The sequence below is a fragment of the Malania oleifera genome, chromosome 12 (genome assembly GCF_029873635.1).
Source record: "Malania oleifera isolate guangnan ecotype guangnan chromosome 12, ASM2987363v1, whole genome shotgun sequence".
In the NCBI taxonomy this organism is placed as follows: domain Eukaryota; kingdom Viridiplantae; phylum Streptophyta; class Magnoliopsida; order Santalales; family Ximeniaceae; genus Malania; species Malania oleifera.
In genome coordinates, this window is record NC_080428.1 from 85,739,094 (window position 1) to 85,883,272 (window position 144,179).

The following is a 144,179-nucleotide window of genomic DNA, read 5'->3' on the forward strand; positions in this document are numbered from 1 at the left end:
GGTGAGACACATCTCAGTAAGGGAAGAAACAATATATTAAAACAGTGTGTGACCAACATGAGTTTATATATGACATATTATTTAACATTTGAAAATCGTTAACATAATTCCTAAAATCATTCCCTGAACCTAATCAAACACATGCAAATGTTTAACCCACGAGATTACCTGAGGATAGGGGTGATTACCCGCTCATACAAGTAGCACCCCTTTGCTCTGATATTTAGGCAACTCAAAGGTCGCAGCTAAAGCATACCAGGGCACTCTCCTTACTCAGTAAGCCCTCAAGTGATAAAATTAATCTCGTACTCATACAGTTTAACAATAGTTTATCGGCAAAGGCCCTAAGGATAGGGAAATCTACCCGCCCATACAAGTAGGTTCCCTCTGCCCTAGTACGTTATGCGGCTACTGCCACATCTGTAACTACTAGTGCACTCGCCTTACTCAGTAAGCCCTCAGGCGAAAGGTACGCCTTGCCCAATCGTAACATGTTCTACGTACATACATACTTCTAATATCATAATACATCATTTTTTTTCTGTCATTATACATTCATGCACATTCATTCCTGTTCATATTTTTGGCTTAACATTACATTACATTTCACTTTAAGTGACTCTTTCCCATTTCACATTGTTCACATTTCACATTTCATTTCCATTTCATTCATTTCCCTTTTCATTTTATTTCATTTCATACCCAGCATCTTTCAGTTGTTTTACCCAACATTTTTCAGCTGTTATACATTTACCCAACCACTTTCAGCTGTTTCACATTTACCCAGCCACTTTCAGCTGTGACACGTTTACCCAGCCACTTTCAGCTGTTACACATTTACCCAGCTACTTTCAGCTATTACACATTTACTCAGCTACTTTCAGCTGTTACATATTTACCCAGCCACTTTCAGCCGTTTCACATTTACCCAGCCACTTTTAGTTGTGACACATTTACCCAGCCACTTTCAGCTGTTACACATTTACCTAACCACTTTTAGCTATTACACATTTACCCAGCCATTTTTAACTGTTTTACCCAGCATATTTCAACTGTTTACCCAGCATATTTCAACTGTTTACATGATTGTATTAACACACACAAGCAACATAGTCCATGTCATGTTTTATTCACAATACATTACTTACTTAACCTGCATCTCATACATTTAACATATATTTGCACAGATTCTCATGCCACACAATTTAGCAATAAAATTCATACACTGCTTGTAAAATAAGTCAACCAACATTTAATGTTTATATACTAAAAATACCTTTCATTTCTTACTTAATTATCCTGAAAATATTTCCCACTTTCATCAGTTCATTTTCGCATATACATATCTAATAAACAACCCTAAACTCGAGGGAAATATAATTTAAACAGTTGGCATTTTACCCATACCGAAACATATACACGTACATATAACACAATTTATTTTTCTATTAAATTCATAAAAATTCTGATTTAATATATATTTTTCCCTTTACCTGATTTCTTAAACTACGCTAACAGGGACTCCGAAAAATACCTGCGGTGCTCACTCGGACCCTGAATAAAAAATTCCTAACTCCATTAAATTAATCATAAATAAAATATTATTTTAATACTTCCTAGGCTCTTAAATACCCAATAAATAATTATACCCTTAAATTTAGCCAAATTACCAAATTTTCCAAATCTCACTCTCGCTTTGAAGTAGGGTTTAGAAAACTCCAATTGAAAAATTACCTATGTCAAAATGACGATATCGACGACTAGGACCCAGTGGTGGTGCCTGATCGTCGATTTAACAGCAGATTTAAAGTAAAATTGAGAAAATGAAGAAAAATTACCTTTCCCCAAGAGCAGTGCTTAAGCCGTTCCCACGATAAATCTGCTCCAGTAGAAATGTCGGTGGCAGAGTTAGGAATCCAATGATACTTTCCTTTTTTCTTATCGGCGCTCGTTAAGCTGACGAAATTGAGGAGAGAGACGAGGAGACAGAAGGAGATAACAGAGAGAGAAAAGAAGATTGAAACAGACGCAGAGAGAGTCTGAGAAGATCTAGAGAGGTAAGATTGAATTGGATTTCAAATTGAAATCCAATTCATTTAATTCTATCTTTACATTATGTTATATTATATATATACCCATTACATAATTTATTTAATTAATTTAATTAAATAACGTTTAATTAATTTAATTTTACTATTATTATTTTATTTTATTTTTTTTCATACTATTTCTTTTTACTTGTTTATTTAATACACTAATTTAATAATGTTTAACCATTTAATTAATTAATAATTTTAATTAATTTTTTTTTTCGGGTTATTACACTAATGATGAACGACGAAGAAATCTAAAGAGAGAGAGCATTTTGATATCTTAGCTTCAAAGCAACCCAAAAAGATATTTATAACACCTTTGACCTGGCCAACCTCGTCGATGAGGCGGCGTCTTCGTTGACGAGCCTGAGATTTTAGGATTTCCCAAAATCTCTCGGCTTCTCTTTATTGACGAACCTCTAAATTTCGTCGCCAAACAATAGAAGGGTCTTCGTCGACGAAAACACTGGCTTCGTCGACGAAGCCTGCTCAAATTATTGTTTTACCCCTTCTTATTTATTTATTCCATATCTCACGAGTCGGGTTCTTACACAAAATATCATATATGTATTTTCAATATTTCCATAGATTAGTATATATATCACATTTCGTCATAAATCAGCATTAATTACATTTCTCATGCCACACAAATTTTAAATGATATTTCATTAAAATAATATTTGCCTAGATAAATACATGATAATTTAACTAGTATTTTCAAATTCCTGATATGTCAGAAAACTATATATACAGTATTTTTCATATTCTCATACTTTTAATTAATTGAGTTAATAGGGTCGTTGTTTTAGACCGATTAGTTCATATTTTTGTTTTCGAGATTAAGGTAAGGGGATTTGTTTACATCAGTATTTTTAATAAACTGAATCGCTAGAAAGTTGGCTTATGCCTTTATGCACATTTTAACTGCTTATCTGCAAAATTTTACCGGGTATAAATGTTGTTTCTTACGATTTTATGATTTTACGATTTTTGGCAAAAATAGGGGTTTTGGTATATGAACTCCAAATTTTCCAAAACTACATTAACTGCTTTAAAACTAAAGTAAAGACTGCTTGATACCTATGTTTGCGGTCCAAATGACATTTTTTGAATTATATATTGTTTATAGCGGATTTTGATGAAACGAACGTGACATGTGATATGAACTGGAACATACTGAACTGTTATATATGCGAATGAACAGTGAAAACTGGAATCTTTTCTATTATCTGAAAATGTGGAAAACAGGTGTCGGCTAATCACTGACCTTAAAATGTAAAAAGGGTAGAACCGAGAGTGTTTGTGCCGGTTAACACCACTGTTTGACATAAAGAATGAATGCATGAAAGATTGCATGATTACGGTTGTGAAAATACTAGAATTGCATAGGTTGTTGTGTTTTATTATAAATTATATATATGATTGATCGGGATCACAACTTGTTACTAAAGGAGTTGAAAGACACTCCAAGTTATCTGAGACTTTAAATAGTTAGAGGCACGATTTCATTGCTTACTGAGGTACGGTGCAACCACACATGTGAATCAGTGTGGGTATCAAGATAGTCGGCTTGCAGGAGTTTATGGCACCTCTGGTGAAATAATAGACCAAGTGGGGCAGCCGGACTATATCTATGATGCTTGACAGTGCCTGCACGAACAGGGTTCTGTCAGAGTTATCAGTGCACAACCCGTGCCATGGGGTAATTAGGCATATTCTGAAAGTTTCAAAGCTGGTCATTGTCCTAAATTTTCATATACATGATTTAAAAACTGAAATGAGCAAAGTCACAGGGTTGAGTACCGTGTGGAGGGAATCATACAGTGTATGGGCCTATACCTTACCCTAACCTCAGGGACTCTCGCTTGTAATGATGCTGTGTTATGTTTATATATCTCTGATAAAACTGTACTATGTATACAATACTGTGCAACTGATTTTAACTGGAATAAACTTATGTAGTCACGTGCGACGTAATATCTTCCACCTTATTGAGAAGTGTCTCACCCCAATCTTACGACCTTTGTTTCAGGTCCTACAGGACGTCGATCCTAGTTCTTCTAGAGGGACTTTGGCGCATAGTCTTGTTAGTAGACGTAAGTTTTTGTATCAGTATTGGGTTGTTAGTTTGGTGGAATGTAAGAGGATGTAATATGTTTATGATTTAAACATGGATATTGTGTACTGAAAAATACAGATAGAGCTCTGGTATATGTTTAATAGAACCCCGAATGAAAATGTTTATGTTTTTCGTTGTGCATGAATACATATATGCATGAGATACACCTGTTCGTCCCTATTTAGGGCGGGTTATTTATATATGCTTATCAGATACAGGTATAACGTATGTGCAGTAGCACTCTGGGTTTGTATAAAGAACCGGGGCATTACAGAATTTCAATATGGGGATTCCAGGACACCATCCTATAACTGAGGTATGGGTTTTATTTGAATATTTATGGGTTTATCTGAGTTATGGGATGTATAGGCCTAGAAATGTGAATATAAATATAGTTTTGGAGTTGAATTGAGGAATTGAGAATTATGAAATGCAGGGTTTGGTGAGAATACCGCAGACAGGCTAAGGATTTTAGCAAGTATTTTCTCGGGAACCCAAGTAGAATAATAAATAATTTATAGTTTAGGAAATTGTGAGTAAGCGTATTTGGAAAATGTGAGTATGATAGTAGTTCTGGATATTCAGATGATTGACAGGAATATTCATATGTGTGTAATTTCAGGGTTTGGAATTATAAACGTCGTAGGTGTGAGATAGGGAAACAATAAAATAGAACCCGGATAGCAAGGTAAGGGGAAAACATGTTATGCCAGCTTTATTAGAAACTTTACCAATAAAGTATAGTTTTTGATCACGAGCTTTTAGAGTATGATTATTGAATATATCAGAGTATGAAAATTATACAATTTTACAGAGTATGTTTATAGAGTTTTTATTTAGTTGTATGGCATGAGAAATACTGAATTATTATAGAAAATTCATATAGAGTTTCAGAATCATGTTTATATAGTTTCTACAGAAATATGTTATATAGATTTACAAGTTATATAGTTTTTATAGAATTGTGATATATAGCTTATACAATTTTATTTGCAGAACTACAGCTATACAGAATATTACAGAATTATAGTTTATATGGTTATACAGAATCATGATATACAGTATTTTACAGAATCATGTTTATATAGTATGCTACAGCATCATGATTACACAGTGTATTACAGAACATGATTATACATTGTTTTTATAACCATGATTAAACAAAATTATGTGGAACCATGATTATACATAATTTTATAAGACCATGATATACAAAGCATAGAACCATGACATACAGAATTATAGAATATACAGATATACAGTTATTACAATGTCATGGCTATACAGAAAATTATAGAATCATGGTTAATACAGTTGATATAGAATCATGGTTAAACAAATAGATGTTATATAGAGATATTATTATATAGTATCAGACCCTGATAGAACAGAGCAGTATACAAAACATAATATAGAGCATGGTACCGTTGTTATACAAAGTGCACCCATATGTCTTAGATAGAGTATGGTATTACCGATTGTGCCCATAGGTAAAGTTGAGAGCTCCCTGGCGTCCGGACGAAGTGGTGCGGGCCTTTCATGCTATAAGCATCTAGATATGCATACAGTTAGGCTGGTACTGGAGGGCCAATAGTGTTTAGCCCCGCCTACGTGCTGCACAACCCTGTCATGAGGGGTTAAATCATGACATACAACCATCCATGGAAGTTTTCAGAGTTATGTATATGTATAGTACACATAGTAAACAGAGATTACATATTATAGATAAAAGTATTTTGAATAGAAAACTTAGGCTCATGTACTTTTAAAAATGTCATAAATGTGATTTACTATATAGTCATTTTTAAATAATATTTCACGTACAGTTTAATTAAAGATATTATTATGAGCTTTAACTCATATGTCACACACTGGTAATAACATATTTCTCCTTACTGAGAGGTATCTCACCCCAGCATTATAAACATTTCAGGTAATCCAAAAGGGCATGCAGGGCCGGCTCAGAGGTAGAGGAGGTGGCTGAGTCGGCGTAGATTTGGGGTGAGTCTTGTGCTGAGTTATAAAGTCCTCAACATTTTGAGGTTTTTGGGGTAATGATGTGTATATGTGTGTATGTATATACAATTGGATCCGTAGAACTTTGGTATTGTATATTTTGGGTTATATTTTGGATATTTATGTTTTTCCACCGCATATGTATTATATATATACCCACTACGGGCCGTGATGATGGTAAATGTTTATTTACAGAGTATCAGAGATTATGTTTTATAGCATGACAAATAATAAATAAATAAATGAATGGATAGGAATTTTGTCATTACACACACACTCTCAACAACTGATTAAACTTTAAAACATCTTACTTACCCTGGTATTGGAGTGGTGTCTGAGAAGCCTAACTCACAAAACCGCTCCAATTAAATTGTAGGGAAAAGTTGTCAAGATCCCGATATGACGTTTCTCCTTTGATTCGGGCTTAAATTGAGTGAAAAATCGAGAAGAGAGAGAGAGAGAGAGAGAGAGAGAGAGACTATCGCACTTAGAGAGAGAGAGGGGAAGAAGAATAAGTTTTAACCTAAAAAAATGAATTGAAACCTGTTTATAGGTTTTGGACCCGGGGCAAAACCATCAACGATTTGCTGAAACCATCGACGGTTTGGTTTTTAATCAAACTGATTTATACTGTTTTACCCTTACCAGATTGCGGTAACTCAAAATCGTTGACGATTTTCTGAGCTCACCTAAAACCGTCGACAATAATTCTCACTTTTCTTACTTATTTTTATTATTATTATTTTTCGAATCTTTACACAACTCATATGTACTCTAATTATGTACTATTTCACTTTGTAATCAACTTCAATTGCAAGATTTTTTTTGACATATAATAATAATAATAAAAAAAAAAAAGACACCTGAGCGAAAAGATAGTGATCTCTCGTGAGATTTCAAAATTTTCATTGGTTTCTATTGAGGTTTCAAAAATGACACAAATCTCTTCTGAAATTTATCAAAAAAAAATAAATCTCATCTCAAACGACTTATCTTTTTGTAAAATACAAATAAAGATTTGTGTATTTTTTACAAACCCTAGGGGTCATTTTTGGAATTCTTGAAACCCTAAGCGAGGTCTTTAGTATTTTTGAAATTTTAGTGAAAGTCAATGTCTTTTTATCAAATATGGGGAGGTGAATGTCTTTTCCCATAATAATAATTTTAATAATAGTAAAGATTATTGTAAGATTAGACAAAGTTTATAAAAAAAAAATTAAATATGATTATAGCATAACTACTTTATTGCCACTCACATCTTATCCTTAGCTTTATTCTAATTTAATTAAATTCCATGGGATTATGATCAAACAACAGCACATGTTGGTTTAAGAAAGCCCATAATCAAGCTTAATATTCAATTAATTAATCTAATTAAGACACTGACACCATTTGGGCTCCAAGCTACAGCAGGAAATAGCTAAATAGGATTCAAGCTCACATGGTTGCCCCACACTTTTTGTGCACACTTCCATGATTTATAATAATAATAATAATAATAATAATAATAATAATATTATTATTATTATTATTATTATTATTATATTGCATTTGCATGCAAAAAATGAAAATAATGAAAGGGGAAAGAAAAAAAATGAAGATAAAAAAAATAAATTGAGTTTCTTTTCTTCCGTCATTGCAATTTGGTATTACAATAAAATAGAAATATGCTTTAAAAAATTATAAATAACAAAAAAAATCAATTTTATTTTTCTATCACTTGAACCGGTGCATTTATTTCTTTCAAATTTATGGGCTCGACTAGCTTTGAAAATAATAAGCAAGTCCATTTCCTTCCTTTCTTATTTTATATAAAAAAAAAGAAACAATATTATTTTTTTACTATTTTTTTTAATTTCTTTTTTTCTCGAGATAATACTGGATATCAACTTCATCGCCCTGATTGATGTCATTAATTTAATGAAAATAATACAATAATACATAATATTTCTCAAATTAAAGAGGACAACTAGAAAAAAGGACAAAACAAATTTAATATATTTAAGTGACAAATGTGGATTAACAATTTAGAATTCATCGCTTGATAGCAATGATGCGAGTAAATTTTTTAGTTTTAATATTTGCATAGTTGTCTTTTTTTATAAATTTTATTTATTAATTTTAAAAATATATATTCCTTCTAATTGATCTAGTTCTACGTATTCTTTCTAAAAAAATATGTAATTATTATCCATTCATCGTAAAAACAAATTTATTATGTTATATCATAAGTGCACATACACAAAAATCTTTTGAGGATTTATCTAACATATATTATCTTTGTTAACGTTAAATTTACGCTTACAAAATTTACATTGATATCGACTTTGATTCGTCACGATTTGGAGTATTTTTAGAGTTACGTTTACATTATCTAACTAACGAATCACTAATTTAGATTAATAGCTTTAAGAAAAAGGATGTATTGTCATCATTACAAAAAAATATTGAAATTAAACGTATAATTATAATATATTTTCTTATTTTTACTTTTGAAAAATCAACACGAATTGCGAAAATGTTCTAATTATTGTGGATTAAGGTATTTTGACTTTGAATTTTCTTTAACCAATAGAAAGAAACTTTTTATGTAGGTATGGCTAGTCAAACAAAGTCAAGGATTAATTATTTGTGATCAAATATGAAATGACTATTTTGGATGTCGAGAACCAAAAAAAGAAAAAAAACATCAAATTGTTCACTTTTTTTTTTGGACAATTTCAATGAAAATATTTATTATTTTCAACACAAAAATAATATATTAATATTTTCATAGTCTTTGTATTAACTATGATCCTCAGTTCAAATTTTATTTTCTCCCCCATCAAAAATAAAAATAACTAGTGAATATTGTTTGACTTCGATTTGTGGTATTAAGTTTGTATGACTAATTAGTAATTATGATTTGTAGAAAAAATAGATTGCACAATGCATTATTAAAAGTTCTATTGATTAGACTTTAATCTTTGATATTTAATTTTTTACATTGAATTCAGTAAAATGGTAACCGTGTTTTTTTCAACAATTTCATTAATGTGATTGTATAAATTACTTTTTCTGTCAATAAAAATGTTATGATATTTCTAATTCTGTATACTTCATTTGAAATTTAAGTTATATTTATTTGAACTTAGAAAAATCAAAAAACAATTTAGGAATTATGATTACAAGTCCGCCAAGTGTTCTAACATTAATTAGTTAATTTTAATAGTCAAGATCTTTACTACGAGTACAAATTAAAAGAGTGAAATATCAAAATAAAAAATCCAATACTGAAAAGTTTGAAATGAAAATAAGTAAAAATTTAAGGGCTTATTGTGCAAATTTCTCCCAAAAAAAAAAAAAAAAAATCAGCTGTGACGTGTTCCACCGGCCCCGCCATGTCCCATATGTCACGTTTTTTATATTAACGGCCGGTTTTTATTTTTTCTTATTTTATTTTATTTTTTTCATTTATTTTCGGCGGGGGTTCATATTTCTTGGAATTCGAAACCGAACGTTATATCTAGGAAATTCAATTATTTTATTTTATTTTATTTATTTTAAAAAAATATCTAGAGTGTCTCCGTCCTCACCAGCGCCCATTACTCTCCGAAGAGTCTCAACTCAATATATTTCCCGTTTTTTTCAGATTCAATGAAGAATGCGAAGCTGTTGCTGAGTCTTAAACTTGGATTCGTTATTTTGCTCTGTTTCTGGGCACACCGTTTTGTCTTCTGCTGATCTCTTCGTCAGTTTTCGAGCCGATCGGATGAAGGGATAAAGAGGGATATGATTTGCCCATAATGTTCTTACGCATCTTCGATTGTTTCCTTTTTGTGGGCTGCGAAAGATTCATCTGACTCGTCAATCGCCATCTTCTTCGAGAAGGGGATTTTGGAAGCTTTGATTGAACGGGGAGATGGGTTGTTTCTCGTGTTTCGATTCGAGGGAAGAGGAACAGCTGAATCCCCAGAAAGAGAAAAAGAATGATCCACTGGAAGTCCAGCCTTCGGTTCCTTCCAACATCTCCAAATTGTCTTCTGGTTGGTTCTTTTTCTTGAAGAAAATGTTTCTCTGCTGCTTGATCTGATTTGGGTTTTATTGGATTTATATGCGTTTTTGTTTTGTTGTTTCTTATTTTGGATGGATTTGTGGACTCCAGATTTGGTTCAGTTGTTGATAGCGTTTATTGAATTTTGATGCAAAAGGTATATCGTTTATTTTAATGGAGTGCTATCTTGTCATGATTTCGATTACTGGGATCAGTCTGGTTGGGGTTACTCAAGTAATTTAACGAACAATGTATAGTTTCATGAATTGTTTCGGTTGATGGTACTTCATATTTATGTGAATTTCGTGATTTTGCGTCTGATTGAGATTGTAGTGAAATCTTTGAATTTGACTGCGTTTCATTGCTCAAATTCTTGATCTCCGTTTTGGTTCTGGCTGGAATTTGAAAAAACATGAATGAAAAGAAAGAAAAATATTAAAAATGCCCTCTTTTCTTATTCGTCATCAAGGAAAATGAAAGAGAAAATAAAATATGGACTAAATTAATCAATTTTACATGTTATTAACCTTAAAGCTTGGTTGTTGCTGCTACTGCTGCTGCTGCTGCTGTTGTGTCCTTATCCTGCGAATTTTCTCATTTTTCAATCATATTTGAATAAACTTTAATTCTTATAGTATTTGAAATGGAAAGAAAATCTTTTCTTCTCCTTTTACCTCATGAAATCCTTGATCAAAATGGACTGAAACTCTTTTGTTCAAATTGAAATGTTAGGAGCTGACAGGCTCAAATCAAGAAACAATACGAGTTCAAGAAGAGAAGCATCCAGTCCTAAGGACGGGCATGATGTTAATATTGCTGCGCAAATATTCACATTTCGCGAGCTCGCAGCTGCAACGGGTAATTTCAGGTCAGAGTCTTTCTTGGGAGAAGGAGGATTTGGCCGTGTATACAAAGGTCAGCTTGAAAGCACAGGGCAGGTAAAATAGTTCTGTTCATTTTTTATTCATAGTTATAGAGTTTAAATTGTTTAATGAAGTATTTTGCATTCAAATAACCATGTAAACGGCAAATTTTTCAGACAACAATTGGTCAAGTCATCTTGGCAATTGGTCAATTCTCTTCAATGGATACTATATTTCCTTGTAATTTACCTTTATAATCTTGGAAAAGAAATTGAAAATGCATGCTACTTAACTATAACTTCATTTGAGCATTTGACACTGGCATCAACTTCTTGAATTTGTAATATGATTTATTATAATATAAAAAATTGCAAGTTATGAAAGAAAATTTGGGTTTTCCTTGCAAAAAGGGTATAGATTGAAGATTGTCCATATTTTATGTCTCATAAATAAAATGTACAAGTAGGAAGTCTGTGAAGCAAAAAGTTCACACTGCTTTGTATATAGACATATATGGATAAGTTTCACATTTTGCTTTCACACTAGAGAAGTTTGCAAGAACACATGGTCAATGAATTTATCACCACCTCGTGTAGCCAATGGGTTACAAAGTAGATGAGACTATTAAATATGTATGTGTGGATCCAAACCTTCTTAAAGTAAGCAAGATCAGATGATGTATGGCAAAACCATAAAAGAGAGATATCTAAGGGCAAAAATGGAGGTGGTCAAATTTTTTTTGGCAGGGGGGGACCTTTCTTGTTTCAGGGGATGGGCAGAGGCGGGGATTGGGGGGGGAAGAGAATTCTTTTTTTGGTGGGGTAGGCAGAGTTTTTAAATCAAGATTTGAATTGTCGAAATCATGATTTCTGGAATCGAGAATTTAGAATCAAGTTGAAGTCTAAGATTTGGTACAAATTTTGAAAATTAATTTGTAGAGACATTCATATACTGAAGCATATACAACAAATAAAATTATAAAATATTAAAATACGTTTAAATTTTAACAATTAAAAAGATCATATTTCATGAGTATGCCTTCTCTAATGAAGTAAGGGAAGTAACCGATAAAGTAATGAAAAAAAAATAATGATCAACAAAAGAAAAACATGTTTCATGCATATGATTTCTCTAATTTAAAAGCAAAAAAAAAAAGGAAGGAAAAAGGTTACTTAACAACGCAACAAAACTAATAAATAATTGAACAAACTACTAAAAAAATCAACTTTTGAATCTTAACACAGCGAAATGTGAGCACCACCTTAGCCATCCAGTATTTTGCCCTTCTTCGCAGTGGCAACACTCTTTAATCCTCCAAAAGGAAGGGAAGGCAATCATGTAAAAAAAAGTAGGTTAAAAAAAAAGAAAGGCTGTTTTTGAGGTTTTACATGAGTCAGATATGATTGGATCTGTTAGGTTCAGCCATTTAGATGACTGGATAATTGGCTCAGGATCTTGTGAATGGATTGATTGAGATTGATTCATTTGATTCAGGGACCTTTGAATACATAGATTTGTCGATAATTTGGTTGTTTTTTTTATTCTCTAGTAAAATTTGAATCGTTTTGGTGTGGAATTAATACATAATATTCTAAAAACTATGAATGGAAAACACAAATGAGAGGAGCATATTCTGGTGCCATTGTCTTGTTGTAGAACTTTGTATCAATTAACATAGGGCTGTTGTTGATGCCAGTTCCGTGTTGATACATTTGCATTTGAGCTGATTATTGTTTTGTGGAGGATGGACAACTGTGGGTTTATGTTTCAGTTGAAAGTTTAATTTTAATCGCCTTATTTTAACTGCATTCCTGTTATATCACTTCTGAGTATTTTTCCCTTTCCTTGTACCTTCGTAGGACTAGCCTTTCAATCTTATACAGTCTGGGGATTTGTGAGCATGATTGAGTAGCTTTTGGGTTTTTTTATGTTTAACAACAACTTGATAAATGTTGAATTTTTTTTATTACAGGTTGTTGCTGTTAAACAATTAGACAGAGATGGTCTTCAGGGAAACCGGGAGTTTTTGGTAGAAGTTCTAATGCTCAGTCTTTTACATCACCCTAACCTGGTGAATCTGATTGGATACTGTGCTGATGGGGACCAGCGTCTTCTTGTGTACGAATTTATGCCCTTGGGATCATTGGAAGATCATCTTCATGGTAACATATTATTGCACATTAACCTTTCAGTTTGATTAAGAAATTTATCCGTCTCATTTGGCAGTGGAAGTGCGGTGATAAATCAACACTAGATCTGAATGTGGCAGTGATGAGCCGAGCCAAAATATTTCTTAGTTGATATTGGTTAGAGGAAAGACTGGGGAGGGATATAAAAAATAGATGTAACTTCATGTGAACAAGGCTCCTGCATCACTGGGGTTCTGGGGAGGGGAATGATGTATGCAGTCTTAGTGTCTTACTCTTACCTCCCCAGTAGGGAGGGATAAGATGAGAGATATTCAGGTTCTTGAAAAACCTGTCGGGCTGGCTCGTGAGAACAGGTGACCTAGTGCTTGTCTTGGATGAGATTAACCTCGTATTGTAGTCACTGCATGACTTTGGAAAATGTCAAGATCTAAGCTGTTTTTCCAAAGCCAAATACATGGAATGCCACTCTCTCTCTCTCTCTCTCTCTGCCTTAGATGTAGTTTTTTGTTTCCATTACCAGATAAATTACAAGTGTAGTTGTCAATCTTGTAAAATGACTAGAACATTCGTACCCAGTCATTTTTCCTCTAAGCAGATGTCAATTGTTCCTTTTGTTGTTAAATAGGATCACTTATCTTTTTTCCCCTAAGCAGATGTGAGTGCCTAAATGCATGTCTGTTTAGGTAGTAATTGTATTTCTGAGCACAATGTTGAGTTCCAATTATGTTCTTTCTTTGATTTGAGTGTCTTTAACTAATACTTTTGTTTCTTTTGGATTCTTGGTTCCCATTGAGATAAGATTGCAGTAAAGTTGGCATTTTAGAACATGGATACTGCATACGTGCCATTTTTTGCTTATAACATGATACTTTTAAAGTTAGGAGCTTTTATAATTTTTTTCGTTTCCCCAATTCTCAAACAATGCTTCTGCAGATCTTCCACCTGACAAGGAGCCACTTGACTGGAGCACAAGAATGAGGATAGCTGCTGGTGCAGCCAAAGGTTTGGAATACCTGCACGACAAAGCAAACCCTCCAGTTATTTATAGGGACTTCAAGTCATCCAACATATTACTGTGCGAAGGATATCAACCGAAGCTTTCTGATTTTGGGCTCGCAAAGCTTGGTCCTGTTGGAGATAAGTCGCATGTTTCCACCAGGGTCATGGGCACTTATGGTTATTGTGCTCCGGAGTATGCCATGACAGGACAACTAACGGTCAAATCCGATGTGTACAGTTTTGGAGTAGTCTTCTTAGAGCTCATCACAGGACGTAAAGCCATAGACAGTACCCGACCCCATGGCGAACAAAACCTTGTCTCTTGGGTAATCTACCATCTTCAATTATAGATAGTTGCTTACGTTTTTTGTCCTCAAGGGCCTTTTGCAGAATAAGATTTTTCAATGCCTAAATAATCACATAATGTTGATGGATTACTTTATTTCCAGGCACGTCCAATGTTCAACGACCGCCGAAAATTTGTGAAATTGGCAGATCCACAGTTGCAGGGTCGATTCCCAATGCGTGGTCTCTACCAGGCTTTAGCTGTAGCATCAATGTGTATCCAAGAGCAGGCTGCGACCCGTCCTCTGATTGGAGATGTTGTCACCGCCCTCTCCTACCTGGCAAATCAGGCATTTGAGCCTAATGCACCTCTTGGTCTTGGGCATAACTATAGAAGTTTGGGGGATAAGGATGAGAGGAGAAGCAGAGATGACCGAGGTGGAAGAACAGGGAGGAATGAGGATGTGGGTGGTTCAGGAATCAAATGGGATTTGGAAGGGTCAGAGAAGGAGGACTCCCCGAGAGAAACAGCGAGGATGTTGAATCGAGATAGGGATAGAGAACGAGCCGTTGCTGAGGCCAAGATGTGGGGAGAGAATTGGCGGGAAAAGCAGCGACAGACTGAGCAGAGCGGTTTCAACAGCGTTAATGTATAATATATTAATATGCGATCGATCGCGCCATGAACATTGTAAGCAATCACTTTCTTTTGATTAGGTCCTTTCTCTGAGAGCTTGTTTCGGCCTTTCGAACTGTTAAAAATTCATAGATATTAGTAGAGGTGGCTCTTGGCGAGGGACTTGGTGTTTACACAACCCCCTTCTTTTTTTTTTTTCGTCTTGAAACATTATATTAGAAGATGAACAAAACCCATAAATGGAAGTGTACATTCTCTATAAGAAGAATGAGAGCAGAAGGATTTGAAGTACTTGAATTTTTTTGGGGAAGCCAAAATTTCTGTTGGCACCTTTATGGGCTTCCAATACAAGAAATTTCTATTGTTTGTGGACTCCTTGTTTTGGGCCACTCCAGGCCTTGGCCCAACTCATTGTTTGACAACTCCTTAGTGGGTTGGTGCCTGGTGGGCAACTTCTTTGCTTAGAAACAGGGGGCATCTAGAGTTCTCTAGGAGATAAGTATATAGACCTACTCTCTCTCTCTCTCTCTCTCTCTCTCTCTCTCTCTCTCATAAATACCCAAGTATGTGGCATTATTATATTTGTTGAAAATAGTTGGGTGATTCACAGTTAATCATTTCACCAGGAAAAATCTAGAAAGAAGACATTATTGAGCTGAAGATTGCAACACTAAATATATATATTTTTTGGCTCCTAATGCTTGGCTTGTAATTCAGAATGAGAATGAGTTGAATTGGAAATCCCAGTCTATTCATTTCTGTTGTCAGAAAATGGGAATGGATCTTTCAATTCACTTGTTTAGGTATAATATTCCATTTTTTCACTTGTTTGGTTTTCCAATTTTGAATTTCAGGAATAGGTTGAGTTTAGTCTAGGCTCATAGAAAATGATTTTAAACGTTATGTTAATTTGCAGTGCATCTTTGATAATTTTTATATACCAAACATGGCCTTAGAAACTTTGAGCATGATAGCACATTCGGATTAGATTCGGTTTCATTTCCTATAGTAATAACTTTTAGTATAAGTCCAACATTTATCCTTAAAAATTGACTAACCCTAGTTTTTTTCTTAAGTCTGTTCCCTCTTTATGTTTAAAATTACACCTTGCATCATTAAGGACCCATAATCACCTGATTCGTGTTGCGAATTAAGAAGCCGTACTTGCAATGGTAATTAGCTGTATTCATTAATGAGTACAAATCCACTTTAGCGTTCAAATTAAACATCGACCTCTATACATATATATTGATAACTTAAGGATAAAACATACTTCAGGTAGAGAAGAGGAGGAAGAAGAAGAGGGTGGGAGGTGGGGATTTGAGTTAACATAAGAATTCAAAAGCATGAAAATTTAAATTATTAAACAGGGGGAGCAGGCATGGATGCATGCCCTGCAACAATCTTTTATCTTCTGATTAAAACTTAAACTGCCCCAATGATTTCCTGATCATGGAGGCCTTGCCCAGCTTGTGTGTGTACTTGATCAAGCTTCTTCCCATCTTCATCTTCACCCACATGATGATCACGATCGTGATCGTGATCATCATGACTCTGATCGATCTTTTGATTGGGACTCGTCTGGGCTTGATCATCAATGATGATATTGGTTGTTTGATTAGGTTTTTGTGCATCCACGGGATGAAGCTCAACAGGAGTAAGTGTGCTTAGGGAGACCATGTTGATTACATGCCCTGGTTGCTGCTTCTTATTGTTCTTCTTAAGCTCTCCATCTCTGTCCCTATACAGTCCATACAGCACCATCTGAACTACCCCAAATATTAACCCTAGAATGTTTGGTACCTGCATATATAAGTAAGTGTAAATTTATATACGAAACCAAAAAATAATGCATATATCCTTTTCAACGTTTTTTTACAAATTTTTTGAAAAAATAGAAATAAATTTGGTATTTTTTTTTTTATTTCCTTGAAAAATAGAGTAAAATGCACTTTTGGTCATCAAACTTTTTAATTTTTCTATCTTGGTCATTGCAATTTTATTATTATTATTTTTTTCTAAATAATTGCCATTCCACTCATTGTACATTCTAAATTACGTTCAACTCAAAAAAGCAAAAATAAAAATATTTGTACAACCAAACAGGCCTAAGTAAGGTTTGGCAAAATGGAAAGCATACTCACAGCAACGTAGAGGTCCTTGAGGAGGAGGCCATAGGAGAGCCACATGACTGCGCTCAGTGTGAGGAAGAGTGATAAGTTGAAGGGCATGTACTCAACACTCTTTGTTCTTATCACTTGCGCCTATAAATCAAATAATTATGAAATTAATCAAACGCAATTATTACAAGTAATGATAATTAGTGAATGTAATTAAGGTTGAAATTCTTACCATAATACTTAGAGGGGCAGCGAAGACGCTGACGGAGAGGGAAGCACAAATCCAACCAAGCACATGGATCCGAATAGAGCCCTTCACCGCATAGTGGGTGAACGCCACTATTCCAGAGAATGCCACAACATTTAATGCAACAAATAGCCTTAATGTCACAGTCTGCAGTCTCCCAAAGTCAAAAAACACAATCCATTAGAACATTTATCTGTATACCTAATCACAACCTAGAGGGCAAAATAGTAATTTAAATATCTTAATTTAGAGTTTATAAAATGGGTTAAAATCTATTAGTAGTTTCAAGGATGACATTAGGAATTGAAATACAATTAATTAAAAAAAAATTCAAGAATTTGTAATTAGGTGATTAATTAATTAGGTAATACCTTTGCTGCCCTTGGTGCATAAGCTAGATACATGGCAATGTAAAAGCATTCTATGAGGCACCCAAAGGAGTTAATGGTAATTAGAAGGAAAGCGCTGGTGTTGATTAAGCCATAGTACATCCACAGCATGGCACTAAATAAGGCAACCACATAAGGCACCGAGTGAAACCCTTCTGTAGATTTTTTCTTGTACACTTTGAAAAAGGTTGGCCTGCAATATTATTAACAACATAATTAAAATCACATCCAAATTAATTAATCCAAAATTATGTTTACAATTAACTGAAAAAATTTTAGAAAAATTTATATATATGCATGTATGTACTTACAATGGAGCGAAGTACACGAAGAACGATACGATGTTACCTACACAAAAAAATAATTATAATTCATTAGCAAGATGTAATCATAATTGGAACTTAATTTAATTTTCAGCGCAAGTTAATTAGTAGCTACTTCGATTAATTAATATGGATAATTAAAACAAATACTTCTATTTAAGTTAGGACTCCTCAAATATATTGGTTAATAATTCCTAATTATGACTAGTATAATTATGCAAATAATTATAATAATTGTAATTAATTAACTAATGTATATAACTATATATTGCTTGATTATACATAATTATTATTATTCATTTTTTACAAATATATATAATTATGAAAATAGATGCAGCCTTGAAGTTACAAGTTGGTGATTGAATACTTGTAATGAAAGAGACAATATACACTACATTTATACGCGTGTCTTGAGCCTTCAATAAATGAAAACTACAAGATTAGGTATGCAAGACATTTGCAACCATAAATTCTTTTCTTTTTTTTTTTATATAATTTTTGAAATGCGATTGTAACCAGAAATTCAATTGTAAATTAACTACACACTCCCGAGCCGCCGCCCTGCTCACGAAGGCATGAATAGTGTTGTACCTTCTTGTATTGCTTGGTGGAGATTGTTAAGTTAAGAGTAAGAGGTAAGTTGGCCACGTACCCAATGATTTAGTCAATCTTGAAGGTGCTTGAAAGTTATTAACACCTCAATTAAAACATTAATTGTAGACAATGCACATGGATTAAATCATACACTTTGTCTAAAAATAATAATAAAATCTTTAAAATTCCTAAATGAAAATTAAATAAAAATTTTAAAAAATCAATAAAGGCTTCAATAAAAGCATAAAGAAAATGGGTGTCAAAATTAAGTAGCTTGCTAAAATTCTTGTACAAGCTTGCGCTTGAAATTATAAAAGCTCTTGATTAATAGTTATTTGTTTGCAGAATAAAATATGGTAGGAAAGTAATGGAATCAAATTTGAATATAGAGAATCATGATTCAAATGGGATAGAAAAGTAAAAGGACAGCCCGGTGTACAAAGTTCCCACGTATGCTAGGTCCAGAGAAGGGGCGGATCATTTGAAGTACACAACCTTACCTTGCATATTTGCAAGAGGCTCCTCCACACCAAATGTAGAATATACTTTTTTTAAAAAAAAGAAAAGAAAAGAAAAGAAAAGCCATGGAAACCAAAGTACCCCTTAGTTATTCGAATGAAATATGGTAGGAAAGTAATGGAATCAAATTTGAATACTGAGAATCATGATTCAAATGAGTTAGAAAAGTAAAACGACAGCACGGTACACAAAACTCCCGCATATACTAGGTCCAGAGAAGGGGCTGTTCATTTAAAGTACACAACCTTACCTTGCATATTTGCAAGAGACTCCTCCACACCAAATGTAGAATATTTTTTTTAAAAAAAGAAAAAGAAAAGAAAAGCAATGGAAACCAAAGTACCCCTTAGTTATTATTTGTTTGCAGAATGAAATATGGTAAGAAAGTAATGAAATCAAATTTGAATACAAAGAATCATGATTCAAATGGAATAGAAGAAAAATGACAGCCTGGTGCACAAAGCTCCCACATATGCTAGGTCCAGAGAAGGGGCAAATCATTTAAAGTACACAATCTTACCTTGCATATTTGGAAGAGGTTCCTCCGCACCAAATGTAGAATATATGTTTTTTTAAAAGAAAAGAAAAAAAAAGCAGTGGAAACAAAAGTACGCCTTAGAGAAGAGGGTGCAGTTTAGATCTGCATGAAGAAGAAGAAGAAGAAGAAGAAGAAGGAGATGATGGGATGTGTTTACATGTGTGTGACATACATACATACATAAATGTGTGTATAGAGAGAGAGAGAGAGAGAGAGAGAGAGAGAGAGAGAGAGAGAGAGAGAGAGAGAGAGAGGATATTGAATATGGAACTTACCAAGGAGACCAAAAGTGAAAACCAGTGGATGATGAATGGGGAAGATGGCCATCTCTTCAAGTGATATGTAGTATGTACTTTTTGTCTTTTTTCTTTTTTTCGGACAGAAGGTAGCTTGGGCAGCAGCGGGGGGGTTAACGTTCTTCTTCTGGTACTGATCGATGAAACCCTAGCTACCTTGCTCTGCTCTGCTCTCTGCTCTCTCTCTCTCTCTCTCTGCTCTGCTCTCTCTCTCTCTCTCTCTCTCTCTCAGAGTAAAGTTTCTGCTGCAGAAGCCAAATAATTAGCAGTACACACTATATATGATCCTCCCACAGCCACTGCTTGCTACCCTCAATCGCATGCAAGCTTCGAGAATTAATAAATGGTGATGAAGGCAGGTAGGTAGCTGCTTATATATATATATAGTGGTATGGATGGGGGTTTAATTAAAATACATGAAAAAATGAGGTACCTATGTGCAAACATTTATGCTGGAGGAGGGTACGAAAGAAGAAAGAAGAAAGAAGAAAGAAGGAAGAATTAAGATTAGCATGGGAGAGTAGTGGGTGTAGAGAGAGGCTGGTCATTCTCGTTGCATGACAAATGACTCAGCGAGTAGGTGGCGTACCATAAAATCATTTACCCCGGTCATCTGAGATGCGCCCCCCCCTCCCCCACGCGCCTCCTCCCGCGTTCCCCTCTGCTAATATTCTTCCATTTTGAATTCTTGAGCTCTATTTTTACTATTTTCCCAATGGCTGCTCTGCTTCACTGTCACACCGCCCAGATGCACAATTAAGGCTCTCTTTGACTAGAAAAATATTTTTTAAAAAATTCTAATTTTTATGTTTGATTATCAAGAAAAATAAGAAGAAAAATAAAAAATTACACTTAATCAATGAACAAAAAATTTAATTTTACATATTATTAACATTTGATTTTTCTTAATTTTTAAACATAAAAAATTACACTAAATCAATGAACAAAAAATTTAATTTTATATTTTATTAACATTTGATTTTTATTAGTTTTTAAACATAGTAGAATAAATATTTATTTTTAATAGAACTCAATAAAGAGAAAATATAATAAATAAAATAAGTTTCCTTCATATTTTTCTTTCTTCTCATTTTTTCAAATAAAATCCTTGATCCCTAAAAGGGATTTAAAAAAGAGTAAAATAAATTTTAAAAATTCAGATTTTCTCAATATCATTGCCTAATTTCTTTCGGTTATTACTTTTACTGCACCCTACACTTTTTTGAATAAAAATATTTAATAATTACCAAAAACTCAAAAAATACAATGATATATTCAAAATATTCAGACAATGTATCTAAATATTTAGCTAAGAGCCCAAGAGAATGCGAAATGGAAGACTTGTTACTACAGAGAGAGAACGTGGGAAGGAGAAAGAAAAAGCGCGTGAAAGCACGCGCCCTAGCCCGAGGCGAGGCTTCAAGACGGAATTTTACGTTACAAAACATGCGGCTCAGCTTCTCCCCGCGTAATGCTTAATTCACGCGACTCTTTCTCTCTCTTACTGTGTGGGTTTGTCCGTTAGTGTTAAAAGGCCTTTGCTTCAGCTTGATGCTCTCGCCGTTACTGTGGCGCCGCCTCCGGAAATTAAATCTAGCAAATGAAGTTTATAATTACTTACCCAAAATCGGCCAGTTCCAGCATAATCTCACATTCCTCAAATGCAATCATTCAATTCTTCGTGGCCATAGCTTAAAGTTTAAAATATAATTAATAAGTATATATTTGTGAACACTTCACTATAGTTTATAGGCTAGCTATAAATTAATGTTATGGTAGTATGCGTTTTAATCACATTAATTCAATGCAGAGTGTATTAGAGTTGTTAATTTATTAATTGTTAGTATAGTTGTTAATTTGTTAGTTTTTAGTTTAATTATTAATTCAGTTATATTTTTCATTTTATATACTAGTATAAATATCACTGCAAAGATAACATTTTGTAATCAATTTCGAAATAATACAATTTTATTTATTTTAACATGGTATCAGAGCAAATTTTCCATTGTTACTCGCTGTGGCTCTTTGCTCCGCTTTGACACTCTCTCGATCTCCATAGGCTTCGCGATCTCTTCCCACTGCAAACCCCGCGCTCGCCATGTCCGCGACACCAGATTTCGTCGAAGTCGTCGCCACCGATGGTGACGACTTCAAGTTCGACTTCCAGCGTTCGAAGAGCAAGTAAATTGTTCTTCCAATCAAGATTCATGGGTTCCCGTTCACGATCAGGATCATTCCTCATGTTGAGGCCTTTGAAGCTTCTTGATGATGCCTCTGAAATCGGGCTATCGAAACCACAGTTCACCCAGAGTCGTGGATTCCTTACTGCTTTGTTGCTCTGGAGGTGCGGAAGAGTTGGACGAGGCATTCTGTATTTTTTGAGATTTGAAATTTCCGGTCTCAACGATCTTCCATTATTGTTTTCTTTGTTTGGGCATTCCTCATTTCGTTTTCGCTTCTTTGGTGATTGCGTCACTTCCCCTCCTCGGATTTTCTATTACCCAATCGTTCTTTGCAGATCTATTTTTTGTTTCTTCTTTTTATGGTTTTTCGTCTCTGAATCTTGCTGGATCCCTGAATCTTGGAGCGTGACTCGCTTCTCTCCGAAGCTATCTTAGATCGTCGTGATTCGTATGTGCAAGTCGATGTTCGCCTCTCAGAGCACTGCTCACCAGGCTTCGTTGATTGTTCCGGTCTCGCGATTTGCTTGCAAATCTCGGCCATTTTTCCGGTGAAACGAAGAAAAAAAAATTTCAAACAGGATGGATAAAGATAAACCTCCTTGAGGTTTACTGGAGCTCCATTTACTCACCATGTCAATAGTTCAGAGTCTCCAATACACATTTTTCGCTCTCTCACTTTCAAGAAGTGTTTTCTTTAACTTGTTGAGGAAGCCAACTTGCAGAGCCTTCAAGTATCTTCGCCTTTGCCACTCATCTTGGGTCCTCTCGCGACCTTGGGTTTTTCGGCCACTTCTCCGGCTCTGGTGTCCTTATTTTGACACTCGTGTTAGAATGCGACTCGGTATATCTCTATTTTCTTTGATTTGTTTTTTAGTTTCAGTGATTGCCGGTCAGGAGCTTCGCACTTCAGAGTAACTTCGCAGCTCTCCACTCTCATCTCTGGTTTGATCTGCTAGTTCGAGTCGTCGTCTTTGTGTTGTCTCCGGCTCACTCGTATTGGGTCTGATCTGCTGGTCAGCCATTCCTGCTCCGACTATGTCGTGTTTCGTCGCTCCTTCTCAGAGATAGTTGATCTCTTGGAGTTTCTTGATTTTTAAAGGAAATTTTTATAGGTTTTCCCTTTGTTTTTGGCCATATTTTTTGTCTTCACTTCGCAGCAATTTTCGTCTTCGTCGGCACGTCTCGCCTGCTCTATGCATCAGCATCTTCTCTTACGGATCATCTCCGTCGCCGTTACCTTCTCTGTTGCTGCCATGCTTCACATTAATGGAGTTTTTTTTTCTTTCATCATCTTTTTACCCCAAAATGGTGATGTGAAATCTTCATTCACCATCTCCATCTTGAGGGGGCATATTAGAGTTGTTAATTTATTAATTGTTAGTTTAGTTGTTAATTTGTTAGTTGTTAGTTTAGTTATTAATTCAGTTATATTTTTCATTTAATATACTAGTATAAATACCACTGTAAAGATAACATTTTGTAATCAATTCCGGAATAATTCAATTTTGACAGATTACTCGCCTTCATATTTTGTTGTTCACGTTTTCGTCATGCCCTCTGCCCCCCTAAGCTTCTAGAGTAAAGTATATATGCACTGTGCACATTAATTTTACTATTTAATATTTTTTTTAATTTTAGTTCATTAATTGTTTTTTGTGCATTAAGGTTTGTTTGCAACTCGAAAAACTAATAATCCGGGATTCACATTTCGAAGCTCGAAATTAGATTGAATGTAATATAAAATTCTATTGAATTTATTTTGAATTCACATAGACCTAAATTGAGAGTTGAAATTCATTTTCGTAAAAACATCGTATGAAAAGGATAGTATGAAGTGGAGGAGGCACTAACAGTTTAGCAGTTTACTTTTATTGTTAATATATTGAGTGATAAACTAATTTATCCTTTAATTTTTACGTTGCAAGTGAAAATGGGAAAAATTGAAAGATAAATTTGTCATTTCAATGTGTGAGGAAAAAAATGGAGAACAGGTGGTATTTTTAGAGTGCCATTAATATATTTCTAAAATAAACTTATTCATATTTGGTAACTAAGACAATGAGAAACATTGAAATGCAATAAATTTTAGTTGTTTAATTCTTCTCTACTATCTTTTTTTTTTTTTTTTTATCAATTTTGAATTAGTGCTTTAAGAGCAATTTTTTTTTTTTTTAACAAAAGGAGGACGACGCCTCCAATTATTTATTAATATACCCTCACTTTTGGCGGAAGAATACCGTGGTTATATGATAATCATTGAGAGATTATATATAAAAAAGACATTAAAGACCTCCCAAAAATAACACTAACAACCAATCAAAATCGGACTACAAATCCAACCAAAGTTAAATAAGAAAAAAATCTAAACAGGCCTAGCAAAAATAAAAATAATAAAATAAACTAAAATAAAAAAAAATCTAAATCAATCAAATAAAAATCGAGAGGATGAACTAATGACGAAAGGTAAGTCAAGTTAGGTTAGGTTAAGCATGATTCATCAAAAATATGTGTCAATAAAGACTAGAAGGTAGAAGATCTTTACTCATTTATATAGCATAAGGTTGATCAATCCCTTTTCAAACTAACACTAATTAAGTAACAGAAGAACTATATTACCTTTTTCTTATATCACTCGTTCAAAAGTTAAGGTTTTTGTTCAAAGTAGTTTTAACAAATTCATATAAATCCAACTGTAAAGCTAAAAGTTCATGCTCCCAAATATAACCCTAATCTTTTGAATATTACCTTATCCTTTATAAATGATAAGTCAAATATGAGATAAGATAACTATCGTTGTTAATTTAGTTAGGTCTGGCAGATCTTATTGACTGAAACAAATGAACCCTAACATAATTAATACTAGGCGGCTTACCGGATGGACCAAGTAAGACCGAAGACAACAAGGAGGATTTTGAGGGGACGGGGGAAGCTTGAAGAAGCTGGATTTTGGGAGAGACATAGAAGCAAGGAGAGCTCCGACAAATGGACTCTGCAGTCCCATGCATTGCGGATTTTGACCAGCTACCTAATGAGTCGTTTCCGTGCAAACACATTCCTGCATGAGGGTGGCACCAGGCTCCTCTATTTCAAACTTTCATGGGAAGGAAGGATCAAGGGTACTGGTATAAAATTTAATATAAGATTGTATTCAATTTTACTTCAAATTCTCGAGAGTTTTTTTCATTTGTTAGTAATTTTTCCCTTCAAAATAGCTGGTCACCATGGGCCCATAACGTCATTTGTTGAATTGGCGAGTGACCAAACTACGAGACCCAGTCTTACCTTGGTCGCTCGTTATGTCAACTCAAGGAGAAAAAATTAGGTAGACTAACATGGTTTTTCGGTCAAGCCTTCTCACTCAATGAAACCGCTTCAAACAGTAAGTCATATAATCCTATCCAATTACATGCAACTTATATTTTATGGGATTCATATAGAAATAACTATTTTAATGGTTTCTTTGGGTAAAGAGATTTGACTGGTCAACCACACCTGGTCTTTTGATAAGAGAAATTATACAAGGAACTTGTTCTTTCACAATGTCCATGTGCTTGTTTTTTTATGTAAAGCATATGGCAAATAGTTCCCGTAGCCATTTACACAAAAAGAGAAAAAAATTATATGAAAGTAGAGGTTCCTTAGATAATCTCACCTTCAAGAGGACTTAATTTTTTCTCTAACCCATGATCATTACGAGCTTGTAGTGAGCAACTCGACTGCTTTTTATTTTATTTATTAAAAACAAATTAGACTTGAGTTGGGCAAAGACGCGTAGCGGAATGGAACTCATCTCACGTCTCATACCTCTTTTTTTTTAAAAAATTCATTCTAATATTCAAGCCTTTAATTTAAGGATGTGTTCACATGTCAAAATTAATTTTATTTTTTATTTCTATTTTTTTTAAGAAAAATTATAAATATCACATTATTTCTTGATTTTTAACATTCGTACCAAAGGATTTTCCTTTTTTGTGTTTTGAATTTTTTATACAAATTAAAAAAATACCAAGTAAGGAATGGTTAAATAAAAGTTGTTGTTCCATACAAATTATCTGTTCTAATTATATTTAGTTGTGTAAGTAAAATATATTTTTGCGGACTAATCACACAGGGGCAATACTTAATAAGCCCATAAAAATACTTATACATCAACTCAGAAAGAACCAACAATCTAAATTAAATTGGATCGAAACACTGATTAATTATTATTTTTGTTTGGGATGCCATTAAGGATTGTAATTTTCTAAAAAAATTAATAATTTGATTTTTGGTCGATTAGTTCAATAATCACTATTAATTGATTTAAACTAATATATTATAAATATATGAAAAAAAAATATTCAAATCTTGAAGAATACAATTGTACTCTATTTTCACTTCCAAACTCTCATTTCATGGTATTCCGTATTTTGAAAAAAAAAAAAAAAATTATAAGGACAAACCTTACAAGTAAAATTTGGAACCACGAATCATTGGATAAAAAAAAATTACACCTACCACTTTATCCGCAATCAATTCAATTTTGTACTTTATTTTTTTCCGATTACCTCATTATTTTTCTATGCCACCTCTGTTGTTGCTCCTACTAGTGTTACAAGTTTGCTTTGTTTCATATACGTGCTACTATTATTCATTGTAATTATAAGCAAATTTGTTAAATGATACTCCTTGTGATGCATGCGTTTGATTAGATTGTTCGTTGGTTTTTAGTGATTTTTGAGTGTGAAGATTTGTTTTTTTTTTTTTTTTTATCCTTTCAGTCATTTATTGATCGACTTTCATAATTGCCTCAGATCACCATTTCGAAGTATATATACGTTTGTATTCAACTCATGCGTGAATTTATTTAAATGTGTATTGAATGTCGATATGAACTATATAAATTTTATTGTTAGGAAATTTTAATTTCCTTTTGTAGGCTCACATATTTAATTTCATTTGGCAAACCAAAATTCTTCATTTTCTTTGATTTTCCTTTATTTCTCTATTTTATAATTATTTTCTTTTATTTTTCGGATTCGGGTCACTACAAAGGGTTTACCACCCAAGGTGTTTCATGAGCACACTACACGTATAGGTGTCGTCTTGTTTGATGTTGTTATGGTTTAGTGGGAGTTTGTATTTGTTTTTATGTTCCTTCTTGTGGACACTTGGTTCAGATTATTTTCTACGGAAATAAAGTAATAAAGAAATGCATTTTTTATGTATTTGTGACTCTGAATGTTATCTTCCTTTTGGAATAGTTAAGTTAAGGATTAAGGAACTAAGGTTGATCTCATAAGGAATAAGGAAGGACTAGTCGGGATATGCATGTTAAGGTTAAGGAGCATGCATATTACCATGCTACACATCCATACTCGATCTATGTCGTTTAGTATATTAGTGTGGTGACCATTGATGAGTTTAGTTATGAATATGAGTGTAACGAATGCCGCTTTGATCTCATGCTAGTATATGAGACGAACAAAATTGAATTAAGGAGATGTTATAAGGATAATAGCCATATTGCACACACTTAAGGTTTCGGTAATATAATTGTTTTCTATATTTATGTGTCACCCAAGTGGAAGATTGTTAGGAAATTTTAATTTCCTATTGTGGGCTCATATATTTAAGAACAATTATTTTACTGGGCTATTTTAACATTTATTAGTTATGAGTTTTGCAATGTGTAGAAGTCCAATACTAAGTTAATTTAGAACTGATGAGCTTCTAAAATTAACCTAGTATATAAAGAAAAAATAATAGGATTATGGTCCCCAAGTCAAATCAGATATAGTTTTCACGTTCTTTCTTTTTCCCATCTAAAGAGAAGAACACAAGTGAGACACTTAGGGATTTGACTGTAGAAGATCAAAATTGTAACGAACCGGAGAATTTTAATTATTTAAAATAGTAAGAAAGAAAATAAAAGGGAAAGGGGAAATAGAAGAAAGAAAAAAGAAATTATAAAAGGATATTAAACAGGTGCTCGTTGATGAGCAGGATTTTCTCGTCGATGAGAGATCTTCAGAAACTCGTCGCCGAGTATGTATGCCTTGTCGATGAGGATTAATCGAGAGTGTTTGGCCTATTCTGAAACTCGTCGACGAACTCACAACCTCATCGATGAGTGTTCTTCAGTGGTTCGTTTATGAGTCCACATGGTAAGGACGAGTATATAAAGATCTAGGTTGCTTTCTTGCGAAAGAAATTAATTTTCCTTCATTTCTCTCTCTCTAAAATCATCTCTCTTCTCTCTAAGAATTCGACCCGAATTCATCTTGAATCAATGATCGGAGGTCACTATGGTGTTGTAGGGAAGATTCTCTACACATCTAGCAGATCAATTTCTTAAACTGAGCTTTTCGAGAAACGCTCCTAAGTTGAGGTAAGGGTATGAATTCTCAATTTTTGGTTTTTAAAAGGTTATTAATTGAGAAATTGTTGAAATAGTAGGTTATTTGAGATTTATCTCATCTAACTAGGATTTTTGAACCAAGATCCGGGTGAGCATCACAAACATCAGTTTGGGATACCTATTGGTGTGATTTGAGGATTCAGGTAAGGGGGAAATTTTTATATTAAATTAGGTTTTATGAATTAAATGGAAATGGATTATGTGGGTATAAAATGTCAACCGTTTAAATTATGTTTTCGAAACTTAGGACTGCTTATTTAGTTATGTATATGTGAAAATGAACTGATGAAAGTAGAGAATATATTTTCAGGATAATTATGTAAGAAATGGAAAGTACATTTTCAGTATATAAACCGTGACGCCCCAATTTTCGTACAATTTTTTTTAATAAATAAATAATCACGTCATAAATCCACAATATGCACAAATCGACCACGTCAACAATCCTAGTACCATTCATACTACCCAACCTGCATTGGGTACCGGGTAAAAAGTATTTTATTATATTCAACCTAACAGCGGAAGACAATATACACATATCAGTCAGAATACAATACCCAGAGTATCAATATACATACAAATATTCACACTACCTTCTCATACTAAAAATTACTATTCAACTCTAGGGGAATTACATCTCCCCTAATCCAAATGAGTAAGAAGGAATAAATTATTTATAGTGTGTGGCCAAATGAGTACAATTATAATACACTTTACTTTTCAAATCACCATTTCATTTGAGAAAATACACTGATATTCACATACACATAATCATATAGATATACAACACAAGCTTTTATAAGCTTAAAAATCATTTATCAAATTCAATAATTTCCAACACATATTTACACGCGAAGTTCCTGAGAATAAGGAAGATTATCCGCCCATACAGGTAGCTTCCCTCTGCCCTAACACGTTATGCAGCCGGGTATAGCCACATCTGATACCCATCAGAGCACTCACCTTACTCGGTAAACCCTCAGGCGAAGAGTTTCACTTCGCCTTAATTATTTATCTCACACTGTTCCATTTCTCAATTTTATCATTTTTTATTTCTCAATTTCCATTCTTTCTTTCATTTCTCATTTTAGCCAATTTTATCATTCTTTCACTTTTCATTTCCACTTTACTTTTCGGCTCATGAGTATCCTCGGTATCAAATACCAACATCGCGTTTGTAACTTATGGCCACCTGAGGATCTTTCTATACACGCCATGCTTCCCCCCATGGTCAAGGTTGTGCGGCCCGAAGGCTGGATCTAACCGCGGTTGACCGACCCGGTTAGATCAAATATCATATCACATATCGCATCTGTAGTACGACTGGCTGGCCTAATACCCTGATCCGGACTCAGGGGGCCCAACAACCCTACACAATGGCATAGTCGACTATCACGCCACACGCTCCAAGAGTTCGTGTGGTTGCACTAACACCACTCGCAACGGTACCGTGCTAAATATCATAACCATCCAACAGGGTTTACCATCACATACTCGCAATCATTATGCAGTATTGGCATTGCATCAATTATATTCCAGTATATCACAATTCAGTTCAATATAAATATTCTCATCATTTTCTGTGCACATTTCATCATCCCGTAATATCATATATCATATTTCATGTATTTTTCACATTTTCCCAAAATACTCATTTCTCATGCATATAATTTCCATTCACAAATAAATACCACATTTTATTATTTTCCAATATCAATAATTCACAAAATCTCATTTTCTAGGCAAAAAATTTCTACTCATATAATAATACCATATTACATTATTTTTCACTAATCAGATCAGTAATTCTCATTTCAATATTTTCTCAGAAATTACACATTATTATATTTTACACTCCAAAATATCACAATTTACAATTACTCAAATGCCACACAATTTATCTGATATTTATATCATAATAATTTTCAGACAAAATATCATATGCTCAATTTCACATATTCATTCAAATAATAATTCTAAAAATACTGCTATAATTTATTCCCCTTACCTGACTTACTGAGAGTCTCCCTAGAATCCCAAATTCTATGCCTTTGGCATCCGAAATTCAACTCCTGCAATTTACATTTTTTCCAAATTAATTAATTTATTTCTCCAAAATAATACCCATCTAGCCTTCCCTAGACTCCATATACCTCAAATTAATATTTAAACTATTATTTAACACCCCCACTTAATTTTTCTAAATTTTGCCTGCGGGTCCCAAAATTACACCCGCGGCGCTCACCTGGGCCCTAAATTCCAGAAATCCTACTTTAGTTCCAAATGCTTAATATTTTAGCATTTCTAAATTAATGCTAACTAATTAAAAATAAGCCCCTTAATAATTGTCGCACCCCAAATTTGGAGTTTTGGCCCGATACCCCCACGAGAATTCCATCTCACTAGACTTGTAGAGAATCATCCCTAGATTCTTGTGGTGGTGTCCGTTCGTTAATTGGGCTTATATTTTGTGAGAAATTAAAGAAAAATGGGAAAATGACTTACCCTAAAGAATACGCTTACGCCGCTCCTACCACCGATCCGCTCTGGTAGAAATGACGACAACGGCAAATGGAGTGCAGTGGTATCTTCGGATTTTCCATCCGGTGAAAATCCGTCACGAAATCGAGGAGAGAGGGAGAGAGAACGTGAGGAGAGAGAGAGAGATTGTAGAGAGTTACAGAGAAAAGAAGAAGAAGAAGAAGAATAATAATAATAATAATAATAATAATAATAATAATAATAATAATAATAATAGATATACTTGAATCTCCTGAAACTTGTTGAAGCTTTAGGAGGATAAATATAATAATAATAATAATAATAATAATATTTAATTAATATTAATAATAATATATTTTTTTAATAAAAAAAATTTTAATTAATTAAATTTTTTTCTTTTTCTTTTTAAATTCATTTAATTAATTAATTAATATTTTTTTTATTTTTATTTTTTTTATTTTTTATTTTTTTGAATCATTTTATTAATCTTTTATATCTCTTTTTGGGGTTTTTATATAAACGTTAAATGTTAATTAGCTTATTTTACAGGTAATGTATGAACTTTTCTGCAAAACTATGTGACATGAGTAGATGGCAATGAGTGTAAACGTATGCTATATGCATGAGATGCAGGCTATGTAAGAAATGCATTGATAATAAAATGTTATAAGGATTACGTTGTTTGTGTATGACAATGCAACCATATATACAATGACAACTAAAATGAGTTGTAGACTAATTGATGACAGTTAAAAGGAGTTATGTTAGCAGATTTTAGAGCATATCTATGTGGACTAACTGATGTACAGCAAAAAGGAGTTGTAGTGCGAATGAAAGAAATGAAAAGGAAATGTGAATGAAATGGATATGAAATGTGAAATGTGAATAATGTAAAATGTAAAATGTGAAAGGTTACTTAACGTGAAATTATATGAAATATTAAAGTTATAAACATAAACAATTATGGATGGTTGAATAACAACAGACAGAATAATGTATTATGGTATTATTAAGTATTTATGTTTGTAGAACATGTTACGTTAGGGCGGGACAAACTCTTCACCTGAGGGCTTGCTGAGAAAGGCAAGTGCACTAGTAGTATCAGATGTGGCAGTAGGTTGCATAATGTGTTAGGGCAGAGGGAACCTACTTGTATGGGCGAGTAGATTTCCCTATTCTTGGGGGCTTTTGTTGGTAAAGTTTTGTATGAACTGTGTGAGTACAAGATTAATCTATCACTTGAGGGCTTACTGAGTAAGGTGAGTACTCTGGTATGCTTCAGTTTTGACCTTTGGGTTGCCAAATGTATCAAAGTAGAGGGGTGCTACTTGTATGGGCGGGTAATCACCCCTATCTTTGGGCAGTCTCGTGGGTGAATATTTTGCATGTATTTGATTAGGTTCAGAAAATGATTTCAGAATTATGTTAATGGTTTTGCAAATGATATTAAATATTATTTATGATTCTCATGTTGACCACACGCTGTTTTAATATATACTATTTCTTTCCTTACTGAGATGTGTCTCACCTGATTACAAATTTATCTTTTTAAGACCACCACATAAACGAGCTTAGAGAGGTTCGGGATTGATAGCATTTTTGGGGTTATAAAAGAAAAAAAGGTATAAATATTTTGATGATATTCTAAGATGTATATAAGTTATATTTTACGTTTTATGTTTTAAAGTCTTCTAGGGTATGAATGGTTGTGGAACATACTGGTATTCGTGAATATTGATTATTTTTGGAGATATGTGTGTATTTGAGAACACAGGTGACGAATGGTTAATATGAATTATGGATAGAAATAGTAAATTCTGGTATATTGGTATGATTGAGAATCATAGTTATGTTTTTTGCTGCGTATGTATTTATTTATGGATTTAATCAGGTTTAACGCATTAAATCGGGTTTAAGGGTTTGAGGCATTACAAAAACTCTCTGTTAAAGGCTGTTAGACAATCAAATTAGACACATCTATGGATCTATGTATTTATTCCGCATTCAGTATGGATCCAGGTGTTTGTTCCACGTTTAGTTTTCTTGATTGAATAACATGATGATCTTGGGTTATTAGATTTATGGATTAAAGTTAATTCCAACATTTATAAGTAAGATTCATTTTAGAATTTTAAAAGTTATATATTGATTATTTTTAGGGGAAATATTAATATGTAGTGACTTTAATATTTTAAATTAGATTCAATGGTTCAACTAATCATATGATATTCACCTAAAAATCGAATAATTGAATTTGGATTAATTGTTTGAAACGAATTTGGTGTTGATTAGCATTTTATATTAAATTAGAATTTAGATTATTATTATTTTTGACAAATTAATGGTACTGATTTTGTAGTGACCCGAAGAATAATAGCATTTTAAATATTAAAGAGGGAGAGAAAATAGATACAGAAACAGAAGGAGGCCGTAAACTTTGTCGACAAGAAAATACCGAGAGATGGTTCGGACTGCTCTGAATTTTGTTGACGAACACAGAGCTTCGTCGACGAATTTTGTGAAGGGCTCGTCGACGAAGTGACGTGTCTCGTCGACGAACCTGACCTTATTAATAGTGGAAATCCGGGATAATTATCAATTTTCACCGCGCCTCTCTCTCTCTCTCCTACGACTCTCTCTCCCTTCTCTCTTCATTTACGGCCCCACAGTCACCGGATCGACGATCAGAAGCTACCACGACGCTTCTAGCGGAGTTCTCCACGCATCTACCAGAGTGGATCGTCGGGAAATCGGAGTTGGAAATCATCCCAAATTCAGGGTAAGGCCTTTTAGTCTCCTTTTGGCCTTATAGTAGTTATAGGAAATGATACAGGCAGAAAAATACTGATGTTTAGTTCTGGTAAATATTTGTTTCAGGGTATTTTGTAGGAGGCCCTGCAGGTGTTAGGCTTGTATTCCCTAGGCTTTTCAAAGTTAAGGAAAGGGAAATATGCTATGCTAGGAAATTTCTAAATATTATACAGTTTATTTATTTAGGAAAATTATGTATTTTAGTATAGTGTGGCTTGTGATTATGTATATGGTGCGGGGATATGTTTTACGAATTTAGTTTCCTGATTTTATGAATTTTAGTATTATGGTTATACGAACTTCAATATCATAATCTTAGAGATTTCAGTACCATGATTTTACGTTATTTCAGTACCATGATTATACGAATTCCAGTATTACGAATATGCAATTCTATGTTATGATTATTCAGATTTCAGTACGTTATGCAGCATCATGGTTATTTCAGTACTTCTGAATCATGGTAAATCAGTTAGTTATGTATAGAAACATATTATATGATATCAGACCCTGTTAGACTTGCAGCTACAGAGCACGATACCGTTGCTGTCACGACCTGCTCATTTTCCACATATATATATATATATATATTTATAATAAAATCATTACCACACACATCTCATTTCCAAACACTGCAAGTCACAATCCACCTAGACCCGTGGGTACCAAGGATACATCAGAATATACAGCAAAAGCCTACGCAACAGAAAGTATAAAATTATATACATCTCATCATAATGTGCAATACAATATACTAGAGTACTACAACCACTAACTCTCAGTATATACGACCCAAAAAATCTAGGGACAATTCCCTCAAAATCTAACTGTCCCTATCAAAACTTACCCTTTGCAGAGGGCAGATAAACAACACTAATTCTGCGGAGCTTTTCCCGCTCTCCTATCCGGGGCTCCTGAAAAGTTAATGAAATTTAAGGGTGAGACACCTCTCAGTAAGGGAAATAAACTAATACTAGTGTGTGGCAACATGAGTAATTCGTGTTCAACATATTTCATATATAACACATTTAGTACTGTTTCATCAATCTAGGATAACATATATATATAAATCAACATGGCAGAACATACGACATTTTCATAACATATCTCATCTAGGATAACCCCCACATGACTGGGTTGTGTGACCCGAAGGCGGGACCTGACAATGGTTGGCCGACCATTGCCAAGTCAATAGTCTAGTCTGTAGGTCCGATGGGTCTACCCAGACTGGTCCGTACACCAGAGGCGATAACAACACACTTCTTGAAAATAACCACATCGACCATCCAATCTCACACCACTCCGTACAGCGGCGTTAACACAGATATCATGATCACGAAGACCATGGACACATAGCAACAGTACCGTGCAAGTGCTAGTCTAAACCAAGCCAACTAGGTTCTGATATCATATACATATACTGAAATCGTGATACATAAATATCTCATTTCATTTATTTTCACATCAATCATATCATTTCACATATATATATGTATCATAAAAATCATCAGCCCGTACGCCGGTATTTCACATTTGATCATAGCTCGGCCCGTACGCCAGCTACACATAGCACAGCCTATACGTTGGCAAACAGTAATCACATAACACAGTCCGTACGCTAGCAAATCACATAGCACGGCCCATATGCCGGTAAATCACATAGCACAGTTCGTACGCCGGCTAATCATATCTCATATATATATATATATATACAAAAACATCTCAGCCCGTACGTCGATTTACCATCATAAAAATCCATCTCATCCACATTCCCAGAAAACAACATTTCACAACATTTTTACTCATGCCACATAGTAGATTTTCCACATACTCAATATACGATCCTTTTCACAGTATTTTGCAAATATAAGACATATATATATAATCATATACATTTTCCATAAATCAAATGATAACTATATATATATATATATATATATATATATATTTTCCAAAACAATACTAATTTAGTTTATCTCTTTACCTGATTCCTAGAAAGCCCCTAATAAAACTGCCCCGCACCCATAGGGTTCCTAACTCAACACCCTGAAAATGAAAAATTCCAGAATTAAAATTCAGTATTTCTAAGCATACAATATTTTCCTCAACTGTCAAAAACCCGCATATTGAGTAGAAAGTTTTCACCCAAAAGCATTCAAGTTTAACACCTGAGAGGTTCCCTAACCAATACTTTGAAACTAAAAACCCCTAGTATTAAACTTCAGTATTTTCATGCGTACAACATTTCTTCTAACTAGCGCAAGACCAAATATGGCTTAAAAAGCCTTACCTCAACTTTGGGATGATTTCCAACTAGCTTTCTCCCATGATCCGCTCCAACAGATTTGGAGAGAACTCCGCCAGGAGCGTCGTGGTGACTTCAGATCATCGATCTGACAACTAGTGGGGCCGAAAACGTAGAGAGAAGGGAGATAGAACCGTAGAGAGAGAGAGAGAGGAGAGGGAGAGGCTTCGTACAAAATGATATTTCTCGCGGATTTTTCATTCTTATAAAACAGGATTTCGTCGACGAGTCCTTCACAAATTTCATCGATGAGACCCTATATTCGTAGACGAAATTCAGGCTGCCTCAGAACCTCTCTCGGTATTTTCTCGTCAACGAAGTTCTGTGTTCGTCGACGAATTCTCTTAAGCCTTCGTTGATGAATACAGGGGATTCGTCGATGAAGTCTACGGCCTCCTTCTGTTTCTAGTTTCCATTTCCCCTTCTTTATTATTTAAATTTCATTTTAAATTTAGGTCGTTACATCCTCCCCTCCTTATAAAAATTTCGTCCTCGAAATTTACCGTTCACATATCTTGTCATCCCTTAATAAGGAAAAAGGGTTTACTCATTTTATTAACTACCCTCTCTTATAGCGGAGGAATACCATGGTTACATTCCAAGTCTTGGGAGATTACATATACAAAAGGAAACCATTCTCCCAAAACTATGATACTACACTACTCAAAGCCATTACATGTACCTTCCCAAAAAGAAATACAACTTAACCACTTATATTTTACCCACTCAGATCTCTTGAAATAAATGTGGATACCTCTGCCTCATCTGTTCCTCAGACTCCCAAGAAGCTTCTTCCACTACATGATTTCTCCAGAAAACTTTTACCTAAGGAATCGTTTTGTTACGTAGCTCCTGTACCTTTCTATCCAGAATCTGAACTGGTACCTCCTCATATCCCAGTGAATCACTAAACTCCAACTCGTCATAACTGGTGACATGAGAAGGGTCTGTGACATATTTCCTTAACATAGCAATGTGAAATACGTCATGGATCCTGGACAATACAGGTGGCAAAGCTAACCTGTAGGCTACTGGTCGCACTTTATCTAGAATCTCAAATGGACCGATAAACCTAGGGCTAAGTTTACCCTTCTTCCCAAATCGCATAACCTCTTTTATCGGAGCTATCTTCAAAAACACATGATCACCCACGTCAAACTCTAAATTCCTGCGGCGATGGTTGGCATAACTTTTCTATCGGCTCTCAGCTGTACTGATCCTGTCCCTGATAAGCCGAACTTTATCACGCTCTTGCTGCACAAGTTTTGGCCCCACTACTCGCCGCTCACCCACTTCATCCCAAAACAAAGGAGAATGGCATCTCCTACCGTATAAAGTCTCAAACGATGCCATGCCAATGCTAGACTGGTAACTATTATTTTACGCAAACTCTACCAATGGCATGAACTAAGTCCAACTACCCCCAAAGTCAAGTACGCACGCGTGGAGCATGTCCTCAAGTATCTGTATCGTCCTCTCAGTCTATCCATCTGACTGCGGATGGAATGCTGTGCTAAATGATAACTGAGACCCCATAGCTTCCTGGAAACTCCTCCAAAATCAGGATGTAAATCTCGGGTCTCGATCTGACACAATCGATATTGGCACTCCATGAGAACGAACTATCTCCTGAATGTAAATCTCCGCTAAACGGTTGAGGGAGTAGCTGATCTTGATAGGTATAAAGTGGGCGGTCTTCGTCAACCGATTGACAATCACCCAGATGGCATTTTGGCCATGTAATACAGTCGGCAGTCCTGACACGAAGTCCATCGATATGTGATCCCACTTCCACTCCAGGATAAATAATGCCTGCAACTGCCCTGCTGGCCTCTGGTGCTCAGCCTTCACCTGCTGGCACGTCAAACACTGGGCTACATACTCGGTAATCTCTCTCTTCATACCACTCCACCAGTACGACTCTCGCAAATCTCTGTACATCTTCATACTGCCAGGATGAACTGTATACAAAGATCTGTGAGCTTTCTCTAGAATGGTCTTCCTAATCTCAGTATCTGCAGGAACACATAATTTAGAACGGAGCTGCAAAGCTCCATCATCTGCAATACTAAACTCCTCCTTCTGCCCACTCTGTACCCTGTCTATCATCTCTGCTAACTCTGGATCTTCCTTCTGAGCAGTTTTAATTCTTTGCTGCGGAGTAAGCTATACCACAAGGCTTGCAATATATACTGGGAGATCACTCTCTACTAACTCTATGCCGTGTCTCTCCAGATCCATCATGATCGGATGCTGGATCCCCATAGCCACCAACACTAGCTCCCTGGATTTCCTGCTTAACGCATTAGCTACCACGTTTGCTTTCCCTGGGTGATAACTGATGGTACAATCAAAATCCTTTATAAGCTTTAACCACCTTCTTTGCCTTATATTTAGCTCCTTCTGCGTGAAGAAATACTTTAAACTCTTGTGGTGGGAGAAGATCTCACACTGCTCGCCATACAGGTAATACCTCCAGATTTTCAAAGCGTGTACTATTGCAGCCAACTCTAGATCATGGGTAGGGTAGTTCTTCTCATATTCTTTCAGCTGTCTAGACGCATATGCCACTACCCTACCATGCTGTATCAACACACAGTCAAGTCCCTTCAATGACGCATCACTGTAAATAGTATAACCCTCACCCCCAGATGGGATGATCAATACAGGCGCTGTGACTAATCTCTGCTTCAGCTCCTGAAAACTCTGCTCACAGTTGTCATCTCACTCAAATCTGACATTCTTCCTCGTCAATCGTGTCAAGGGTCCTGACAAAGTTGAGAATCCCTCAACAAAACGGCGATAATATCCTACTAGCCCCAAGAAACTCCGAATCTCATGGACATTCCTCGGTCTAGCCTAGTTCACCACCGCCTTAATCTTACTAGGATCTATAGAAATACCATTTCCAGAAATAACATGACTTAAGAACACGACCTTCTCAAGCCAAAATTCACATTTACTGAATTTGGCGTGCAACTTCTTCTCCCGAAGTGTCTGTAAAACCTGCCTCAAATGCATTTCATGCTCCTCATAGTTCCTCGAATAGACTAGTACATCATCAATAAAAACAACAACAAACTGGTCTAAATATCAGCGGAAGACTCTGTTCATCAAGTCCATGAATACCGCAGGAGCATTCATTAAACCAAACGGCATAACAAGAAACTCGTAATGCACGTAGCTGGTCCTGAAGGCCGTCTTCGAGACGTCTTCTGCTTTCACCTTCACCTGATGGTAGCCGAATCTGAGGTCAATCTTCGAATACACTCGTGTATCCTGGAGCTGGTCAAACAAATCATCAATACGGGGTAGAGGATATTTGTTCTTGATGGTCACTTTATTAATCTCCCTGTAGTTTATACACATCTTCATAGTCCCGTCCTTCTTCTTCACAAATAGAACAGGAGCTCCCACGGAGATATACTAGGCCGTATGAAGCCCTTATCAAGCAGATCTTGCAACTGATTCTTCAACTCTGCTAACTCCATTGGCGCTATCCGGTACGGTACTTTAGAAATCGGCAGCGTACCAGAAGGTAGATCAATAGAGAAATCTACCTCATGATCGGGTGGCAAGCCTGGTAACTCATCAGGGAAAACATCTGTAAATTCCCTTACTACAGCCGTGCTGGCAAGTTTCGATTCATTCTCTGGCATCTCTTTCACAGTAGCCACAAACCCCTAACACCCACTCAGTAGTAGTCTCCTGGCCTGAATAGCTGAAACAAGCTGAGGCGAGGATTGTACTCGCGACCCTATGAACTTGAATTTTGCTTCCTCCGGAGATCTGAATATCACTTCTCGTGCACGGCAACTATGCTGGCAAAATTAGCTGATAGCCAATCTATGCCAAATATAACGTTAAACCCGTGCATGTCTAACACTATCAAATCAGCAGACAATATTTTCCCCTGAATCTCTACTGGGCAGTCGTAGAGTACCCTACTACACCTCACTGCTAATCCAGTCGGCGTAGATACAAACAATGCAACATCTAATGACCATGTTTCAGCCCCACATAGTTAACACACCCCAAAGACACAAACGAGTGTGTAGCTCTTGAATCAAATAATACAATAACTTTAAAAGAAAGCGTAATCACCATACCTGTCACCACGTCACCTGTCGTCTCAGCCTCGCCCGGCGTCAAAGTGAACACCCTAGCTGGAGCCGTATTCCTCTGCTGGCCCCATGTGGTGCCTGATAACCTCCCCGGTATGGTCTAGGAGCTGGAACTGCATCTGGTGGTGTAAGGCAGTCTCGTACCGTATGCCCTGGTTTACCACAGCGATAACACATTGGAATTGCATCTGATGGGGTAGGACAGTATCGCACCATGTGCCCCGATCTACCACAGCGGTAGCACACTATACCACCAACTCGACACTCCCCCCAGTGCCTCCTACCACAAGTTTGACAGACTAGAGGACCCTGCACTGTCTGCACCTTATGTCCTCCCATCTCCTGTCTCCATCCTTTGCCATGATTATCTCTCCTCCATTGGCCCGGTCTATGACCTTGCTGGTAGCCGGTAGATGCAGATCTCTTCTTCTGTCCCTGCTCCTCTACATCAAGATGCTCTCCAATCTCTGCCAAAGCCAACCTGTCGACTAACTCAGCAAAGTCTTGGATCCGCAGCACCACCACCTGCTTGAATATACTCCGCCTTAAACCTCTCTCAAACTGTCTCGCCTTCCTTACCTTATTAGGAACAATATACGAGGCGAAATGAGAGAGCTCGACAAAACGTACTGCATACTGCTGGACGGATAAATGTTCCTACTTCAGACTCAGGAACTCCTCTACCTTAACCTCTCTGACCGTAGCTGGAAAATATCTATCAAAGAATAGATCTTTAAACCGGTCCCATGTCATAGCTATTGGAGTCACCCTCTGCTGCTCCAATAGTCTCACCGCAGTCCACCACCTTTCGGCCTCTTCTGTCAGTCTATAGGTGGCAAAAAGGATCCTCTGTTCCTCAGTACACTGTAGTACAGGCAAGATCTTCTCAATCTCCTACATCCAGTTCTCAGCAGCTACAGGATCAACTCCGCCTGAGAACGCTGGAGGGTTCATCTTTGTGAACTTCTTTATGGTGCACCCATGGCCTGCAGACGGACCACCCTGCTTCCTCGAACCCCTAGTGATCTCAGCCATAACCTGCTGAGCCACGCTACATAATACAGCGTCAGAGTTGGTCCCAGTTGCACCTGATGGTCCTGCACCATCACTGCCACTCGCACGGGCACTATTTCCTCCTTCTAGATTTATCCTAAAACAACAAACATGACTTAGAAATTCTATCCTCATAATCTACCCACCTATCCTCATCACTTATCTCAACATTCCTAACTCATTTCAAATCCTCAGTCCTACATTCTAGGAACACAACCCAATAATAGCTTATTATGGTTTTCTTGAAATCGTCACCCCAGGAAAAACACAGAAACTACCATGAAAGTCCTGCTTCCAGACTGTATAACAAAACCTCAAATCCTTTCCCAAACTCTTGTATTGTTTCTACTATACTCTAAAGTCTACAGAACCTAGCAACCTAGGCTCTGATACCAAGCTGTCACGACCTGCTCATTTTCCACACACACACACACACACACACACACACACACACACACACACACACACACACACACACACACACACACACACATATATATATATATATATATATATATATATAATAAAATCATTACCACACACATCTTATTTCCAAACACTGCACGTCATAATCCACCTAGACCTGTGGGTACTAGGGATACATCAGAATATACAGCAAAAGCCTACGCAGTAGAAAGTATAAAATCATATACATCTCATTATAATGTGCAATACAATATACCAGAGTACTACAACCACTAACTCTCAGTATATACGACCCAAAAATAAATCTAGGGACAATTCCCTCAAAATCTAATTTTCCTTACCAAAGCTTACCCTTCGCAGATGGCAGATAAACAACACTAATTTTGCGGGGCTTTTCCCGCTCTCCTATTCGGGGCTTCTAGAAAGTTAATGAAATTTAGGGATGAGACACCTCTCAGTAAGGGAAATAAACTAATACTAGTGTATGACAACATGAGTAATTCGTGTTCAACATATTTCATATATAACACATTTAGTACTGTTTCATCAATCTGGGAAAACATATATATATATATATATATATATATATAAATCAACATGGCATAACATACGACATTTTCATAACCTATCTCATCTCATATCATAATAATAATAACATAAAACCATTCCTGGTAGGTTAGCTGGCTGTTGTCTTGTATTACCCCCACATGACTGGGTTGTGTGGCCCGAAGGCGGGACTTGACAATGGTTGACCAACCACTGCCAAGTCAATAGTCTAGTCTGTAGGTCTGATGGGTCTACCCAGACTGGTCCGTACACTAGTGGCAATAATAGCACACTTCTTGAAAATAACCACATCGATCATCCAATCTCACACCACTCCGTACATCGGCATTAACACATATATCATGATTACGAAGACCATGGACACATAGCAACAGTACCGTGCAAGTGCTAGCCTAAACCAAGCCAACTAAGTTCTGATATCATATACATATACTAAAACCGTGATACATAAATATCTCATTTCATTTATTTTCACATCAATCATATCATTTCACATATATACATGTATCATAAAAATCATCAGCCCGTACGCCGGTATTTCACATTTGATCATAGCTCAGCCCGTACGCCAGCTACACATAGCACAGCCCGTACGTTGGCAAACAGTAATCACATAGCACAGCCTGTATGCTGGCAAATCATATAGCATGGCCCATACGCTGGCACATCACATAGCACGGCCCGTATACTGGCAAATCACATAACACGGCCCGTACGCTGGCAAATCATATCTCATATATATATATATACAAAAACATCTCGGCCCGTACGCCGATTTTCCATCATAAAAATCCATCTTATCCACATTCTCAGAAAACAGCATTTCACAATATTTTTACTCATGCCACACAGTAGATTTTCCACATATTCAACATACGATCCTTTTCACAGTATTTTGCAAATATAAGACATATATATATATATATATATATATATATATATATATATATAATCATATACATTTTCCATAAATCAAATGATAACTATATATATATAAACATTTTCCAAAACAATACTAGCTTATTTTATCCCCTTACTTGATTCCTGGAAAGTCCCTAATAAAATTGCCCCGCACCCGCAGGGTTCCTAACTCAACACCCTGAAAATGAAAAATTTCAGAATTAAAGTTCAGTATTTCTAAGCATACAATATTTTCCTCAACTATCAAAAACCCGCATATTGAGTAGAAAGTTTTCACCCAAAAGCAATCAAGTTTAATACTTGAGGGGTTCTCTGACCAATACTCTAAAACTGAAAGCCCCTAGTATTAAACTTCAGTATTTTCATGCGCACAACATTTCTTCTAACTAGCGTAAGACCAAATGTGGCTTAAAAAGCCTTACCTCAACTTTGGGATGATTTCCAACTAAGTTTCTCCCACGATCCGCTCCAACAGATTTGGAGAGAACTCCGCCAGAAGCGTCGTGGTGACTTCGGATCGTCGATCTGACGACTGGTGGGGTCGGAAACGTAGAGAGAAGGGAGAGATAACCGTAGAGAGAGAGAGAGAGAGAGGAGAGGGAGAGGCTTCGTACAAAATGATATTTCTCCCAGATTTTTCATTCTTATAAAACAGGATTTCGTCGACGAGCCCGACTTTCGTTGTCGAGTCCTTCACAAATTTCGTCGACGAGACCCTGTATTCGTCGATAAAATTCAGGCTGCCTCAGAACCTCTCTCGATATTTTCTTGTTGATGAAGCCCTGTGTTCGTCGATGAATTCTCTTAAGCCTTCGTCGACGAATACAGAGGATTCGTCGACGAAGCCCTAAAACTCCCGCTTTTTGTTTTTCTCTTCCAAAATGCAATGTCGTCGACGAAGTCTACGGCCTCCTTCTGTTTCCGGTTTCCATTTCCTTTTCCTTATTATTTAATTTTCATTTTAAATTTGGGTCATTACAGTTGCTACAGATACTATGTTATTTTATGAGTGCAACCACCTATTTAGATAATATGTGCTACAGTCGACCACTTAGGCCCTTGAAGAGGTTAGGCTCCCCATCCAGATATGGGTTGAGGTGGGCAAGTCGACTGATGGAGTTCAGTGCTTTATTCTTGATTGACTAGTTAGGGTAAATCCAGCCTACGGGCCGCACAACCTCGTCATGAGGGGCATGTCATGACACAAATAGTCACAGGGAATGGGGATCCTACTATATACACTAGAAGTATTTTGAATTAACCATAATACTGATATGTCAAGCAATAGGGAAAAAGGGGTGGTGTACTTTATTATTTGTGATGTACTTTGTACTCAATTATTCATGTTTATATGAAACAGATTTCATGATAGTAGCTCATTTGCCACATACTAGTAATAGCATATTTTTTCTTACTGAGCGTTGACTCATCCTGGTGTTGAAATATTTTTCAGGTGATTCAGGTAGGCAAGCAGATCAGACTCGCAAATAGAGCGGCGTTTGTAGTGCCTTGTCAAAGAGTGAGTATCATTTTTGGGAGCGTTTTTATATATCCTAGTACAGTTGAGGGAATTTTTGGAAAACAGTTATATGTGTATTTTTTGGGAAACACAGTAGTACTCTGGTATTGATTTTGTATTGTATATAATGGTTATGGATATATTTACATGATTCTGCTTCTCGCTGCTTAGGTTAATGCTATGGTATCAGAGTATATTAATTGTTACAGTGTTTAAAAAAAAAAAATCCATTTAATTAAGCAAGTCGCTATAGATTTAGGATCAACATACCTACTTATCTCTTATCTAATCCAAATCTCAATAAATTTCTTTTTAATAATAACCTTACAAACAAATTAGTTTGCATATTTTTACCTTCACTACTTACAAAGACATAGATGAAAAAACAATGATAAAGTTAATGAAATACTTTAATAAATTTTAAATGCAAAGAAATACTTGAAACCCAACTCAATTTTTTTTTATTTTTTCGGAGTGCTGGATCAGTACTTGAAAATAAAACTTTGACGCATTATTATTGACTTTCACCTACTCAAAAATGTAATAAGCATTTTCAGCGTGCCTGGAAAATTCTAACAACGATTTTTTGTGATAAATAATTTTGTTGCAAGAAGCCGTCACCAGTGGGCGGTTCTATGGTGTAGTGGTTAGCACTCTGGACTTTGAATCCAGCGACCTGGGTTCGACTCCCGGTAGGACCTTTTTCCCACTTAGTTTTTCCTTCATCCCAGTTTCCACGCTTCCCTATTTTATAAATGTCAATTTGCATGACCGCTTTGGTCAGCTTTTATAATTTGTGAATTCTCAGACATAATCGCATTCATCTCTCTCTCTCAAATTTCCATTCCCTGTCTTTCATTTTCCGATCTCCGGCGATCACAATGGAGACCTACAAAACCATAGAAATCGTCCAGAAAAACCCTACCTCTCCAGTCTTCCATCTCTATCTAAGCGGTCCATCTTTTCGCAACGCTCTGCCTCGCGACTTCTTCTCTGAGTTCCCCAAAGCCCTCGCCTCCCTCGACCAAAACCCCGATGCTGCCGTCATAATCCTGGCCGGAAACGGCGGCCACTTCTGCACCGGTATTGACCTCAAAGCCCTGAGCTCCACCTCGTCGCAGGCCGACTCTGACGACTCCGGTCGCACCAATGAGCGACTTCGGCGTGACATCAAGTTCCTGCAGGCCGCCGTCACGGCTATAGAGCAGTGCCGGAAACCGGTGATCGCCGCCATCCACGGCGGCTGTATTGGCGCCGGGGTTGATATAGTGACGGCCTGTGACATAAGGTACTGTTCGCAGGACGCGTTCTTCTCGGTGAAGGAGGTCGATCTGGCGATCACCGCCGATCTCGGGACTCTTCAGAGGTTGCCAGGAATCGTCGGGTACGGTCACGCTATGGAACTGGCTTTGACGGCACGGACGTTTAAGGCGGCAGAAGCAAAGGCGTTGGGTCTGGTTTCTAGGGTTTTTGGATCGAAGCAGGAGATGGATGAGGGGGTGAGAGTCGTCGCGGAGGGTAAGTAGTTCTCTTCGGTCTCTTTCATAATTAAATTATGCCAAATTGCGGAATTTATTTATGCATTTCTGCTGTTTCTACATTTTTTTTTTCTGGTATAAGGAAACAACGAGAGAGCCAAAACCGCTTCAGAGCTAAATGCTTGAAGCCTCACACTTGAATCTGCTGCTTCCCAATGCACTTTAACAACACAATGACCTCTTCCATTGACTTCCAAAACACCAACCCGACCTGATTTTATGAGTTCATATCTTTTGAGCCAATCAATAGCCTCACAATCAGTAGAATCTGGAGTAGGAGAAAAACCTTGGACTTGCATCCAAACCCTTTTAATAAAATGGTAAATAAAAATATGATCTATTGATTCAAAGTCACTATTACATAACACAATCAAGATTAGGAGAATTCTTGGAGGGATTTTCTGGATACAAATCCCTCAATTATAGGGTCAGTTTTTAGATACAAATCCCGCAATTATAGGGCAAGCTCTTAAATTTAGCCATGATATATGTATAGCCAAATATAGATGAGTTTCTTATATACCCATTCATCCTTGTAAAAAAGATATATCAAATATACAAAATTTTCATATATTTTGTCATGGTATTAGAGCACCCGATCCTCTTTTGGCTGCTCATCCCAATTTTTTTAACCATCTTGTCTTCTTCCATGGCCGATACAGACTCCCATACGGATGAATCTCCAGCTTCCTCCATCTTGGCCGAGCTGACCACAAAAATGATTGTAATTTTGAGTAAAACTTCAGCCCTGATCCAAACCACTGACACTGCTACTGCACCGATTGGTATCAAGTTGGATGACACCAACTATGCTCTTTGGTCTCAGGTTGTCGAGATGTATATTTCGAGCAAAGACAAACTTGGGTATATAAACGGCGATCTCTCTCAACCTCCTCCGACAGACTCTACCTTTAGATGATGGCGCACAAGCAATGCTATTGTTAAAAGTTGGTTGATTAATTCCATAGATTCCTCCCTTATTAGTAACTTCATTCGATTTCCGACAACTAAGATGGTCTGGGATGCAATTGCCATTACGTATTATGACGGCAGCAACACCTCCTAGATGTATGACCTTCAGTGACGTGTAACCCGCCTCAAATAGGCCGGCAGCTCCCTTGAAAAATTCTATAATGATCTCCAAGTCCTTTGGCGTGAAATAGACTTTCGCCGCCCAAACCCAATGGAATGCCCAACCGATATTCAACATTACAATACTCTAGTTCAAGAAGATTGGGTATATTTGTTCTTGGGTGGTCTTGATGACCACCTAGACCATATCCGAAGTGATGTCTTGTAGATAAAACCATTCCCAATAGTGGAGCAAGCCTATGCACACGTCCGTAGGGAAGCTCTTCGTCAAGTGGTGATGACGACTAGTAGCTCCGATGATACACCAGGAGCGCTTCTGGTGTCCAAGAGCTTCAAACATGACTCACATCCTCCAGCACCCTTTGGGTCTCTTTCTCTACATGGTGGCAAATTCGGTTCCAACTCCAAATCCCGAGCCACCCCCGATGGAACTAAATGCTCTCACTGTGGGAATACAAAGCATACCCGTGAGACCTGCTTCAAGCTACCCGGATATCCCGATTGGTGGCACGACCGCCTGGCTCAGAAGCGCCGTAATGTAGTTGGGAATGATGAAGGCACAGGCAAGGCTGCGGTGGCTGCAGCAGAACCACATATTTCCCTCATTCCAGCCGATAGTTCAAATTCTAACTCAGGTAATGCTCTCCTTGGTTTTAATAAAGAGGCTAACTGCAGTGCTTGGATACTTGATTCCGAAGCAACATATCATATGATATTTGATGCAAATGATTTTTCTTAGCACTCCCCTCCTTAGCGAACTAACATCGCCAATACTAATGGAGTCATCTCTTCGGTAATAGGGGCTAGGACTATGAACCAGCCCTACCTCTATCTAATACTTTACTCGTTCCTTCTCTTTCTCACAAGTCTCTTTTTGGGATATGCTATACATCTAAAAGGGTACCGCTGCTAAGATCCAACTATGCAGCGCACCTATGTGGCTATGGATGTCATGTTCCTTGAATCCGACACTTTTTCCTCTCTTGCCACATCTAATTCTTCTTTTCAGGGGGAGACACGAGAAGAAGAGTTGAATTGGTTGACATTTGACAGGTTCAAGGACACTGATACAATGCCTAATGATCCTCAATCAATCATTGAAGAATCTAATCTAGAGCCAACATTTCCAAAAGCTGAAGTAGCAATACCCCCCACTCCTCAATATCCAACGACCCATCTCCTGAGAATACCATTGAGGTAAGCTCTCCTCTCACACCTTACATTTCTAATGAAGTGGATACTCTTGTTGGCTATGAATTACCTTTCAGGTACAATCGGGGCAAACCACTGAACAACTCTTCTCCATAAATGGAGGAACAAAGATTGAAATATCCTATTGCGAATTATGTCTCTACGAAGGGGCTGTCCGAACCCCTCAAGAACTTTGTGAATGAACTCTCCTCACACAATATTCCCACAAGTGTTGATGAAACTCTAAAAGATCCTAGGTGAGTTCAAGCTATGAACGAAGAAATGGAGGCATTTAAAAAAAATGAGACGTGGATTCTTGTTCCCTTACCTGAAGGACAAAAAATAGTGGGGTGTAAATGAGTATTCTCCATCAAGTACAAAGTCAATGGATCAGTTGAACAGTACAAAGCAATACTGGTAGCATAGGGCTATACGCAGACATATAGCATAGACTATCAAGAGATGTTCTCACCGGTGGCCAAGTTGAGTACTGTCAAGGTTTTGCTATATCTTGCAGCGAACCTTGATTGACCATTGCACTAGTTTGACGTTAAAAATGCCTTTCTCCATAGAGATCTTAAAGAAGAAATATACATGGATGTTCCTCCAGGGCATATGACATACTCTAAAGCTAAGATTGTGTGCAAGCTACAATGAACTTTGTACGACTTAAAGTAATCTCCTAGTACGTGGTTTAGGTGATTGAGCTTGGCAATGAGGAAATATGGTTTTCAACAAAGCAACTCATATCATACACTATTCTTAAAGCGTCAACAGGGCAAGATAATAGCTTTGATAGTCTATGTAGACGATATGATCATTACAGGAGATGACCCAGAAAAATAGCAAGACTTCAAGAGCAATTGGCGATAGAATTTGAGATGAAAAATCTATGAGGACTCAAATATTTTCTGGGAATGGAAGTTGCTTGGTCTAAGCGAGCCATATTCCTTTCCCAAAGAAAATATATCCTAGATTTATTATCTGAAGTTGGGATTCCTGGATTGTAAGCCTGCGAATACACCAATAATCCAAAATCACAAGCTTGGAGAATATCCAGACCAAGTGCCAACAGACAAAGGAAGGTACTAGAGATTGGTTGGGAAACTTATTTATCTCTGCCATACACGACCTGACATCGCCTATGCAGTGAGTGTAGTAAGCCAATACATGCATTGTCCAAGTGAAGATCATATGAATGCGGTGATTCGAATTCGCCATTACCTAAAGTCCTCCCCTTTAAAAGGACTTATGCTCTCAAGAAACAATCACTTAAGGGAAGGTTATACAGATGCTGACTGGGCAGGGAATATTTTAGATAGAAAATCGACCTTAGGCTATTTCAAATTTGTTGGAGGGAACTTGGTTACATGGAAAGGTAAGAAGCAAAAGGTGGTAGCATTATCAAGTACTGAAGCCGAGTTTTGTGGGATGGCTAAGGGTTTGTATGACCTTCTCTGGCTTCGAAGACTATTAACCGAAATTGGCTTTACCCCAAGCTGTAAGATAGACTTATTTTGTGATAACAATGATGCTATTGACATTTCTCATAATCCAGTCCAGCATGATCGGACCAAACATGTGGAAGTAAATCGACACTTCATCAAACAAAATCTTGAGGCCAAGACAATTTTCCGTTCGTTAAGTATGAAGACCAATTGGCAGATATACTTCAAAAGTTGTATGCAGTAAGAGCTTCTACAACTCGCTTGGCAAGTTGGGCATTAGAGATCTATATGCACCAACTTGAGGGGGTGTTGGCGTGAGTTGTCCTCCGAGAGATTATAGGAGGGATTTTCTAGATATAAATCCCTTAATTATAGGGTCATCTCTTAAATTTAGCCATGATATATGTATAGCCAAATATAGATGAGTTTCTTTGTTATATACCCATTCATCCTTGTAAAAAAGATATATCGAATATATGAAATTTTCATATATTTTGTCAATTACCACAGTTGCAAAATTTATCTAAACAATCCTTGCTGGTTGCCTTCCATTAATGGGTGGCTACAAAAAAAAAAAAAATTACTTGATCATAGGCATAACATTCAATGACCAAATTAAATTAAAAATAATGCAAGCTTGGTTGAGAATGACCACTAGAGGTAAGCCACCAGCAAAGAAGTATCCTCTGTTTTCATGGTAGAAATAGGAATAGCTTATTGCTAAAAATAGCAGATTTATGCATGTTTGTTTGATTGGTTTGGTTTAGTAGAGAAGTGAAAGGTCAGCTTGATTGATACAGTGCTTGTAAGTTTGCCAATTATGGTCTAGAAAAAGGAAAAAAAAAAAAAAATCCTGCCACAAACAGGTTAGTCAAAACTTGGGTTATTGATTAAATTTTAAATTGTTCTTATCAAATATGAATGCTTCATGATTTTGGAAGGAAAAAAGGGCTTTAACTTTATCACATAGAGTTTTCATGTTTCATGCTGTTTGCTGCGTGCTCCACGGGTCCAATTAACTGTGGCATAAAAGATAGGAACAATATTCTGGATCATAAAGAAACTGGAAAAAATTGTAACATAAAAGAAACTAAGTATTGGATCTTATGTTTCATCCCCAAGTATTTTCGGAACTCAGAAGGACCATCCAAATGGCTGTAAAACCAGGGCATGCTCTATAGTGGTGTAGATTATCTATGGCGCTTATTTTTGTGTTTAATCAATACTGTGATTGAAGGCTCCTCATATTTTTCAGGCACCATAATGTTGAACATGACTTAGGACCATGCTCCTAAAAGTTTGGTAATCATTAATTGAAAGCAAATTTAAAAAATGTTGATGTTCTATAGTAGTGTAGATTGTCTACTATATGAAGCTTATATTTTATGTTTAATCAATACTTGGACCGAAGGAGGCAAAAATAGGAAGAGAAATATTTTGTTGGTGGTGATAGAGCCACCGAGGGAAAATTAAGGAAGAAGTAAGAAGATATGGACATGATCATGTAGACACTCTTCTTTGCTTTGAATCTCAAATGAGTAGCTGGTTGGAATGTTAGCTGATGCTTTCTTCTCTTTTCTTCCCTCACTTCTGCTCCCTGGCATCATGGCTGCCATAGAACATGAAAGGAGGGGATTGCTATCTACGAATTCAGATTGGGGGAAAAACCTTTGACCTAAGACTGGAAAAAAAGTCAGGGAGGGAGATTTTCTGTTTGTTGTTGAGTGTAATCCAACACAAACTGCTGATGAGTTTTCTTTGGAAATGGCGAAATGGTTTTCCAATGGTCTGGCTTTGAATTTTTGCATTCTGGGAGGGGCTTTCAAAGCACTAAATTTGGTTGCTTGAGGTGTTGGTTGGCGAACTTGGGAAGTTCATGGAGATAGTGATGCAGGCCAGCGTGGATATGCATCCATGAGAGAATGTGGGAGAGATAAAGGAGTGGACGGGAGAATAAGGAGGAGGAGAAGGAAATACAATGGGCGGAAATTACACTTACTTTAAATTCAAATTCATAAAAACCTAACTCTTCCATAGCTTTTACACCATATATTTAAGAAAGCCTATTATGAGGTATTACACATATAACCCTGAAGATATATGAAATTCCAAAAGAACCCCATAAAATACGCAGATATTACATACAAACCCCCAAGTACACATACTCGTACTACTAATTAAACTAAAGACAAATAATAAACTAATCATTAAACACAACAGCCCTTTCCAATTCTTCCAAATTAGACTCCAACAAGGGTCTCCCCATGGTCCAGCTTCTTGTCCTACATCAAATCTCCTCCACTTGGAAAAATTTTGGCCTTGAATTTTGAGCTGTTGGAGGGTCAATCACTTGGAAAATTCACAAAATGCAGCAAAATCTATTTCTTATTGCTGGCAATGAGAAATTGATGCACCAAAATGCTGATGGCACACTGGCAGTCCAAATTTCTACCTTTTCGTATCAAAACATGGTGCTTGCTTGCAAAATATTTCTGAAATCATAATGTCACACTGCACATCAAAATCTCAGCTCAAAACCCAAAATATTGTGGCCCAATCCCATTTATTGAAAGTCTGAAAGTTGCAGAAGATCTTGCAATTTTTTCTTAGGTGCATTGCGGGTGTGTGATGCGTGAGTCACTGGTGTTGACTTTCCGCGATGAAAGTTATGGCAATGGTAGATCAAGGAATGGGGATTGCAATGGTGGTGGTGGTATGATGAGAAAAGCACAGGAAGTCAGGGATTTTGGAGGGTTGTCAGTTGGGATATTCAGCACCTGCGCCATACTCGTGGTTGGATGGCATTGAAATTTTGAGGAAGGGCTATTCAGCAATCTCTGCTTCCAATTATGGTGGTGGGTGTCCTGCAAATATACCGGGAAAATGGTGTTGAAATATGAGTAGCACAACTGTAATTCTGAGTGGAAGTTGCAGGTTTCTTTTTTTTGGACTAAAATTTGATAGCAAAGATGATGATTGAAGGGGCTTTCATGAATGGTGTTAAGAGGAGAGATTCCCATAGAGAGAGAGTGATGAATGGAGAAAATGAAAGATGCAAGAACAGGAGAGAGAATTGCAGAAGGAGAATGGGAGAAAAGAAGAAGAAAAAGAAAAATGGGGTCTGTCATAATTGTGATTATGTGTTGTAGATGCAGCTGCAACAAGCAATGCGGCAGATGCAGCAACAGGCGAAGCAGCAGATGCAGGTACAGCAGCAGTTTGATCGTCTATCATCGGCAGGCCATCTCCATATAGGGACTATGGCTCCTATGGTAAAGGCAGCTGGGTTTCATTGGGGGATGGGGGTGCGGTGAAGGTGAGACGGAGTTGCCAGGTTGCATGACCATCAATTTGGACTTGGGCATTTTGGGTACTCTAGGATTTGAGAACTTGGGTTGACCGAGTAAACAGGGCCATAAGTCCAAATGTCTTAACTAGTGACCTGGCCCAATTTCCAGCCCAATGGAACTTGCATAAAAGGTGCCTTTCTCTTGAAGCTTTATAGAAATTTAGATCTTAATGTGATGAGAGTTGAGATCAGTGTCACTATATTTTTGATTCGTCTAATTTACTTGGGGATTAACCATGTGGCACCATCTCCAAGGGAAGGTCTAGAGGGTCCATTTAAAATTTAGGAAGCGGTTTGAATAAGGAACAACAGCGTAAAGAAGGGATTTGCCCAGTCCAGTTGTTGAGGTCGATGAAAAGGACTTAGAAGCTCAATAATTGATGGATGATATGGGTTTGTGCCGTGTGATTTTCTGGTCACTAATGGAGTTTGCTTGGATGGAAGGTAAATGAAATTGAAGGGGGCAGCATGAATTAGCAAAATTGAAGTTTTTGGTGAATTATAAGGGGAAGGGCAAGTGGGGGTTTCTTATGTGACTTGTCAGTTAAGTTTTTTTATTTATTTATTTTACTTTCTTTTTTGAGATTGCTGGTCCGCTTTTGTTGTAATCTCATTTTCCTCTCTTAATATATTTTCTTTTATTATTGAAAAAAGACATGGACTAAAAGCTTCTAATATTTTTCTGGCATTATAGTGTCAAACATAACTTGAGATTATGCTCATGAAAGTCTGGAAACCATTGATTGGAAATTGATTCGTAAAAAGTATTGATAAATGTGCCTAATCATTCTTTGCTTAAAATAGGAGTGCAATTCCTCCTTCGTCCCTCTAGATCTGGTGGGAGACTGGTAGAGGGTTTCAAATTGAGTTAGTTACTGGGTTGTAGACCCCCAAATTGAATTCCTAGAACCGAAAAACAGAATTAAAAAACCAAACCAAAATGTTAAATGGTTCAGTTGTGTTCTGGTTTTCAATTTTTTGATTAATGTACCGCTATCATCAATCTATCCAACACTTTGGTTCTGAAATAATGGTAATACAGGGATTGCTGCCAAGTCTCCTCTTGCTGTCACTGGGACAAAGGCTGTACTACAAAGAAGCAGGGACATGAGTGTGGACCAAGCATTGGATTATGTTGCGACTTGGAACTCCGCCACACTTCTATCCAGCGATCTAACAGAGGCTGTGTCTGCTCACTTGAAGAAGAGGAAGCCTGCTTTTGCCAAACTCTGATACTGTAAGTGAATGTAGCTTTCAAACTTGTGCTGGCCCATTGTTTATTTGTTAAATAATGCTCGTGGGCTTGGGCTGTGCTCCTTTGGTTTGGAAACCTTAAACCACCCTCTGTTGTAATAAACAGTCTGCATCAAAACATATAAATATAAATATAAATATATAAATATATATATATATATATATATATATATATAGATATGATATTTCCTGTTGTCGTTGAAACCTTGTAGAAAATACGTATTGATGTCAAAAATTTTCCGAAGTCATCTCTTAAGTCTGATGCTTTAGTCCATCAATTTGCAGTTATATTTAAAATCTATATGAAAGTAAACTTAACCATTAAAATACAATCAGCATTTTGTTTCATAAAGAATGAAAGATTTCTTACATATGAGTGATATTTTTTAGAAAGGCATAGGAAGAGCAGTCCCTCGTGTAGGACTTGTAAAGTACCAGTCACAAGCGTCCTATTTGTTTCGGAATCCATTTTGTTTTTTTAATCTCATTTTTTTTTTTCTGTCCTTTTGTTTTGGCGGTGGGGGCTGGCTTTTTGATTTGAAAAAAAAGGAAAACTTACATGGGTTGATCGGAATGACTTACTATGGAAATGGTATTTCAGTTTTACACTGGCCCTAATTTGCAAACTCTGAAGATATAAACCCATTGTGAGAGAATTCCTAGTATGCAGTCTGGTCTTTTGCTGGTTGCTCCCATCTGGGATCGAGACGTAGGCTAAATTTTAGATGTTCGAGTAAGAAATGTATTTGCAAGTTTAGGCTTATCTTCTTATATGGTCTGTCCTTTCTCCTGTGGTGGAGCCGAATGCTGATGTCTACACACTTGCACTAAATAAAAAAAAGAAGTGCTCAGACAAAACCAGCGCCTGACCATGGAACAGTTTTATGTTTTGTTATTAAAAGTTTGTTATAATATAATGAACAATAAAAAACTAATGTTAATGATATGTCAAGCACAGCCACTATCCTTAAGATAATGATAATGGTTATGGTGATGAATAATTCAACCTCCATAAGCTTCATAATCCGTAACTAGAGGGAAGATGGTGAGGATTGGTTAGTGTCATGGTTGCAAACACTTTGACCACTTCAAATGCTTCAAAGAGAGCTTCAATCCAAGTCAAGCTTAAATTTTCAATTAGCTATATATTACTCAAGTTTGACTGAGTTCAAACTAGCTTGAGCTCAATTTAATTAGAATTCTTTAGTAAGTCAGTTTTTGAATAGTTTGAAAGTTTGGTTTCAAGTTTGTGTGAGTTGAGTTTGAGTTAGTTCGAGCTCAATTTTATTGGAACTTGTTTACATTAATAATAAGTAAGCTTTTAAAGAAGTAGGTGTTCAGATGACCTCTCGATGTGATTGTTGTTCAATTACCAAGATTGAATCTTTAGACCATGTGTTTTGCACTGGATCTTTTGCTCAAGAGGTATGGAAAAAAGCAGCAGTGTCGTTGGGTGTTGTATGGCAACGAGTACTTGGAAAGACAAAGTTAATGTCTGGTTTAGTTGTGCAAGACGGGCCTCATACTTAGGCATTTTGGTAGGTCTTATACCTAGTCTCATCATTTGGAGACTTTGGACTCGTCGATGTAGAGTCAGGATGGAATCAATTCATGATTCGGTGAGAACTGTGTGACTTGATATTAAATATTGGCTGAGATCTATTTCAGAAAAGTTAAATAAATGTGCACCTGCTTCTTGTACGGATATTACAATCCTTCGTGCTTTGGATATTCAAGTAAAAATGTGGGGGTTCGTCTTCCTCGTGTAGTCAGATGGTGTAAACCTGAGATAGGTTGGGTTAAGTTGAATGTGGATGGGAGCTGTAGAGGTAATCCAGGTAATTATGGTGGTAGAGGCGTGATAAAAGATGAAAAAGGTTTATGTAAAACAGTTTTTTCCTCATTATTGGATTATAAAACAAATAACATGACTGAATTGAAGGCGATTATTTTAGGAATTAATATGTGCAAAGATCTCGGATTTGATCAAGTGGAGATTGCATGTGACTCTGCTTTGTTGGTTCAGTGGATAAATTCTGGGAAGTGTTTGGTTTGGAACTTATGGGAATTATGGGAAGAGCTTATGCTAGCATTGAGAGACATACAGTTCAAAGTGGAACATGTTTATAGGGAGACGAATAAAAGTGCAGATTTCTTTGCCAAATAGGGTGAATTTAGTATTTCTCGATCATATAGTTGCCAAGACGATCTTCCTCAGCAAGTCAGGGGAATGATTTGATTGGATTTGTTGGGTTTTCCTTCTTTGCGCTCATGATGTTTTATGTTATCTTTTGGAGTTTTGTTTGTTTTCCACTTATAATTGTTTAGTTCTTAGGTTTTTTGTTTGGTTGCTGGTCTTTGGTTTTTTGGTTTGGTTTATGTTGGTTTAGTTAGTTTTAGGGGCTTGGAGTTTGCTTTTGTTGTCCCAAAATCTCAAGATTGGAACCACGATATTCTTTCGCCATAAGTGAGGTGTTTTCTAATAAAGTTAGGAGGTGCCGCCCTCTTTTACCCAAAAAAAAAAAAAAAGTTAGCTTTTTTAATAGCTTGAAAAGAGCTTGGTGTCAAGGCTTGTGTTTGCCTTGTTTTCACACATAATATTGTTATAATTGTATTCTAAAAAATAAACTTAAATGATCTCTAAAATAGAATAAAGGTAATTTGAGGGAAAGTCCTTTAAATTGTATAAACAAAATAAAAGAACATACATTTACACTCTTTAATCTATCGCCATGATACAAATGTTGCTTGAACTCTTGGACTAAAATTCCCCCAATTATTATTATTTTTTGTTACAAAGGACCTATTTTATTAACAAAATAGTAAAATCTAACATGTCAGCATCTTGTGCCATGTAAATAAATATTTTATAATTTTTATGATTAAATTAATCTTACATGTATGCAATGAAAAAGACCATTTGCAACGTCCTACAACTACTTATTTCCTTTTCTCTTCTCTTTTTTATCAGGGAAAATTACTCATCCATTGTTAGAGACTTATCCACAGCAACAACCAGCGACTCTTCCCAAAGCAATTACACCAAAATAAGTTCAAATATTTCCAAGAATTCTTGATATACAACCGACGATCAACTCAAATATTTCCCAAGATTCTTGATTGTTTGTTTAGATATGTAATCGGTTTCAATTCAAATGTTTAAATTCAAATGTATTCATCTATTCCTATCTTTCCATGATTCAGTTGTAACAAGAATATATTTTACATCTCTATAAATACACGCCTATACTTGTGTTTAAGGTAAGACAACAATTCTCCAAATATTTGAGCTTTCACATGGTATCAGAGCCTCTAAGTGACCAATGTCTGATCCCAATGGCCTCCTCCTCCTCTGCTCTTGTTCCATCTGCACCCACCTCTTTTACTCCTCACTCTTTTATCACCGTCAAGCTAAGTCGTGACAACTACTTACTCTGGCATGCCCAAATTGTTCCCTACCTTAAAGGCACTCGTCTATTCGGCTATGTTGATGGCTCACTATCGGCACCACCTACTCATATTTTCGAAAGTGACAACTCAACCCAAATCATTCCAAATCCTGCCTTCCACTCTTGGCACCTTCAAGATCAACTCATCCTGAGTGTCCTTACCTCCTCCCTCACGGAAAAAAATTTATCTCATGTAGTTAAGTGCACCACCTCGTGCGAAATATGGCTTGCACTAGAACGCATGTTTTCCTCCACCTCTCATGCTCGAATCACCAATATACACTTTCATCTTGCTACTCTAAAAAAAGCCAACCTCTCAATTGCTGATTATTTCCAGAAATTTACCAACCTCACCAATACCCTTGCTGCTCTTGAACAACCATTAAACAATTATGAGCTTGTTTCTTTTCTTCTTGCAGGCCTTGGACTGGATTATGACTCCTTTGTCACATCTGTTACCACTAGAGTTGAACCTCTATCCATTGAAGACCTCTATGGTCATCTCCTTGCTTATAAAAAGCGATTGGAGCAGCATCAAACCATAGTTGATCTAACCGTCACCAATGCCAATTTCACATCCCGCAACACCACAAATCGTGGTGGTCGTGGCAATCGTTGCGTATCTCCAAGCCACAATGGACGAGGCAATTATCAGAACTCACCATCTCGAAACAACCAAGGCAGGGGGCGTGGTCGAAGTTCTTCATCCTCTTCCAACAACTCTTGTCCCGTTTGCCAAGTTTGCATCAAAACGGGTCATGTGGTGTTGGACTGTTATTTCAGGTATGATGAATCGTACCAACGGGATTCCTCTTAAGGCCAAGCATATGTATCAACTTCTTAAAATTCGACTGATGCAACTTGGTACTCGGACTCAGGTGCTACACATCATCTTACTTCGGAACTTGCCAATCTAAATATTAAAGCTGAAGAATACTCAGGATCTGACACAATTCATGTAGGCAACGGTAATGATCTTCCTATTCATCATATTGGAACCACTCAAATTTCTACTCCCTCACTTAAAATTCAACTCAATAATGTGTTACATGTTCCCCATATTTGCAAAAATCTGCTCTCTGTCCAGCGCTTCACCAAAGATACTAATACATTTTTTAAATTCCACCCATCTTATTTTCTTTTGAAGGATCGAGCTATGGGGAAGCTGCTGCTCCAAGGCCCGAGTAACCATGGACTCTATCAAATTTCAGCCACAAAAAATAAAAGTGTTCCGTCCGCTTTCTTAAGTGAACACTCCACTCTCTTCTTATGGCATGCTCGTATGGGTCATCCTTCGTTTCAAATTGTTCATCGCATCATTCGTCAAATGCAAGTCCCAGTACATCGCCCCTCCATCTCTCAAAAATGTGCTGCTTGCTTGCATTTAAAGAGTCAACAATTACCCTTTTCTGCTTGTTTAACTCAAGTTACAGAACCTTTAGCATTGATCTATACTGATGTTTGGGGCTCTGCTCCTATTTGTTCAAACACAAGCAATAAATATTATGTTTCTTTTTTGGATGCATTTAGAAAATATTCGTGGCTTTATCCCATTCCTTTAAAAAGTGATGTTAGTCGTATTTTTCTCAAATTTCAATCATATGTTGAAAATCTGGGTCCTCTACATTTTTTTCTTGGTGTTAAAATGATTCAAAATTCCAAGGGCTTCATTCTATCTCAACATCAATATATCATGGATATCCTAAAACGTACCAACATGCTAGAAGCAAAATCGGTTTAGACTCCTATGGCCACAACAACAACACTCTCGGCTTATGAAGGTGAAGCATTTTCAGACCCAACACTTTACAGAAGCACTATTGGTGCTCTTTAATATCTCTGCATCACCAGACCAGATATAGCATTCATGGTTAACAAGCTCTCTCAGTTACTTCACAAGCCCACAATCCTCCATTGGCAGTCAACCAAGTGCTTGCTACGCTACCTTAAGCACACTGTGGATTTTGGTCTCCAATTTCACAAGTCATACTCCCTTTCATTACAAGCCTACTCCGATGTGGATTGGGCTAGAAGGAGGGATGATCGACGCTCCACAGGTGGCTACTGTGTTTTTCTTGTGGGCAATCTAATTTCTTGGAGTTGTAAGAAGCAAGCTACTGTAGCCCGCTCAAGCACTGAAGTTGAATTTAAAGCATTAGCAAATACCGTGGCTGAGATCACATGATTATGTTCTCTTCTGACTAAACTTGAGATGCTTCCCTCTACAACTCCGATTCTTTGGTGTGACAATATTGGTGCCACATATTTATCCTCAAATTCGGTTTTTGATGCTCAAACCAAACATGTTGAGATAGATTTTCATTTTGTTTGAGATATGGTTGCTCGTGGTACATTAGACATCCGCTTCATTTCTATCAAAGATCATATCACTGATATCTTTACCAAGCCACTATCTTCCTCTCGTTTCTTTCTTCTTCGTGACAAGCTGAACATTGTATCTGCACAGTTAAGCTTAAAGGGGGGGGGGGGTGTTAGAGACTTATCCATAGCGACAACCAGCATCCCAAAGCAGTTACATGAAGATCAATTCAAATATTTCCCAAGATTCTTTATATGCAGGTACTTGAAGATCAGTTCAAATATTTCTCAGGATTTTTGATATGTTTGTTTTGATATGTAATCAAATGTTTAAATTCAATTATATTCCTCTATTCCTATCTTTCCATGATTTAGTTGTAACAAGAATATATTTTATATTTCTATAAATACACGCCTATATCTGTGCTTAAGATAAGACAGCAATTCTCCAAATATTTGAGCTTTCACATTCATGAACAAACCCAAACAATAAAAATTTTAAAAAAAAGTTTCAACAATTATATAGCAAATTTAAAAGAAATCTATGTCAAAAATATTAAATTATTTTAAAATAAAATAAAATACCTAACAAGCAACAACAAATAGTTGGGATTATTTTTTGTTTTTCAATTAAAAATAAAATAAAACTGCATGAAAATATTACTAAGGAAAATTTACTAGAGTTTTTTCAAGTCAAATAATTCGAAGAATATTTGTATGTTGCTTCGGCTCATTAATTTAGAAATTACTAATAAAATAATTGACATATGCATTATATTAGTTCATTAATAAAAATAAGTAGTGAAAGATGATTCAATTTTAGTTTTACTTTTAAAAGTTCAATAAGATATTATGACATGGTAGATAATTAAAAAGGTATATATATATTTTTTCCAACAAAGTATATCAATGAGCCGAATATTAATTTTATCTATCAAAATAGTTCACGAGTATAATAAAACATCTATTATATTAAATTTTTAAAGAGTTAATTCGTAAGATAATTAAATAACTTAATAAATGACTCTAAAGAATCAAAATCATTTGTTTCAAGTTCAATTCATAATTAAAATGTTCTGTGGTGTAAAATAATAATGTTATTTGAAATAAAAGAATTGTTGCTCTAATAATCATTGTAATTACTTTTTACAATTACTAACAAAGTTTTTTAAAAATAATTAAAAAAAAGTAAAAATAAAAATGCATGCAAGTCGTGGGGCAGGAAAAAGCAGGGGCGTCGATCGAAAGCTCGTCTTTCCATCTCCTCCGTACACGTGTCCAAAATTCGGTACCGAATTTTCGCGGGAACAATTTCAGAACGTCACATGTCGCTCTCAAAGCGCATCCAAACATCGAAAATGTTAATATACGGAATACAATTAAATTCCAAACCCCAATTCAACGGAATATGACGGCGCCGTTTCTTGTCCGTCAAAAAGACATTTATTCCCATGAAAGATGCCTTCCTACTAACGGAATATTCCATCCACACAGTTTGCTCTTCAATTTTGGACCGTCATTCGTTTTAATTTAAATAGGGCGCGTTTGCCATTACGAGCTTTGTGCGCCCCTCTCCTTTCTCTTCTTCTTCTTCAGGATTTTTATTTAAAATTAAAGGAAAAAATGGCGCTCCTGAAGGCCGTCCATGTCTCCGACGTTCCCAATCTCGATCAGGTTCCAGAGAATGCATCTGTAGCTCTCTATTCCCTTTCCAACACCTTCTCTGAAGGTTTTTTTTTTTTCCTTTGTTGTATATACATTCATCTTCTATTCGGTTTTTTTTTTTTTTGGATTTTTCTGTGATGATTTTTGTTGATGAATTAAGGTGTTGAATCTGTTTGCAACGGCGGCGATGGTGGTAGAAAGTCGTCGCGGTTTAGAATACCGAAGTTTATGGTGATCGGGCACAGGGGAAGCGGAATGAACATGATGCAGTCGTCGGACCAGAGAATGAAGGCGATCAAGGAGAACTCTGTTCTCTCCTTCAATGCCGCCGGAAAATCCGATATTCACTTCATCGAGTTTGATGTTCAGGTAGTTATATATTCTCTTCTATTACATTCAATTAATTAAACTAAATTTCCCGTCCCTCCAGTAATATTAATCCCTATCTATCTAACTAGCTAGCTAGCGACTCGATTTGTTTCTTTCTCCGTATTATGTCTTAAAATTTAATTTGTTTTGTTCTGTATTTCTTCGATCAATTGGCCAATTGATTTGATTTTTTCTAAATGACTTACAAATAGAAACAAGTACAGAAAAATTAGTTAAAAGCGGATTATTACTTTATTTACTCGTCCATTAGACCATTGGAACGAATTTCATATTTTAGATTTGAAATTCTGCAGTTTTACATCCTCTCGATTACAGATTAGAGTCTTCTTATAGTAAATTCTTTCTCAGAAATAAACGGATTTCCGATCGTGTTCTTCCCATCCATTGCTTCTTTCCGCCTTCGTTTCTGATTTTATTTTGCATGACGCGTCGCGTTTTCTGCTGCTATTCGTGAGTGATGCCTATATTTGCGTTCTTAACTGAAAAGCTAAATCCGGAGAAACTATAGATGTGAACGGCTTCCCACGTGGGACTATAGGGCGCCGATCCCTCCACGTGTGACCACACCAGTTTTCCTTGTTTTTTTTTTTGGTTAGGCCTAGTGGCCAAGCGCCCGTCCAGCTCCATGATATATGATTATTGATGGCATCATGAGGTACTCTAATCCTCGCCTATGCTATCTGGCCCCACAGCCAACACAGGAGGTGAATTCAAGTTTTTTCTCAACGAGGTAGGAATTAAATCTAAAGTTATACTGTCAAGCAGCCCATCGCAAATCTCCTGCCACCTAGCCAACACCTGGGTGACCACACCCATTTTCTTAAATCATAGACATGTAGGTGAGTTCAGCGTAATTATAAAATATGTTTCTCCATATGTCTGCATTCAAATGTGAGATGCATGTTATGGGGATTTTAGAATTCGTAAGTACTAACTTTGCTATTGTTCATGAGGTCCATTATTATGGAATTGCATGATTGGACAAATTGAACAAGCAAGTGAGATCCATTATATTTTGTCCATCTCGGTCCTATTATATGAACTTGTAATGTCACAGTTTGTGATAGTTAATTTTTTCCTTAATTGCAAGGCAATTTTCAAGTGTCAAGGGTTTAAAACTTGGACCATTGATTGACTTAGTAAAACCATCGAATCGGTTTGACCGGTGTATGTAATCTCAAGCATTAGTTCATTGAAAGTCAAATAATAATATTACACCATTTACATGCATAAATATTATAAAGATATTAATTACCCACACATTTTACACCATTTACATACATAAATATTATAAAGGTATCAATTATAATCCTATACATTATTTCATTGAAAGTCAAACAATAATATTTCACCATTTACATGCATAATCCCAATCGATCGGCCCCAGAACACTCTTTAAAAGCCTAGTCGACCAGCCTGCTAATCCGGCAGACCGGATCTTGAGCCCTAGTCGATCGAACTTCGGGGATTTAAAAATTGCCCAAGTCCAATCGACCAGAGCTAGCCCCAGTCGACCTGACCTCTCAAGTTGAGCCATTTTTAAGCTCAGAAACGACCGAAAATTCAAAATTTAGTATTAAAATAATGCCCAACAGTCACTTAGCGGGAATATTTCAAAAACTTTATATATACCTCACTCAAAGCTCATTTATGGACTTTTGGTTATCTTGAATACTCTCTTAAATATTTTGAGCTTATTTTCTCTCAAATACAAGCAAGCATTTACTCTCATATATTCAATCTTTCTTTTTGAAAATCATTTCTTAAGGGCAAGTATAGAGTTTCTTCCATATCTCTTCTTGAAAAATATTCTTTGGAGAAACACTTTGTAGCCTATGAATCTTTGAGGGTTCCATTTCAAGATTCAAGAGCTCATCTTTTCATTTGTAAATATTTTTATTGAGCTAAACCCTAACTTCTCCGGCACTTGATTTTTGAAAAAAAAATTTTGGAGATATCTCTTAGGGGTTTTAAGATCTTTGAAAGAATCTATTGCATACTTCTTTTTTACTTCAAAGATCATTTATTATATTCTTCTCTCATATTATTTCAAGTATACACTATTAAGAGAAAAACCCTAAAAACTCTATTGAGCAAAAATCCTATCATATAAGAGTGCATATAGAATTTCATTATACACACTAACTTATTTGAGACGCACTTTGTTGTACACAAAAATCTTTTTCAAATTTTTTGTATCCCTACAGTTCAGGTAGTGAACCGTGTGCCAGGCATGGGGTATCGCCTGAAGAGTGGTTGTAAAGGGGGACTCTACCCCATAAGGAGAATTGTAAATGGTTTTGCTACACCCGGTTAAGTGAGCTAGATAGTGGAATCCTCAAACGGGTTGGCTAGAGGCGAGGACGTAGGTAGGGTTTGTCGAACCTCATAAAAAATATTATGTTTGCGCTCTTTCTTCCCTAAACTATTTACTTTCCGCATTTGTATGTTATATTTTGTTTGTTGTGTAGGGAATTATCACGAAATTCCCAGATCTTGTGAGAAACAAAAAATAGAGAAACAATCCACCCCAAAGAAAAATAATCACACGCACAAGACAATATTTACGTGGTTCGGTAATTTTGCCTACGTTCATGAAGTTGCAGGGATTTCATTATGATCAGGAAGAAAAACAAAGAGTGCGACTATACAATGTTTTCTATCTCGCTCTCAAAATGACGCCCAAACCTAATCACTAAAAAAAACGATAGTTTTATATGCTGCACATAGGGTTTCTTTCGCTCCATGGACTAAGTCTTAGGATAAAAATTTCTTATTAATAGAAAGGTTGGGTCATCATCCAGATCAAACACAACTAGGCTCCACAAAGCCTAACAAATCCCCCACTTGGAGACTAGTTCAATCACCAACATCAACCACAATTCTCCAAAGGAACAACCCCTCATCCCTGCAACTCATCCTCCTACCCTCAAGCTAGAAGATCAACTAAAGCTACACATAGCTTCAGCTTCTCAATAGTGACACCCTTAGCCAACATGTCTGTCGGGTTCTTAGATCCACAGATCTTTTCAAGTATTACCAACTTATCTTCAACAAGGTAATGGATAAAGTGATATTTTGTCTGTATATGCTTCGACTTTGAATGAAAAACTAAATTTTTAGCAAGAAAATTAAAATTGCACTCTGACTGTCAGTGTGTAGAATGCCCATCTCCTGCTTCTTACCCAATTCATCTAAGAAGCCATGTAGCCAAATCATCTTTTTTCCAGTTTTAGTTATTGCAACTTACTCAGCTTCTATAGTAGATAAAGTAACAATCTTTTGCAGATTTGAAGCCCAAGATATTGTTGTACCACCCAAAGTAAATGCAAACCTCGTAATACTCTTTCTACTATCATTATCACTAGCAAAATCAGCGTCTACATAACCCTACAGTTTCAAACTTGCACCTGTGAAGCAAAGACATGTATCTGATGAACCCCTCAGATATTTCAGAATCCACTTGACTGCCTCCCAATGCTGCTTTCCTGACCTATTCATGAATTTGCTCGCAACTTCCACTGGATGTGCAATGTCTGACCTTGTGCACACCATGACATACATCAAGCTGCCAATAGCTGAGGCATAGGGCACCTTGCTCATATGGTCCCTTTCTTCTTCTGTCTTCGGTGACTGTTCTTTGCTTAGTTTGAAATGACTACCCAAGGGTGTGCTTACTGGTTTGGCTTCATTAATGTTGAACCTGCTGAGAATTTTCTTCACATACTCTAGCAATGAAAGCTTCAATGTACCATCAATCTTGTCTCTAATGATTCTTATACCAAGGATTTGCTTTGCAGCTCCCAAATCCTTCATTACAAACTATTTTGACAATTGCTTCTTCAGATTGTTAATCTCCTCAATGCCAGACCCTGCAATGAGCATATCATCTACATACAATAGTAGAATGATGTAAAAGTTGTCAAAAAACTTAACATAGCAACAGTGATCAGTTTCACATCTCTTGAACCCAATTCTATGCATAAAACTGTCAAATTTCTTGTACCACTGTCTTGGAGCTTGTTTTAGGTCATACAAGATCTTTCTCAGTTTGCATACTAGATTCTTTTGTCCCTGGACAATGAACCCTTCTGGCTGAATCATGTAAATGTCTTCCTCCAAGTCACCATGAAGGAATGCCATCTTCACATCTAACTACTCAAGATGTAGGTTTTCTGCAGCCACCATTCCCAGTATCAGTCTAATTGTTGACATCTTCATAACTGGAGAAAATATTTCTATAAAGTCAATGCCTTCCTTCTGCTAGAATCCTTTGACAACTAATCTGGCCTTGTGTCGTTTGCTACCATCATGCTCATTCTTTATTCTGTATACCCACTTGTTGTGCAAAACCTTCTTCCCTACTGGTAATTCAGGCAATTCCCATGTCTAATTCCCCAACAAGGAATTCATCTCATCCTTTATGACTAACTCTCACTTGCTTGAATTTTTATCCTTGAAGGCTTCATTATAACACTCTAGCTCACCACCATTAGTCAACAGGAGATAATTTAGAGTGGGTGAATAACGTTGTGGAGGTTTAATGGTCCTGGAAGATCTACGGACCACAGTTACAGGTGTACTCAGATCTACCAGTGATTTTATATTCTCCTTATCCTTTTTACCCCTTTCCTGGACAATACTTTCAGTTAACTCATCTAAATTAACAAACTTAGATTTCTTCTAATCTATCTCTGTGACATCTAGTACTGCAGTTGACCTGTCCTTGTAGATAATCTGTTCATTAAATATTACATTTCTATTTCTGATGATTTTTGTGTTTTGTTCATACCAAAACCGATAGAGTCAAGTTTCTCATCACCATAGCCAAGGAAAAAACACATTTTGGACTTTGCATCAAGTTTACTACGAGCATCAGAATCAATATGAACATAAGAAACACAACCAGAAATTTTTAAATGAGAAACCTTTACCTTTTTATCACTCCAAACCTCTTCAGGAAGTCTGAACTGCATGGAAACTGAAGGTCCTCGATTTATCAGGTAAGCTGTAGTACTAACAACATTAGCCCAAAACGTTTTTGGTAGTCCAACATGCAATCTCATACTCCTAGCACGCTCATTGAGAGTTCTGTTCATGCGCTCAGTCACACCATTTTGCTGTGGTGTCCCAAGAATGGTCTTCTCCATCCTGATTCCATGTGCAACACAATACTCACTGAACCCTCCATCTATATACTCTCCTCCATTGTCTGACCTCAAACATTTTACTTTCAAACTTGTCTCTGTCTCAACCATAGCCTTCAACTTCTTAAAAGCTTCAAATACATCAAATTTATTTTTCAGAAAATAAACTCATACCTTTCTAGTTGAGTCATCAATGAAAGTAATGTAATACCTTGAACCTCCAAGGGATGCAACCGGAGAAGGACCCCACAAATCAGTATGCACTAACTCCAATTTTCTAGCCTTTGATGTCCTATCAGTTTTCAAAAAACTCACCCTTTCTATTTTCCTAAGATGTAGCTTTCACACAAGTCAAAAATAACGGACTTCAATTCTAATAGTTTCCCTTTTGACAGCAACATCTTCATCACTTTCTCACTCATATGACCTAGTCTGCAGTACCATAAGCTCGTATCAGTACTTGTTTCAGCAAATGCAATTGTGTCTCTTGGACTTGAGGTCATGTATAGAGTACCAGACTTCTTTCCACGAGTCAATACTCTAGCTCCCTTTGTAACCTTCCAAGTGCCACCAGCAAACAGCATTGCATGCCTTTCATCATCAAGTTGTCCAATAGAAATCAGATTCCTTCTCAGGTCAAGAATATGTCGTACCTTCTCCAGCAACCAAATAGACCCATTGGGCAACAACATCCGGACGTTTCCTATACCCACAACATCCAAGGCTATATCATCAGCCAAATACACCTTACCAAAATCACCTGCTACATAGTTCTGTATGATTTCATGGTGTAAAGTGGTATGAAACGAAGCTCTTGAGTCCAAAACCCAATCATCAAGTGGACTGTCTCCTGTAAGAGTAATGCATCCTGTACCTCTTCTATTATAGCATTAGCATAATCATCCTCATTCTTCTTCTTAAGAATTTTGCATTGCCTCCTAAAGTGACCCATTTTCCCACAGTTCCAGTATTGTCCTTTTTTGCCAGATCTAGATTTACTTCTATTCTAATTATAATTTTTGGATTTTGATCTGCCCCGATCTAAATTTCGTTCATTACCTATGTCTCTTGTCTCAAGGTTTAGAGCAGAACCAGATCCTAAGGTTTCACCTGCATCTCTTCTGCGAATCTTCTCGGCCAGAAATAAATCTCGTATGTCATTGTACTTTAATTTTTCTTTTCCTATAGAGTTGCTTACTGCCATCCTCATTGCCTCCCAACTATTTGGCAATGAAACCAAAACGATCAATGCACAAATCTCATCATCAAAATCAATTTCTACAGACGACAATTGATTTGTGATAGTGTTAAACTCATTCAAATGTTGTGCTACAGATGCATTCTCTACCATCTTTAAATTAAACAATTTCTTCATCAGATGTACCTTATTATTTGCTAATGACTTTTCATACATACCAGACAAAGTCTTCATCAAATCTACTGTGGTCTTCTCCTTTACAACATTGTGTGCAACATACCTAGACAGAGTTAATCTGATAACTCCCAGTACTTGTCAATCAATGAGAGTCCATTCCTCGTCCTTCATAGTCACAATTTTTTCTCCTAGAAGCTGCATATGCAACTTCTTCCCATAGAGAAAATCATCGATTTGCATCCTCCAGAACCCAAAGTTTGTGCCATCAAACTTTTCTATTCCAGACGCCTTTCTTGCTTCCTCTGCCATTGCTCCCACCCGAACATAACCTTAGGCTCTAATACCATTTGTAGAGAATTGTCACGAAATTCCCAAATCCTGTGAGAAGCAAAGAATAGAGAAACAATCCACGCCAAAGAAAAATAATCACACGCATAAGATAATATTTTCGTGGTTCAGCAATTTTGCTTACGTCCACGGAGTTGCAGCGATTTCACTATGATCAGGAAGAAAAACAAAGAGTGCGGTTATACAATGTTTTCTCTCTTGCTCTCAAAATGACGGACAAACCTAATCACAAAAAAAATAATAGTTTTATATGCTACGCATAGGGTTCCAAATGGGCTACAAAATGGTCGGGTCATCATTCAGATCAAATGCAATTAGGTTCCACAAAGCCCAACATGTTTTGCATGATTTAAATATTTGTCTATCTTTATATCTGTGGAAGTTGTGATTGCTTAGAAAGACTCTAAGCTTGTGTAATACTGATTGTGAATTTCAAAATTAGGGCATAAACAACCTATAAATTTTAAATATCCAATTCACCCCGAATACACCATAAATCACAATGTATATATATATAGTGTATTTGCCAATAAAAATATTTTTCTACTTGCTTGAAAATATTTGCCTATATTTAGTCATTATTCATTTATGTGATACTTTTGCACATATTTTTTCCACGATGATTTATTGAGTGCCTAAAATAGTAAGTATTTTCCATTAAGTTAGATCTAGGACCATCATTGAATTGTCCCCTTCTTCATTATTCAGTGAGTTAAAAAATAATCCTTTAGGGCATATTGAAAAGGAATATTAAATAATTACCTTTTTATTGTATATATACATATTATTTTTCTAATGTTCCATTTTAATTAAGAATTTTACTTGGAGAGAAAAAGGGAGAAAAATGAAAATTTATTTTAATAGGATTAAAAATGAGAAAAAATCATAAACTAATGATGTATCAAATTAAAATTTTATTTATGAATTTGATATATTTTTATTTTCTTTTTTACTTTGTTTGATAACTAAATATGAAAACAGTAAATTCTTACATTTCCAACCCAAACGAAGACAAGAAAAACATGGACAAAATTTCGTAGTTGGGCACCTAAAATCATTTTCCTCAGACTGCTGAACCCCCCCTTCCCTTCCCCCTCCTCTCTTTTTGGCTTGTAGTTCTCTCTCTCTCTCTCTCTCTCTCTCCTTATTCCTAGTTTAATGAGAAATATACAAGAAAAACATGGACAAAATTTCGTAGGTGGGCACCTAAAATCATTTTCCTCAAACTGCTGAACCCCCCTTCCCCTCCCCCTCCTTTTCTCTCTTTTTGCCTTTTAGTTCTCTCTCTCTTCTTATTCCTAGTTTAATGATAAATATTACGCATGCAGTTATTTCCTCGTGCATATATATTCTCATTCAAAACACTAATGTATTTATTTCTCTGTTTCTCTCCACATTTTCCTCACTTTAAGAATTGTGTGAGGAAGAACTTTTAGACAACTGTAAACAAAATATATTTTTGTAGGTCACAAAGGATGACTATCCAGTCATTTTCCACGACAACTTCATCCTTGCAGAAGAGAAGGTTAGTGTTTTTAGGCCACTGCAATTTGGTTATCTGAACTCTGGTATTCTAATTAAATGAATAGTTCTTCCTCTGCTGACCATTTCTTTGTGCGGGGTTCAGGGAAGCTTAATTGAGAAAAGAGTTACAGACCTTACTTTAGCTGAATTTCTCAGCCATGGACCCCAGAGAGAGCCCATAAATGTAACAGCTTCCCCATTTTCATACAATAATTTTCTTAAAACTTAGACCTATTATTCAGACTCGGCTCAAATTTGGCATATGCTGATATTGCAGGTGGGAAAGCCTTTGTTCAGAAAAATAAAAGATGGGAGAATCTTCAAGTGGAACGTTGAGGTTGATGATCCTCTATGTACCTTGCAAGAGGTTTTCCAGAAGGTCGAACACTCGTTGGGTTTCAATATCGAATTGAAGTTTGATGATAATATAGTCTATAAAGAGGAATATCTCGCACACGTTCTCCAACTCATCCTGCAGGTATATATGCTTAAGAAACCTGATTTTTGCCTTCTCTCTCCCTCTTAATAGTAACATTAACTAAATTTTCAACTCAGGTGGTATTTGAGTCTGCGAAGGATAGGCCTATCATCTTCTCAAGCTTTCAACCCGATGCAGCGCGGTTGATCAGGAAGATGCAGAGCATATACCCTGTAAGCTCAGCTTCCTCTACCATGCAATTAAACCATTGTGTCCTGCTTTTTTGGTCATCGGGTTTAGAAATGAATTGTGGTTTGTATTATGATCAATAATTGATTGTTAATGGAGTTGGTGCTGAGGATCAATAATTAAATGACTTGACTCTTCAGAATTGCAGTTGCTAATAACCCCACTTTTAAGGAACTGAAGGATGTCGCAGCATCAAATAAAATGACTGCACTTATTTGTCATCCAAAACGAACCCATTTGAGAAATGGATCTATCATCATGATTGACAGTAACAGCAGTTGTTGGACTAACATGGAATGCCCCAATTTTAGTTTAAACATCACTTATCATGATGACTGATAACTTCAATTTGCGCCAAAGGATTTGTAGGCACAATGCATTCATTCAATTTAAGAATATCAACTTAAAATTGAAGTAATCATGTAATGATTCATTTAAACTAGAAGACATTTATGACACAATTTAATGTTAGAATTTCCCATTAATTTCCTGGTAGTCCAATTAGAACAATATTATACGTAACTATTTTAATTAGTTAGGACCTCCTCTCTAAGATCTCCGGTGCTGTGATTTCAGGTGTTCTTCCTCACCAACGGGGGATCAGAAATTTACAGGGACACGAGAAGAAACTCCCTGGATGAAGCCATTAAACTATGCTTGGAAAGTGGCCTGCAAGGAATCGTGTCTGAAGTTAAAGCTATATTTAGAAATTCTGGAGAAATAGCTAGAATTAAGGAGTCCAACCTCTCTCTCATATCTTATGGCCAATTGAAGTATGTAAATTCACACTTACCACTTCTAATTCCATTTTTTTTTTTTCTAGAGCAACTTGCACAATTTTAATTTAAGCATTCTTGAATTTAAATTGGCTAATGGATGGAAGCCAATTTGATAAACTCGTGAAGAGGGCCTTCTAAAAGTCTTGGTCACAAGTTTGTCAAACGGATTAGCATCTGCGAGCCAATTTGTAGACAAAACGATCACATTGCAGTTTGGTCACAAAGACTGAAATGCCAAAGTTAAAACATCAATTATTGAAGTGCGATCCGAAACTTGAGGATTAATTGTACAATTTACCCTTTTGTTTTCGTAACTTTGATGGTTGAGTTCCACTGAACTCGGATGTGTGCTTCTTTTGCATTTGCAGTAATGTGGCAGAGGCAGTGCATATGCAGTACATAATGGGTGTGGAGGGAGTGATTGTGGACTTGGTCCAAGAGGTCACAGTGGCAGTCTCAGGTTTCACCAATCCTGCAGCTTATGAAAAGGTCAAGGAAGATGAAGAAGGAAGAGGCTTCCTTGGGGAGGAAAGGCAGATGCAAGTTAAAGCAAAGCCCCATTTCTCACACCACGAACTCTCCTTCCTGCTGAAACTCATTTCAGAACTTATGATCCAGCATTGAGGGCAATAAAAACCTGCCTTGTGTGCAGGAGAAAACTGGGGGAAAAAAAAAAAGGTACCATGAAACTTATATAACCCAATTTTAGAGAAGTTATACTGTGTTTGGGGTTGTGCATTTTAGGTTTGGATACGGATTTGTGTGGGGAACTTAATATAACTTTTGTACTATATTTTGTTTCAATCCACACAGGTAAGGTCCAAATTCCAAACTCCTAAACATAGAGCTAGATTCTGTTTTAGTTGAGTTTAAGAGTATGTATTTGAGGTTTAAGATTTTGGTTTGTGTGGATTAGATGAAATGTAATACAATTTTGTATTGTATTTCATTCAAATTCACACAATTCTAAATTTGATGCCTAAAATCAAAGCTCCCGAGCATAGGGTTGGTTTATATATGAAGTTGTGCTCTTAATATAATTATAAATAAAAATTTTCAGCCCTTCCTGGTGCAATATTTTGCACAATTCAATCTCCAGTCTCGAGACACTGTACAGGCATGTTTTGTTTTATGGGCTTTTCGAATATAGGCTTGAGGAATAGAATTTGCTAGAGGCCCAGAATCTGATTCCCTGTTCATATTTGGGCCGACAGATTGATTTTTTTATAATATGTTTGAACCAAGGCCCATGATATCCATAGCGGCCCAAAATTGGGGTCAAGGCCCTTCAGCCACGGTTGGGCTCTTTCGAGGCTGGCCCATTAGTTATTGCCACGGCCCTGAAGCGGCCAAAACCCACATAGACGAATCCATTAGTTGCTGCAGCATGTGTACCAAAAGTAGTGCCAAAAATAAGGAAATTTCTTGGATTCCTTCATCAAAACAAAACAATAGAAATAGTTGGAGCCAATAAAAACTGATAAGGCCACATTATACACTGTAATTTTTTTCTCGATAAATCAAATAATTATTAAATAATAAAATTTATATTTAGTTTTTGAAAAAAATGGTTTTTACTAGTAAAATCAACATAAAAAATGTTTTATTCGAGCAAGTGACCATATAGAAATTTGTTATGTGTTGACGAATAAGCATAGAGCAGACATTTTATTACTTATTTATTTTATCTTAATAAAAAATTTTGCATCTATTAATTCAAATTATTACTTAATCAATTAAAATTCAAGTTTTTGTTAAATTGAAATTTCGACTTGATTAGGATTTTTTGAATCAACGAAAAAAATGTCTAGGTGGGTGTCTTACTATTAATATAGGAGCATTTGATTGGTAAATTTTAAATCTTGCTTATACAATGTAATACTTGAATTTTGATTTGTTTAAATTAGGGCAAAAATGTATGTTGTGAGTATTTTTCCTTTGTTTTTCTTTTGTCGTATTCACGAGGCAGGTACAACGAGCGAAAGAGGAAAGCAAGTTTTTGCTACTTAACTGTTAATAATGGAGGCAGGGGAAAGTGTGTTTGGAAGGAGGGGGTTTTGGCATTTGGTGGAGAGAGGAAGGGAGGAGGGTGAAGGTAGGAAGCTTCAAAGAATGGGAGGGAAGAGGCTTTTGACACCACCTTCTCCACGTGCGCCCAAACAGGCCCTTATCCTCCTTTTTTATTTTGTATAATTGTATTTGATTTGATCCCTCCCTTTTGAGGAGAAGCACGAAGTTTCCTTAAGTGTAACTTCGTGTGCCCAACTACCCAAAAAAATGTAAACACCATTCTCTCTCTCTCTCTCTCTCTCTCTCTGCCAAATGGTATCTCACTTAAAGAATGCTTTGAAATTTTGAGTTAATATATAGTTTAGAAGTGATTGGAAACATGAATTAGAAGAATAAATTTAAATTTAAGTCTCAATATTCATGTTGCCAAACGTAAGATGAGAGGATTTTTATGTAAATTTTAAATGATAATATTTCATTCCATATGTATTTATATCTTGAGATGGGATTTATTAGATAATAGGATGTAATCTCTCATTTTTTAGTGTTGAAAATAGCGATGTCTTTTGAGAGAAAATTTTTAATAGATCGGACAAAAAAAGGAAAAAAAAAATCAAAGTGACTATTTTGTGGTAGAATGGAAGATAATTGTGTGAGCGAATTACAATTTATATCAATCTCAAATTTTTATTCGTTTTCCAACGTATATTTTTGAACTATATTTGAGTTTTGTATAAGAGCATGAAATCAAAAAAATTAAGAACATTGAAAATGGAAAGACTAAAAGCATACGTGTCATAGACAATTACTTTTAGTATTCTATGGATAAAAGCATAAAAGAAAGATAAAACTTTACACAACTGCTAAATCGGTACTAGTATGGTCATGAATTAAGTCAATAAAAAAAATTAATGTCATGTAAATTTAAAAAGGGGTTAACGTGAAAAAGGGTTAATGTGCCAACCATCCCCTTTTGATAACAAATGACAATTAGATATGTTAGTCAGCTAAATGACCTGTGAATTCAATATTCTATTAACTATTACGTAGAAAATCAATTAAAGTTAAACAGTTTAAAGTATCAATAAGTAGTATAGAGTTGAGATTATTAATTAGTATAGAGTTGAAATTAGTTTGATTAACAGAAGAGCGTGCTAGCTAGCTAACAAATCGATCATTAGATGTTATATACGTTAAATAGGTGTTTTATGGTCTACGAGTGTTTCAGTTTTCATTCTCATAAATTGAGCTTTTGATCTGTGATGCTACCTACCCCTACTTCACCCTAAGAAAAAAAATAATTTGACACATGTTATGCGTGTGGGAGAAGGTACCAAATAAATCTTTAAAACAACTACTAGGCATGTGATGAGACGGAAGTTAACAAAGTATAAAGTGAAATTTATCTTTTAATTTATTATTTTATTGTACTGCCAAAATTAAAAAGTAGCTCACTAACCCTTTAGCTCCTTACTCAGAGTTTGATCGTTCCAAATAGATTTTGTAAGTTATACGTTTCTTTGAACGACCACAAAATTGGTATTAATCTTATTAAAAATTAATTTTTCTTGTAAATTAGTTCAATCATTATGAAAAGAACTTCTAGAATTGAATGAATAAAATAAGATAAAACTAGTTTGAGAAGTTTAGGCAAAATGTATTTTGCACCATATATTATAAATTATTAAAGTTACATATCTTAGCCAAATGCACATCATAAGCCTCATGACTTTATGAAACAACACGTGTGATAGTGGAAAAAATGATTATTTTTGTGGAAATATAACAATAGTCCCTCCCAATGCACAAATATTTTCCCAATTTTAGTCTTACATTAAAATACAAATTATATATATATATATATATTATTTTTTTGCATATATAATTTGATAGTATATTCAATGAGAAAGGAAAATAAAAAATTTAAGGCTATGTTTGGAGAGGTCTTAAATTTAGATTTATATCGGATTAGATAAAATGTAATATAAAATTTTATTGACATTTGTTCAAATTTACTCAAATCCAAATTTAAGCTTTGAAATACATATTGTCAAATATAGTAGCATAAAATTTAAATAATGTTAATTTTGATGCTCATTAGTTAGGAGAATTTTTAATATTAATTTATTTTTATTTAAGATAATGTTAACTTTATGCAATTTTAAGTTTTAATTTTTTTTTCTTGTTCTCATCAAATTTAAATTTGCAATATTAAAATTAAGTGTGTATTTAATTTTAAAAAATATTACAAAAAACATCATATTATTTTTATAAAAAAAATCAACATTTACATCGAACTTAAAAAATAAAAATAAAAAATACCTCCTAATTTTCATAATGAATTTTTTTTCAAAAAAAATAATGCAATATTTTTGTAATTTTTAAAAGGAAAAACAGGAATTTTTATTGTAATTATTGTAATCTCTTATTCAACAAGATAATCATTATTACATGACCGTACTATTAATTTTAATTTTACAAAAAAAATCATTAAAAATAGAAAATCAATATATTTATTGCATAATTTGACTCAATTATAGTCTCAACCCAGTATAAAATTAATAAAAAAATATGAAATAATTTCTCAAAATTGGTGGATTGCCTATGAATATTTGATTCCATAGGTGAAGAAAGGAAGCTGTCTTCCAAAATTTGAATTGGTTTTTTTGAACTCTGGTGTGGGATTGACATATATTTTGCTTTAAATTGAAGGCAAAATTAAATAATCAATGGAAAAATAAAATAGTGATGATCTGTTAAAGGCATTTTCATGATTAAAGTATAGCCAGGTCAACTTTGAATCTATGGTGACTTTTGAATTTTATCTCCCTCAGTTCTAGAAATTCGATGGACGACGTTTACTGCTACACCCATCACAATATTTTATTTATTTATTTATTTATTGTGGGCATGATTGGCTGTGAATATTTTAATTATAACATGGAATCACCATTTATTAAAATATAAAGGGACAAGATGGGCTTGCTCTTTGATTTTGGTGCTCATCCTTATAGAGGTGTATGGTGCTCATCTGCATGGTGCAAAAACTTTTATAATAATTTTTTTTTTAAAAATTAAATTAAATAGGAGTAATGGGGGGCACCCAACTTTAAACATGGCCAAGTGATGGCCTTTAGAAAAAGGGCATCATACATAAATGATTGACCTAAAGAAATCCATTCTCTTCGGCATCATTTAGCTCTTTTGAGTTGCCAGCTTCAAACAAAATTAAAACTATAAAAAAAAAAATGAAAATATAATCAATGATTAAAACTAGATTAATCATAAAATTCTTGAACAACAAAAGGGCTCAATTCGGTTTAGCTAATTTTTATATATAAATTTTATATAAAAATAGAATCGATTTTTATCATTAACAAGAAAAAAAATTGCCGTAAAAGCCTTCATTCTTTCGTAAGTTGATAATTAAGACAAAATTTAATTAATAAACAAATTACTAAACTGATAAATCTATACATAATTTTATTAATATATGTTTTCATTTTTTTGGATAAAAAACACTAACCTTACTTCAGATTTGACAAAAAGATAATGATTTTTTTTTTCTTTGAGGTTTTAAAAATTTTAGGAATCTCTCCTAAAATTTATCAAAAAAATACCAACAACTCCTTATATTTTGTAAAACACAAGTTTTTAAAGATGATCTGTGTTTTTTCGTTAAATTTTAAAGGAGGTTTTTGATATTCATTTTTTAAATTTTAGAAGAGATCTCTGTGTTTTATCAAATTGTGAGTGTATTTTGTCCTATTTTTTTATATACCCTATTTTTTTTATATTTTTTGAAAACTTATGCCTAATGTCGAGAACTGCATTAACTTATATCACGACTATTTCTTAAAAGAAAAAGATAATTGATTAGAACATGTTGTATTCTTGCAATTTATGGGTGTCATTTCCTTGCAAGAAAACATTTTTATTTGTTTTCTATTTAATATAAATAGCCGCGTGGCATTCAAATGAGGGCAACCAAAGAAAGGTAAACCAAAATTCAAAACATAAATATAAGATTAAAAAACACAAACCCACAAAGCAAAAACAAAGAACAAATTTAAAAAGAAGGAGTGGAGACCCAAAAACTAAAACCAAACAGGGGTGGGGGAGCAAAAGCATTTCCCACTTCAAAACATATTTTACTCTAAACACAATAATTGCAGCCTTTGACGTTTCTTCCATTCTCCTTAAAACCCTACTCCACACCCACACGCAATCTCCTTTGACTCCCAAACATGAGAAAAAGATCAAAGCGGAAAAGGAAATGGAAATGGAAAAAAGATCACAGCCGCAATTGGGCTTACGAAATCCCATCCTCTTTCCATACTCAATACTATGCAAGTGGGCTGAGACTTGAGACGCTGTCTTTCAGAAATTTAAAAAAAGAGCATTTTGCTTGCGGGAAGAGAATCTCTTCTCCCTTACCCTCTATTTTTTTTTCCCTCCCCTTGTTTGGTTTTCTTTTTCCAGTCCCCATGAATTCTCCAGAAAAGGAGTTTCCCTTCTCCCTACGGAATCTGGATCACCACACACTTCAATTGTCAATTTTTCAATGTTTGAGGCTCCCGTTTTAACTAAATCCCAACCGTCCCACGTTACCCCAGCTACCTTTTCTTATTCCACAATTGCCCTTTGTCTCTCCAAACTTTTACGGTACTGCCACTCCTTATCCTTGTCTTTTTGGGTTTTAGGGGGGGGGGGGGTTGTTGGAGGTGGAACGTGGGCAAAGCTTCTTTGCTCGTTTCTTTTTTCTTTGTCCTCTTTATTCTTCTATAAAATCCCATCCGGCCATCCCATTTTGATGATTTTATAGTGTGTTAGACAAGTTAGTTGAAAATTTTACTGATCTCTTATTTATTTTTGAAACTTTCTACTTGTGTTTTAAGTTGTATTATATATAAAGTTGTGCAAAAGATCGAGAAATAATTACTAAGATCGATCGTATTATTAATTACGGTATTCATAATTGCTTCTGCATGCGATTTGGATATTACCATAATTAATTGTGAGAAATAGGCCAAAAGAATTTCAAATTTGACTATGAAATGTGGGCTCATAATTACTTACTTTTGACAAAAAATAATGGTATGAAAAAAATTTTAAAAGACAAGTTGTTCTTCTTGTGCCCATGATATATTTTTTAAAATTAAAAATATATTTTTTGAAGTTGTAACTGCAGCCTTCAGATGTATTCTCTGTGGTATTTTAATAGTGCGCCATTTGAATTTTGAAAATTAACAATATTTTTTCCAAAAAATAACCAACACGTTATACAATTTCTAAATTAATTATTAAACATAAGAAGCAATTTATATAATATTCCTCCTTTCTTTTTCTAGGCATCTAACATTCCCTTAATATGCTTTGAAGGCATCTGCATTGGGTACCCACTAATTTTACATTTTATAGCATGAGAGTTAAAAAGATTTCTAAAGTTGTAAAATAAAAAGGATTTCAACTTTATAAAAATTGTCAACAATTCTTTCTGTGAAAAGCAAAAAAGGAAAACAATAAGCATGAGCACAGAATAACACCTTAACCAAATTAACGCTATTAAAAATCATCTGAAACCGTATTCAGGAGAATGGATTTTACGTCTCAAATTTAAATTTATATATATTCGAAATAAAGTCAATTTTTTCAAAGAATACGCTATTGATACTCCAAAAAATATCACTAAAAAACGACTATTTTACCTCATAACTTTGAATTCCCAAGTAAAAGGGCAAAATAATAACAAATAAATTTATTATTTTAATATGAAAATCAAGAGATAAAATTATTGTTTAATACACAAGAACAAATGTGTGAGGCTTTAGTATTATTTTTGGTGTGCCAATAGTGTTTCCTTCTTAAATTTATTAAAAATCCAAATTACTTTTTGGAACGGCAAGCTTCTAACATTCCTCTTCTTCTTCTTATTTTTTTTTTTTTTTTTTCAAAGGTATCTAACATTCCCTTAATATGCTTTACAGGCATCTACTCTTTAATGAATGGGTACCCACTAGTTTTATTTTTTTACCACATAAAAGTTAAATGGATTTCTAAAGTTGCAAAATATAAAAGGATGTCAACTTTGTAGAAATTGTCAAATTTACAACAACTCTTTTTTGTAAAAAACAATAAGCATGAACACAGAACAATAACTTAACCTAATCAATGCTAACAAAAATCATCTAAAATTGTATTTAAGAGAGTGAATTTTAAGTCTTAAATTTGAATTTGTACATATTTGAAATAAAGTCAATTATTTGAAGGAAGGCGTTATTTATTGATAGTCCAAAAAAATACCATTAACATCTCATATCTATTTTTTATGTACTAAATTACTATTTTACCCTTGACTTCGAGTCCCCAAGTAAAAAGGCAAAAGAGAAAAATAAAGTTATCATTTTAATATGAAAATCAAGAGATAAAACTATTTTTTAATACACAACAGAACAAATGTGTGAGGCTTTAGTAATATTTTTGGTGTGCCAATAGTATTTTCTTCTTAAGTTTATTAAAAATTAAAATTACTCTTTCAAATCGCAAACTTCTAGCATGCTTCTTCTTATTCGTCTTCTTCTTTTAGGCATCTAACATTCTCTTAATATGCTTTAAAGGCATCTACACTATAATGGGTACCCTTTAATTTTACTTTTTATAACATAAAAGTTAAATTCAATTTCTAAAGTTGCAAAATATAAAAGGATTTCAACTTTGTAGAAATTGTCAAATTTACAACAATTTTGTTGTAAAAAAACAAAAACATGAATACAAAATAATACCTTAACCAAATCAATGCTACGAAAAATCATCTGAAATCGTATTTAGGAGAGTGAATTTTAAGTTTGGAATTTAAATTTGTATATATTTAAAGTAAAGTCAATTTTTTGAAGGAAGACGCTATTGATACTTCAAAAAATACCACTAATATGTCATATATATATTCATGTACTAATTGACTGTTTTACCCATTAACTTTGAGTTCCCAATTAAAAAGGCAAAATAAAAAAAATAAATTTGTCATTTTAATATGAAAATTAAGAGTCACTTAATACACAAAAAACAATTGTATGAGATTTCAGTAATTTTTTTTGGGTGTCAATAGTATTTCCTTCTTAAATTTATTAAAAATCCAAATTACTTTTTTAAACTGCAAACTTCTAACATTCTTATTGTTTTTTTTTTAGGCATCTAACATTCCCTTTGATAGGAACAATCCTTTCTATAAAAAAAATAAAAAAATAAAAAACAATAAGCATGAACATAGAACAACAATTGAACCAAATCAATGCTACCAAAAAGAGTAAATTCAAAATTTCAAATTTAAATTTATATATGTTTGAAAGAAAGTCAATTTTCTGAAGGAAGGCATTGCATATTCTAAAAAATATCACTAACTGACCGTATCTGTTTTTCATATATTAAATAACTATTTTACCCCTTAACACTGAGTTCTACAAAATAAAAGAGAAGAATAAATTTGCCATTTCAATATGAAAATCAAGAGATAAAATTATCATTTAATACACAAAAGAACAAATATGTGAGAATTTAGTATATTTTTTGTGTGCCAATGGTATTTTCTTTTCAAATTTATTAAAAGATAAATTACTCTTTCGGGCAAGAGGGGAACAAGAAAAAGATAAAAAGGACCCGAAATTATTTTGTCAATAATGGAGGCTCAGGTTTTCTAAAAGGGCACTTTTGTCTTTTCGAAGGGGGAGATTCACTAGACCCATCCCTCTTAAATTTTTTACAAATTTGATCCAAGATGGTGAGACAGGAAGATTTAGGAAATCTTGAAATGGGGCATCCATTGAAGGTGGCTTTTTTGTCAGTTACTCCTCATCCGACGTGGGTGCCCATCGTCTTGGGGGCATGTGGGGTACCCCACCCTTTATTCCCCCACCCACCCTCGCCTGCCCCCTTGACCAAACTACCCCTCTCCCCGCCCCCTTTTTACCCAAAAATATATCTCTACACTTAACTTCCTTTTTTGACCATAGAGATAATAATTAATGAGGACATAAATGTAATTAAGAAAGTAAAGATGCCATTCCTAGGCATTGTCACCCTCAAGGTGTCCTTAGTTACACACGCATCTAAATGCGTGCACCCTATACACACACACACACATACTATCATTTAATTTTATTTCTCACAATAAAAAAATAATGCCAAAAAAAAAACTACCGAGAGAGGGCGAAAAAAAAAACGATAGTTTTGGACATTGAACAAACTCACCCAAATAATATGTTCGGACCTTTCCCTCTTCCTTTCATTTTAAATATCAAAGTCCGATTAAATTAAGACAACTATAAATGGTAATTCTATACACTATAAATATTTCTATGCATATTTTTCTTTTTGTGTGGCGTGCCAATATTAGTAATATAATTTTTTTATATTTTGAAAAAGTTATAAGCATACTTTAAAGAATACACACACACCAATAATTATGAAAATTAAGTTGTGATAATATATGCTGTTATTTTTAAAATAGATATATTGCTAGTTATGCATATATCACAAATAGTCATAAATATAAAGTAGTTGTCTAATCTAAGTAGACGGTCCAAATTATCATGTTCAATTTTTTCAATGATGCAAATTGAATTTAAAAATTAAAGCCAGTTGGCATGCATCCAATGTAGTCTCTTCTACAACTTCATATATTTTAATTAATTTTGAAAAAAATTCAATAAGCATAAACAATTATTTTTTACACAGTTAAATGAAATAATGCTAGATCCTATTTTGATACTAGCCTCACTCTACATACATTTAGTTTCCATTAAAAAATAATGTCTTGAAAATAATAGCATCTACTGTTGAAAATAATAGCAAACACAGTATAATTTAAATATCGAACTTACATGACGGTCCAAACGTTCATAGTTTTACTATTGTATGTTGAACTCGACAACCAACGCCAGTTGGCATGCGTACAATTTAAACTTTTAGTTTATATATTTTAACTACTTATATATCCAAAATAATTAAGTAGGTGTAGAATTAAAAATTATTATATATATATTGGTAACAAAAACCATACTGCAGGATCCCATTCCATTGCTATACCTACTCTAGATGTTAGGGTTTTTTTCCAATGCATGCATCCTTGCGCATGGAGAGAACACTATTAGCTTTATATATAATTATATAATTACATAATTACATGTAATTTATATTAATTAAAAATTGGAATTAATACATCCTTTTCATGGACTAGGGCATCCCTACTCCTCGTTAGCCCATCTGCCCATGGAATTATGAAATGTTGTCCGTACTTCACTCCCCTTTTATTGGTACCCCTTCTTGTACTCTCCATTTTTAAATAAAATATAATAAATTGAAACTATTTTTTGTGAAGCCATTGCTTGAGGGATTTGACTTCCACACAATTTTGCTCACATTATATTTTATTTCAGTAATAAAAATTAAAAAAATATGCACTAATTGAGTGGTGTTTGATTTGTGGAATGTTTTTAAAAATATAAATTAAATAAAAAAATATTTCCATAGACTCGGCATATCATTTTCAAAAGTATAAATTTTTAAAATACATCATTTCATTTTCGTACAACATTTTAGATTTCACAAGCTAGATAATAAGTAGGTCCAAAATAAAATGCAAAAAATGTCTTTAAAAAAATATATCATCCAATTGTAAACATTTTAGATTTTACTCTCCTAGAAAATGTAAAAAAAAGTGTTAGTCGTGCTCATTGTTTTGCCTACCCGACTTTAAAAAAAAATTTATTGCAAAATGTAAAAAATAAAATAACTTGTAATATTTGACTTGCACAAATATTTGGATCCCACAATATTTCATGGTTTCTTTCTAATTATAATGACAAAAAATAAATACAAACTAAAAAAAGATAATTCATTTTTCATCTTCTAAAAACGAAGATGATATTCAGGTCCATCTTAAAGAGTCAATTACTTGTAAATTATTACAATAAATAATTTTAGCTTTTGAAGACCTTTTAAGAGGGAGAGTATACCTACAACAAAAATTATTAAGTATTTTTCTCTCACACAAAAATGTAAATTTCATATTAATGTGTCTCATTATCTAATAAAGAAAAATAATACAAACGATGTGTGCACTTGATAATCGTCATACTCGAGCCTAAAAAATATGTAGATTTTTTTTTTTAGAAAAATAATAAAAGCACTTGAATTCAAATAATTACAACAAAATTTGGCTGCACATAATTAAAAAAAAAAAGATGCCCATTGTGTGTGCATATATATATAATTTTTGGGGTAAATCCTTAAATGTGGAGAATCAACTGTTTTGTCCCCCACGGCAAGAGCACCTCAACTGTATGTTGATTGTTGAGGAGTGAAAGGCCAAGGGCATATTGGTACTTTCAACACAGTTCACCATTAAAGGGTGTTGGGTGAGGTCCAGCTGTAAGCATGACATAAGGTGACTTCACCCTTACGGAGACCTAACCCAACAAAAGCCCATTCCCCTACGGCCCATACTCCCTCACTTATTCCCTCCCACTTTGGGCTTTCTTCTTCTCTGGGATTGGCTCCTTGCCCCTAAATGACCAAATTACCACCCCCACCCCAACGCCACAATTTCATTAATGTTAATATTACTAATAAGAAGAATAATTCTTATTTAGAAATGGTAAAGGGTACACGTTTAATCTAATACTCCCATTTTGCTTTCACGACACTAAAATAAAATATACTGAGAATGAATGATTTTAAAATTTATGAATGGATTATATAAAAAAGTGCTCTGTATGTATTCTTCCATCCCAATTAATTCACTAAAATAACTTGAAAAAATGTAAGCCTGAAATTTGATCTCAACATTTAATTAGAAACATTTGAAGTTAATTGAATTAAATACTGACATAAGCATTTTACACAAAGTCTTAGGTGTCATTTACAAGAATTGGAAAACGTATATTTTATCATTTTATTATTGATGTATAAGATTCTTCAAGCCAAATTAGTAGCTTTAGAACTTCTATTTCAAAAAGAATACGTAAAATCTTGCAAGCCAAACACAACATGGACGATGAAGAAATGAGAAATGCGTTAAAGAAAGCAAGGAAAGAAAAGAGTTGAAAAATGAGAACAGCGGCCTTTAATGAAAAAGCTTTGGCTATTCTGATGCCCCGCGGGCTTCTTCCCACTCTGCTTCCAGTTCATTTAAAGAAGCAACGCCCCTTAACCTTTCCAGCCCTACAAAGTTTACAACTTTAACTTCCCAACACGTACGTTTGTATGATTATCTATTTATATATATAATTTTGTTTAATATAAAATATGAGTCGTCAAAGAAAAAGAGATTGAGTCTGGTTTACGCCAAACGGGTCGTCGTCTCTAACCCCTCTCTCTCTCTCTCTCTCTCTCGCCTGTCTCCCCGTTTCTCTCACTAAGCTCCCAACAGCAGCGCGCTATAAAAGAACCCACACTTTCCCTCTTCACCACCCACCACGCTTTCGCCTCTGTTTCTCTATCTCCCCTGTTCCTTCCATGCATTACCAGGGCTGAACCAGTCCGAGTCCAATAACAATTTCTGAGTTACGGGTTCAGTTGCTGAGTTGGGGGGGTGAGTTCGGGACTCGAGGGGTCTGGTTTTGGTTGTGGTGTAATGGAGAAGGTGAGTTTCGTGAAGAACGGAGTGGTGAGGCTGCCTCCCGGGTTCCGGTTCCATCCAACGGACGAAGAGCTCGTGGTTCAGTACCTCAGGCGCAAGGTGTTCTGTTTCCCCCTCCCTGCTTCAATAATCCCTGAAGTCGACCTCTGCAAGTCTGATCCTTGGGATTTGCCTGGTTCGTTCCTGGCTTCTTCTCCTTTCCCCTAAATTTTAGGTTCTGAATTTGTAGAATTGTACTTGTATTTGGGTAAAAAAAAGAGTAAAATTAATTTCTGGGTTTTTAGCATTTTGAGATTAATATCAATTTCCCATTTTACAATGCCATATGGTGACATTACAGCAAGTATTACTCTGTTTTCAATAGATTTAATTATATGGGCATTTGGGAAAACGAATGGTGTGTGACAAAGTGGGATTGTGTGGGGATTATGCAGGGGATAGGGAGCAGGAGAGGTACTTTTTCAGCACCAGGGAAGCAAAGTACCCAAACGGGAACAGATCGAACAGAGCGACGTGCTCAGGGTACTGGAAGGCGACGGGAATAGACAAGCCAATAGTGTGTTCAAGGAGCATTAATATTAATAATCAAGTGGTAGGGATGAAGAAGACGCTCGTGTTTTACAGAGGAAAGCCTCCACACGGCTCCAGAACGGATTGGATCATGCATGAGTATCGCCTTTCCTCTGCTGCTCAAGCTACTCCACCCTTTTCTCCTGCCTTCCAAACCAAACACTCCAACTCTGCCCAGGTAAGCGTTATTTTTCTTTTCCTTTTTCTTTTTTCCTTTTTCTTGCTGCCTTGTGCTTGAAGCTGTTAAATTCATTTTCTGCCTCAACCCAAAGCCCAAAAGTAGAATTGTTTTCGCCCGGTATCTTCAATTTCCAATTAACCCATTTCAAGTTGTGCAGTGTTGAGCACCCTTAAAACACTGTTTCTCTTAAATTTATCCTTCAAGCCTTTAAACTATATTTTTTTTTTAAATCCAAAAAAGGTCTTTGGCCCAACTTCTTCAGTTTCCTAAAAACCCATTTCAGATGATACACAGGGGTCGTGCTCTGTTAACAACCAATATGCAGTGTTTCTGAAGAAACCCATTTCAAATAATACGCATATATGCAACTTTTTAAACATTCCTGTATGTTTTACCCCCAATGTCTTAATTTTCAAGAAACCCATTTCAAATTAATTATACACAACGATTTTTTGTTTAATAATTTACTGATTGTTCTTCATATTTCACTGTAGAACTCAGCGCAAGTCCAAATGGAGAATTGGGTGCTGTGCAGAATCTTTCTGAAGAAAAGAAGTACCAAGAATGAGGAAGAAATCACAGAGCCCAAGGATGATCACAACAAGAACAATAATAATGGGACTCGCAGAATCACAACTAAGCCAGTTTTCTACGATTTCATGACCAGAGACAGAACGACTGCTTTGTCTCTGCCCCCTTCCTCGTCGTCCTCCTCCTCCTCTGCATCCAGCGGCGTCACAGAAATCTCAGGCAATGAATCAGAAGAGCACGAAGAGAGCAGCACCAGCACCTGCAACAGCTTTTCCTCAGCTTTCAGAAGATCAAAACCTTAACAACCACGAACAATCAATCAACCAATCAAATCGCCCAAATTAGAATAACAGGGTCGAGGAATCCAATGTTTGATTGATCACGAAAACGAGGAGGTGTTTAAATTATTATTTTTTTGGGGTTAAGATGGGCATGGCGACTCTGTTGCTGGAAATTTGGAGAGTAACAGATGATCATGGAATTAGCGGATCTATGCATGTTGTTGTACTAGCATGTAATCAATTAAATCCCAAAATTTTCATAATTAGCGATCGTACTCTCTCATTTTACGTTCATCAGGAGCTAGCTGAGTTATAATGATTCTAATCAATTTCCCCCAAAAGGAAAAGAAAAGGAAAAGAAAAAAGATACGTTGTGTTGTTATAATAACTCAACGTTGCTTTGCACTCAGCATGCACAGCTTTTTTCTCTGCCAAAAGGCAAATGATTTTGAGGGAGAAGGTAACTAGGTAAGAGGTAGGGCATATATGAAAATGATGAATAAATGTATGGTAGGCTGAAAGAATAAGCTTTTTGAGCGCACACAGAATAAAGAATAAGGATTTGCAAGATCCCCTTCTGTTGAGGTTCTCTTCTTAGTTCCTCCATTACCCAATTTTTTTTCTTTTTTTCTTTTTTTTTAAAAAAAAAACCCTTATTTTAATTCTTGTGAAGGGAAAATTTTCAATGCTTGAGAACATGAATCCCCGGCTTTGAATTTAAATTTGAGTAGATTTGGATAAATTTTAATATAATTTTATATTATATTTTATTCAAATTTAATATAAATTCAAATCAGAAGTTTTTCTAAACATAGGAAGTTTGTCGTTGAATCTTTTGAATTTGACATTTGGGAGAAAAGAATAATAAGATGGGAGACAAGTTAACTCACCTTGTGTATATGTGTGTTAGTGATGTAAGGTTGCTTATGAGGCCTTGTAATTGTTAAGACTCGAGAATATAAGATTGTTTATGACATTATTAGGGCTCAAACAAGATTAAATATGAATTACTTTCTATTGTGTAGCATAAGTTTGAGATTTTATATAGAAAAATATATTGGCGGCCTAAGGAGAGAAGTTAGGAGGGTGTCATATTTTGCATTGTTTGAGATCAACAGAATGACTAATAAGGTTGGGACTTATTTGATTTTGTAAGAATCTTTTAAGAGCATAGGGGTTACGAGTCAAAACCAATAACATACATTTTGTGTGAAGAGTTAGATAAGTTTAAGTTTCAACAATTGGTGCCACCATAAGACCGTAAGGTCCAAAATATTGAAAAGCTCAAATTTAACTGATTATGCCCAAACTCTTTTTTAATTAAAGGGTCCTATTAAGACTAGTAAGCCAATTCTAAGTTTCTAAATGGTTGACAATTAAGAGAAACTCTACAATCAAAATGACTAATGTAGGGCGTGAGTCACAGAACAATTTTCATCTTACCGACACGCAACCTGCATAATGAAAGATTCAAGTATAATTGCAAACTTCCCTTAATTGAAGGGCCCCAAGAATCCCAAGAAGGACGGTAGACTTAAAATTATATTTCTATTGTTGTCTTATAAGGTTAGATTTTAGAGAAAAACTTGTAGATAATTTCCATTCATGATTCATAACTTACAAATCACAAGATGTTAGTCAATGTTAGGACCCAAAAAAGCGACATAAAACACCCACAATATTGGAATTCAAAGCAAAGCATCTCTCAATTGTATAGGTCCAAGGATTAATGCAAGTAGCGTTCTATAATTAATGCGTTGAAACCATTCTTTGAAATAATGAGCTCATCTTATCTTAAGACAACACCTAAAAATAAATTATTTCAACACTTACGCCATATATATATATATATATATATATATATATATATATATATATATATATTGTTTATGACCCAAAACTACAACCTGCACCAACCCTTCAGGTCCATGCAGGAGGTACCAAATCAAGAAGATGAAAACATTGTCTTTTACTCATTAACACATCTCTCATAATTCATCAGGTAAACCACAAGTAAGGAATCGAACCTGAGATATTGGAATCACCAAACTCTAAATTCGTCCTCGCCACTTAAGCAAACCTAAGTAGATAATATTTACACCATATTTATTTTGTGAAATGGAATAAGATAACAACAAAATAGAATGATAATTAAATTGAATAATCCGATGAAACCACACAATATCATTGATACTATTTTCATATACCAAACATGTAGCTACGGGTTATAATAGATAATGTCTCATTCTCCCCATCTCGAACACAAGTCTACTCCAAAATCGCTTCGGGACGGATCGTATCTCTTGGTTAATTAGATTTTTTGAAACTAAAATAATAATTAAATGAAGATCAGAGTTCAGAAAACACTGAAAACAGACATTCTGTGAGAGGTGTTTTATGGCTTTTAGTTCACGAGGTTCAAATTTCAAGCTTAGCTTAGCTTAGCTTAGCGTTAGCTAACGTGCACTTGCCTCAAAAGTCCACACCCCCCAGGTCTTTACACAATTTCTTGCTTGTACAGAAAGCAAGTAGACCCACTTCTACCTAGCTGCCCACCTCTCTACAGTAACATCACATAATATATATAATATCATATCATATAGTCTATTATAATATAGTTTTTTAAATTTTTTAAAGGCAGCATACGGCGGAAACCGATTAGCCCAAATATTAGTGTTCTAATCAAATCAGACAGGTCAAATCAATACCAACTGGCTTTGGATTCCATTTAATTAACCTCTAAAATTTGATTAGCTTCAGAAAAAAAATCTGTGAATATGGTTAAAATGGTAATTTTAAAAAGTATATGCCCGGGTTAAAATGGGTATACGTGTAATTATCGTCTTATAATATTTATAAACAAAATTATACTTTTTATTTTACGTATACATATTAGGCTGCCTTTGAGATTTAATAAATATTTAGAAAAAAAATCAAAGAATCTATGCTTTTATATTTGATTACCGAGAAAAGTAAGAAAAAAAATAAATATATATATATTAAATTTGTAAACAAAATTTTGATTTACCCGTCATTAATATTTAATTTTCTTAATTTTTAATTATATTAAAATAAATTTTCATTTTTATAATAATTTTCCAAGTAAAATCGTTGACCCAAATGGATCGATAGTGTGTTAAAAACAACTTATAAATTTACGTAAATATGAGACGCGATTATAAATTAAAGGTAAATGTAAATAATGATTTATAGATTAACTCGTCATTGTAGGATCAATTTATTTATGAACGTCGGTCAAATTAGTCGGATCGATCCATGAATTGATTATTTTCTATACTTAAATATAAATGTAAGGAATGTTTTGGGGAATAACTCGTAGCAATTGGATCAATTTGCTTGTGAGCATCGGTCAACTTAGTCTAATCGAACGATCCATGAATCTATTAACTTTTAGATTAGTTTGGTTTGAAAGCATACTATTTTCTCTCACATGTTTGATTTTAATTAATTGAAAGTTACTTAGATCTTAAATTAATTATCATTTTCCCTAATCATTCTCAATCAAACCAGCTTTGTCTATGTCCCATACACGTGTCAAGCATGCACAGTCTAATTAGTAGACTTATGTGTGTAAATAAAGCCAAAATTACTTAATACAACTTATCTGATAATTAATCACAACCATATGCATCCAAACACCGCCACCCAACCGGTGGTGTATATGACATACGTGCTTAGGTGGCAAAGTGCCACGTAGGCGCCAGATGGCCAAAGGACGGCTGGGAGCAGGTAGCATGCAAGTGGCAGGCTTTGTTAATCATTAATTTGGAAGTTTATAAAAATAATAATAATAATAATAATAAAGTTATATTCATTTTTATTTTTATTGTATCTATTTTATGTATTAATCCCCAATATTTTAAGATGTTAAAAAAGGGATTTGAAAAAAATAAAAATTATGAATTATTTATGATTAGGTATTGTGAGTTGTTATAATTTAGTTATACGGACATACAGTAAATTCCTACCTTCCTATTGATTTTTATTTAACTAATACTTTTTAGAATATTAAAAAATAGAAAAAAATATATAAAAGTAACTATATTTGTGTATACATCTGCCTAATCTTAATAATTAAAAGCTTGAATTTTTTATATTATTTGTAGAGACCCGAACCCGTAAATAAGAAAAATAAATAAGAAAAAGGGAATAAGGAGTATTTCCGCAGGGTTCGTCAACGAAGGTAGTGTATTGGTCAACGAGGTCCCTTCAGTGCTTCATCAATGAAATTCAGAGCATCGTCGACGAGGGAATACCGAGCGAGCCAAAGAAAATATCCAGGCGAGCTCGTTGACGAAGATTTGGCTTCGTCGACGAATTGCGTGGCTGGCTCATCGACGAACTACGTGGCTAGTTCGTCGACGAAGGCGCCACCTCATCGACGAGTTTGATTCGGTCAAGCGCCCTATAAATATCCTATTTGGTTGCTTAAGGGCTAAGATACTCTCAAAAGCTCTCTCTCTTTCTCTCTAAAACCAGCGAGTTATCTCTCTCTCTAAGATCTTTCGTCATTCGTCGTTTGTTTCGACAATCGAAGGTTCCTGCGTAAATCAGAGGAGGAAACTCTACAAATATAGCGAATCGGATCGTCATTTTGAAGCTTTTTGGGTTTTCCAAAAAATCGAGGTAAGGATCTGATTTCGATTTTGATTAGGTACTTGTATAGTAGTCGAGATTATAGAGAAGTAATGTTCTGTGGTTTTTAGGTTTCAGTGATTCAGGGTCGTTGTTTTGGACCGTTCCGTTCGTGTTTCTAGTTTCGGGTTTAAGGTAAGGAGAGTTTGTTTACAACTGTTTTTTTGTAAAACTAAACCGCTAAAAAGCTAGTTTATGTTTATATGTATAATTTGATTGCTTATTTGCTAAATTTCAAGGGATAAAAATGTCGTTTTTACGATTTTACGATTTTTGCTAAAAATGAGGATTTTAGCGTATGATCTCCAAACTTTACAAAACTTCTTTATTTGCACTAATATTATTGTAGGAGATGCTTAAATCCCTTATTTCTCATTCAAATGATGTTTATTGTATTTTATACCATATAGCGGACTTTTAACTAAACTAGTGTGACATATGGATTGAAATGGAATGTGAGATTCTTTTATAATATTTCTATGAATTATGGGTACTGGAGTTCCATTTTGCTATACTAAAAATGTGGAAAACAGGTGTCGGTTATATACTGTAACGACCGACCTAATTTATCATATAATAAAACATATTTAATAATAAATTCAACCCGAAACTCATGGGTAGCGAAGACACCAGTCATACACAGCGGAACCTAGGCAGCAGTAAATGTAAATCACAAACACATAACCACAAAATACATAATACCAGAGTCAAGTATATCTCAAAATATTATGTCTATATACAATCTCCCAAAAATACAAAGCATCCCTAGGACCTCACATCAAAATCCCCTTATCCTAGTCCAAACTTACCCTCCTAGCAGGATAATACAACGGACTCAACGGCGGTCACGCTCTACCAGTCTTTCTAGGTTTCCTGAAAATCATTTAATGTTCGGGGTTGAGACACTTCTCAATAAAAGAAAATAAACTAAATACAGTTATGTGACAACATGAATATTTGATGCAATTATACATAAGCAGTACATTTCGTATATCTGAAACATTCATCATAACATACTGAATAATCAAATACTTTCGTATTTTCTAATAAATCATATAGTTCATAAAATGTCTGGTATAACTAATAATACTGAAAACATACTCAGGATGAATAATTAGCTGATGTCATGTAGTAATCCTAATAATAATAATAATAAAATTTAAAAAATATATATTAAAATTAAAATTAAATTAAATTTAAAATTTAAAATTTTTAAAAATAATAAATAAATTATTATTAATTAAATAATATAATATAATAATAATAATATTTTATATATATATATATCAGGTTTCTAAAGGATCAAGAAACAGGAATTTTCTTTTATTTTATTTCTTCTTCTTCTTCTTCTTCTTCTTCTTTCTTTCTTTCTCAGTCTGCGTCAACGCACTCCTCGTCTTCTCTCTCCCACTCTCCTCCATCTCGTCTCTATTATTCGGCTAATAAAAAATCTAAATATACCGTTGGACTCTACTCACCGCCACCAACATTTCTATTAGAGCGGATATCTCATAGGAGCAGCGTAGGCATATCTCCTGGGGTAAGGTTAAATCTCAAACTTACCTCAATTTCTCTTAAACTATAAGTCTCATTAACGAACGAAAATTATCAGGAGACTCGTGGGGAGATTCTCTACAATCTAACTGGAACGAGTTTTCGAATTGAAGCTCCGGGGTACCAATCCTAAATCGGGGGTAAGTTTAATAATTTAGGCTTTTATTAGGCTATTTAGGGTATTCAGAACTTAGGGAAATTTTAGGAAAAGTTATTCCAGGAATTGTGACAAATAATATAGTGAATTTTGAATTTCAGGGCTCAGGGTTTTTTTTAACGCCTGGGGTGTAGGCAGAGATATTAGCGGGTTTTTTTCAGGAATCAGATAAGGGGATTAAGTTAAGTCAAGAATTTTATTTAATTTGAACCGATTAAATTAATATATTTATTTATTTATTTATTCATTTGGGAATTTAAATGTTATTTTGGAAACCAATCGTGCGAAATAGGTTTTACAAACGTAGGATATACAGTATGATATTTTTAAATAAAATGAACGGTGGAAAGCTTGTTTATTTTAATGGATATGTTAGAATGTGGAAAATTGTGTGGTATATGATTTAATTTGTATGGATTATTGTGCATCTGGATTTGAGATTTTGAAATACTAGAATTATTGTGAAAAATACTAGAAATGCTTGTGAAAATATTGGAACTGTTTATGAAATGCAGGGGTTTGAACTAACGGCCAGTGGTCGGGTATTGTTTGATTGGCCAAGGGCTAGGATTATTATTTGACGGCTGAGGGCCGAGTTTTATTTGATGGCTACAAGCTGAATTGTATTTTTGGTCGGGGCCCGGGTTTTTGGAATAACAAGAAATATATGTGAAATGATGTTTTAAATGATATTTTCTATTATTTAAATTGCATGATATGCTTTAGGAACCCTGGGGACCAGTGTAGTGTGAGCACAGTACCGTTCCTAGAGATTTGTTATGTGGTCGTGTGCACCCACACCTGTGCTGAGAGGTGTATGGTGGCCTTGTCTGATTTACCTATGTGAGGAGAATGCACCCTTGGGTGAGGGCAATCGAACCAGTAGTTGGAGCTGCGTGTACTCGCGGAGTATGTTAGCGGAGAGTATAGATGACTACTGTCTAAGTGGATCCCCCAGGACATTAGTCTAGCCTTCGGGCCGCACAACCTGTGCCATAGGGATGTAAACGGCGTGTTTGTCACAAGGAGTGTCTTATATGCATATCTGTTAATTTATGTGAATACGGTTAATTAATAAAATAACTTCGAGGGCTTACTATAATAGCAGAAATTCCATCTCCTGAGATGACATGCCCCAAAAATACAACTTTCTCGAGCCAGAACTCACATTTACTAAATTTTGCATACAGCTTCTTCTCCCTAAGCATCTGTAAACCCCGCCTCAAATGTATCTCATGCTCCTCATAGCTCCTCAAATAGACCAGTACATCATTAATAAAAACAACCACAAATTGGTCTAGGTATTGGTGGAAGACTCGGTTCATCAAGTCCATAAATACCGCTGGAGCATTCGTCAGGGGCATAACAAGAAACTCGTAATGCCCATACTTGGTCCTGAAAGCCGTCTTCGATACATCTTCTGCTCTCACCTTCACCTGATGGTAACCTGATCTGAGATCGATCTTAGAGTATACCCGTGTACCCTAAAGCTGATAAAATAAATCGTCGATACGGGGTAAAGGATATTTGTTCTTGATGGTCACTTTATTAATTTCTCTGTAATCTATACACATCCTCATAGACCCGTCTTTCTTCTTTACAAACAGCACTGGAGCTCCCCACGGAGATACACTAGGCCGTATGAAGCCTTTATCTAGCAAATCCTGCAACTGATCTTTCAGTTTGGTCAACTCTGCCGGCGCCATTCGGTACGGTGCTTTAGAAATAGGCACTGTACCTGGCAGTAGATCAATGGAAAAATCTACTTCACGATCAAGCGGCAAACCTGGCAATTCATCTGGAAACACATCTGTAAATTCTTTCACCACAGGCGTATTGATAAGCTTCAATTCATTTTCTGACATTTCTTTCACAAAAGCCATGAATCCCAGGCAGCCATTCTGAAGCAGCCTCCTTGCCTGAACTACTGAGACCATCTGAGGTAAGGACTACACTCGTGACCCTGTAAATCTAAATTCTAGTTTCCCTGGAGGTCTGAATATCACTTCCCTGGTACGGCAGTCTATAATAACAGAATTAGCCGCTAGCTAATCCATGCCGAAAATAATGTCAAGCCCGTGCATATCTAATACCACCAAATTAGCAGATAAAATCTTCTCCTGGATATCAACTGGACAACCACAAAGTACCCTACTACATCTCACCGCTGACTCGGTCAGTGTAGCCACTAATAACTCGACATCTAATGATTGCGTCCCTGCCCCACATAAATTTACACACTCCAAGGACACAAACAATGTGTGGCACCAGAATCAAAACGTGTAATAACCTTAAATGAAAACATACTAACAGTACCTATCACCACGTCGCCAGCCGCCTCAGCGTCACCCGGCGTCAAAGCGAAAACTCTGACTGGGGCCGTATTCCTCTGCTAGCCTCCTCGTGGTACCTGGTAACCTCCTTATGCAGGTCTAGGAGCCGGAGCAGTACCAGTCTGTATCGGACACTCCCTCATCATATGTCCTGGCTCCCCGCACCTATACCAGACACCTTGCCTGGCACGACACTCCCTTAGGTGTCTCTTCCCACAAGATGGGCAAGTTGGGGATGGCTGCGCACCTTGGAAACCACGGTGCCCGGTCTCCTATCTCTGGTCCCTGTAATAGCCACCACTCTTCCATGCAGCACGACCAACTCCCTGTTGAGAACCAGAAGGTGTAGACCTCTTCTTCTGCCTCTGCACCTCAGCCTCCAACCGATCACCAATCTCCGCTATAGTGGCTCGGTCAACCAGCTCGGTGAAGTCCTGCAACTTCAAAATCGATACCTGCTTATAAATTTCTCTCCTCAGGCCTCTTTCAAACTGCCGTACCTTCTTCGCCTCATCTGGGATGATGTACGGGGCAAAGCGAGACAGCTCGATGAACCTCGCCGCGTACTGTTGCACTGATAACTGTCCCTATTTCAGATTCAGGAACTCTGCAATCTTAGCCTCCCTGGATGAGGCTGGAAAATATTTATCGAAGAATATCTCTTTAAATCATTCCCACATCATCTCTACAAGTATAGTCCTCTGCTGCTCTAACAATCTCACCGCCGACCACCATCTCTCGGCCTCTCCAGTCAGTTTATAGGTGGCAAACAGCACTCTCTGTTCCTCTTAACACTGCAACACTGCGAATATCTTCTCCATCTCTTGCACCCAATTCCCAACGACTGCAGAATCCGTCCCTCCTGAGAAAGCTGGAGGACTCATCTTTAGGAATTTCTCGATTGTACTATCGTGGCCTATAGACAGACCACCCTGTTCCCTCGAACTTCTGCCATCACTTGCTATGCTACGCTGCGTAAAACGGCATCTGAATCACTACCCACAGCGCCTAAAGGTCCAACACTCTCACTCCCACTGGCGTGGGCACTTTTGCCACCAAGGTCCATCCTGAAAACAAGTAACTTAACTCAAAACCTCCTTCTATATACTTATCACTCAACGCATATAATATTTTTCTCCTAATTAACTTGTCATTCCTGATCTTTATTCAAGGCTCAATCCTGCAACCTAAATACCCGACCTAACGATAGTTTATAATGACTTTCCTGAAATCGTCACCCCAAGAAAACCATACAAACCACCACGAAAGTCTGGCATCTAGCCTACAAAACCACACCTCAATTTCACTTATCCTATACTCTGGTATTATTACTGTTACACTCTAGAGTCTACAAAACCTAGTATCTTAGGCTCTGATACCAAATGTAACGTCCCTCAATTTCTAAATATAAAATGTCACATCATAGATAAGATGGTCAACCCGTACCCGTGGGTAGCGAGGATATCTGTCAAACACAGCAAAAAACCTAGCAACAGTAAAGTAAAATCTCAACATCCAATCATAAAACATAATACCAGAGTTTACATCATCAATAAACTGTTTATATGTACAATCTCCAAAAATCAAAAAGTAACACTAGGACTATACAACAAAAATCTCCTAGTCTTAGTTCAACGCTTACCCTTCTAGTAGGGAAGCTCCACTCACTCAACGGCGGCCTTAACCCGCCGGTTTCTCTGGGTTTCCTGAAAAAATTAATTGAGTTTGGGGGTGAGACACTTCTCAGTAAGGGAAAATAAACTAAATACTGCCGTGTGGCAACATGAACATTTAAGTGCTTATACATATACAGTACATTTCATAACTCTGGAAATAATCATAATATCATACTGGATAATCATGTACTTTTATACTTGTCAATAAATCATAACATACACAAGCATCTGCTATAACTATAATACTGAAAATATACCCAAGATGAATAGCTAGTTAATGTCATGTATTACCCCCCATAACGGGTTGTGCAGCCCGAAGGCGGGACCCGACAATAGCTAGCCGACCACTGCCGAATCAAATATGTCTGTAAGTATGATGGGCGCACCGCACCCTGGTCCGGACTGCCAGGTGGACGTCCACACTCTACTGAAAGCCACATCGACTATCCATCTCTCATCCCCTCGTGGGATGGTTAGCACTAATCTAACGTAGATATCTGATCTACATATATAGCTACGGTACCGAGCCCTGAATTGAACTAAACTAACATCCTGATTGTAATAACATATAATACATGAACATACATAACATCATCACGGTCTCGTGCCAAAAACATAGATACAGCCTCGTACCGAAATCATAAATACATGGCCTCGCGCCAAATCGTAAATACGGCCTTGTGTCGATAATATAAATACATGGCCTCGTGCCGATAATATATATACATGGCCTCGCGCCAATAACATAAATACGTTTCAGGTATTTACATTTTGAAAATGATTCATTTTTCATATATTTGTTAAACTCAGTATAACATACTCGTCTTTTCAAAATACCTGGAAATATGCTTGCTCGTAAAATCAATCATATCTTAATTCACTTCACATAAAAATAATGTTCATGCCACACATATGCCGTTTAAAGTCATGCTTCATATTCTAAAAATCATCATTTCTGGCATCTCGTACATACATATATATTTTAAATCATAATAACAGTATTTTCCAAACATACATTTCATCTATAATATACAAATATAACATTTGCTTTTCTGAAAATAAATTTACTTATAATCAATAACAAATTGCGTGGAAAATAAATGATTTAATTTATTCCCTTACCTAACTACTGAGAAAGCCTCCAAAATATCCTAGGCTAACCCCCGTATGACTACCTGATAAGTACCCTGAAACTCAAAACTCTCAATATTAAACATCAGTATTTTCATGCATATGTCAATTTCTATAACTACCATAAAGTCTAATTTGGCTTAAAAAGTCTTACCTCAACTCCGGGATGTTTTCCAACTTCTTTTCCCCAACAATCCGCTCTAGCAAACTTGTAGGAAACTTCGCCAGAAGCGTCGTGGTAGCCTCAGATCTTCGATCCGGCATAAAACTAACCCAAAATCGAAGAGAGAGAGAGAGAGTGAGTAGGAAGCTTGCAAATGAATAAAAATCGGATTTTTCATATATATAGACAGCGGAATTCGTCGACGAGCCCAATCTTCATCGACGAAATTCAGTCGGCTTAAAACTCCCCTCTCGGTATTTTCTCGTCGACGAGGCCCTATGTTCGTCGACGAAATTCTTAAAGCCTTCATCGACGAAACCTTGTGTTCGTCGATGAAGTTTGGCAGCTTCCTTCTTTATTTTTGTTTCCATTCCCCTTTCTTTTATCATTTAAATTCCATTTTTAATTCGGGTCATTACAATAAGTATCAATTAGCATATTAATTTTAATTTATATATGTAAAATTATAATAATGTAAAATTTGGTTCACAGGCATATCTTCGGCATGATCAAAATGTAGAAAAATATTTCATTACACATTTTAATCTTTCATTTTTACCCTATATTTGGGTGTTTTGAGTTGGCATTTTGAATTTAAATTTGAGCAAAACATGACGAAAAATTATATTAATCTAGTGTAAATTAGTATAAAATATTATTTTAAATTAGTATAAATTTACAAAAATTTAAAACTAAAATCTAAAGTCCATAATCCCAATTACAACATTATTATCTTCAACTAAACATGAAATTTTTTTTTAAAAAAAAAATAGCACTAATTTATGCTTAAGCTGTGCAAAGAACAGCATAGGCATTCATCATGCAGAATCGATTAACAATGATTAATCAATAAATAAATAGGGAAGATTAAAGGTGTAAACAAAGCTGTGAAGGGGCAGAGCAAGAAGGGAGAAACAAAATTAGACAAAGAAAGCTTTAGGATAAGGAAAAAAATGCCGACCAGAGTTTCTTGTGATAAGAGGTTTAGAATCTTTATCACCATCATCATCATCTTTTTCATCATCCGTGGGCTGTTGGAGTTCTTCACGTCACCCTTTCTATTTATATTTCATATGAGAGAGACAGAGAGAAGGGGAGAGAGGGGGATTGCTGACTTGGGCATCCGGTAATTTGACAAATCACGTGGGGCAGGGGCAGCCCGTCACGGTAGACCACAGGGTACATCTTTTTGTAGCCTCACCTGATTAGGTCAATGCCACCCCATAAAAGCAAGGGCGCCTTGCCCTACCTATCCTGCATACTGTGAGCAAACTTATATTTTCTTTTTTTTTTTATAACACTACCGGAGCCGCATAATTAATTTGATGGTCGTAGAGTGAGAGTTTTTTCTCATTTTATTATTAATTTATAATAAAATATAAAACAATACTTTATTTGAAAAAAATATTTTCATTTTAAGACTGACGTAATCTCGTAATCTCGCCACTGACTCTTATTGATCGAATTTTTCTTGTTTCAATATATGGATATGTACAAAATAGAAGAAAAATAAAATAAAATAAAATTTAGTCTGAAATAATCGCTCATACCATTGATGATGTAGTAGTCTAATAATTACTTAAAATATTAAAAGCAAGGCGCCATGAATTGTCATACAGATTGAAGGGCAGTTCCTAGAAGGAAAGGGCATTTTGGACACTTTACATGGAAATTGCCTTCCATGAAGGGAATGTCATGTATTTATCATGACTGGGTGGGTTGACTAGTTCCAAAAATTTTAAATTTTGAGGGGTTGCTTGGTGTTTATGCAACAAGGACGTCTCCGTTTTTAATAACATCATATTTGGTCCAATTACAAAACTACCCCCTGCGGTCCCACTCCGCGTCTTCCTCGACCGTCCGATTTTGGCATTTAAAAGAATCACGGCGTGAGAGTTTCACACGGTGGAGTTACTGTTGTGTCTATTGCTTTCGCCGTATTTAATACCCGTGGGACTCGTGGGAGGCGCAAATTAGTAATAGAATTTTTAAATTATTTTTCTAGCATTAATTAGTGAACAAAGCTATATATATTCTTAATGCAGAAATTCACCTTATAAAAAATTAGGGGTCAGCATAATTAGGCTAAAACCAAATTAATAGAGTAAATTCGACCCGTTCGATTTGATTAAAAATTTATTCGATTCAGTTCGATTTTCATTTTCATTGAATTTCGACTTTAGGTTTTCGTTTCAATTTTTGGGTTCAATTAATTCAGTTAACTGAATAGTATAAATTAATAATAAATAATTATATATTATATATAAAATTATTCTATATATAGTATATATATATACTAAAATTTTATTTATTTTTTTAATATTATATATATTATATTTATATATATTAAAATATTAAATCGGTTAACCAATTAACCAAAATTCAGTTCGGTTAATTTTGAGTTCGGTTAAATATGGAATTTCCATCGGTTTCATTAATGAGTTTTTTAAACTAAAAATTTTTAGTTAATTCGGTTAATTAATTGAAGAAAAAAATTTTACTTTTTTTTTATGTGAAATGAGAAATTGAACTTATCCACAACTTAATTTGATACAAATTTATATTATGGACACATTGAATAACCATTTGTCCTTTAATTCACTAATAAACTTGAATGTGCGAATTTCAATAAACTTGATAAAAATTTTATTCATTCGAGTAATCTCATATATCACAAAACCATAATCATAGGACAAGTCCACGTCTCCTCTGCCCTCCTGCTACCAGGTGTGCTGAAGCATTTTCTATTTCATTTATTTCAAATTCATGTTTGGAACGCAAAATTTCACTAAATACAGAAAATTAAGACGTCCCGGGAACTTGCCAAGTACTAACAATGAGAAGCTGTTAATTACCATATATTGCTTATTTGTTTATGAGAGAGTGGACAGTAGCAGACTAAAAAACAAAAAAATTACTGGTGCTTTTCATTTAAGCATCATATACGGAAGAACAAATAAGTTGGAAGATGTTTAAGGGCAAGTTGCCCTTCAAAAGGGGAACCACAACCCTCAACTCCAACCCAAAATTGGGACAAATTCAGCTGTACCTAACCCATACGCAACCTTTAACAGTGCAGTCTCTTGCCTGTCCAACCATCCAAGAGACTGCCCCCATCGCCCATGCACTGCTGAGCTCATCAACAATTAGACAAAAACTTACATGCAACAATAAATTAGGTAAAGATTTACAATGCGCAAATTTCATTAAACTGATTTTTCACACTCAAAAACAACCCCAACACGTAATTTGTCATCTAAACTGAAATATGAGTTTGAAAGTCTAACCTAATAATTTCTCCATATTTTGGTTAACGTGAACCCCAGGGTGCAAGAAATTAACGGGTTTACTTTTTCTTTTGATGAAAGCGCAGTGCGCCCATCAACTTAATAGTCAAAATTTTTGAATCCATAAGCTGTGTATTACAAGTGAAGAGATCAGCAATTTGTAGTGGGCAGAATTCTAGATGCACCAAATTGCAAGCATCATGCATGGGTTCCGTGTCAAATAATCAGATTCCAGAACAAGGTGGGGCAGAGAAATTAACCTTAAATTCTATGAATTATGGTGACAATTTTGCAAAAGGGGATACCAAAGTTCCATTCTGATTTTCTTCAGTGTCAGTATCAATCCTGTGTTCTTGGGGGGGACCCTATGGCGAGGTACTTTTCAATTTTTTCTAGCCAAAATGCGTTTCGTCAATAGCAAAATGGACCACTTCGCTGCTTCAAATAATTCAGCATAATCCTGTACAAGAGTACATCAAAGGGCCAATAATCCTCATAAAGACTTCCATAACCTATTCAACTAGGGGGGACCCCTTAACAACGAAATGCCACCAACACGATCTTCTAAAGATTTAATCTCAGTATTTTCCCTCCATATATGCAATAGACAAACTATCCTTAGAAAACCAAAAATTATGTTCTATTCCTATGTTCTTTAAAATTATGGACATTCAGCTAGTCCTGTGAGAAGCATGGCTAGGGGTTTAGGGTTTAGAATCCCTCGCAGAAAAATCCCTTTAATCAGATATAGCAAAAGTATCTTCAACATTACCACTTTTTGGGTTTGCGTAGGGGCATCTCTTTCCCCAAAAAAAAAAGAAAGTCGATCATCACAAAGCAAATGACAATGCAAAAGCTATTCCGAACCGAAACAGTAAAGAAGCAAAAACACTATTTCCTAATTCATTATGAAAATGTCTATTAGCATCCTATTTTATGCTAGGACCCAAAAACAATAAATAAGCAATGGCTATTTCCAAATTTCATTATGAGAATGTCTATTACCATTCTATTCTATGCTAGGATACACTAACATAAGCTTTTGAACAACGGACTTTTTTTTCTAGATAATTCAGCCGTATACAATTGTCATTACATTCTCATCTTTCGTCCATTATATTCCTAGGAAACGAAACATTCTATGAACCAGAGATAACTCAGAGGGCGAAAGCCCAAACAACGAGAAATTACCAACACTCTTCAAGTGGCATTTTCTCCCAGCATCTAGAATGGTGCTCAAGTACATGTCAGGAAATGCCTGTTTATCGGTGGTATGGTTGGCCTGGAAGCCCAAACATGAGCTGGGCAGCTAGAGAAAGTGATATGTAGTTTTATAGAAGCATCATCAACAGGCAAAAATTTTATAATAATTTCATACTCCCAACGGAATTTCAGAGGAGAGTTGCCAAGATGATACAAGATTACAATAGAACCTTGTCCTGCAGCTGGGAAGTCACTATGCTATTTCACAATAAACAATGAGTGTATTAACAAGTAACAAAATTATGGAAGTTGAAAATCAGGAATCATCAATTACTCCATACAGGCTCCTACAGTTCTTACTCATTGGCTGCTCTTGTTGTCTTTTTCCCCAGTGGAATCACTACTGGTGGCTGAAGTTTTCAAAGGTGGAGCCTCAGCACATGCCTTCAGGACAGCTTCATTCTGAAAAAAAAAATGTGGAGGCATTTTTCATAATTTCAAATTTGAACTCTGTAATAACAAATTTCAGAATGTCTGTGTTAACAATACATTAGCATATATAAAGGTCAAGCATTTTAAAACAAATATGCAAAATGATGCAGGGGCTAACCACCCAATTATTTGAAGTCAAGCCTTAGTTAAGCAGATGACATTAGTCATTAAACACAAGAATGAGGAAAAATAAGAATTAACCCAAACAAAGATTTGACAAATAACACTGCACCACAACCCACGCCAATTGTATATAATAAGCCATCCCAGCCAATCACAAAACTATATAATTATCATTATTTTAGTTCTTCCAACTGAATTTGGTAATAAATTAAACAATATAACCATCCATACAACTGCCTTTACAAGTAGGAATCTCAATTTCTTTAAAATTAACATAAAGTAATTTCTTTCCTTTCACTAAAAGTATAAATTTTGGAATTTATAAAAAATAAAAACTTCAGTAAGTTCTAAATAGAAACTGCCACACTACTTCGTTCTAATCTACATCTAACCATATTACTAAATTATTCAACAGATTGAAAGAACCTTCCGTATCAAATTAGCGAGTCTCACTTCGATCAAGTTTGCTTCTTTCCGTCATGATGAAATGTAGAATCCTTTTGACTGCTACAAACAAAATGAGTCCTAATAAATGATGATCAATTGGATTTTACAACTTTTTGTTTTCACCCAAACATCTTCCATACCTGAATCCTTCATTCTGCCATGTCATTAATACCTTCCTGAATTTCATAAGTTTTACAGGAAGCAAACCTTATCAGTACAACCCAAATCATGATTCGCCTCATGTTCCTTATTGTCAAACAGAAGCGGTCACCGCAGCTTCAGTAGAGGGTGAGTTTTGGGCTTGGAAAGGATCTGCTCCAATAACGTCAAAAGGATGGCTTCTTTCCCCGATTGCCCTTGCTATTTTATTGTTGCTTTGGAAGGAAAGGAATAGAAGGGCTTTTGATGGAACAGTTTCATCTTTGCAGGCTGTAATGGACAATTGGATATCTATGATCTCCATTGGGCAAAATAGGCTGCCTGGGAGGGACATTAATGTAATCCTTGATTTTCCTTGATGTGTTGCAGCAACAGTCATATTTGCTTTCATTTTACTTGACCGGCATTGTAAGAACCCGACCCGAGATACGTAGATTGAATAAATAACAAAAGGGTAAAAAGAAAAATTTTGCAGGCTTCGTTGACGAAGCCATTGTTCTCGTCGACGAAGGCCTTTATGCTCTTCGTCGCCAAAATTCAGAGTCTCGTCGACGAAGAGATACCAAACGAATTGTAAAATATCGGAATAGGGTTCGTTGCCGAAGGAACTGGTTCGTCGACGAAATGTGTGGATGATTTGTCGACTAAGGCGCCGTTTCGTCAACAAGGTTGGCCAGGTCAAAGGGGCTATAAATATCCTCTTTTATTGCTTAGTTGCTAAGAAAGCTAAAACTCTCTCTCTCTCTCTCTCTCTCTCTCTCTCTCTCTCTCTCTCTCTAGAACCAGCGGAATCTCTCCTTCTCTCTTCGATTCTTCGCTGTTCATCGCTTGATTCAACGATCCGACATTACTGCGTGGATCAGGGGAGGAATCTCTACGTTTTTAGCAGATCAAAAGTTCGTTTCGAGGATTTTCGGGTTTTAACCCAAAACCGAGGTAACGGTCCGATTTCAGTTTTGTTTCGGCATATATGTAGTAGTAAGAATTATAGTGAAGTATAGTTCTTGGATGTTTAGGTTTTGGGAACTCGGTTCGTAGTTTTGGAGCCATGGAGTTCATATCTTGGTATTCGGGAAAAGGAAGGAGGATTCTGTTTATATCAGTTATTTTTTAAATCGGAATCGGTAAACATGTAATTTACAATTGTATGTATGTTTTGGTTACTTATTTGGGAAAATCTATCGGGTGAAAATGCGGGATTTTCGGGTTACAGTTTTGGGAAAAATTGGGGGTTTTGGGTATCATCTCTATTTCTATTGAAAAATCGTATATTGTATAAACTGTAGTATTGAGATGACCGTACATGTATTTGTATTAAACTGTATTCTCGAACTAAAAATAATATGATTTGTGTATACTCAAATAAGTGTGGAATAAACTCTTGTATGTAAAATGTTTCAGGTTTTGTAAAACAACTAGGGACAGCTAATTACCGTACGCTAATGAATATAAGAACATGAATTCCAAAATTGTTCCAAGTTTTGTCAAACAGCTAGGGGCGACTAATTACCGTACGCTAACGCCATTTCTCGGTTAATTACTGTGGGCGAGAGTGTCCGGCTCTATATCCGAGGGTGTGAAATATCGCATGTTTGTTCCGGCTGGTCACCGATGGATGTGAGTGAACATCGTATTAGTATGATATCACTGTGAGGCTTCGGTTATTACAGGATATCGGGTGCTTGAGTGTGACGACACTGACCGTATGTTTGGTATCGTATGTACTAGAACTGGATTGTGAAAATACTGGAACTGTATCGTGTTATGTTTTATGTCGAAATAAGACTTGTATGCCACACACTGATATAACATGCTTTCTTCCTTATTGAGAAGTGTATCACCCCGAATATTCAAATATTTTTCAGGTCCTTCGGGAAGCCGAAACTAGCATCCTAGCATTCGGGAGTGTGGGTGTCAGTTAGCTACGTAGAGTACTTGTATAAGTACGGATTTTGTAATCGGATTATCATTGTTGGGTTTTATAAACACCCGAGGTATGTACTGCATTTTGGAACATAGACTCTAGTCATGTATAGACTCTACTATGGTACGTTGTATGTATTAAAAAGAATATATTTCCGCCATGTATTTGATGTGTATGGATATGTATGTGATTGTATATAGGGTTTACGTGTACCCCACGGGATCAGACCCTCATTCAGTCTAGTATCATGTATGTTTTAAATGATACAGAGACAGGTTAAGTTACTAAAATCACACCTAGGGCTCATTTGCGGGTTCGGGGTGTGACAGCTTAGTATCAGAGCTAACCATATTGTTAGGTCTTGTAGACTTGATTAGGCGTAGTTATGTGTACATACCAGAGTATAGGATGTAGGAAATGGGTAGAATAGGTCGAGGGTTGTTTTGTTGCTAGACAGGGACTCATTGGCGGTGTTCTGTGTTTTTCCTAAAATGACGATTTCAGTTAAATCACGGCAAACCATTGATGGTTTCGTGTCGTTATGGTAGGACAGACCTGGACCTATGAGAGTAGTAGTTGACATGATTAGCTTTTAATGATTGTGTTAATTGTGTATGATATAGGAATTCTAACCGATTCTTATCCTATTTGCAGAATGGAACCCAAGGATAACAACTTGAATAGTGGTTCCGAGGGGACTGCGAGTGATGAGTCTCCTTCTGTGCCTCAAGGTTTGACAAGGCAGGTTATGTGGGAGATCGAGCGGAGTGTTAGGAGACGTGAGCATTCTCCTACTACTACGAGTTGTACTATAGAGAGGTTCACCCACATGCACTCTCCGACGTTTATGGGAGGACCCGATCCGATAGTAGCAGAGAACTGGGTGCAGAAGACTGAGAAGATATTGGAAATTCTGCATTGCACTGATCAGCAAAAGGTTCTCTATTCTACCTTTCAACTGGCAGGAGAAGCGGAAAGATGGTGGACGACTGTGAGTTTGCTTGAGAAGCAGAGAGTTGATCCATCTAGTATGACTTGGAACTGTTTCAAGGAGGTATTTTTCGAGAGATACTTCCCGGCTTCCACTCGTGACCCGAAGGCTGATGAGTTCTCGAGCCTGACTCAGAGAACCCTGGCAGTGTAGAGATATGCTGCCAAATATATTGAGCTATCTCGTTTCGCGTCGTATTTGATCTCGAACAAGTATGAGAAGACTCGGAGGTTTGAGAAGAGTCTAAGGCAAGACATCCACAGGCTTGTGGGTATGCTACAGATTCGAAAGTTTTTTGTTCTAATGGATAAAGCCACCATAGTCGAGGCTGACCTCCAGGGGGATGAGGTGGTATAGGAACAGAGGAAGAGGCCAATATCTTCTGGTTCTCAGACTGGTCCTCGACAGGGACAGTGGAAGAAGAAGAAGAACTATAGTTCAGGTTATCACCAGAATACCGAACGGCAAAGTTCTTAGGGGGATCCATCCTCCGCACCATGCACCAAGTGTCGTAAATGGCACGATGGTGAATTCCAGCTGTTTTGGGATAACTGCTACAACTGTGGCAAACTGGGCCACATATCCCAAAACTGTCAGGCACAGAGGAGTGATATGCCTGCACAGAGCCAGAACCGTGGAAGTAATCAGATGCCTCGGGGAAATTATCAGGCAAACACGACTCCGGCGAGAGTGTACTCTCTTACTCTGACAGATGCAGAACATATGGGAAACGTGGTGATAGGTACCATGTTATTGCTTTCGAATAGACCTGTTGTTTTATTTGATTTGGGAGCAACCCATTCGTTTATATCTGCTAGTTTTGTGAAACTATGTGAGGTTGAAACCTAAGTTATCGATGAGTGGTTGTCTGTGGCTACACCGACTGGGAGTGTAACGATCTGTAGTAGAATGTTGGTGAACTGCCCAGTGGTTATTCAGGGAAGGCTGCTACCGGAGAACCTAGTAGTCTACGACATGTGTGGATTTGACGTCATACTGGGGATGGATTAATTATTCTCTAGTTATGCGGTGATTGATTATCATAGGAAGGTAGTAGTGTTCAAACCTCCTGTAGAGTAGGAATATGAGTTTGTGGGATCATGTGTGCGATCGACGCCACAGATTCTATTAGCTATACAGGCGAGAAGGTTACTCTTGGAGGGTTGTCAGGGGTACCAAGCTTGCGTGAAGGAACCACCTCAGGATGATTTGAAACTTGAAGATATCCGAGTGGTTAACGAATTTTCGGATGTATTTCCGAATGACTTACTCGGTTTACCTCCTGATCGAGAGGTGGAGTTCGCTATTGAGTTGCTGTCAAGTAAGGCACCGATTTCTAAAGCTCCATACCGAATGGCTCTAACTGAATTTAGAGAGTTGAAGGAGCAGTTGCAAGAACTACTAGACAAGGGCTTTATCAGACCTAGTGTTTCGCCCTGGGGAGCTTCAGTATTGTTCATGAAGAAGAAGGATGGATCGATGCGAATGTGCATTGACTACTGCGAGATCAACAAGGTAACAGTGAAGAACCGATACTCGTTGCCTCATATAGATGATATGTTTGACAAGCTGCAGGGAACGCAAGTCTTTTCGAAGATCGATCTACGGTCAAGGTATCATCAGGTGAAAGTTAGGACGAAGGATGTTACGAAAACTGCTTTCCGAACCTAATACGGTCACTACAAGTTTCTGGTCATGCCATTTGGGTTAACTAACGCTCCGACGGTATTTATGGACCTAATGAACTGGGTTTTCCATGAATACCTGGATCAGTTTGTAGTGGTGTTCATCAACGATATTCTGGTATATTCTAAGAGTTCGGAAGAGCACGGAAAACATATAAGGTTGGTACTTCAGGTTCTACGAGAGAAGTTGTATGTTAAGCTAAAGAAATGCGAATTCTGACTAAATCAGGTCACGTTTCTAGGCCATGTTGTCGAAGGGTGGTATCTCAGTTAACCCTGGTAAGATAGAAGCAGTGGTTGACTGGGTGAAACCGAAGAGTGTGCAGGATGATCGGAGTTTCCTAGGACTGGCTAGGTATTACCTGCGGTTCATGGAGGGATTCTCTAAGTTATCTGGCCCTCTGACACGGTTGACGAGGAAGGGTGTGAGATTTGAATGGACCGATGAGTGCGCGCAGAGTTTCCAAGAGTTGAAATACCGACTGATCAGTGCTCCGATTTTAACCATCCCATCTAAGGATGGTGGTTTTGTGATTTATAGCAACGCATCGCTGAAGGGTTTGGGATGTGTGCTGATGCAACAGGAGAAAGTAATTGCTTATGCTTCTCGACAACTCAAGGAGTACGAGAAGAATTAACCCATGCACGATCTGGAGTTGGCGGCAGTAGTATATGCGTTGAAGATCTAGAAACACTATTTGTACGGCGAACAGTGTGAGATCTTCACGGATAACAAGAGTTTCAAATACTTTTTCACACAAAAGGAGTTGAACATGAGGCAGAGAAGGTGGTTGGAACTGATCAAGGACTACGATTACATTATTAGCTATCACCCGTGGAAAGCTGACGTGGTAGCTGATGCGTTGAGTCGGAAGTCAGAGCATGCATCCGTATTTGCAGTAATAGGTCAGCATCATATCAGACAGGACCTAGAGAGTCTTGGCGCAAAATTGGTGGATGGTAATCACTAGGCTTTCATTGCTAGCTTGGTGATCCAGCCGACGTTATTTGAGAGGATTAAAGCCGCACAGGCTAATGATGCGGAGTTAATCGAGATTATAGAGAAAGTGCAGCAAGGGTTAGCTGCAGATTTTAACATCTCCGAGAGAGGTGTATTGATGTTTGGAAACAGACTATGTATTCCAACTGACGAGGGGATAAAGAGGACAATCCTAGAAGAGGCGCATTGTTCTTTGTATACGGTACATCCGGGTAGTACGAAGATGTATCGGGATTTGTGCAAGTCCTTCTGGTGGAGTGGCATGAAACGGGAGATTGTCCGGTTCGTGGAACAATGTCTAATGTGTCAGTAGGTAAAAGCTGAACATTAGAGACCGACAGGACCGTTGCAGCCATTAAGTATTCCGGAGTGGAAATGGGAGCACATCTCCATTGACTTTGTCACCAGGTTGCCACCAGCACTACATGGACAGAATGTCATCTGGGTAATCGTAGACAAATTGACTAAATCTGCTCACTTTATACCGATGAAGGTTAGCTACTCTTTGAATAGGTTAGCAGATTTGTACGTGCAGGAGATAGTAAGAATGCACGGAGTACCGGTTTCCACTGATTCAGATCGAGACCCGAGATTCACTTCACGATTCTGGAAGAGCTTACAGGAAGCACTGGGGACGAAACTTATTTTCAGTACAACATTCTACCCTTAGACTAATGGACAGTCAGAGAGGACAATACAGATCTTGGAGGATATGTTACGAGCTTGTGTATTACACTTCGGTGGTAGTTAGATTCAATTTCTACCATTAGTGGAGTTTGCCTATAACAACAGCTTCCAAGCTAATATCGAGATGGCACCATTCAAGGCATTGTATGGTCGGAGGTGTCAATCTCCTCTGTATTGGGATGAGGTCGGTGAACGGCAGGTATTGGGGCCCAAACTCATACAGCAAGCTTCTGAGAATGTCAGATTGATCAGGGATAGGATTAAATCAGCTCAGAGTCGGCAGAAAAGTTATGCGGATGTTCGCCGTCGTGAGTTGGAATTCGAGGTTGAGGGTAAGATATTCCTAAGAATCGCTCCGATGAAAGGAGTGATGAGGTTCGGGAAGAAGGGCAAGTTGAGCCCGACGTACATCGAATCATTCGAGGTACTAGAACGAGTGGGTCCAGTGGCCTACGAGATTGCACTACCCCCAACGCTCTTGAGGATCCATGATGTGTTTCACGTATCCATGTTGAGGAGGTACATGCCGAATCTGTTGCATGTGATTAGTTACAAATCTTTAGAAATTGGGGATGCTTTGGCGTATGAGGAGATACCCATTCAAATTCTAGACAATAAAGTTCAGAAACTCCGTACCAAGAAGATACCGTTAGTGAAGGTATTGTGGCGGAATCACGCGATTGAGGAAGCTTCTTGGGAGTTAGAGACGAAAATATGTCGGAAATATCTACAGTTGTTCTAAGTAGTAGTTTTTGATATGTATGTAGTATTCTGTTATCATAGTAATAATGTGTGGTTAGTCTCTGGAGAGTTTTGTAATATTGTGACTCCCGAGATGGCATGTATGTAACCACGGTATTCCTTCGCCATAAGTGAGGGTATGTATGTATTTGGGACGGGGCTGCTATGTGGGTGGCCGTCGGCTCTTCCTAGAGTCGGGTATGTAGTTGAGTTGGTAAAAGAGAGATTACAAATTTTGAGGATGAAATTTTTGTAAGGAGAGGAGGTTGTAAAAACCCGACCCGAGATATGTAGATTAAATAAATAACAAAATGGGTAAAAAGGTAAATTTTATAGGCATCGTCAACGAAGCCATTGTTCTCATCGACGAAGGCCCTTATGCTCTTCGTCGCCAAAATTCAGAATCTCGTCGACGAAGAGATACCGAACGAGTTATAAAATATTGAAATAGGGTTCGTCGCTGAAGGAACCAGTTCGTCGACGAAATGTGTGGATGATTCGTCGACGAAGGCACCGTTTCATCGACGAGGTTGGCCAAGTCAAAGGGGCTATAAATATCCTCCTTCATTGCTTAGTTGCTAAGAAAGCTAAAACTCTCTCTCTCTCTCTCTCTCTCTCTCTCTCTCTCTCTCACACTGGCGGAATCTCTCCTTCTCTTTTCGATTCTTTGCTGTTCGTCGCTTGATTCAAAGATCCGATGTTACTGCGTGAATCAAGGGAGGAATCTCTACATTTTTAGCGGATCGAAATTTTGTTTCGAGGATTTTTGGATTTTGACCCAAAACTAAGGTAAGGGTCCGATTTCAGTTTTGTTTCGGTATATATGCAGTAGTAAGAATTATAGTAAAGTATAGTTCTTGGATTTTAGGTTTGGGAATTCGGTTCGTAGTTTTGGAGCCTAGAGTTTGTATCTTGGTATTCGGGAAAAGGTAAGGGGATTATGTTTATATCAACTATTTTTGAAATCGGAATCGGTAAACATATAGCTTACGATTGTACGTATGTTTTGATTACTTATTTGGAAAAATCTATCGAATGAAAATGCGGGATTTTCGGGTTACAATTTTGGGAAAAATTGGGGGTTTCGAGTATCATTTCTATTTCTGTTGGAAAATCGTATATTGTATAAAATTGTAGTATTGAGATAACCGTACCTATATTTATATTAAATTGTATTCTCAAACTAAAAACGATATGATTTGTGTATGCTCAAATAAGTGTGGAATAAACTGTTGTATGTAAATTGTTCCAAGTTTTGTAAAACAGCTAGGGGGGCTAATTACCGTACGCTGATGAGTATAGGAACATGAGTTCCAAAATTGTTCCAGGTTTTGTAAAACAACTAGGGGCGGCTATTTACCGTACGCTGACGCCATGTCTCGGCTAATTACCATGGGCGAGAGTGTCCGACTCTATATTCGAGGGTGTGAAATATCACCTGTTTGTTCCGGTTGGTCACCGATGGGTGTGAGTGGACACCGTATTAGCATAATATCGCTGTAAGGCTTTGGTTATTGCAGGATATCGGGTGCATGAGTGTGACGACACTAAACATATGTTTGGTATCGTATGTACTGGAACTAGATTGTGAAAATACTAAAACTATATCGTGTTATGTCTTATGTCGAAATAACACTTGTATGTCACACACTAATATAACCTGCTTTCTTCCTTACTGAGAAGTGTCTCACCCCGAATATACAAATGTTTTTCAGGCCCTTCGGGTAGCCAAAACTAGCATCCTAGCGTTTGGGAGCATGGGTGTCGATTAGCTTCGTAGAGTACTCGTGTAAGTACGGATTTTGTAACCAGGTTGTCATTGTTGGATTTTGTAAACACCCGAGGTATGTACTGCATTTTGGAGCATAGACTGACTCTGGTATATACATAGAGTACGTTGGTATGGTACGTTGTATGTATTAGAAAAGAATATTTCCGCTGCGTATTTGATGTGTATGGATATGTATGTGATTGTGTATAGGGTTTACATGTACCCCACGGGGTCAAACCCTCATTCAGTGTAGTATCATGTATGTTTTAAATGATACAGAGACGGGTTAAGTTACTAAAATCACACCTGGGGCTCATTTGTGGGTTCGAGGCATGACAAGCATCCCTTGATGCCTGAGCCCTTTTTTAATAATAAATATCTCTTTGCTGATCAAAAAGTAAATAAATAAATAAAATTAAGAGGGCACCCAAACCTTAAAAGTGATGTAGGACAGTTCTAAGTAGCCCTAGTCCTACGGTTGACCCTATTTATAGAGCACACACAATATCACAATCTATGGAAAGAATTGAAATAACCAAGCATTAACATTACAAACATATTCTAATGACCACAAGTTGTTGAGATTTTGAAAACATATATGATTTGGTTTTAAAGCCCTTAGTTGATCATTTCATTCAAGCAATCAAGTTCACTTTAAAATATGTTATATTAGAAGTCTTAGATCACAAGTCCTAACGTACAAATCAAATATCCCTGAGCATGGTACTAACAAGCATGTTCATGTTGAAAATCTAGGAAGATTCAAAAAGAATGAACAAGGTTTTTCAATCAAGGGATTGGGTAGAGTTTCAAGGCTTACAAGGTAGGCTTACAAGGTACCTTTAGGGGCTGTTTTAGATGGTCACAAACAAGGAATTGAAACAAGCTTACCAAAATGATGGGGATCGGCATGCCTTACGTATCTCTTTTTCTGATTTGGTGACACGTGGACGACCTCCTAATGTCTACATTTCCTTTGCCGACATGATGACACGTGAACGACCTCCCAATGTCCACATTGGTTCATAATTGTTTGTAGATTTTGAATGGATTATTTGAAGACTTGTTTTGAAGACTTTTCAATGTGAGAAAGATCCGAGTAAAGGTGTCGAAGCAAGTCCGAGTTCAAGACCTATGTGGGCCCCAAACTACTTCATTGGGTCCACGCGGAATTGGGTCTCCCTTTGACTTTTGTTTTATATTTAATTTTTAATCTTGCAAGACAACCTGCTTGCTTGCATGTGTATGTCTTAGTAAGTTGTGTGTGTTGTAACTTGTATTAGCATTTATTGTGTCTAGTAAGTTGGAGTGTTAGTAAGTTGTGCTTAGTATTTATTATGTCTTGTAAGTTGTTTTATTTATTTTCTTTGTCTCCCATGCTTGTATGGGAATTGTTAGTGTTAATTGTTAGTGTCCCCTATGCTAGCTAATCTTGTCTCCCCATGCTAGCTTATATATACCCCTTCATTGTAAGAACTATGTAGAGAGAAGTATTGTAATTGAATTAAAAAGGTTTTTCCTTTGTGAAGTTTGTTAAGCTTTGTCCAATCCTAGTGATTGTGTAGTGAGAGACTCTGTCGTTCTCAGAGATCGGGTGGTGAGAGACCACTATTCTATCCAGCAACTCCATCCCTATCCCACTTTCACGACTTCCCTCCATCACCCGCACGGCCATCACCAAGTTACACCCCAAGGCCACCAATCCATCATTTCATTTGCTGCATACATATCCATATTTCAAAGTGTGCACGAAGAAATTCAGACGAGTTCTAACTATCCTCCAATGCATCCACACGGCCACTTCCCCTCCATTACATTGCTGCGTTCGTCCCAGTGTTTCAAAGCTTGATCCAAGGACCTACGGTGTGATCCAGCTGCGTGTTGGGCAACGTCTAGCATCCATTGAAACTCTTGGTGAATCAGTATCTGTTTAAACCTTTACTAAATCTTGCTAAAGCCCTATCTTCAATTTCTGAAATTTCATATTTGATAAGCCTTTGCATCCATAGACTTCAGTATTTCAGCTTGCTAGCTTGAAATCAATTGTGGAATATTGCTGTGCTAAACTTAGAATTTTATTCTTGAAATATTGAAATAACATCCTTGTTCATCTAACTTAATGCCTTTGTGAAAGAACCAATTGGGACTAAATTTTGGACAGCATCATACACCGTTTAAAAATTTGCCAACATGTGAAATGTCCTCTGATTTATTGTGTTTATGTTTGTTAATCTAATTTTTAATTTAAAGTATTTCGAATGCATGTGCTTGTGAGGGTTGAACCATAGGACATAGGCCACCCTTTCCGGTCCTACATCACAAAAGGTTCGGAATAACAAACATCAAGACACACGAATACTCGATATCACCACGAACAAGCTTGTTGATCCTTGAAATCTTGAGGCAAGAATGAAGCTTGAGGAAGGTTATGGCTGTGAGCTATGAAAGAGGAGTGGGCGTGTAGTGTTGATGATGACATTGATGTTGTCGTGGTCTCTCACCACCTAATCTCCGGGGAGACGGAATGTAGCCTCACACTATTCACTCACAAGGAGAGGAACAAGATTCACAAGTTTAAGCAAAGGCTTCCTTTTTAATTGATAATGCAAAGATCCCTTTTACAATACAAGTGATGGCATATTTATAGCCTTACATGAGCATGCACATGACTTGCACATGGCTTCTTAAGAGATTAAAGAAAATACAAAAATAAAATAAAACATTTAAAACATAAGCAATGAGGTTCCTAGGAAATAGTTTGTCATAAGAAATAGGTGCCTATGAACTAGAATAATTATGACAATGGAGTCTAGGAACTTAAAATGAAATAAAAGATTCCTTAAAAAACAAGACTCTTTGACTTGCAAGTTGTCATGCTTCTTAAAAAACCAAGACTCTTTGACTTGCAAGTTGTCATCCTCTTTTCAAGCTAGCTTCCAAGAGAAGCTTCAATTGCTGCAAATAAAGTTCACATCTAATGGTGGACTTCGGGATGGTCACCCACATGTCACAATATCCGCGAAAGATACTCGAGGTGCATGTTGATCCCCATCATAAAGCTATTTTAATTGGCTGCAACTACATACATCCATATATTCAATAAGATACTTTAAATTCGTTACAGCCAATCCATCCTCGTATTCAACCTCATCCAACAGTGAATTCAACTCACTGTTCAGAAAATAAGCTTTCCATTTCACAATTTAACAACTATGGCTGCGGTTAACACTATGTTAAGAGGATAATATAACCAAAAACACAAGAATGAAGAAAAATAAGAAACTCAAAGGCCTACCCAATGATTTGATTGTGTATTAGAACCCAGCCAATACACAATAAGGTACTAAACAGACAACCACATACCATGATCCCGTCCAGCTAATAATAGAGTCAGAATTCATCAGTTCATGTGAACCAGAAACAGAATCCCCATCTACTGCCTCAAATCCACCATAGATCATAAAAATTTCTCCTAACCATTGCCCTGAAGCTGTAAGAACCCCTTGTCCAGATAATGGCAAGAACTCCAACAATCTGGATCCACTTAAATCCCCACTCCTTCCTACCATACACCTAACCATGATATTACTAAACCTATTCACCAGGTTAAAAGAAATTTTTTTAAAAGATAATTATAACAAGTCTATTGAAAAGAAAACATAATTACAATGAAATGATGATAAGAAATCCCCCAAGACAAAAGCACAAAAGAAACAAATTACATCAAAGCAGCCTTCCAATTCCTTTGAATATCGGACAGAAGACCCACCAAAACCCCAAAAGAATGAGCCCAAAAAGAAGCAAGAAAAATAACTATCCCAAAGCAATCTTGGAGAAGCCCTTTTGATCTTTAAAAGCTCTAGCAATCCTTTACAGCCAAAGCAACCGCAAGATTGTATAAACAGAAGTCCCTATATATCCTTTCTCTCCTCCTTTCCCAAACCCCAAAAGTTCACCTTCAAAAAATCCTGAATTGTAGCTGGAGACACCCAATTACTCAAACCTTGCTTAGGTACAAAAACAAATTCTTCCACATGCATCTTGCTACCCTGCAGCGAATGAACAAATGACTAATAGTCGACTCATTGCATAGCATACAAATGTCAGGACAAAGGGCTTTGTAAGGCCTGCTTTTTTATAGCATATTATTTGTGTTGATCTTGTTAAGAATTAAAGTCCAAAATAAATTCTGGATTTTAAAAGGAATATTTGTTTTTCAAACAGCTTTGTGTGAAGGCAAAGGGCTAGGATTTGTGGATTTTATGGGATTGGAAAAGAAGGATTTTGAAGAGAAAGATCCGGTAGCCTCCCCATTCCAAAGCCTTGCATCCCTCACGAATTTGGCACAAAAGAATCCAGCAGACCAAGTAAAAGAGCTAACTCACCAACCTCTCTTTCATTGAGACTTTTAAATAAATGAAAATCCCAAGAAAGAGAGTGCTAAAGTTGATGCATTGTGAACAGTAGAAAGTCTAAACAGACATGACATCAACAGCTCCAACAAAAAATCAACAACCCAAATGTCCTTCAGATTTGAATTTTATCCCCAATGCTTGCTTTAAAATGAGTAAAAATGTGTAAGAGGAAAGAAAAGACTAGCAACCTGGGAAACAAACTTCCAAGGACTCGCATGAGTGGCATTACCACTCCCTCTGTAATCCCTTCTATTCTTATGTATTCTATATTTGCTCTTTATTACCTTGTGCCATAGGGAATTAGATTCTAAGGGAAACTGCAATAACCATTTCCATCTAAGGAATTACCAAACCCCCTCCCTAACTTAAGCCTCTTAACAACATCCCAACAAACTACATGGTCCCTCTTATTCTCGCCAATACCCGACCACAGGGAAACTGCAATAACCCTTTCCATCTTAGGAATTACCAAACCCCAAACCCCCTCTCTAACTTAAGCCTCTTAACAACATCCCAACTAACTACATGGTCCCTCTTGTTCTCACCAATACCCGACCACAGGAAATCTTTCATAATCTTCTCCAACTTCCAAGCCACCCTAGAGGGAGTTTTGAAAAGGGATAGAAAATAAATAGGAATTTTAGTTAAAAGAGGCACTAACGAGAGTGAGTCAAACGCCCTAGCAAAAAACAAGCCCTCTTTCACCCCTCTAATCTTTTCCTCACTCTCTCAATCACTGATCCCAAAATACATCCAACAAAAGGTTACCTACTAAAGAAGATCAAGACAAGACCAAGGCCAAGCCAAAGACTAACAACTGCGAAAGATTTAAAAATCTGATGCTCCCTACTATTCAAATTAGTATCAGATATACCACCATTAGACAGATTTATCTTCAGCCCAAAGATCTTCTCAAAGATTCTAAGCAAAGTTAGAACCTTCTGGAATTTTAAAGCATTATTCTCAAGGAACAACATAGTATCGTCCACAAACTGAAGATGAGACACCTCCACCCCCTCCCCTCTTATAGGCAAGCCACTAAAAACCCCAAGCCCTGGCCACAAGAAATCATCCTATTAAAAAAATCAACAACCAAACAAAATAAGAAATGGGACATAAAGGGTCTCCCTGCCTTGACCCTCTTGAAACACCAAACCAATCTCTAGGGCCTAGGCTCCCATTAACAATCACAGACATATTAGCAGACCTAAGACCCTCTTATCTAGTTGTGCCAAAGATTCCCAAAACTTTTCTTCTGCATAAATTTCTCTAAAGAACCCCAATTGACCATGTCATATGCTTTTGCAAAATCCAATTAAAAATTACTCTCTTTTTGCCTCTTCTCCTTGCATACTCTACCACCTCATTTGCTACCAAAACTACATATATGATTTCTCTAGCTTTCATAAAAGCAGATTCAGCCAAAGACACCACATCCCCCAAACACCTCTCTCAACCTCCTCAAAAAGAACCTTAGAAAGCACCTTATAAACACCAGTAATGGAACTAATAGGCCTAAAATCCTTCACCCTCCTAGACCTATCTTCTTTCGAGACAAAAGTAATAAAAGTAGAGTTGATGATCTTACACACCACTCCTCCCCCTTGAAACTCCTCAAAAAACTTCATTATGTCTTGTTGCACTACTCCCATCTATCCTGAAAGGAAGCCATCATAAAACCATATGGACCTAGTGATATCTGTCCATATCAAACACTACCCTTCTAAATTCCTCCAAATTAAAAGGCCTCTCCAATCACTTAACTTCCTCATCCCAATAGGACCCCAATCTAACGACCAACCATTGATCTATTCCTGCACTTGTCAGTATACAAACCTAAAAAAAATTAGTGATTCCTTCCTAATTTGTTTATTATCTGTCGTCACCCTCCTCACCTCTACCTCTAACTCCTCAATACGACTTTTTCCCCTCTAGTTGGCCACCCTATGAAAAAACCTAGAATTACAATCCCCCTCTCCAACCCAACTGATCATCAACTTTTGCCGCCAACTCATCTCTTCCCTCAATAAAAGCACCTTAAGATCTTTATTCAAGCAAACTCTTTTCTTTCTAGCTTCCTCCCCAAGAAGCCACACTCCTCCAATCTACCCAAACTACTAATCTCTTTCAAAACATTGTCTTTTCCCTCCTTAATATCCACAAACACTTCTTTCGGCCATCTCTTAAGCTTACATTTGACAAAATTCAACTTCCTCATAAGCTTAAAACCCTCCCATGGTCCCACCTCTGAACAGAACACTCTTCCACTAAGTTCCAATACTATCACAAAAAGAAGGGTGAGAAAGCCACATGTTCTCAAACCTAAAAGGTCTCGGTCCCCACTAAATAAGATTAGAGTTGGGCAATGATCAGAGATAGGGCTAACTAACAAGTCTTGCACAATATTAGGAAAAAAAATCTTCCCAAGTATAAGTAAAGAAAAATCTATCAATACGAGTCAATGCTTGCTTGTCCCCACTAGCCATCCAAGTGAAACTACCATTATTCAAAGAAAATTCCACCTTAGAATACTAATTTGAGTCTCACTTGGAGCAACTTTGCAGTCCTTCTTTCCTGAGGAAATGTGGAATCTTTTGACTATAACCAGATAATGGGTACTAGTAAGCTATCCATAATGATTTGTTAGGTTCTACATATTTTCACTCAAAACATATTTTTTGATACCTTAAACCTTCACTTTGCAATTTTACACCTTACTCAATTTCATAGGTTTGCAGTTAGTAACAATATCAATCATTTTTTTACAAGTTATTACCTTTATCATTATTAGCCACATTCCTTTGCATCTAATTAAAACTTATCTAAAACTAAATTCACAAAAGCTATTCTAAATAATCATAGATGCTCTTCTAAATAGGGGTATGCAAATCAAGCCTACTCATAAGCTAGTCAATCTTGGCTTGCCTTTTTAGCTGAATTCAACTTTGAATAGCACAATTATCCAATTGAGTCGAGCTTTTCATAGTTTTAAAAATTTATATTTTATATATATTTATGTATATGTGTGTTAATTATATATGTGTCATATAACTTATACTCATAAAATAAGTGGAATTTTCATGATTTATAATTTCGTCAAAAAAGAGCTCGTTTATTCAAAGAGATGCGGAGTTAATGTCATTAGGATTGGAGGAGTTAGGGATTGAAGAATTATAACAAAAGAGTTCCTCTCCTCTCAAATAATGCCTACAGTGCCATAGCCACAGCCACCTAAGGGCAACATACCCCCTCTCACAGAACTGCCACGGACTCCCATTGGTGATCATGCCTCCTCTCATCTCAATGTAACATTTATAGTAGGATGTCTGCTTTTTCCCCTCTGATGTAGGACGGGAGAGGGTGGCCTAGTCCTATGGTTTCAACCCTCACACAAGCACATACACTCAATACACTTTAAATTAAGAATTCAAATATCTGAACATAAACATCATAAATCATGCTATAGCTCACATGTTGTTGAATTTTTAAACAGTGTATGATGTTGTCTAGAAAATAAGTCCCAAGATTTCTTTCATAAAGAAATCAAATTATATGCAACAAATATGTTATTCAAAATTTCAAGAATTTAAGTTCTATTGTTAGCAAGCAATATTCCCACAATTGATTTTAAACTAGCAAGTATCAATATTGCAATCTATGGATTCAAAGGGCTTATCAAATATGGAATTTCAGATTTCCAGCAATATAGCAAGGATTCAAACACAAATACTAAAATTACCAACAGAATTGTTTGGATGACTTGACCAACACAAGTCTTAGACTATGCCAGAAAATTCCTTGGAACAAGCTTTAAAACACTGAGACAAAAGCAGCAATGTAATGGAGGGGAAGTGGAACTGCTGTATGTATGTAATGATCCAAATGAATGCTGAATTTACCAATCAAAATGATGGTTGACTTGACGATATTCTACAGAAGATAGAACTCTTCTGAAGTCTTTCATGCAAACTTTGAAATGTAATATGTATGCTGCAATGGAATGGTGGATTGTTGGCCTTGGGTGTAACTTGGTGGTGGCCGTGTGGGTGATGGAGGGAAGTCATGAAAGTGGGATAGGGAGGGAGTCGCTGGATAGAATAGTGGTCTCTCACCACCTGATCTCCGAGGAGAACGACGTAGCCTCTCACTACACAATCACAAGGATTGGACAAAGCTTAACAAACTTCACAAAAGGAAAAATCTTTCAATATCAATACTTTTCTCTCTACCTAGTTCTTACAGTGAAGGGGTATATTTATAGCTAGCATGGGGGGACAAAGCATTAATAAGCTTAGTGTTAGGGGGTGACAATGTAATGGGGATTTAATGGGGGAGAGAGATGACTTTACATGTATTCTCTAGGGATTTGTAAATGAATATCAAATTACTTGTGTTATGGCTTGTATGGTGTTCTCTCACTTGAACAAAATAAGTAGTCTCTATTTTATTATTGAACTTGAATGCCTCTTTCCTTCCTGATCCATCAGTGTCTATATTGATATTTCATGATTATGAGTGGTTGCCGAGACTTATGTGATTCTCACGTTTGAAGGTTTGAACAGGTGAGTATTGGCTAACCCTGTTGGGGAGAGCCTTGACGAGTGCCGCACGGCCCCTTAGTTGAGTCTAGTCTGGGGGTTCGCAACACTTAGCTAGCATGGGGGGCAAAAACATTAAACAACTAACAATTACCACACAAGCATGGGAGACGAACCTCTTCTCTCGTCGACAAACCATAGTCTGATATTTTTTATGTCGGTCAGGATCTCATCGTCGACGGGGCTCTGAATTTCGTCGATGAGAACCTAGACTTCGTCAACGAAGCCTCCAAAATTTCCCTTTTTACCCTTTTCTTATTTTACGGGTTTGGGTCTTTACAATCTCTCCTCCTTATAAGAATTTCATCCTCAAAATTCGCTAACCATTACCAAGCATACTCTAATCTTACAACTCAGCTTACAGAAAAGTCGGGAGTCACCCACATAGCAGTTCTGGCCCAATTTTATTACCTACCCTCACTTATGGCGAAAGAATACCGTGGTTACATCATAATGTCCCGGGAGATTACGATATTCATACAAAATTCTCCCGGGGACCATACATACTATAAACCTGCACAACCTACTCTACTAAACCTACATACGTGCTTACTTACATACCATTCTGCTTACCTATCTTGTACTAACCATCTCTGAATAACTGAGGATACTTCTGACGTAACTCTGACTCTTAACTCCCACGAAACTTCCTCTATTGCGTGATTACGCCATAGTACTTTCACTAATGATATCTCCTTACTGCGTACCTTTTGTACCTTCTAATCCAAAATCTAAACGGGTACCTCCTCGTATGCTAAGGCATCACCGATCCCCAGAGGTTCATAACTTAGTACGTGCGAAGGGTCCGACACGTACTTCCTCAGCACTGATACGTGAAACACGTCATGAACTCTGGATAGCGCTAGAAGCAACGCCACTCGATAAGCAACCGGGCCTATCCTTTCCAAGATTTCAAATGGCCCAATATACCGAGGGCTTAACTTCCCCTTCTTCCCAAACCTCATTACTCCCTTCATTGGAGTGATATTCAAGAATATCATATCTCTTACTTCAAACTCTAGTTCTCATCAGCGAGTATCTGCATAACTCTTCTGCCAACTCTATGCTGCTCAGATCCTCTCCCTAATCAGCTCGACCTTTGAGGAGGTATGCTGAATCAGTTCCGGTCCTAGTATCTGCCGCTCGCCTACCTCATCCTAGTACAACGGAAATCGACACCGACGACCATACAATGTCTCATATGGTGCCATTTCTATACTGGCTTGGTAGTTGTTATTATACGCAAACTCCACGAGCGGTAAATACCGTATCCAACTGTCTCCAAAATCCAGTACACATGCCCGCAGCATATCCTCTAAAGTCTTAATAGTCCTCTCAGATTGTCCATCCTTCTGTGGGTGAAATGATGTACTGAATGTGAGCTACAATCCCAAGGCATCCTATAAACTCTTCTAGAAACGAGAAGTAAAAAGTGGGTCTCGACCGAAACGATAGAAAATGGGATGCCGTGGAGTCGTACAATCTCCTGCACATATAGCTCTGCCAGCCTATTCAGAGAATAGCTGACTCTGATGGGAATAAAATGTGCAGTCTTCATCAGTCAATCTACTACAACCCATATAGCATTCTGCCCATGTACCGCTGCAGGTAACCCCGACACAAAATCCATCGAGATATGCTCCCACTTCCACTTGGGAATGTCAAGTGGCTGAAGTGGTCCTACTGGTCTCTGGTGCTCTACCTTAACCTGCTAACATGTCAGACACTGCTCTACGAAACGGGCGATCTCTCTTTTCATGTTAGACCACCAAAAAAATTCCCTCAAATCTTTGTACATCTTCGTACTCCCTGGATGCACAGTGTAGAGCGAACGATGTGCCTCCTCTAGAATGACCCGCTTAATCTCAGCGTCATTTGGTACGCAAACCCTGCTATGGAATCTCAATATCCCATCACCTGAGATATTGAAATCCGGTTTTAAGCCATTCTGAACTCCTTCCATAACCTCTATCAACTCTGTGTCTTCCCTCTGACCAGCTCTGATCCCTTCCTGCAAAGCAGGCTGAACAACTAAGCTGGCAATGAACGCTTGTGGATCCTTGTCCACTAGCTCCACTCCCAACCTCTCTAGATCCATCATGACCTGATGTTGCATAACAACTGTGGAAACCGACGCATCTACTAACTTCCGACTCAAAGCATCAGCTACCACGTTAGCTTTTCTCGAGTGGTAACTAATGGTACAGTCGTAGTCTTTAATCAATTCAAGTCATTTGCATTGTCTCATGTTCAACTCCTTCTGGGTAAAGAAGTATTTGAGGCTCTTGTGATCCGTAAAGATCTCGCACCTTTCACAGTATAGGTAGTGCCGCCAGATCTTTAGTGCAAAAACGACAGCTGCTAGTTCCAAATCATACGTAGAATAATTCTTCTCATACTCTTTGAGTTGACGAGAAGCATAAGCAATAACCTTACCCCGTTGCATCAAGACACACCCAAGTCCCTTCTGGGATGCGTCGCTGTAAATCACATAATCGTCGACCCCTGACGAAATGGTTAGTACTGGAGCAGTAACTAAACGCTGCTTCAGCTCCTGAAAACTTTGATCACATTCCTCAGTCCACTCAAATTTGTTATTCTTCCTCATAAGCCACATATGAGGACCTGACAGTTTAGAAAAGCCCTCGACGAACCGACAATAATACCCGGCCAGACCCAAAAAACTACGAACCTCATGTACGTTCCTCGGTCTCGCCCAACCCACTACCACCTCTACTTTGCTAGGGTCCACTAATATCCCTTCCTTGGACACTACATGCCCTAGAAATGCAACCTGTTCTAGCCATAATTTGCATTTCTTCAATTTAGCAAATAGCTTCTACTCTCTGAGTACTTGCAGTACTAGCTTCAGATGCAACTCGTGTTCTGCAGGAATCCTAGAATAAACTAGGATGTCATCTATGAATACCACGATGAACTGGTCTAAATATTCGTGAAACACCCTGTCCATCAAATTCATAAATGTTGCAGATGCATTCGTCAAACCGAATGGCATAACCAAGAATTCGTAATGGTCATACCGAATTTGAAAAGTTGTCTTTGGTACGTCCTCTGCTTTGAACTTCAGCTGGTGATACCTAGATCGCAAATCGATCTTAAAGAAGATCTGTGTGCCCTGTAGCTGGTCAAACAGATCATCAATTCTGGGTAGCGGGTCTATTCTTTACTGTCACCTTGTTAATCTCTCTATAGTCGATGCACATCCTCATCGACTCATCCTTCTTATTTACAAACAGTACCGGTGCTCCCCAAGGTGAAACACTCGGTCGGATGTATCCCTTATCTAGTAGCTCCTGTAACTGCTCCTTCAACTCCCTCAGTTCTACTGGAGTCATACGATACGGAGCTTTTGAGATCAACACCATACCTAGAATCAACTCTATAGCAAACTCCAACTCGCGATCTGGAGGTAATCCCGGCAAGTCCTCTGGAAACACATCTGGGAACTCGCTTACTACAGGGATCACGTCCAGCTTAAGTTCTTCTTTCGGCGTTTCTTTCACACACGCCAAGTACTCTTGGTATCCCTCCCAGAGTAATCTACTAGCCTAGATAGCTGAGAGGATCCGTGGTGCAGAACGCACACACAACCCTATGAACTTGAATTCCTGCTCCCCGGGAGACCTGAATACTACCTCTCTCCAGTGGCAATCGATACTGGCATAACTAGCCGATAGCCAGTCCATACCCAGAATAATATCGAAGTCATGCATATCAAACATAATAAGGCCGACTAGTAAAACTCTCCCCTGAATCTCTACTGGGAAATCCCGAGTCACCTTATTACAGACGACCACCGACCCTAACGGTGTAGCCACTGCTAAATCATCATCTAACTACTGCACATCTAAGCCACATAGTTTGACGAATTCACGGGAAATAAAGGAATGCATCGCTTTTGAATCAAATAATATGACAGCGTTATTCAAAAGCATGTAAATAATACCTGTGACTACACCCTAGTGTTCTCTGCGTCGCCCAGAGTTAGGGAATACACCCTTGCCTGGGCTGTACCCCTCTGATAACCACCACGCTGCGCCTAAGCACCTCCTCTATATGGCTGCTATGGGGGTGCGTTACCACCCGACGTGCTGCATAGCGTGCCATATGTCCTAGTTTGCCACACCGATAGCAAACCCCTAAACCCAGCAAACACTTCCCTAAATGAGGTTTGCCACAAGAAGGGCAACCTGATAAGGACGTGGTACCCTGAGATGTACCACCCCCGACCTCTTGCCGCTGACCTTCACCACCGCCATATTTCTTCCAAGCGCCCTACCTCATGCCTAAATAAGAACTAGGAGGCGCTGGCCTCTTCTTCGGAATCTGGACCTCTGCGTCCTCTTGCAAGCTCTCCTCTGCTACAGTGGCTTTGTCTACCAAAGTAGCAAAGTTCTGCAACTGCAAGATTGTCGTCTGCTTCCGAATCTCCTTCTTCAGACTCCTCTGAAACTTCCAGGCCTTCATTACCTCATCTGGTACCACAAATGGAGCAAATCGTGATAGCTCCTGGATTCTAGCAGTGTACTGCTGAACTGTCAACTGTCCCTGCGTCAGACTCATAAATTCCTCCATCTTTGCATTCCTGACCGTGGCTGGGAAGTACCGCTCAAAGAATATCTCCCTGAAACGGCCCCATGTCATCGCCACTGGTATCGGTCGATACTCCTCCAGCATCTTTACTGATTCCCACCATCTCTCTGCCTCGCCTGTCAACTTGAACATTGCAAAGGCAACTCGTTGCTTCTCCGTGCAGTTCAAGACATCCAGCATCTTCTCGATCTCCCAAACCCAATTCTCTGCTCGGATCGGGTCTGCATTTCCTACAAAGGCAGGAGGCTTCAGTCAGGTGAACTGATCGATGGAGCATCCCAGCTCAACTGTGGGACGGTCCTGTCACCTATTTGTTCGCACCACCTTAGCCATAAACTGCTGCGCAAAGTCCCGTAGTACAACCGTGGAGTCACTGCCAGCCTCATGGCCAGCTCCCTCACTACTACTGCCTCCAATGCTGGCAGTATTATCCCAGAACTCCATCCTGAAGAAGCAATCGAGAAGATTGTTTAGAAACTTAATAACCTACATGTTGGCTAATACTACAATACTATAAAACTCATTTCCCTAAATTAGCATTCCTAATACTGACGTACTCTGATAACTCAACATTCTCATTCTAACTCAAGTTCCGCCCCTCCACTTGGAAACGAAACCGTCAATAGATTGCTGTGATTTTCTAAACCGTCGATTGATCCAGAAAAACACAAAAGTCTGTCAATGCATTCCTGTCCCCAGGTCTACAACGCAAAACTCGAAATCTTATCCTCATCCTATACTCTAGTTGTGCGTCATAAAGCTCTAATCTAGACCTAGTTATTATAAGCTCGTCAGGCATCATATTCTCCAGTCCGATTTGGCCATCACTACCGTGGTCCGTGAACAACCAGTGGCCCTTCGTACCAAACCGACTACTAGATACCCACACTCCAATCTAGCATGTGGTTGCACTGTATCTCTTTGTTCTAGCAACGGTACCGCGCTTACTGATAATGAGCTTTTTAAGGCTCTCTGATAATAATAAGCTTTTTAAGGCTTTCTTACTAACAAGTTGTCCAAGGCAGTTCCAACATTATATATACAATTTATAATAAAAGCATATTAACCTGTTTTCATTTCATAAATCATCTATGCAATTCCAGTATCTTTCACAATCTCATTCATTCATTTTTCATACTTTCATTCTTTCATTCATACTTTCTTTCATACATTTATTCTTTCTGTGGTATAAGCCGATACACACCCTCTCGGTTTAACCCTTACATACATAGTGTTCGGTATCTAACCGACATCTCTTTTCTGCATTTCTTGATAATCATTTGGAACTCCAGCTCCCATATTTCATAAACATACTTTTCATTTCGGTATAATACCATTTCATATCACATGCAACACTCATTTGGTCAAAATATGTTATACATAGTATATGGCTCCTAAAATATCATTTAATATGGAAAACAAGGATTTCAAGCATCTCCTACTTAAGTTCAAAGCAAATAAATAAGTTTTGAGAAATTTGGAAATCATACGCCAAAACCCTAGTTTTTACCAAAACCATAAAACCGACAATTTTACCCGGTAGAATTTTCTAAATAAACAGTCATATCGTACATATAAACATAAGCTACAGTTCTACCGATTTAGTTTTCTAAAATAACTTATGTAAACAGATCCTCTTACCTTTATCCTGAAAACAACCTGAGAAGCTAGAAAATTCAATCCTAGCTTTTTCCCGAAATCTAGAATCTGCTACCCTAGACTAGTAGATATTCGCTCCCTGATCATCGCAGTATCTTCCGATCGTTGAAACAGCCAACGAACGGCAAACGATCGAAGAGAGAGAGAGAGAGAGAGAGAGTTTACGTTGGTTCCAGAGAGAGAGAATTTTGCTTTCTTAATGAAGAAACAAACAAAATATCTTATTTATAGACCCTTGACCCGGTCCAACTCGTCGACGAATTGGTTCTTCGTCGACGAACCACAAAAGGCTCTTCGTCAACGAACCTCTGCTCTCGTTGACAAACCCTAGTCTTATATTTTCTTTATGTCGGTCGAGATCTCTTTGTCAACGAGGCTCTGAATTTCGTCGACGAAGCATAGAAGGGCCTTCGTCAACGAGAACCTGGACTTCGTCAACGAAGCCTCCAAAAATCCCCTCTTTAACCTTTTCTTATTTTACGGGTTCGGGTCTCTACAACTCACCTCTCCACTTGACCAAGTACCTTTTGGTATGATCCTGCTTGTGTGAACTTTGTCTTGTCATCCAAGATTACATCAAGGTTCTTAAGCATGGGTAGGGGTAGAAGCAAAGGCAATTTTGGTTTTCTAGGTTCAAGAGGAGTGGGAAATGGAGTGGGGTCACCTGCAGGGTTAGAATTTGAAGGTTCTACAAAAGAAGATGCTACAAGAAATGGGGTTAGATTTTCAACATTAAAAACATTGCTTAAGCTAAAATCAACAGGAATATTAAGCATGTAAGCATTCGAACCAGTTTTCTTTAAAATTTTGAAATGATCCATTTTGTTAGCATGTAACTTCCTCACCTTTCCTACCGGAATCTACTCAGGACGAGAATACGGACTATAACCATATCACCCTTTGAAAATTCTTTCAACATGCAATGTATATCAGCACGAGACTTATGATGTTCAAAATTCAAATTAATCTTCATTCTTATTTCAGAGTGTAGATTGTGTATATGCTTTACAAAAACACCAGTCGGCTCACTCACTCTAAACTTAAGTGGTAGTGGAATAAGATCTACAGGCTTCCTAGGACTATATCCTGTGATAACCTGAAATGGGCTAAGGCATGTGGTCCTATTCACTACTTCAACTTGCCAATTGGTTTGTGGGTGATAAGCAGCATTTAGGTTGGGTGCCTAATATGGTCCTCAAGGCTTTCAAGAAGTAACCTATGAGTTGTACATCTTCATTGGAAACAATGGTTTTGAGAAACATATTCTCAATGACAATCTTGTTGGCTGCTCTATCATTGATGCACATCCCCCAAGTGTCATCTTTCTTGGGAATAAGGAGAGTAGGGCAGGCACATAGACTTATGGTATCTTGAATAGAGTCATGTTCCCTCATTTCATTCACTTGTTTCATCAACATCTCATGTTCTATCGGGTTCACTCTATGATATGATAAATGAGGCAAAGATGAACTAGGAACAAGATCCGTGACATGTGGAATTTTTCTCACGGGAGGAAACTCACTAGGTGGTTCAAGAATGACATTCTCAAACTTGGAAAGTATAGGGGATACTTCCAGTGTTGTGTCATGCTCAAGAAGGGATGTTTCAATCTCCTTAGTAACAACCTCATTCACTACCTGAGTATCTTGACTCTCCTGTTCCAATTGATTTTCACTTATGATAGTCAAGGATTCTCCACTAATTTCTTTCTTTTCCTTCTTCTTTTTCTCACCATCTTCCTTATCAAGCGCCAAGTTCCTAGTGGGACATTGTTCGGAAAAGTGTCCTTGTTTACGGCACCTGTAAGTACACTGCACTGCCAAAACTCTGGTGAGAGGATCCAGTCATGGGTGCTTTTCCTTTGTCCATAGATTGTTGGACTGTGGAATTGCTCCCTCGGAAGGTAACTTGACCTAATTGCGCTGGTCAAGACTTGTCATAACTCTGTTTCTTTCAAGAGTATGACTCATTTGAAGAGGTATCAAACCGTTTTCCCATAGGCCCTTTAGTCATTTGCGCAAAGTCATAAGCTAAATTATAGGCCTGCTCAAAGGACTCAATGTGATGAGGGAACAGTTTTCTCCTCAGTTCAGGCTTTAATCCTAGGTGGAATCGGGAGATTTGTTGACTAACAGTCTCATAGACATCACATCTTATACACAACTCATCAAATTGACTCATGTATTCTGAAACAGTCACACTACCTTGACACAAGCTGTAAAACTGATCTATAAGGTGCTCTCTATAACTAAGGGGTTCATACTTCTCCCTTAACCTATCCTTCATTAGATCCCAATGCTCAATGGGTCTATGATCTAACCTTGCTTCCTGCTTCTCGACATTCATCCAATGGAGCTTGGCTTGCCCCGTTAACTTCATTTTTGCAAACTTAACCGAATAAGGGTCAGTCATCTTACACCAATCAAAATCGGAATCCATCCCAGTCAACCAGTCTTGGAAGACTTTAGGATCCATCTTCCCATCATAGGTGGGGGCTTCTATCCTCATTACATCCTTGTAAGGATCACAACGGTCCCTATGGTAAGGTCTCCTAATGTGAAATCAACCTCATAGTCCTCATCATTCCAATTTTGGGCATAGGGCTCATGACATGGGGGTCTCTTAGCAAAGTCATCTTGACAATTCACTTGCCTTTGTGGAAGGAGAGGAGGTCTTTCTCTATGAGGCATAGGTGGTTCTCTTTCATCATTAATCCTACGACCTCAGTAAGGATTCCTGACTTGAGTAGACATCCTAGGGGTTGGGGAAGGATTCAGACACACTAGGGAAGCCCTTGGAATGATGTTTGGTCACACAAAGTAGGGTCAAGTGTAAACCTAACCAAACTAAGTTCCAAATATCCAAAATTCAGAATATAGGTGGGCTGTTCTGGGCAAAATCCTGCGGCTGTTTCAGGCTGAAACTAAAATCCTGCGAGCTAAGGGAATGAGACTTTGAGGGTTCAGCCTAACTAAACCTAGGCTCTAACCTAGTCTCTGATACCAAGATGATGTAGGACGGGAGAGGGTTGCCTAGTCCTACAATTTCAACCCTCACACAAGCACATACACTCAATACACTTTAAATCAAGTTATATGCAACAAATATGTTATTCAAAATTTCAAGAATTTAAGTTCTATTGTTAGCACAATAATATTCCCAGAATTGATTTAAAGCCAGCAAGTATCAATATTGTAATCTTATGGCTCAAATGTGCTTATTAAATAAGGAATTTTAGATTTCCAGCAAAGGCTTACAATATAAAATAAGGGTTCAAATAAGTGCTGAGATTACCAAGAGAATTGTTTGGATGACTTGACGTTGTTCAACACAAGTCTTAGACCATGCCAGAAAATTCCTTGGAACAAGCTTTAAAACACTGAGACAAACGCAACAATGTAATGGAGGGGAAGTGGAACTGCTGTAAGTATGTAATGATCCAAATGAATGCGGAATTTACCAATCAAAATGATGGTTGACTTGACGATATTCTACACAAGATAGAACTCTCCTGAAGTCCTTCGTGCAAACTTTGAAATGTAATATGTATGCTGCAATGGAATGGTGGATTGTTGGCATTGGGTGTAACTTGGTGGTGGCAGTGTGGGTGATGGAGGGAAGTCGTGAAAGTGGGAGAAGGATGGAGTTGCTGGATAGAATAGTGGTCTCTCACCACCTAATCTCCAAGGAGAACGACGTAGCCTCTCACTACACAATCACAAGGATTGGACAAAATTTAACAAGCTTCACAAAGGAAAAACCTTTCAATATCAATACTTTTCTCTCTACCTAGTTCTTACAATGAAGGGGTATATATATAGCTAGCATGGGGGGGCAAAGCATTAATAAGCTTAGCTAACATGGGGGCGCAAAGACATTAAACAACTAACAATTCCCACACAAGCATGGGAGACACAAATAATAAAGACAGCAACTTACTAGACACATTAATTACTCTTACAAGTTACTAACAAAATAAATGCTCCAACTTTCTAAACACAATAAATACTAAGCACAACTTACTGACACTCCAACTCACTAGACATACTCACACAATTTCCTAACATACACATGCAAGCAAGTTGTCTTGCATGTTTACAAATTAAATACAAACAAAAGTCAAAGGGATGCCCAATTCGTGTGGGCCCAATGGAGCCGTGTAGGGCCCACATGGGTCTTGAACTCGAACTTGCAACGGCATTTCTACTCAGGTCTTTCTCACACTAAAAAGTCTTCAAAACAAGTCTTCAAATAATCCATTCAAAATCTACAAACAATTATGAACCGATATGGCCATCAGGAAGTCGTCCATGTGTCATCATGTCGGCAAAGGAAATGTGGACATCAGGGGGTCGTCCGCGTGTCAGCATATCAACAAAGGAAATGTGGACATTGGGAGGCCGTCCACATGTCACAGCATCTGAAAATGACATAGGTAGGTGTCACGGTCCGCCTTTTTCACACCGTTGTGAAGGGCCGTGCGGCGCTAGCTAAAGCACTCTTGCTTAACTAGCCAGCCTTTTGTTTACCAACATTCATCCACGAAGCACTTTCATTAACATTTAATCAGATAGCAGCGGAAATAATAATCAATTCATGAAAGCCGTGGCAACCAAGCAGTAAATATTGAAGCAAACGTAATTCATTAACAAATCCTCCGTTGACATGTTGTACTTAGCGAGGGAGGCAAGTAGGCTAAGCACGTTGACAATTGCTAGTGAGTTTTACAATGATTGATGAACACTCACCCTCCCCTAAAGAGCTTTCTAGGCCATTCTCACTCTAGCACTAGGAAACATCAAAGTGACCGAGGAGTCATACTGCCTTATTTGGCTTACAATGAAAGAAATACTAGAAAATAACCCTACACTAGTATTTACATGATGGAAACCCATCCCAAACACACGAGATAAGCGGTCATAGGCAAGCATAATGCCCTGAACAAGCTTAACCCGTGACATTCTCCCCCACTTATGCGGTCGACGGCCTCGTAGACTTTTGGCGATAGGTACACTTCAACTTTGTCCACGAATGGCTTCAAATCTTCCGTAGAAATCCAGCTGATTTCTTTGTCATCAAGGCGCTTCCACTTCACTAGGAACTTCTGCCGCTTCTTCCTTGAGGATATGAACTTTCTGCCTGCAAGGATTTCTTCAACATCATGTCTGTCAGGTTGCACTGTCTTCAACTCTGCGCTGTTTGACTGACTTCTGCTCAAGTCGTTGGTGTTGGCGTTGAATGGCTTGAGGCAATTGACATGAAATTGCGGTTTTCTCTGCTGATCTGCCCACTTCTTCATCTGCTTAGAAGCTTTCTCCAGATAGGCTTGGGCAAACTCTACATTTTGTCCTCCTTCACTGGTGAAGATGTACGCCCTGGGACTCTTTCGTCTGTACGGCTCGCCCACTGTGTGAGGTAACAGCGGCAGCTGGTCTGTAACAAGCTCAATAGGGCTCTTGTTGGTAGTTGAGCGCCTTTGGGCGTTGCCACAGAATGGAGCCACATCAAGTAGTTGCACGCCATTCTTCTGGTTGTCGTTGACAAAATGGCACAAGTACTCATCTAGCAGCTCTCTGAATCTCTTCATCTGTTCGTCTGTCTGTCGATGATAACTCGAAGAGATGTCAAGGTGTGACCTGAATTTCCTGAAAAACTCTGTTAAGAAGTTGTCAGTGAACATTAAATCTTGGTCACAAATAATAACTTGGGGAACACCCCAATATCTCACAATAGTCACAAGGAACAATTGTGTCGTCCCCTCTGCCGAACAGTACTTTGGTGCGGCTATGAAGGTACCATACTTCTTCCGCTCCCCCTTGTCTTGTTGGCAAGTGAGACAAGTTTTGGTATAATCAACCACATCATCCCGTGTGTGCGGCCAATAATACCTCCCCAGTAGTCCTGTCATTGGAGTCATTCTCCGCGAATACCCCTTAACGAACTTCCTGTAGAATCCAGTAAGGCCAAGAAAGGAACGCAACTCCTTCACTGTTGTGGGGATCTTCCGTTCTTGAATCATCCTTACCTTCTCCATACCCCTCCGGATACGACCTTGTTCAACGACTTGACCAAGGAATTTGTTGCTCCGCTGAGCGAAAGAGAAATTCTCCTTCTTCATATTCAGACTGTTTCCCTTCAGCCTATCGAACACCTTTCGTAGATGCTCTTTATGTTTCCTCTGAAACGACACCGATGCTCCCAACGGTGTTTTGGAAGGGCGAACACATCCCGCTTCCACTTCATCAAGTTGCTTCCCCAACTCTACTATCTCTCTAGGCGCAATCCAACATGGCCTTTTAGCAGGTGGTTTCACTCCTGATAACAACTCGATCTCTTGCTCCACAGTCCGTCGTGAAAGCAAATTTTGAGGCAGCTTATCCGGCAACACCTCCTTATCTTCATCCAACACCGCTTGGATGGTCGTAGGCTCCAGCTCTTGGCCTACTTCTTTGTCTACCACCACCGTGGCTAGACGTGTCTGCTCACCCTGACCCAATCCTTCATTGAGTTGTATGGCTGAAAGGGACTTCCCTTCGTCTCCTTTCGTTGCAACGACTTGCACCATGCACGAGTGATCTCCCATCAGACACAGGGAACCAGCCGAAGGCATCAGCACTGCCCTCGTCCCCATTAGGAACTCCATTCCTAGAATGACTGGATAGTCATCCAATGGCACCGCTGTGAAATTCGCATGACCTTCCCACTGTCCAAGCTTTATAACCACTTGCTTGGCTACTCCCAGAGTAGGCTGGGCTACAGAGTTAACTGCTTTCACGCGTCCTGTATCCTTCTCTAAGGATAAGTTGAGTGTTCCTGCTTCCAACTGCGAAACAAAATTATGAGTAGCTCCCGTATCCACCATAGCGCGAGTACTCTTCCCATTTATCCTTAAGTCCACAAACATTAACCCTTTTGCTCGTGTAACTTTCGGTGTTTTTGCCTGCTTTTCCAATGCGTTCACCAACCGCACTGAACCCACCCTTGGGGCATCGTCCTCTTTCCCATCGTCTTCCGCTGCCTGTTCTACAATAGAAGCCTGTAAGGCATTAAGTGATGCTTTGTGAGGGCACTCAAAAACTCTATGAGGACCCCGACACAAGAAACACTCAATTTTACTCTTCCCCTTTCCATTGGGTGTGTTGAACCCTTGAGACGACGAAGCTTCCTGTGAGGTTGATGATTTAGAGTCGGCTCCCCCACTCTTGGGTTTGCCATTCTTGAAAGACTTTCCACCGTTTCCCTCTCCACCAAACCGTTTGGACGAAGTGGTCTCATCACCAGCGTAGTCTATCAAGCGTTCTGCAGCCGCTTGTGCAGTTGACAAGTCTTGAACCCTTTGTCTATGAAGTTCAGTTCTTGCCCACGGTTTCATCCCCTCTAGAAAATAGAACAACTTGTCCTTCTCCGACATATCCCGAATATCCAACATTAAAGCAGAAAATTGTTTCACATAGTCACTGATTGACCCCGTATGCTTGAGATCTCTCAGTTTTCTCCTTGCATTATACTCAACGTTCTCAGGAAAGAATTGGGCCTTGAGCTCTCTCCTCAAGTCTGCCCAACTATCAATCACACAGTTTCCATTTTCAATTTCTCTGTACTTGGTACGCCACCACAGTTTGGCATCACCAACCAAGTACATGGTTGCAGTATCCACCTTTGCCTGTTCTGAGGCCATCCTCACAACGCGAAAGTACTGCTCCACATCAAACAAGAAGTTCTCTAACTCCTTGGCATCTCGGGCACCCCCATACGTCCTGGGTTCTGGCACCTTGGTCTTGCTAACTCCCGGAGTGTTGGAGTTCCCCATAGCAAGAACCATCACATTTACCTTTGCATCCAGATCTGCCATCCGGGCTTGCAAAGTTTCCACAGTGTGGCGAAAGTCCTCTGACATGTCGCCTATCAAACCTGCTTGATGTTTTTGTGATCCCCTCACTTCATCAAAAGTTCTCTCATCTGGGCCACCTCCGCGGCCATAGTGTTGGTTGACTCTTCAACCTGTGCTTCCAGCACGCTGATCCTCTCAGCATTGTTTGGTGCCATGGTCACTTACCAAAGCTTTCCAAACCCAACAACGAAGGCAATCGAATTCACGTAGCAACTCAACCTTGGGCTCTCACCAAGTGTCACCGACTTGGGCTCTGATACCAAATGTCACGGTCCGCCTTTTTCACACCGTTGTGAAGGGCCATGCGGCGCTAGCTAAAGCACTCTTGCTTAACTAGCCAGCCTTTTGTTTACCAACATTCATCCACGAAGCACTTTCATTAACATTCAATCAGATAGCAGCGGAAATAATAATCAATTCATGAAAGTCGTGGCAACCAAGCAGTAAATATTGAAGCAAACGTAATTCATTAACAAATCCTCCGTTGACATGTTGTACTTAGCGAGGGAGGCAAGTAGGCTAAGCACGTTGACAATTACTAGTGAGTTTTACAATGATTGATGAACACTCACCCTCCCCTAAAGAGCTTTCTAGGCCATTCTCACTCTAGCACTAGGAAACATCAAAGTGACCGAGGAGTCATACTGCCTTATTTGGCTTACAATGAAAGAAATACTAGAAAATAACCCTACACTAGTATTTACATGATGGAAACCCATCCCAAACACACGAGATAAGCGGTCATAGGCAAGCATAATGCCCTGAACAAGCTTAGCCCGTGACAGTAGGGCATGCTGATCCCCATCACCCTCTCTCCTTTGTACCTCTCAAATCTTCCCAATTTTGGTTGCGGGTTTCTGACCTCCCACACAACCCATTCAAGGATCTCAATTTGCATCGTCCACAAGTGATCTAACAAGGTTCTCTCTCTCTCTCTCTCTCTCTCTCTCTCTCTCTATATATATATATATATATATTATTCATTGATTATTTTGTTTGCAATTTCTGTTCCTTTAGCTGCAGTGGCCAAGTGACCAGTGAATCTTTTAACTTCTTCGGGGAAAATCTGCATATATGCTTCGACTGTTAACTAGAACATACAGAGGGAGGAGATAGAGAAGGAGCTGATAGCACAGTAACATGCCATGGAACTAAATACAAAAGTTCATGGAACTAGATAGAAAACTTCTTAGTTATATACAAATTTGATTGAATTGCCATCTGTAAGTATCTCTATCTCTGCAACTACAGCCGAGGAGTAGACGAGAAGGCACCGGATCCATTCTTCGAACTGTTGCAGGTCTCAGATAACTACAGATGCCCAGCCCAGGACTGGGGTTTAGAAATTAGGAGTCTTTTCACAAGAGAGACAGAGAGAACTGCTAAGCATGGCAAATCTCTAATTTCACTGAAATGAAAATGAAATCTTCAAAAATATTTAAAACATACACCATAAAAGATCATCCCAATGCTTTAAATTTTTTCATATAAGTATTTGGAGGGAGCATCACTATAGTTTGCAATTGTTTTTTTTTTTTTTTCACTTGTTCATTGTTCTAATTCCTGCAACTATTAGAAGCATTAAAGAAATTTAGATAATGGGATACACACGCGCGATATCAAGATAATGCTTCAATTATATAGAAGCAGATTATAGAAGCATTGCTGCCTATAATGCATATACCCTCTTCCTTTTGTCCTTGGCCCTTGGCCTATTTCCTCACATTCAGAGGGTTTAGCTTAGTGTTTGCTGCTTCCTCACTACTAAACAATTCTACAACATCTGCAAATCCTGAGGCCCAAGGTAGAAATGAACCATATGAATTCTATAAAGTTTTTTAAAGGTTCTTTCAGAATTTTATATAGCTTTTAATGGTTAACTGAACACTGAGTACTAATTTGCCACCCTTGATGATTCCAAAAACATTATGAAGGATTGGCAAGCAGATAAAAACACTGCAGATAGAATCATAATACCAGAAAAATTATATGCATATGATCTAGAAAATGAACTATCTCCGCATATTAAAACAGAAATTGAATGCTATAAGTAGTACTCTGCTTTCAACATAAGCTAATGCGTTTACATTTAAATGTTTGAACCAGATTTTGATTGTGGGAAGATCAAGTCTGCTTCTGTGTTTATATTTTTTTTCATTAAAAAATGACAAAGAATGGGAAAGCCAGCAAGTTATTTTTCTCAAGAAGTCCAAGATTCCTTCTCTGATTATGCTTTCAATACCAAATGAGGTGTTAGGTTCAATGGTTTGTGTTAGAATTTGCTTTATTGTGTGCAAATGACAAATTGATCTGCCAGTCAAAATACCAAATCACAAAGTATACTGTTTGCCAACAAATCATTTTATACAGTTATGAGTGGGCTGCTCTGTTTAAGAGTAAATAGAGACCCCTTCTGTCTTCAGTACTTGAGAGACTTTGTGTTTATGAATATCAGATAATCAGCAACTTTGGGAAATTCACAGCGTAGAGACTAAATCAGAGACCAACCTGTGTTTCTCTGATGTACTAGCCTGGATACAGAAATCGCATTTATGGGAATTTTTTATGTATGAATACCAATACCAGATTTTTCTTTATCCCCAAAAATTGATATGTCAAATCTCTGCATGTTAACAAATCTGCGAACTACAGAACTAAGAAGGCCAGCCAATGAAAAGGGGAACAGAGACACAAAAAAGACAACAAACTTCAAGATCTAGGGAGCCCATTTATCTGCTCAAATTTTCAATTTGCTCTTTGTTTGTCTATTTTTACCATAGTCTTAGTGTAATTTAAATCTGACTACAATGCACTTGTTGTCTTAATTCTTTCCACACACAGCTGGTCCCGATCCCAAGCAAAGGAGGAGGGTTGTGTTAGATAAATGCATAAAACTTGTTAGATCTCTATATGATCATAGAATACCCATAAAATTAAAAGGACAGTTCTCTAGGAAAGCTATAAGACCAGCTATATTACATGGATCACAATGCTAGGGAACTAAGAAAAACCAACAACAACCAACCAAGTCTCAAGTTTGGCTCCATGAATCCTTTTCCACCAATTTAAACAATGTCGAACATATCCCCTAACTGCAACTAAGAAACAACATATCAAAAAGTAAAAGGCTCTGAAAAGAGAATGCTAAGGTGGATGAGTGGTATAACTCTAAAGACAAATTTAGACATGAACATATTCGTAGCTAGGCATAGTACTTGTGGAAGACAACAATCAAAAGATGTGTGTGCGTTGGGGGGGGGGGGAGGGGGTTTGGCCACCGATGTAGGCCAAATTATGCACCAAGAGGAGTGAGCAAGTTAATGTTGGCGGCAATAGGAGAGGTAACAACCCAGAATAACATAGAATGAGATGGCAAGAAAGGATTTAACAGCCCTCTATTTGTCAAAGGATATTGCCCAAGATCATACACATTGGCCAAAAGAAAAATGCAGCCAACCCCACCTAGTGGGACTTAAGACTTGGTTGTTATTGTTGTTGTATCTTAGTATTTTTCATTGTTAGTTTGAGAAATATGTGATTTTATATGATAAAAAAATGACTAATAACATCATAAAAGGTCTCACACTTGAACTTGACTTTGACTCCTAGATAATTGAGTGTAGCTCAAGTTTTGAAAATGTATCATTGAGATAAGTTTGAATTCAGGAAATGCAGGCCCATCAAGTTTTGAGTCTTGTATTATATTGTTCAGTCCAATTCAAGCATCGAGGTGTGTTAGCTTGACTCAAATATAATCCTGCTTCTCAACAAGTGACAACCCATCCACCCACCCAGCCACCCCTAAGAGGGGGGGGGGGGGGAGAGAGAGAGAGAGAGAGAGAAAAATCACCTCCAAATACAAGAAATGCACAGCCATGCATGCATTTACTACCTATATAGTATCAAAGGCAAATCCATCGCATCACATATTCACAGGTAATACTCAGTCCAGCCTATTCATATTTCACTTCACATTCTTTGAGAGAGAGCAACATTAGCTTAAAAAAAAAAAAACCAAGATCTTGTTTGTGTGGAGAGAGAGAGAGAGAGAGGAGGGGAGAGGAGGTGAATGCTCATGTCAAAGTCCTGGGAGATAAAATTTTAGCTAGAGAAGTAGCAAACCAGTAATTTAATATTCAAGACAATCCAAATTCCAACTTAAACACTTGAATGTTGAAATCTAAACGCTACCAGGTTCTCTGGATTAAATATCAAAAAATGAGTGAGAGTTCCTTCTTCGAGACAATACATGTACACAAACAAACAACTACCTCAGAATTATCACCTATAAGAAGTTAATTTTTTGTAAGCCTAGTATAGAGAGAGCTACTTGTTGGCCATCTGCCTGGTGCACCAAGGATTACATTCATGCATAAGTAAGATATTAGCAAACAGCAAGCATAAACCAAGTACAAGAAATAGAAAAATGCAACAAAGTCCCCTTGACTAAACCAGTAAGTATAAACTGGTTAAGACCAAAATAATCCCCATGGTAGCATTCATTTAGTTGGTAAAACATCCCAATGTCTTAATGTAACAAACCAAATCAGCACAAAAAGTGCATCCCAATAAACACTGCACTTATATCGCATATTGCTGGTCACATGGGTCAAAATACTGCTAAGGCTAGATATTCATGGTTGGTGCATAACCTAATAGTTGAAGCTTTTAAGTAAAGCAGTGACTCGACATAGTATCAATGCATTGCTTTCAAGAGGTTTTGGAGTCTAATCTTGTTGCTCATTTTTATCATCAATTTGTTAACATTTGTCGTATTCCCCGTATTGAGTGTTATTGATTATTTATTTATCTTTCCACATGCAGGGGAGTGACGACGCTTTATTGTATTGTTGGTCCAGAACCAGACTTATAAAAGCCTAAAAGTATTAATCAATTAAAACAAATCTCAAATTAGGTTGTGTCGGTAAACCTAGTTCACAGCAGGTTAAACAAGAATTCAAATCTATGAACAAGTCACACAATATTAAGTTCGGCCGCATTTACAGGAGCATAAGAACAATTAGAGCAAAGAAAATCTAAGATCTACGATAAGAAATTGCCACTATAAAACCAGCACTCTTTGCACAGAGAAAGAAATATGAAAGAAAGAGAGACCTGCCAAACTCTGAGAAGTCGCTTCTTGGCATTGGCTTTTCTGGTGGTAGTAAGCTTTATTCTCTTCCAAACCAGGCCTCCTGAGTCGTGCTTCTTTACAATCTCCATCAGTCTCGTTCCCCAAAATGCACCACCACCAGCCATCTCTCTAGCCTTGTGGCAATCTTGTCCTAGAAATCAACTCAGTTGTTATTCACCTATTTAAATACCATAGCAGCCAGCAGTTTTTTTTTTCCCCCCCCTAAAAGGCAGGCCAATTTACTGAACAAACTCAAATAAAAAATGTGGACGTTTAACATACGGATTTACAGGTAAAAACAAAGGTCTGTAGAAGAGAAAATTTGTGTTCATATGTGTACTCAGTTGGACAATCAATAATATTCTGCGTAAAATTAAAATTTTAAATTAAAGAAATTACACAGTTATACTCATCTTCTTCAATAGGAACATAGATGTGCGTGCGGCGACATTTCACCAACAAAAGAAGAAGATGACTCTCCTAAGCAATACTAAAGCTCAATATAACGAAATTAGGGCATTTCAATAGTTCAATAGTTCACAGGAATTGGCGAATTGCAACAACAACAATAATAATAGTGATAATGAAAATCATCCTACTTTCAGGCTCAAACTCGAAGCAACGCAATGGCAGACAGCAGGACTGGCGGCAGTGAAATGCTTGAAAGGGCTGGCGGTGGATGTCGGGGGACAGCTGCGCAGCGGCTGGTGATTCGAAGGAGCACAGCTGTGCTGGCCTGGGTTGGGCGACGGGCCTGGTTATGGCTCGAGGAGCTTATGAGTTGGGCCCCGAATCTTTGAAACTTGAAAGATCTACGAGCTACGATTAACTGTCACAGAGAGAGCGTTTCGCTCACCGCAAAATATAGATTCAAAGTCAAAATATTTATTAGAAAAAATCCCTACAAAAATATAGAAATTCCACTGCATTGGTTGTTTGGAAGGGTTTTCCGTTCAAGATATCCCCGCGCGGGGGGTGCCTTTTAATTTATCTCATTTTCACTTATAAATTATGATGGTTCCTATAAATAAAGAGAGAATTATATAAAAATTAAAGTAAATAAATTATCTTATTTTTTATAAACTAGATGCCGCTGAACATTTTTGTTGTAAAACATGTCCTTATATCGGTAAAAATTATATTAGCATCCCAATGGTAAACTTCATAATGAACTATTTTGTGAACATATCAAAAGTTAAACCTTATTCTCAAGATAGTCATCCACATGTATAATATATACGTTTTACAACACTTCCCCTTAGATGATTATACATTATGAATATGTCTCGTTAAAACTTTCACTAAAAAAAACCCTATGGGATAAAATCTTAACAAAGGAAAAATAGTACAATATTCATACTTCTCCTAAAATATACAATCAATTAAAAAATATTTTTAAGTTGTCACATTCCAATATTAGGTACATGTTTTTTAAAAATTGAAGTTGGCAATACTTTTGTGAATAGATCTGCTGAACTATCATTTGACCGAATTTTACAAATATCAACATCTCCTTTCTTCAGAAGTTCATGAGTATAAGAGAACTTTGGTGAAATATGTTTAATTCTATCACCTTTTATGTACCCACTTTTGATTTGTGCAATACATGCTACATTGTCCTCATACAATATTGTTGGTTTGTCATTCTCCAGTGATAATCCACTTATCCCTTTAATGTGTTGGATTATAGTTCTTAACCATACACATTCACGACTTGCTTCGTGAACTGTCAATATTTATGAATGGTTTGAAAAGATGACAGTGATCGTTTACTTTACAAATCATCATTGGATAGCAGTATCACCACATGTAAAGATATAGCCTGTTTGTGATCGAGTTTTATGAGGATCAGAAAGATATCCAGCATCAGCATATCCTTTCAACACAGACTTTACTCCCTTTAAGTAAAACAA

At 36.9% G+C, this 144,179-nt stretch overlaps 7 protein-coding genes and 1 non-coding gene across 10 annotated transcripts; 6 read left to right on the forward strand and 2 right to left on the reverse strand.

Annotated features, from left to right (window-relative positions):
- Nucleotides 1-9,696: 9,696 nt before the first annotated feature.
- On the forward strand, nucleotides 9,697-15,486 carry LOC131144806 (serine/threonine-protein kinase PBS1). The gene is made up of 5 exons (XM_058093678.1): nucleotides 9,697-10,253; nucleotides 10,994-11,199; nucleotides 13,097-13,286; nucleotides 14,208-14,599; nucleotides 14,723-15,486. The coding sequence occupies exons 1-5, from the start codon at nucleotides 10,130-10,132 to the stop codon at nucleotides 15,212-15,214; spliced, it is 1,404 nt and encodes a 467-aa protein (XP_057949661.1). The 5' UTR covers nucleotides 9,697-10,129; the 3' UTR covers nucleotides 15,215-15,486.
- An 873-nt stretch (nucleotides 15,487-16,359) lies between these two features.
- LOC131144817 (bidirectional sugar transporter SWEET15-like) lies at nucleotides 16,360-20,695 on the reverse strand. Its single transcript, XM_058093702.1, has 6 exons — nucleotides 20,201-20,695; nucleotides 18,263-18,299; nucleotides 17,934-18,144; nucleotides 17,548-17,709; nucleotides 17,340-17,459; nucleotides 16,360-16,998 (listed from the first exon to the last, which is right to left on the reverse strand). The coding sequence occupies exons 1-6, from the start codon at nucleotides 20,250-20,252 to the stop codon at nucleotides 16,621-16,623; spliced, it is 960 nt and encodes a 319-aa protein (XP_057949685.1). The 5' UTR covers nucleotides 20,253-20,695; the 3' UTR covers nucleotides 16,360-16,620.
- A 24,966-nt stretch (nucleotides 20,696-45,661) lies between these two features.
- Nucleotides 45,662-45,733, forward strand: TRNAQ-UUG (transfer RNA glutamine (anticodon UUG)). Its single transcript has one exon. It is a non-coding gene; the product is annotated as a tRNA-Gln (tRNA).
- Nucleotides 45,734-45,791: 58 nt separating this feature from the next.
- Nucleotides 45,792-55,052, forward strand: LOC131144822 (delta(3,5)-Delta(2,4)-dienoyl-CoA isomerase, peroxisomal). The gene is made up of 2 exons (XM_058093708.1): nucleotides 45,792-46,550; nucleotides 54,693-55,052. Exons 1-2 carry the CDS (start codon nucleotides 45,914-45,916, stop codon nucleotides 54,881-54,883), a joined length of 828 nt encoding a protein of 275 aa, XP_057949691.1. The 5' UTR covers nucleotides 45,792-45,913; the 3' UTR covers nucleotides 54,884-55,052.
- Nucleotides 47,397-50,802, forward strand: LOC131144827 (uncharacterized). The gene is made up of 2 exons (XM_058093714.1): nucleotides 47,397-48,297; nucleotides 48,672-50,802. The coding sequence occupies exons 1-2, from the start codon at nucleotides 47,940-47,942 to the stop codon at nucleotides 48,710-48,712; spliced, it is 399 nt and encodes a 132-aa protein (XP_057949697.1). The 5' UTR covers nucleotides 47,397-47,939; the 3' UTR covers nucleotides 48,713-50,802.
- Nucleotides 55,053-62,210: 7,158 nt separating the features above from the next.
- On the forward strand, nucleotides 62,211-75,060 carry LOC131144809 (glycerophosphodiester phosphodiesterase GDPD2-like). Of its 3 annotated transcripts, XR_009133915.1 has the most exons (9): nucleotides 62,211-62,401; nucleotides 62,498-62,706; nucleotides 71,063-71,122; nucleotides 71,225-71,305; nucleotides 71,399-71,599; nucleotides 71,677-71,772; nucleotides 72,365-72,561; nucleotides 72,936-73,245; nucleotides 74,537-75,060. XR_009133915.1 is itself a non-coding variant. In XM_058093682.1 (8 exons), exons 1-8 carry the CDS (start codon nucleotides 62,296-62,298, stop codon nucleotides 73,189-73,191), a joined length of 1,206 nt encoding a protein of 401 aa, XP_057949665.1. In that variant the 5' UTR covers nucleotides 62,211-62,295; the 3' UTR covers nucleotides 73,192-73,659. The 3 variants fall into 3 exon arrangements, 2 of the variants coding, with proteins under 2 accessions (XP_057949665.1, XP_057949666.1); XM_058093682.1 differs by lacking the exon at nucleotides 74,537-75,060 and having other exon boundaries at nucleotides 72,936-73,659; XM_058093683.1 differs by lacking the exon at nucleotides 74,537-75,060 and having other exon boundaries at nucleotides 62,241-62,364; nucleotides 72,936-73,659.
- A 10,738-nt stretch (nucleotides 75,061-85,798) lies between these two features.
- LOC131144821 (NAC domain-containing protein 83) lies at nucleotides 85,799-88,038 on the forward strand. The gene is made up of 3 exons (XM_058093707.1): nucleotides 85,799-86,387; nucleotides 86,647-86,960; nucleotides 87,458-88,038. Exons 1-3 carry the CDS (start codon nucleotides 86,207-86,209, stop codon nucleotides 87,794-87,796), a joined length of 834 nt encoding a protein of 277 aa, XP_057949690.1. The 5' UTR covers nucleotides 85,799-86,206; the 3' UTR covers nucleotides 87,797-88,038.
- A 16,023-nt stretch (nucleotides 88,039-104,061) lies between these two features.
- On the reverse strand, nucleotides 104,062-143,264 carry LOC131144830 (uncharacterized). Its single transcript, XM_058093717.1, has 3 exons — nucleotides 142,866-143,264; nucleotides 142,248-142,417; nucleotides 104,062-104,397 (listed from the first exon to the last, which is right to left on the reverse strand). The coding sequence occupies exons 2-3, from the start codon at nucleotides 142,389-142,391 to the stop codon at nucleotides 104,296-104,298; spliced, it is 246 nt and encodes an 81-aa protein (XP_057949700.1). The 5' UTR covers nucleotides 142,392-142,417; nucleotides 142,866-143,264; the 3' UTR covers nucleotides 104,062-104,295.
- Between the last annotated feature and the right edge of the window lie 915 nt (nucleotides 143,265-144,179).

Bases quoted from the DNA above. Each gene is read 5' to 3' on its own strand.
- LOC131144821 (XM_058093707.1), top strand. From the start codon at position 86,207: ATGGAGAAGGTGAGTTTCGTGAAGAACGGAGTGGTGAGGCTGCCTCCC. The intron at 86,388-86,646 runs GTTCGTTCCTGG...GGGATTATGCAG, and splicing joins TGATCCTTGGGATTTGCCTG to GGGATAGGGAGCAGGAGAGG. The intron at 86,961-87,457 runs GTAAGCGTTATT...ATTTCACTGTAG, and splicing joins AACACTCCAACTCTGCCCAG to AACTCAGCGCAAGTCCAAAT.
- LOC131144806 (XM_058093678.1), top strand. From the start codon at position 10,130: ATGGGTTGTTTCTCGTGTTTCGATTCGAGGGAAGAGGAACAGCTGAAT. The intron at 11,200-13,096 runs GTAAAATAGTTC...TTTTTATTACAG, and splicing joins AGCTTGAAAGCACAGGGCAG to GTTGTTGCTGTTAAACAATT. The intron at 13,287-14,207 runs GTAACATATTAT...ATGCTTCTGCAG, and splicing joins ATTGGAAGATCATCTTCATG to ATCTTCCACCTGACAAGGAG.
- LOC131144817 (XM_058093702.1), bottom strand. From the start codon at position 20,252: ATGGCCATCTTCCCCATTCATCATCCACTGGTTTTCACTTTTGGTCTC. The intron at 18,145-18,262 runs GTAAGTACATAC...ATAATATTGCAG, and splicing joins TTCGTGTACTTCGCTCCATT to GCCAACCTTTTTCAAAGTGT. The intron at 17,460-17,547 runs GTAAGAATTTCA...TTTGATTTATAG, and splicing joins CTGCCCCTCTAAGTATTATG to GCGCAAGTGATAAGAACAAA.
- LOC131144809 (XM_058093682.1), top strand. From the start codon at position 62,296: ATGGCGCTCCTGAAGGCCGTCCATGTCTCCGACGTTCCCAATCTCGAT. The intron at 71,123-71,224 runs GTTAGTGTTTTT...TGCGGGGTTCAG, and splicing joins TCATCCTTGCAGAAGAGAAG to GGAAGCTTAATTGAGAAAAG. The intron at 71,306-71,398 runs GTAACAGCTTCC...CTGATATTGCAG, and splicing joins CCCAGAGAGAGCCCATAAAT to GTGGGAAAGCCTTTGTTCAG.
- LOC131144822 (XM_058093708.1), top strand. From the start codon at position 45,914: ATGGAGACCTACAAAACCATAGAAATCGTCCAGAAAAACCCTACCTCT. The intron at 46,551-54,692 runs GTAAGTAGTTCT...ATGGTAATACAG, and splicing joins GGTGAGAGTCGTCGCGGAGG to GGATTGCTGCCAAGTCTCCT.
- LOC131144830 (XM_058093717.1), bottom strand. From the start codon at position 142,391: ATGGCTGGTGGTGGTGCATTTTGGGGAACGAGACTGATGGAGATTGTA. The intron at 104,398-142,247 runs GTCTCTCTTTCT...TTTTTTTTTCAG, and splicing joins GACTTCTCAGAGTTTGGCAG to AATGAAGCTGTCCTGAAGGC.
- LOC131144827 (XM_058093714.1), top strand. From the start codon at position 47,940: ATGACGACTAGTAGCTCCGATGATACACCAGGAGCGCTTCTGGTGTCC. The intron at 48,298-48,671 runs GTAATGCTCTCC...TCTTCTTTTCAG, and splicing joins TAGTTCAAATTCTAACTCAG to GGGGAGACACGAGAAGAAGA.